The 124,588-nt window shown below is 41.5% G+C and overlaps 2 protein-coding genes across 4 annotated transcripts; one reads left to right on the top strand and one right to left on the bottom strand.

Moving 5' to 3' along the window:
- Positions 1-3,132: 3,132 nt before the first annotated feature.
- On the bottom strand, positions 3,133-21,243 carry LOC102106852 (histone H2B 5-like). 2 transcript variants are annotated; one of them, XM_088055533.1, is made up of 2 exons: positions 21,180-21,243; positions 3,133-7,769 (listed from the first exon to the last, which is right to left on the bottom strand). In XM_088055533.1, exon 2 carries the CDS (start codon positions 7,738-7,740, stop codon positions 7,360-7,362), a length of 381 nt encoding a protein of 126 aa, XP_087911659.1. In that variant the 5' UTR covers positions 7,741-7,769; positions 21,180-21,243; the 3' UTR covers positions 3,133-7,359. The 2 variants fall into 2 exon arrangements, with proteins under 2 accessions (XP_087911659.1, XP_087911658.1); XM_088055532.1 differs by lacking the exon at positions 21,180-21,243 and adding an exon at positions 13,070-13,176 and having other exon boundaries at positions 3,133-7,772.
- Positions 21,244-22,166: 923 nt separating this feature from the next.
- On the top strand, positions 22,167-94,278 carry GRAMD4 (GRAM domain containing 4). 2 transcript variants are annotated; one of them, XM_014249044.2, is made up of 19 exons: positions 22,167-22,263; positions 46,079-46,289; positions 54,511-54,631; positions 67,528-67,648; positions 75,112-75,173; positions 77,064-77,196; positions 77,675-77,700; positions 79,538-79,629; positions 81,204-81,295; positions 82,222-82,270; positions 83,079-83,150; positions 84,479-84,522; positions 84,618-84,727; positions 85,946-86,100; positions 89,825-89,972; positions 90,441-90,534; positions 91,608-91,692; positions 93,414-93,482; positions 94,033-94,278. In XM_014249044.2, exons 1-19 carry the CDS (start codon positions 22,235-22,237, stop codon positions 94,132-94,134), a joined length of 1,815 nt encoding a protein of 604 aa, XP_014104519.1. In that variant the 5' UTR covers positions 22,167-22,234; the 3' UTR covers positions 94,135-94,278. The 2 variants fall into 2 exon arrangements, with proteins under 2 accessions (XP_014104519.1, XP_014104520.1); XM_014249045.2 differs by lacking the exons at positions 77,675-77,700; positions 79,538-79,629; positions 81,204-81,295.
- The last annotated feature ends 30,310 nt before the right edge of the window (positions 94,279-124,588 follow it).

Below are 124,588 nucleotides of genomic sequence, written 5' to 3'. Positions count from 1 at the left end.
CTGTCCAGAGTTACTTTTTCAGAGGCAGGCATGGTATTCTATCACCCTGAAATTACAGCCTTCTGATTGTATGGAGTATTGTATTTTCCTATTATTTATCCTTTTGATTGTTTATAATGTTGCTAGTTTCTTTGTTCATTTTTCTTTTTCCTTTTCTTTTTGTTTAAACCAAAAAGGGTGAGATGTCGCCCTGAAAACTCAGCTTCTGAGCTTGCTGACATGGTTTTCTAAGGACTTTCCCAGGACAGTAACTGTAAACATAGATATGTGTACATTCCTTCTGTTACACGTCTTGTGATGGGCATTTCTCATGGCCAGTGCAGTGAGAAAGTGTTATCCTGACCATCCAATCCCTGGCCGTGGTCAGAAACCTATAAATCCTGGGAGGAAAAATAAATTTTCTCTTCTTTTCACCACACCTCGACCTGTGTCCGTGTGATCTATTCATCTTCAGCGGCAATAGTATTCATCAGAATGTGTTGAATCCATGGGGCAGATTAAGTGAGAAACATCTCCTGGTTTATTTGGAAAGTTGTGCAGGACATTTTTCTGAATCTGCAAATTTGGATGTACTTTATATAAAGAATGCTCTCAGCACCTGACTAGGAGGAGGTTTAACGGCCCATAAATGGGAGCGGTGCCCAGAAGATGAGACAGTTTTCCTGTCCCAAGGCTGGATGTACCCAAATGATTGATGAGCAGCCACAGTGAACAGCAAACTGAACACAAATCCTTATAGGAGAGTGATTTTGTCTCCTTATTGGTGGATGAAGTTATTTTAAAGCAGCTTGCTCATGAGATGGCTGTATCCAAGCTGTCTGACCAGCAGGATATGTGTGTCCAACTTTGCAATTACTTTGAGCATGAGGGATCATGCCTGAATGTCTGCATCACATTTCCTGTGTTGCTCTTGAATTGGTGACATGTGCTGGCTCTGGATGTGCCTTTTCTACCTTTTCTGGTAGCCACTACACTGTCCATCCTGCTCCACCCCTGGGAGTTACCAGGATTCCTGCCCTCCACTTCCAAATGAGTCCAAAATGTCTCCCAAACAGCAGCACACGGTGTGTGCTGGCATCTTGGTGAGCGCCTCAGCAAGGTAACACCAGCATCTGTCACTCCTGCAGCAATCACTTACAGTCTCCTTCTGGTCCCTTCTGGTGCCTCACACCCACCCATTGCCATTCCTTTCTCATTCCTACCAGTCTTCCCATTTCTATTACTATTGGAATATTCTTCTTTTGTTAGAAGACAGTTACATCTGTAAGAATTATTTTTCTGAATGAATTTCTAAGAGAGATTTTTTTATTTGCCAGCATTATGGACATTAGAAGGCAGGAAATGGTGTATTTTTTTTTTAAAATCAACTGCTTCAAGGAAGAAAATGAGAAATGCTTTTGAGAACAGCTTTCCGTTATATGAGAAAGCAGAAGCTCCATTCCTCATTCTCACACCATCTGTGTTTATTAACCCTAACTATTTTAAAAACAAAATATCTCTTACATCTTTCATGTAAGCCAGGGTAACAGAGTCCACATACCTATCAAAGCAAGTGCAGGAACCATATAGAAATGCAAGGTAAAAAAAATTATTTTATGATTATTTCTAAGCTCCACAGGCCTCAGAAAACTGCCTGAAACTTTTTACAGTTCATGTGTGTATGGAGCCAACCTGGACCAGTCCTTTGGTGCATCCAACCCAAAATCTTGTTTCCAGCTGTGGCTGTGACAGAATAGGCAAGAAAGACTGTAGAAACAGGACAGACACATACTGTTGCTTCCTTTCTGTATTCTCTTGGCCTATAATATTTTTCAGCATAGTTTATAAGTATTTAGCAAGACTTTAAGAATTTTTCTCCCAATAGTTTGTCTTTCAGCCAATTCTAGCATCTTCAACAGCCATTGGCAAAGGTTCTATAGGTGGACTACTCACTGCATGAAGGGCTGCTCCTCTTAATTCAAACCTCATCCTCTCATAATTTCTTTTGATGTTCCTGAGTTCTTCTACTTGGTTCTGCCAACAGGCATATTCATCTGGTTCCTGAGTCCAATTAATGGTCTTTGAATAACCAGTCAGTAATTATTAGATAGTAACTGGAGAATTAAAAAAAAAAATATCTCCCAACATCCTGGAGAAGCATGACCATAGGGTTATGCTCTACCTTTTATAGCCTGATTTGGGTCTTCCTGATACCTTGGTGTCAGCTCTGTTTTGAAAGTGCACTACGGGTGTGTCTCTGGGAAGGAGTATCAATATGGAAATCAGTACAAGCAGCAAAATTTATTTCCTTGGAAATAAATACTTTAGATCAGCTAGTTGTAAGTTGGGATTTTTTTCTCTATATACTTATTTTTCCCCATTATGTTAAGCTTGTATTTCTTTAGAGACCCTAGAAACATTTTTAGCTCCGATTTCTGTTATGTGCCATATCTGAAGTCTTAACTTGTTTCTCCAGCAGATAGTGTCCAGCATGGCACATGCATTTCCCACTCCAGTGAATGCATTATGATGCTGATATCCAGCAGGTAAGTGTTTCATTGGAGTGTATTTACCAATCATTCTTTAAAGGGAAGATATTTTTCCTTCTGGGGTTTTCAGGTGCTACATCTCATTCCATGTTTGTTGCCTATAAACTCAGAGTCAAAAAAAGATGTTTCTAGCATCAGCAATCGTTAATTCAGATCAATAGAAATTCTGAATGTGCATAAAACACTTCTTCAACCACAGAATCTCACATTGTTCAGTCCAAACTGCTCCTGCTTGGGGGTAAGTGATGGCTGCCAGGCAGAACACACCCCAAGCAGGAGTGTGGCAAGGACAGGTTGCAGGCTCAGCTCAGCCTGGGACAAGATCATTGGAAGGGCTTGAGAAAAATTGATGTTTATGTTGCATTCATATTTGAGGTGAGTGACTCCCCATGAGGACTTGCAGTGGCAGCCTGTGATATCCCTTCAGTGCTGGGCTCCTCTGGGTTTTGACTGACCCTCCCTCAGGACCAGCTGTGCTCCATCTCTGCTGGAAGGGTGGTTGCTGTCACTCCAGGTCTGGAGGAAATATCACGGAGAAGGAGAAAAGCAGGGCTTGGGGGAACACTAGTGATAAGGCAGAAGCAAAGACACCCCAACAGCTGGGTACCATTGACTTCCAACAGCTTGGAAGTTACCTTTTATTTAGACATTTAACAGACAGCAGGTAATTAGCACTAAGGTCATAACCCAGCAGCAATATAACATGGATCACACTTGATGTAACACTTATTGTCAGAAAAACCCTGTGTACATAAGCCCACAAGATACCATGCATGGAGTAAGCATGAAAGATTGCTCCCCAGGTGGTGGTCCCAGGAAACTCTCCAAATTCTGTCAGTAAGTGATTTTTATTATTCAGATGCCATTCTTCCTTTCCCTGTAAACAATTTGATCTGGACGTCAACCATCAGGAAATGCTATGATGGAACAAATGCTCAGGGCTGTGCAGAGGCCATGACAGACTCTGCTCCTGGGGTGGCAGGACATGGGGCTACCCATATGGCTGCCTGTCACCAGAGTGAAGGGTGCACAGACCCCACAACTCCACTGGGCAGGACTCTTTAGTGTCCCTTTGCGGGACACACAGTTGTGTCCAGGACAGGCACTCATCCTCCACACTTGTTTTTGCTCGTTTTCCTCATGCTTGACTAGAAGCCTGTCTGTCCTGAGCAGGAGCAAGCCTCCATGCAGGTAGCCACTCAGTTCCTCTACAGGTTCAACTCTGCTGTGAAGGGCAGATGGACCTTAGGCCCTTCTAGGGAAGCAGGGTGGAAAATCAGAAGATCTATAGCAGCTTGTTTTCTCTTTTAAATATTACATGAGAACAAGTAACTCAGTGCAGTGATATCCTTGGGGTTAATAAGAAGTTAATACCAAGGCTGTATTACCTTTTTCATCTTCATTTCCAACCTTCAATTTGTAGTTGATTTATTTTTTTAAAATTTGCCTGGCAAAACACAGGCATGGACCAGAGATGCATCTGGGACTGCAGCGGGAATCAGGTAGGGATAGTGGGGCTTGGTATGTTATCTTCAGTTTCAAAACATTTTCTCAATTCCAAAGCTGGAAATATGTATTCTTTAAAAACACAGATTCTGTAGCGCAGAATCCATCTTCTGCAGCAAACCTCCTTACCAGGAAACTGTGAAGTATGTCACATCTCAGATTACTTAGTGGACAATCACTCCTTGAACTTTTAGACCACCTTCTATTGCCTCTAATATTAAGGCTCAGCCCAAGGTCATCACATTCAAACTAATTCCTTTTTAAGTGCACTGGATGGTGTCCTGCACATGAACTTCCCAAATGCTTTCTGTGTCAGTCCTAGCTTATACCAGCCTTTTCTGGATCATCCCTTCCCTTTGCTGGCACAAATGTCTGTACAACAGTGAGAGGATAGAGCAGCCACTAGAACAGGGTTTGAAAGAGAGGAAAAAATAAAAAAGGCTTGTTTTAATAAGGATCAGTTCACCAATCCTGTGCTTCATAATGTCAAGAGAGAGGGAAAAAAAAATACAAACGGACAGTGAAAAGCAAATGATGCATAAAAGGACAACCTAAACTATAAATGCATGGACATGATCAGTTTCAGTCACTTGGCTTTAGACAATATAAAAATCTTCTTTAAGCTTTCAAGTATTTTTGTAGCTTTAAACCACTGGTTCTCCTCTCTCTGAAACAATCTGCAAAAATAGAGAATGACAACAGTGGCAGAAGAAAATGGGACCCGTACTCTGTGTATGGAGTGAGCAGCTCTCATCTGAGTGCCCAGCCTCATTCCTGGCTCCTTGAGCTGCCCAGGAGACCCTGGATAGCCAATATCTCATTTTATTTTCCTAATTTCCTGCAGCCTGTGAGACTAAAGTGGGACTCTGCTCTGTGCAAAAAAGCGAGAGTTTAGAGGCTGTGCCAGGTAATCCTGGGAGATGTGTGTCCTGGCTCAAACACACTGTTGGGCTCATTCCATTCTGAATTCCTGTCTTCAAGAGGACTCCCCAGGGGGATGAATTCTGACCTGCACCTCGCAGTGACAGAAGAAGAAAGCTCCAGCATTACCATCCAGCCCCTCAATCACAAGAGGCCCCCTGTGCATCATCCACTGCCTGGATTTCTTGTGGTGGGGGCATCAGGGACAGTGGCTCTAGGCCCACTGCAGGTACAGGTTAATCTTTGGTATCTGATTTTGACTATTTGATTGGAAACATAAAGAAGTACTAAGCTGTCACCTGCAAAGTGCCCTGGCCAAAAGGCCAAGGTTACCAATGCTACTAATACTGAATACAGGTGCTGCTGCTAGGAGCTGCTCCTTGTGGGTGCTGGCACTCAGGGAGCTGGGTTTTGTTCTTTCTGAGAGCTATCAGCAGAGATTCCTGCTGGCATTAGGCTATGAAACACAGCTGTGTGGAACTGCTGAGCAGAGCGTGGGAGGAAAGCCCCTTCTCAGGTGTGGGGTGCTCACGCCCAAAGCAGGGGTGTGGGAGTAGCCCATAAATAAACTGACCTTCAGTCTTGCACAGAGACCACAGGAGACCCCAGGCTGCTCTCAGGTTTCTGAGCAGGGCTATGCAGTCCTTTCCTCAGACCAACTGGAAAAATGACTGCAATGTGAATCTTCTGGAGCTGCAGAGTCCTACAACTCCAAAAGCAACATAAATTTGTCAAAGGTCCCAATCACTCTCTAAGTGTAAAGAAACAGGATAGGGGTACATGCAGGGGAAAGATAGAAATGTACTGCATGGCTGCTATTTTGGGATATGAATTTACCTTTTAATTAAAAACAAGGTCTTGAAGCTTAGGGAGAATCTGCACTTAGTTCTGGATCCTATTTCTTTGCTGCTCCTTTTATTTACAGAGTAAGTTGCTGAAAGCTGTTGTTATTTTAGACATGAATATTTTTTATTTGAGTGTTACTGCCTACCAGAGAGTTTGCTTTTTTATTTTTTTTTTAATGTTGGCTAATTTTGTGTTTTGAGTAGGAAGCTTCAACTTCACACCAGTTCTACACAGGCCCTTCTGCTATCCAGCAGTCTGGGCAAGATAAACCTGTAACCAAGACATTCCTCCCTTAACCTCTATGGCTTTATCATGATTTTATTATTGCTCACCTTACTGTGGACTTTGAAAAGATATGGGGAGTATCTCAAGTAGTTTAAAACTATTTAATCTTTTAAATATCTGGGATGCAGGCAAGTGTCCCTATATATTCACCCAGCCCCCAACTTTGCTTTTGCTTCGTAACTGCTGAATGAATTAGGGAGGGCAGGGCCAGGCCAGCTGCCTGCAGTGATCTTTGTGGGGAGCCAGCTTCCTCCTACCCCTCAAAATGCACTAACCACCTCTGGTCCCACACCAGATGCCTTCCCAAATCCTCAGTACCTGCCCAAAACAGCTGTGCTGTCTGTCCTGCATCACCCTATTCCTCACAGGAGAGGAGACCCCCATGGGCACCACCCCATCTTGCCCACATCTATGGTGGAATGGAGCACCCAGGCAGCATCAAGGCAGGAAAAGTCTCTGAAAAGCAGCAGAATTAGCAATGTCTTGCATGCCAAAGCAAGTCCTAAGGCAGGCAAAGCAGCAGCCAGGAAAGATAGAGACCCATTCCCAACATCCCACCTTGTCCATTCCTCCACCTCAACACAAGGTGGGAGGCAGTGGGCAGCTCCAGCGCCAGCACCCTCATCCTGCTCCATGGCTCATCCATCAGGAGCAAGGAGGAGGATTAGAGCTTGGCATCATCGTGGGCATCTGCCTGCCTGCCAGGCTTGCTCTTTAAAACAGGCTGTCAAACACAGATAGCTGTTGAATCAATATGTGCCTGATAGCTGTTGATGCCACTTCTGCCAGCACAGGGTGGGCTGAGCCACTGCACACCAGGAGGGATTCAGGCTCTGAGAGAGAGGATGCAGCGCTGACTCTTCAGTACCCACATCAGATGACTGTGAGAGAGCAGTCAAATAGGAAGACTTCAGTGATGGTGTCTCTGTGTTGCCGCTGCCAGTCCCCCCCTCCCAGTGCCAAACATGAATGTTTGCCAAGCACAGAGGAGACTGGATGTAATATGGTTGGTCAGTTCTTCAAATGAGATGTGAAAGCAAGGGCCTCCACTACCAGCCTCGACAAATCCTTTCCACATCCTGAACAGACTATGAAAATCAGCTGACATCCAGAATACTCTCTCCTCTTCCTCTGGGCAGCTTCTCATGCCCATCCCCAGGCTGCAAATTGCTGTAGATAATAGCTGTGACCATTCATCCAGACCATGGCTGCCTACCTGTGCTTGCGTGGAGGGCCCGGAGCTCGATGGTCCCACTGCAGAGGGGATGCCTGGCTATTTGGAGCTGGTGTACTTGGTGACAGCCTTGGTGCCCTCTGAGACGGCGTGCTTGGCCAGCTCTCCTGGGAGCAGCAGGCGCACGGCTGTCTGGATCTCCCGGGATGTGATGGTAGAACGCTTGTTGTAATGGGCCAGGCGGGAGGCTTCTCCAGCAATGCGCTCAAAGATGTCATTGACAAAGGAGTTCATGATGCCCATGGCCTTGGAGGAGATGCCAGTGTCAGGATGGACCTGCTTCAGCACCTTGTAGACATAGATGGAGTAGCTCTCTTTCCTGCTTTTGTGACGCTTTTTGTCACCCTTCTTCTGGGTCTTTGTCACGGCTTTCTTGGAGCCCTTTTTGGGGGCTGAGGTTGACTTTGCTGGCTCTGGCATCCTGAGACCTCTTCCGCTGTGTCTTGGAGCTGCTTGGAGAGAACATAAAAAAATTCTAATTATTTTTTGACCACCTACAGAATAATTATACTGCTGGAGGCAAGCAACAGCTCAGAATCTGAGACAGTTACCCCATGGCCCTGTGTGAGCATTTCTGAACTGCCAGCAAGAATTTCTCTGGTTTATGTATGGCTTTTTGTTGTTTTCTGTTTAAATACCTAAAACACTGGCCTTGTCAACATCTCTGAACACAAGTCTAATTGGCATCTACTTAGTAAATATGAGATGGAGCCTGAACATCTGTCTGAAAACACTGCAGTTCCAAAGAAAACTCTAACTTCAGCACGGATTAAATAAAATCTTGCTGAAATAGGCCCAAGACTGTTGCAAGGCATCACTGCAGCCACCTTTACATGAGACTGGTCAAAATTATTTTATGTGATTTACAATCTCCAATAAACCCTTTCTTATTTGCATGTAGATAGAAGTTTATTTTGAGGGTGCTTGCATTTCTGTAGCTATTTTTTGACACCATGCTTTCCAGTGAAATATAAAAAATTATATAGTTTTAAGCTAGCTGAGCTACAGGAATATATCAGTATTCACATCAGCTATCAAAAGATACCAGAGAGTAGAAAAGCTTAGAGGAGGTGGCAGGAATCACCTGGCCAAGAAACAGGAATGTGGATAGGAGTCAAAAAGCAAAGTGCTTTTGGGCTACACGTTGATGGAAAGGATTGTTTCCCGCTATTTGATGCTTTTTGCTTTTGAGAGAGCAAGCCTTTGCTGGACAGTTTACACCAAAGATGCCTGATCCTCCCTCTGAGTTTTTCTTCAATAGGTCACAACATGCAGAGCCATGACCTGCAGCTGGCTGCTTTCATCCAGAAGTGCAGTAACAAAAAAACAATATACAAACCCATCAAAAAACTGTGTGCCTCCCTTATACTACAGATTTACATGTGCTTTACTTCATGGACCAAGGGGAATAACTGTGTTGCAACCTGGTAAATTGTTTTGTGTTTCAGAGAATACTTCGAATGCTCCCTTCAAAGACAAGGCTCCTCCAGGTTTTGCTGGAGGAAAAGCTTACAGCATCACCCCAGGGCTTGGGTTTTAGTGCTCTGCATATCCTTTGAAGATGTCCTAGGAATTACAGTCTGCCGGCCAAGCCAGACTAGTAGAGAAAAAAGAGCTTCAGGGCTGATGACACATGGGAAAACGGATAGAAGTAAACAGAAGAGAGAAAACTGGGATGTAACATATGGTCTGCACACTGAGTATCAGAGAAGGACCTAAACAGTGCCTGTGCCAAGGCAATGGCTGCATGCTCAACCCTGCCCTTCCTCCTTGGGAAAGAGTGAGACGTCTGATTTCTTCACCTGCAATCAGAGCCAGATGCAGCAGCACCCATGCAGCCCAGTCTATACAAAGCTCCGGGCTGCTCCCCGTGGGAGGAGACATCTCTGACCCTGAGGCTGGCTTTAGTGCCCAGCCCCACCTGAGCTGACACCAGCTCCAGTTTCCGAAGGACGCCGGACAGCGCCACATTTCGGCATGGCTACAAGGGCAGGCTGGCACTGCCGGGGAAAGGTCTCCTCCACAGCCCTCCAAAACACCCTCCTGGCTAGAAGCCAAAGTCAACAGTGTTCTTAGGTCTGGATTTCTGCTCCAGAAAAGGTTTCTTCTCCGAAACCATGATTTTCATGTGCTAAGTTTTTCACTCTGCCACCTCATGTCCTTAATTTTTTCTAGCATTCTTCCTAGTGGTGGCATTTGGAAGGGCAAGTGCTGGACTACCCCAAAAGTTCTGGACGCTTTTTAAAACTGACACCTTTCCCTTAAGCACCACATTTTCTTCCTCTGGTGAAATCACAAGTTTTCTTCCCTTTTTTTCTCTATTTGGGAAACAGCATTGGGAAAAGAAATCCCCTACTGCTCTGCTTGTAGACTTGAAAATATGTCTTTTCAACAGAAAATTATTTTTCTACAAGAAATAACTGTGCATTTGCTTCTTTTTCTTTTGAGCTCATTTTCTGCCTGGAAAACACCACAACTGAAAAATGCAAAGGAGTATTTCTTAAGCTTTTTGAAAAGTATGTCCTTCTAAAATATGTATTAATTCTTAAGTGCACTTCTACTGTAGCTTTTAAAAAATGAATAGAGAACCCAACAGGCACCAGAGTGATTTCATAGGGCTCCAGAACAGGTCACAGCTACTGGACATCTCCATTTGCTCAGCTAATGGCTTTGGGTAGCACAGCCTGGGTCTCACTCCTCTCCCATGTATAGCTGCAATGGGAGAAGCAATGATGCTGAAATTCAGAGATAAGCACAAAAACTTGTGCTTAACTCCACCCATTTCTTTGCAGCTGATTGTTTAACAGGTAAATTACACCTTCTTTGCAAACAGGTTGTGTTCTTTGTGGTTTATTTGGGCAGTGCCTAGCGTGTAGAGTCTGAGTGCATTTGCCAGGTGCTAAATAAATAATGTTAACAATGGTCAACACTATCACCAATCCTTCTGTCAACAGTGCAACGCAACAGCACAGCAAGTGCTGCTCAGGTATAAAGAGAGAAGGAGTGGGATTATTCCCGAAGTGTCCATGTGGCAAGTTTTTTGTTTTGAGGAAAACAAAAAGGTGACCTTTAAAAGAATGGTTTATTTTTATAAAAGTAGTTCCATATCTTTGTTACCTTAAGGAAAAAAAAAGAGTTGGAGAGAGAACCTGAAGAGGTTAATAATTTTCTGTTTTTATTTTGCAAGTGTTGCTGGTATGATTGACTTCTCTGCTGTGAGGTAGACCAAGCAATGGATACAGGTTGCTCAGAGAGGTTGCAGGATCTCCATCCTTGGAGATACTCAAAATCGAACTGGACACAGTTCTGAGAAACCTACAGTGGCTGACTCTGCTCTGAGTATGGACTGGATGGATGTTTGCCAGAAGCACCTCCAACCACATCCATTCTGTGACCTTTGGAGACTGAAACTGGGTGGAACATACTTTATGAGCTGTGTTCCCTTGATTGTCAATTCCCATTGACATTGGGATACTGCTGCCCCAAGATTCCCACATGGACCCTAAGAAGAGATGGTGTTCATTTCCAGGTCCAAGCCACTGAGGTCCCTGGGATACAGAGTATGGCCATGAAAGAGAATGCACTTTCAAGCAGCATATTTGGAAAGTTTCAGGTTTTTGAGGAAAATTCTGAGAACATTCTTTTCTTTATGTCTTTGTATGCTCTGAGTTAAATCAGTTATCAGTGCTGGCAGTTTTTTCCTTCCTCAGAAAACCAACAACAAAACCAACCACAGTAATTTTTCCAGCCAGTTCCAAGCAGCAGCCTGACTGCTGCCAGAAAGCAGAGCGGTGCAGAGTGACAGATACATCTTCCTTTGTGTTGACACTCCTTTCTTCAGCATCATTAAAAGGAAAGTGAACAGAAAAACATATTCAAAGATACAAATCACCAGAGTCTCTCAGATCTGAAATGGGAGACGAGCCCTGCTGAGAAATCCCACGTGGAACCTGATGCTGTCTCTTTTCCCCAGGCTTGATATATCAATGGAGAGAGACAAGCAGGGAAGCTCCTGCAAGATTATTGTTCATTTTTGGCCTTACTGCTGAGTCTGTAGAACCAGTGCCAAGCTGCTGCCAGCAGTGTGCATGGGTGATTGCGGGTGGACTATGAGCTGGCCTTCTGGACCTCTCCTCATGCAGGGCTGGAAACAGCACTTGGATTTTTTTTTTACTTTATTTTTTCTTTGGAAATCTGTCCTTGTAATGATGAGCTCTGGTGCATCCACTGTAAATCCCCATGCCCTTTCTGTAATTTCCTAGTCAACCATAAAAGTCACATTTCTAGAATCAGCATTTGTTTTTAGGAGGTTTTGTTGACAAATTAAACATTTGTAGGAAAAACTCAAGCTCTCATCTTTTTGACATCTGAAATTCTGACATTTGTTAATCTTCTGATGTTCTACTTTAATCCTTGCTAGAGCAAATGAGAACCAATGGGCACTTCTGCCCCTTAAATAGGAATGCTCTGTACAATTATTGCCCTTTTTCTCATTTTCTCATACTATGTAAAAGAAAGAATACTTGGCTTTATTCCTGCATGCCAAGAAATACTAAACAAAAGTTGCTGCTGCTTTTTGTTTTATTTTCTTTGAAACACAAAGGGTAACAAATTAGGGAATGTTTCCACCAAAAGGAAAAGGCTTTCTAATGGATTCACCTGCTCTGAAATGCTTTTAAGATCTGGTAAATATAGTTTACAAATTACCTGGTGTCAACAAATGACTGTTATTTGAAAAGAGAATTTCTGCAAACTGCAAATCCCCTTCCTTTTATTATGTATGGCCATCTACTATTATAAAATAATTTGTTCATCTGTCAGGTGTCAATTTATAGTAATAATTGAGAAAACAGTGTTTGTGACTATTTGGTAGCAAGCTCTGCCTCAGGTATAAAGCAGATCAGAAGCATGATGAGTCATTGTGAGACACTGGTGATGCTGCCTTGTGCAAAAACTGATAGTCATATTTTGGTCTGGAAAGAATATGTCTCTTGGTATGTTGTCTAGCATGTGATGATGAGGTATTATTTGCTTTGAATAAAGAAGGAGGAGAATTTCCTAGAATAAGTTAAGCTAATCTGAAATGCCTGATTTCTTCCAATGGTGGAGGGGTGCAGAAAAGGGTTTTGAGATCCTAGGTTTCCTCCCAAGTAATCCAGTACCAGTATTAAAACCCCATTCTCAGTTCCACATGCTCTGCTACACTATATATCTCTGTTCTTGTAAAGTTTTCATTTAAATAGCTACCTTTCAAAGTTGGATATACACATGCAGTTTTCTAGTGAACACAGGACTGTGGCTATAGGTTAAAACTGAAGATGACACCTACTTACTGACAAAGAAAAAAATGCTACAAACTCAGTCTCTGACACAGACACACGATGCTCACACAGATCTTCAGATTTCTTTAGAACAAATTCAAGCAGAACAGAGCGCTGTGTCCGAGCTCTTTGACTGATATTCATCTTGCTTGTGTTAACCCATTTCTTGGGAGTTCTGCACAGAATACTACAGGAATCTTTTCTATTACTTTCTATAATTTCAATTTATGATTTTTAGAAAGCACATTTTTAATCACAGTAACAACTGTAATTTCTTGTGCTTCTTCTACCCAAGTTGCAAGTACTTCTCAGGGCTGTTGGGAGTATCAATCGAATTATGTATTACCTACAAAGTAAGGAGCAGGACCCTACATCAGAGCTCCCTTCAGAGAAGATACAATGAAATTTAGAAGAAAATAAAATCTTACCCATGAGTCAAGCAGAGCAACAGAGAGACAATGTTGCAAGAAGAATTACTGTCAGGAGACTAAATACTGCAGTCCTTATGCTGTAAGAGTGTCTGAAGTCAATGGGGATTTAACACGTCTGAAAGCACAAGTACAATGTTTAGAGATGCTTAGCACCAACAGCTGACATTGATTTCCACTGGAATCCACAAGGCTCAGTACTTTACAAAAATCAGACTTCATATTTTATCAAGGTTTTGTTACTATTAATGAACGAGTACTTAGAAAAGCTTTATTATCTGCTCTTTGTAAGAGTACTCATTGTATACATGCTTTGGTATAGCTCCAATCTACATGCTCGAGCAAGTATCCAATAAATACAAAAAGGAGAAAGACATTTTCTGTGGATAAATACCTGTTAAATGTATGTGGGGTACACCCAGTACCAGCATCTGCTACAATTACACTCCAGTCAGCTTTTCCCACAGAGTGTCAGGGTTTCAGAGGAACCTGTAGGAGTTAGATTGGAGGACCCTTGTGGGCCCCTTCCAACTAGGAATATTCCGTGACTGTATTATCACAACCATCCTCAGGAAGCCCAACAGAGAACACAAGCAGGCTCACTTCCTTCCTGGGGTTTTATCAATAACTCAAAATCTCACACATAAAATGCAGCATGAGTCTCCTCTCCAAGTTTTAAAATCAAGATTTTCTGCTTCTGCCACAAATCCTTTCCTGAAACAACAGCCATCTTTTCCCCTTCATATCCCACTGCAACTCAACTGGACCCACTGGGAGCCAACCTGTGTCCAACTGCAGGGTTTAGCTCCCATCCTTAGACTAACCCAGCAAAATTGCTCTGGAGGTAGGGAGCGGTCAGAGCCTGCTAACCGTGTAAGAGCAGCTGATGTCCAGCTGACCTGGGACAATCCTGCTGGGCAGAAGGAGCAAGACAGCACAGCAGCTCCACTGCTCAGAAGCATCACAAGCTCTATATATCTTTTTGGTGGTTTGCAAAGTACAGACTATTGGAGATGGGTGTGAGAACCAAAATCATACATGACTGGGATGTATAATACCAATGGAAGAAAGGTGCTTTACTTATTCCATGATGCTCTATGCTACTGAAAATAAGAAGTGCAGATTTGAAATAAGTTGCTCTGTGCTGTGTCAAAAATGAAAATCACTTGCTCCTTATTCACATCATTTCAGTTTCTCTGGAAAAGGAAAAGAGCAAAAACTCACTAAGGCTGCTATATCTAAATAACTCCTTCTAGAGTGGAGCTGTGGTCTCTAAACTAGTAATGAGAATAAGCCTAAAGAACTGCTATCACTTTTAAGCAAACTATTTTTATGCATTTTATGGAGTAATGGAGGATTATCAAAATTCTAGACTATTTTCATAAGTGCTGAAAAAGGCATCCATTAAAAATGTGCTAATTCAGCCATTCAGCCAAAAATAGGAGAGAAGCTACAGCCCAACACCTGCAGACCGTAGGGAGAGAGTGGGTGGGAGAGGGAGAAGCAGCCTCCCCAAGAAATGAGAGCTGCTCTGAGTTAAGTCAGGAGTTATCTGGGAATCAATGCAGACACATGCAGCACCTCTTCCTCCTACACACCCCACACCCAAGCTTTAGCAGGTCCCTGTAACCCTTTTCCAGCACCACAGATAATTTATGTAACAAAAAGAAACAAAAGCTGAGATTGTACCCCAAAATGTGTACTTTGGCCAAACTATACTGACTGGGATTAATAATTTTCCCCATGCTGAAGTGGAAAGCTATGTGCTCATATTAGGCTGAAGACCAGACCAAGGTCACTGAGGTTTTTATGAGTGATGTGATAGGTACATCACAATGTAGGTGTTACCACATATTCTCAATGCCATGTGTAACATATATCCATCAAAACCTTTTAACAACCTTCAAGGTGCGTATATGGGTCTAAGGCATGTATGCTCAACAGACCTGGACGTTACCAGCATCAACTCTCCCCCTACATGGGGAGAAAGTGTCAGGCAAGGGCATGATGTGTGCAGCTGTAATCAATCATGACTGACATCCCTTCTAAATGAGAGTCTCTCACTTCAATCATCACTTCCCAGTTATATTACTCACATTTCAGCAAGTCCTGAAAATGGTTTCAGAAAAAACAGCAGAAAGCATGCAATCAAAAAAGTCAGGGATATGTGAAAGCTGCTTTATCATGGTGGTAAAGCCTAGGTGCCTGGGAACAGAGTGTAAACACAGGAGGTGGGGGTACCAGACAGGTATATCCAAAAGGACTGCATGCCATGCCACAAACTAAAGGACAGCAAGTGGCACAGCATCTGATTTCATTGCTACAGGACACTGAAAATACTGTAATGTGTGTATTAATAATTAATTTGGCATAGTAAAAGCAATTTTACTGTAAAACAGAGATGTGTGACTATTACTGGAGCCTGCAGGGAAACAAAGATAAATGTCCTTCCCCAGATCTCACACCATTCAATAACTGGATAGGGAACACGATCCAAAACTGCTGACACTTTTTTCTGCTGCTGCTGCCACCAGATCACATTACCACAGGCAGAGAGTCCTCTGAGCATTAGAGGTCATCTTCTGTAGGAAACAGCAAAATGGAGAATCTGTCAGATGGAAGGAGAGGAGAAAAGCAGGGCTGGGACAGCCAGCTCTGGCAAAGCTCCCCTGAAGAGGCAAGCTGGCTTTTCTCCAGAAACAGATAGGGGTGAGCACTAAGACACAAGAGTTACTGAGGGTAAAAGTAAACTCTGAAATAAGAACTGACAATAAACCGTTTTAAAATGTCAATGAATAAATTTACACTGGAGATCCTTACATCTTTACTTGGAAGGGGGAGAATAAATGCAAGGGAGGAGAGGAGAAAGACAAAGAAATCCAGTCCTTACATATTTCAACGACAAAACTTGCTATTATAAAAATTCTAGGAAATGGCTTCAGTATAGCAAGTAACTGCTCTACTTTAACAAGGCAACATTTTCTTATGTTTCCATTTCCTATGGTGCTGTGCTACTGAAGAATTGTTATCAAAATGCACAGATGTTCTCCAGTTTGTACTTCTCTTTCCTTTATTATTTATTGTTCCTTCCTTCTTTTTCTCACATCCATTACAAGGGCCAGGAGGTTCAAAGCCCCAGCAGGTCCTGTCTCATATGTGGTATTTGTACAGAGACTAACACAGTACTTTGAACAGGGTTGAAAAACTGGCAGCTCTCCAGAAACTTAAAGAAATGGCTGTCAAGTTAACCCATGCCCAAATTCCACATTGTATAAATTGCTTGTGAATAGTGTTTTAATTTACCTCTAATTTGTGATAGCATCGTTACTGCATGGATTTATTGAGCTAGTCACTATGTTGATGCAGGCTAAAAAACACCATCTCCCTTCCAGAGAAATCAAGCCATAACTGGGGATACACCAATATTTACATCAGGCACAGGTGCAAAGAACAATATGATGAAGACTTGGTTGCAACCACTAGACCAGCAGTGAAGAAAATGGGGGCTGCTGGACAAAATGACAGTGGTCCAGGATGGTCAGTAGCAATTAGAAACACGAAATGTGAAGCCCACTTTTCAAAATTCAGAAGACTTTTGAAGGCAGCAGGTTTAAAATGCCAGTGGAGTGCCATGTGAGCTGTACAATACTGTTATTTTTAACCATTCTTGGCTCCATCCTCCCACGTTCACTTTTCTCCTGAGCTTTCCGTGCCCTTAGCTTCCCCACTGCTTTAGTCCAATAGTCTCCCAAGCTGTTTCTTCCTCAGATGAAGTGCTCACCCTTTGCTCTTCTCCCTCCCTGCTGGTGCCTCTCCCAGCCCACTCCCTCCACAGAGCTCATTAGTGCCTCTGCTTCCAGAAGCACATCTTTTCAGGTGACTGCCAAGTCCTTTTCTTGAGTTGTGCCCCAGTTATCAGGGAGCTGCAGTTGATAAGGAGGATGACTGGAGCTGGGCTGAGGACCCACAGTGCAGGAGAGGAGATAATATGGGTTAATTCTGGCATGTGAGAAAGAGCAGGGTGGTACAGGAAGGTCAAGGCAGCTGCAGCCTCCATATCTTCAGGGTAGAGCTGCTGCACCTGCAGTGCATTTTAAGACAAACACATCAAGACTGAAAACAGCCTGTATTTATATTAGGTATGGTCAGCTCCTTCCTGACAGGATCATCTCAGTCTCCTGTCTTGTACCACTCCACTTGTTACTCAGTCAATTTCCAGGTCCCTCAGAGGACCCAAAGAGGACTTCTGCCTTTCTGTCAGTGTGGGAGCAGCTTCCCTTCCCTATGTTTCTTTCAGTGACATTTACCAATGGTTCACTTCAGTCCTTTCAATTTTCCCCTTTCCTTCCTGTTCCTTGTTTCTACCTGCCTTTGTGATAGAGAAATGAGGAGACTCTTACCAAATGCTTTCCCTGGCCTTCCTTCACATTAAGTTTTATCTTTAACTGCTGAGCTCCAGAATACCTTCCTTTCTGCCCTTTCCCTACGTCATTTCAAGAATTTCTTCAGAAAAAATGTCACATGCTTTTCTGTTCCAGCTTTCTAGCATAACTCATGTCCTTTCTGTAACTCCCAACAACCTGGGGTGGTTGTGTTCTCTTACCCTTTCATCCATTGCCTCCTGTACACACTACCTATTGCCTTGCCACCTCTGTGTTTTGTTTTCATTTCTACCTTGCAGTCTTCTTTCATGCAGTATTTTCTGCTTGACAAATATCAGTCTGCTTCATATGATCTCTCTCCCCTCAAGAGACAGAGTTACACAGGTTATACAAACAGGTTCTAAGGAACAGGTTCTAAGGAAAGATCTTTTGTGTCCAAAAGCATGTCCGTCTTTCCTGACTCTGACTGATATAGGCACTGCCTCTGACAAACTTTGCCCACTTACATCCTTATTTGTGGCTAAAAGCCCACAGTTTCCACCTCAGCACACACTACCTGCACTGATTACCTGGGGGATGATCCTCTACCTTCAGATGATGGATTTCAACCCTCCAGGTGACACATCTCATGTCAGAGATGTGTTCTCTGCAAATGGAAACTCTTTCTCCATGGTCCTCAGGTAAAGGCCATTTAAAAAAAAAAAAAAAATACAGAAAACCTTGCTGTGTTGGACCACCTATATACTTTCACCAAACTCAGGAAAAAAACCTCACCCTATTTTAAAAGAAGTTTTAAGGCTGTTTTGAAAGGTAAAGAATTCCTACTCCAAGAGGGTCGATGAAATAATATGACAAGGGTGGTGATTAAGTCTCACCACAAAGGAAAATGTTGAGTTGATGTAGGTGGCATATAAAACCCCCCACTCTCTTTATGAGTCAGGTAAGCTGCCAGAAAGCAGAGGTGGAATCTGTGGGATGGAGCTGTTTTCATTCCAGCCAGTTAGTAGTAAGCTCTTTGAACAACAAAAAAAAAGTAGTTTAAATAATAAATTATATTTTTTAAGACTAAGACTCTTATCTAAATAGCAAAATCTATCAATTGCCCTTGATCCCCAACGATGGTGTTTGTAGTCAGTGACAGTCAAGGGAAAAAATTACTAAACAACTCTTCCCCCCACCCTCCAAGGTTAATGTAGCATTTTTGGATTATGCATCTATTCTTCCATCTCCCACCCAATGCATATGATCCTGCAGTCACAGCTCTCTCCTCTCCCTCTGGCTCCAGAAAAAAGGGAAGCTGACAGGCTGAAATCCCAGTCTCACCCCACACAGAACCCTTTTCAGAGGAAGAGCTTAGCTCTGCTGAGGAGAAAGCATTTATCTTCCAATAGCTGCACAGAAGTGGCTTAAGAAATGCATAAAACAAAACAATTATGGGGAAAAAAGAAAAACGTCCTGTGAGGTCTTACTTTGGGTCAGTCCAGCATCCAAGGGATATTTCAAAGATATGACAGTGTCCCTCACTTAAAATTAAAGTCTTTTCATTTACAAAAAAACTGAAATTGAGAAATGTGAAAAGAATGTCATGAAGTCCTTGAGTTCAAGGGGCTTAAAGTCCTCCTCTGGTATTGTCAGTGGGAACACAACATCTGCTCTGCTCACAGCACAGCCTGAGCAAGATGCTTTCTTAAGTACACATCTGAATAGAGGAACATTTCCCACATACTTAATTCTTCAGTCTGCCCAATACATATGTTTGAGGATGGGCAGGAGAAGTGTATTTCAGGCGCTAAGAAAGGGATGAAATAGGATCAGACTATCCCATGAGTAATTTCTGGTTTTCAGCTGGAAAGTGGAAGATGTGGAGGGAAAATAAATGTGTACATATATACATGTAATATTTAAGTAAAATATATGTAAATGAAAGGGATAAAAAGGACAGTGACCAAAGGAATAGCTTGGAGAAGAAATGTCAAGAGGAAGGTAGAGTTAAGCAGTGGACAGAAGTGAGATGTCAGAAAGGAGAGAAAGGAGGAGAGGGTATAAAAAGAATGACACAGAGGGGGGAAAAAAAGAGATGTAAAAAGAAGACATATGAAAGGGAACAAAAATGAGATAAAAGACATGAGTGGACAAAAAATAGGGAAAGGAGGAAGGTAAAGTAATGAGCACAGTGTTTGGTAAAGCAGAAATACTGAAGTATAAATAAGACAGAGAAAAGAGAGACTCATAAGAAGGGTCACAAGAAGAAAATAAGACCTTGCACAGCAGCGAATATGTGAAATAAGTGGCGGGGAAAAAATAAATCACCTGCTAGTGGGTGAGAGGTGCTGCTGTCCCAACAAGGGACAGAGGCAAACCCTAGGAAGTGACAGGCAAGGAGAACAAAGGTCGATGCTGGGAGAAGATAACAACACCCTTGTACTGGGTTGCTGCCTTTTGTCTGAAACAGAAATCACAAAGGTCATTGAAATTGCTGCTTAAATCTTATACCTGATACTTGAAAAAAAACCTCTTTCCCAATACACTCAATCATTCTTCCTTCTCTCTAAATGCTGGATTAAATTAATTACTGTACACTCCACAGTTGTACCTCCCTGCTGGGGAAGAAAACCCCAGACATCATTCTGCTCAAAGCAGATCTTCATCTCTGGCTCCCTTTGCCTATAGAGGCTTCTGTAGAAACCTTTCAGTAGACAAAGGTAAATTTCCTGCAGCTCCAAAATCACCACGATGGATTTGGCTATCATTAGTAAAATGAGGAAAGTAAGAGGAAGGAAACAGGGGTAAGCACTCAGGAAAAGCTTTTTTTTTGTTATTATAATTAGGAAATTTAACCAGAACAGGGGGAAAGAAATTGCTGCCTGTAAATAAACTGTCACTCCTTTGCACATCAAATAATAGGAACAAGAGGGAGTGTGTGGGAAGTACATTCATATTATCAAATTCTTTCTGATATTAACGTGTTCAATGTAATGAAAACATAATCAGGAAAATAATGTATTGTAATACAAATACTATGGAGGCTATAGAGGAAAAAACCCCAGGAAGATCAGTGTTCCCAGGGTAGCTCCAATCTGAGAAACCAGAGCTTTATTAGTAGTAACAGGAGCAACATATGGAGATGAATGAAACCATGTTTGTAAATGTGATATGCAATTGCACACTCTCACTTGGCTTTCCCTTTTCACGATGTGACTCAGCCTCCACACTCCCCCATCTTTTGATTCATAAATTCTTGATATCAAAAAATAAAAGAATTACAAAGCCAGCATGCAAAGGGCATGAGATGACGTGAATACAAGGATGCTGGTGAGCACAGAACGTGCCATCAATCATCACCCTGCAAATGGACAAATCTGCTGGAGATAAGCAGTGGAGACAGGGCCACCCTCTCCAGGGGCTCGCTGGAGGATGCCGCACAGCAAGCCACAGATCATCTCCACTGCACCAGAGGCGCATGCTGAGGTAGACAAATCTATTACAAAATTGTATAATATTGCTTACGCTGCACAGCAGCCACTCGGTTAGGCAGCCCCTGCATCGCCAAACCCGTGAGATTGGAGGTGAGAGAAATGAGAAATAAAAGGGTTTCTTATGGCATATACTCCCTGTATTTTTTAAGCTACGGAAAAAAGATCAGAGTTAACCACAAACAACACAAAACACAACAAACGGTGCATGAGCAATGGTTTACAGCCCTATACACGTACTAAATAATTAACAACCTCACAGAGTGTTGACACAGTGGGGGTCTGTATACAGGATAATCCCTTCCTTCCCTGGGGGCCCGGGCTCCTCAGCATGTGTGCGGTCAGGCTGCAGACGGCCAGCCCAGCCCGTGGGCACCGCCGGCCCACTGCGGGCAGTGCCCGGCTGCGGCGCCCAGCCCTGCCACGGCCGTGCCCCGGCCCAGGCTTCGCCCTCAGCCCCCGGTTAAGCGGAGCGCACTGAGCTCCGGCCATACGACTCCTACGATCGCAGCAAAGCACTGGCAAGGCTGACACCGTTTCGGTGCATTCGCCAAGCCCGGAGAACGACGAAGCCCTGGCACAGCGGGGCTCGGGGTCCAGCACAAGGCAGGGCAGGGCTGCCCGCACACCGCATCGCGGTACAGCGGTGCGGCAGCTCGCACGCTCGGGCAGCGCAGCCACACTGCGGCTACTGCGGCGTGCGGTGCCCACCGCTGCCGCACCGCAGGCAGCCAGCGCAGGGGAGGGTCTTGCCTGCTGGGCGCCTGGGCTCCTCCGTAGGCGAGCTCCAGGCGCCGGCGTGGCGCGGGGCAGGTGCGCACGGCGGGGCCGGGGGGCTGCTCGCTGCCGCTCCGCGCAGATCCGGCGGGCGCCGCGCCGGACCGGCCGCGGGACCGGGACCCGCCTCCCGTCCCGGCCAGGCTGCGGCCGGCAGGGCGGCTCGCTGTGCGCCGCCGCCGCTGCGGCCCGGGCCGTGCCGCACCGCCCATAGCCCGCCCGCCGGCTCCGCCCGCCCCCGCCTCTGCGGGCTCCCGCCGCGGGGCCGCCGGGGGCGGGGCGGGCGCGCAGCGCGGCCCCGGCGGGCGGCACGGGCGAGCGGCTCGGGCGCAGCGGCGGGGGCGCGGGCGGCCCGGCGCGGCCGGGGCGGCGGACGGGCACCTGCTGCCGCCCCGCCCGCAGCGGCGCCGCGCTTTGTCCGGGCTCAGCGGGCGCGCCCGGCCCCGGCGGCGCCCGGCCCGGCTCAGCACAGCGGCCGGCGGCTCTCGGGGCGTCGCCTGGCTCCGGCGGCCTGGGCACGGTGCGGAGCGTGAATGAGAGTTTGCTCCGATTTCCGAGCAGGGTGAGTGCCGCGCCGGCCGTCTCGGGGGAATAATAATAATTACAGTACTACTACTACTAATAATAGTAATTTTTTTTTTTTTATTTTATTTTGGGATGTCCATACCTTTACATACTAACCCGGCGCCACCTCCCTGGGTAGCAGGGTTCGTACGGGGAGCGGTGCTTCTCGCCACCCTCGGACGGGGACCCTCGGGAGGGGTTTGCTGTCTTTTGGTCCCTTCGTTCCCTTTTGTTCGGCTCTCCCGGGGCTGGGGGAAGGGGCGGACCGGGAGGTTGCGGGGGAGCCAACGGAGGTCCCGGCCGGTGGCGCAGCTGTCCGGGCGGTTGCGGCACACGGGACGCTGTTCCCGCGCCCAGGGGCTGTCCGGCTGCCCCCTCCCTGCTTCCCGAGCAGAGCAGGGGCCCTCTGCTCCTCCCCGCGCCCCTCCAGCACGGAGGAGCCGCCCTGGGCTGCGGGGACGGGCGGTGGCATCGCCGCCACCAGCCAGAAGGCAGCGACTGTAGTAAACACAGCGCGTGGGGCGGCGGTGAGCCCGGTAAAGGTCGCATCCTTGTGTGCACACGCAGCCCGACCTATGTGGGCTCCCCAGCTGTTGTGTTGGGGACGCTGTGGCGGCCGCCGGTGGCTGTCGCTGCTCCCGGCCGCTGGCTCTGCTCGGCGGTGTTCCCCGGCTGCGTGCAGGGATCTCCCTTGGCGAGGGAGCAGCGGCGAGCTGCGTCACACCCGCCTTCACCTCCTCCCGCCCCCGGCCGGGGTGGCAGCTGGGTGGCATCCGATTTAGCAACGAGGGCTGGCAATGCAGGTTCTGCTGTGAGGTTTGATTCCTGAGCGGTAGCTGTGCCTGGCCGAGTTCGGGGCTAGCCACACGTTCGTGTTAAATAGCAGCCAGCAATGTACTGATTCCCCAGAGCATGCAGTGTCTGGATGCATCTTGGTGTGGGGCAATGAGGCACGGGAATGCTGGAGCAGTAGAAGCAGGGGAATGCCGCTGGAGAGCTTGCTCGCAAGGGGACAGAGAGAATGGCATGGTAAATGGCTGTTTTGCAATTCAGGCTGCCAGCCTGGACTCCTTCAGACAGGTCAATAGGTATGCGTAGATTTTGTTGCCTTCTGTGTGCTCCTGTGGGTCATCGCTGGGCTTGTGTGCACAAATGGGGCAAATGGGAAATCACAGCTTTTTGTCATGCTTTTGTGTCTTGCCTTGTTGCTGCAGCTCTGGAGTTTTAGATGAGTAGATGTGGTACTGATAAGCTTGTGTGGTTATGGAATGAATGATGGACAAGTTCTCAGTATCACATTTCCAGTGGTGGTTGAGATGTGGGTAGGGATAGGAAATATTTAATAGTAGGGCTCTCAGGCCCCTGTGCTTTGCATCATCTGACAGTATCCTGCCTTTGCTTTTAACATGTGATAAATAGTTTTATTCCACAGAATTAGAAGTATGAGCTTAACTACTTTTTTTAATGCCATATTTAGTTATCAAGTATCACATCTAGTTATTCAGAAAGTGAGCGCTTTTTTTAGTCCTAGTCCATCTTCTTTGGAAGCTGACAGTTAAGCTACTAGCTCTGAAACTGATGAAATACAAAATTGGTGTTGTTTTGGCACTGAATTGTGCAAAATTCCATGAAAGTCTGAGTTATGTTTCACTATTTTTCATATGGTGGCCACAAGAATGTTTGGCTCATCCCTCTGCCATACATAATAAAGGTGGTTTTTTGGGCTGAGATGCCAGACTGAACTGAAATGAGCCATGTCGTGCATCCTGCTCTGCAGGTAAGCTCTTGGAGCTGGTGTCGGATGGTGGTATGTGGGGCTGACCTGAGTTCAAGTATCCGACTGATGGGTTTGGTTTTGGTTTTTTTTTCTCATTTAACTGTGGCACTATTGTGACATGATTTGCTCAGCATGTCCTTGGTCAGGGGGTGGTTCTCAAGCAGCCTGGGGTTGGCTGCTGCTGTTTGGATGTATGTGTACCACTCCTTGGCATGGTACAGCTTCTGCTCTGGGTGAAGGTATCACCCAGGCTTTGACCTCCTGCTTGACATCTTGCCAGCATTGCTGTGTCCTGGTGACCTGACAGTAGTACCTGTGGGGGGCGAGGAATCCAGGACAGCAGTGGGGACAGGACAAGCTCTTTCATGGGACCTAGTTTCGAAGAGACTGGTAGAAGGGAGATCCCAAATAAGAAGGCAAAATAAGGGGGCTGACTGGCAGCCCTGCTGTCTTTCCAGCTGGAAACTAATTCCCAGTGATTCACAGCAGAAACTGTTCCCTGCCCCTGCCCCTTTCACTCTGTGAGTGATATCAAGAGGTTATGGGTATAGAAGTTCATTAGAATGAATGGCTGGAGCACTATTATGTGCCAAAGAGATTCAGTGTTGTTTGAGACCTGGGGAAAAAAAAGCCAAGCTGGAATACTATGTTTTGGCAAGGGAACCCTTGCAGTGTCTGTAAGTAATTAGTACTGCTGTTAAAGGTCAGGTATGGGTCCTGGGTATGATACACTGTCTGTGGATACATACGAAGTATATATATGTGGTATGTCTTCAGCATCATTCTGGTACTAAAATACGCAATCCTTAACACAGAGACTTCAAACCGAAGGAGAGGCATTAACTGTTTCACCCCCAAAGTGATGTCAGATCTGTGGGAAGAATAACAAAAATCCCATTTCTCCTTATTTTGTCTGCTGAAAATTCACTTTTTATTTTTTTGACTGTATCACCACCAAATCTATAGGGGCTCTTGAACACCAGTCTGTGTTTTGTATAACATATGGTCCCATTAGCAATTTTACAGTGAATATTTTTTTATTTAAAGAGTAATAGATCACATTTCCTGATGTTTTATTTTTGTAGGTCTGGGTAATAAATACTGTTCAGGAAGGCATGTGTCAAGGGCAATGTATACCTCACTAATTTTTTTGGGTTAAAGTTATGTAGATATTCAATGGTTTGTCGTGGTCTCTTCCTCCCTCTCATTACCCCCAGTATTTATCAGGCTGTGTAATGATACTCGCTAAATTCAAAGTCCTGAAAGCCCTGGCTACAGCCAAAATACTCCAGTATTCATAGAATTCTGTCATCTTGAATTGGAGGCTGTCTTGTCCAAGCCTGCGTCAGGCTCAAATAAAGTACGCAATTTTCTAGCTTTATCCTGTAACACTGATTCCATTTCTTTCCTACACACATTTTTTGCAGCTAAAGAATATCTGCATGGCAGCATCCATGCTAGGAGGAGAGATCACTTTCTCTAATGTGTTATTTTTATGACACAGTGTTTGATCAGAGGGAAAGCTTTGGACAGTAAGTGCTTCATCAGGGTTTTTCAAAACAGATTTTCTTTCTGCCCACTGCCCTTAACCTGGCAGGTTAATCCATGAAATAATCTGTGCACAGAAATACAACTCAGTCATAATGTTGCGTGCTTTGAGGTTTTCATGCCTTTTGGTCTTTGAAGTTTCTGAACTTGCAGGTTTCCTCTTTGCACCTTGTGTTCATTGCCATTGCTGTAGGACACGCACAAACCAAAGAAATTAGTTTAGACCTTTTCCTAGAGGTCAGAATTTACTAAAAGACTTACAGTTTAGTTGTGAACTCCCCTTAAAATTTAATGACTTAGTGCTGCTTTTTGTTATGACATAAGAAAATGAAGTAAAGAGTCTTTGAAGCTCCTTCAGACTTCATAAATATTAACAGGCTCTGTAGTCTTCAGAGAGAGTAGGTTCTGGATGTTTTTCTTCACCTTAATAGTATGGTTTCATTTGCACAGTAAATCTTCTTGTCTTGACTAAACTGAAAGAGCAGTTATCAGATGCAAATCAGAAGTACTGTATTTGTGGGTGGGAGCACACTTGCTGGGTTTCCCCTTCTCTCTTGAACATCCAGTCCTTTCCCTGGTGCATGCTCTGGGAGCAGTAAATTTAATTCCCTGGCTTACAAGATGAGATCTTCAGAGGTGCGTAAATGATTGAAAATGCAGGTTTTTTGTGTCTGAGGGTAATGGAAGGTAAAAATTCACAACTTGTTCACTTGGATTGAAAAATCTTTTTTATTTGCATCTTGGGTCACTATATATGTTTAATAGTTGCCTGTGTTAATGAGGAAAAAAACCCACAGGTAATATTCTCTAAACATGCCTTGAGAATACTTAAAATTGTCTCTAAGTTTAAAAACTAACTTTCATTTTAATAAAAACTGAAATTCCATTTAGTTGCAGCTTCCTATAAATCCCAGGTTAGTGCAGAAAGTTTTCTGTGATGATCCATGAAGAACACTTCGCCTGTAGACACGTTAGATGAAGTTTGATGTATTCTTTTAAAACTTGATCTAGGAGTCTCATCAGTAATTAAAGAGAACTCATCTTTTTATTTTGCAGAATGATGGAATGAGTGAGGTTAGAAGGGACCTCTGGAGATACCTGATCCAAACCTTGGCTCAAACAGAGCCAGCTGAAGCAGGCTGCTCAGGGAGAAGTCCAGATGGCTTTTGAGTATGTCCAAGGATGGAGACTCCACAACCTTCCTGGGCAGCCTGTGCAAATTCTTAGTCACCTCGACAGTAAAAAAAGTGTTTCTTGATGTTCAGAGAGAACTTCCTGTGTTTGTTTCTTCCCTTTACCTCTGTCTCCATCACTGGGCACCACTGAGCAGAGCCCAGCTCTGTCCTCTCTACACCCTCCCTTCAGCTTTTTATATACATTTATAAAATCCTCCCCTTGAGCCTTCTCTTCTCCAAGCTGAACAGTCACAGTTCTCCCAGCCTCTCCTCACAGGAGAGATGCTCCAATCCCTTTGCTGGACTATCTCCAGTATGTCCATGTATCCCTTGTGCTGGGGCCCACAGAACTGGGCACAATACTACAGTTGTGGCCTCGTGTTTCCCAGAATGCTTTAAAAATAAGAAACTTCTGAAGTAAATTGTGCACGTGTTTTTTTTGGATGAAGGTCCAAGAGGTCACTTTGGTGCTGTAAATCACTGATACAGCTTCTGAGTGCTTTTGCCTTTTCATAGGAGTTGATGTTCCTTGTTTAAAACCCTTCACCATTTTCCTGATCCCATCAGTGCAGGCTTTGACAACTCTTTTGACCTGTGATTAAGGGATTTATGACTAGGTTTGCTGGCTGCACATTCCTAATAAGCATAACCATTGGATGCTGAGTCACATGGGGACATGTGTTTTTGGGGCATGTTGATACAGACTCCTGTCTGAAACAGAGCTCATTGCAGCTTATAATGAACGTGTGCTTACATTTGTGAGGGCACATTCCTGCTGTGGGCTGGTTTGGTTCTCCAGCAGCCACCCTCGTGCTGTGTTGGGGCTGAGCTGCCTGACCCATGGGCACCTTCTGCATAAGTGCATTTCCCCAGAGATGAGCCTGGAGGTGAGCAGCTGTCTGTAGACTTAACTGAGGGAAGGCTGGATGGGTGCTGTGTGCATATATGGGTAATTCTGCAGTTGATGTTAAATGCAGAAATTGTAAGCAGGGGCTTTATTTTTAGGTCAACAGGGTGTCTATTTTTAGGTGAGCACTTCTAGGTGGAGAATAAAGATATTGGTGTAATGCTGCTAACAGTGGTCGTAGACAGGAGGCAGAGAAGACAAGAAAAAGGCATAAAGCACAAAATAACACTTTATCCTTGGGTTTTGCATCAAAATCTTTGAGAGGGGTTGCTAATTTCTTTACCATTAAGTGTCCCCGTCTGTTAATGTAGGTATGTGTAGTTGGTTAAGATAGGACTTTTTGAAGGTTTTTAAAGAATATAGCAAAATCATGTGTAAAAAGCAGTTGGCAGTTGCTTGCCTTCTCTGTGTCCAAATATTGTGGTTAATAGGCACCTTTCAAATTTTCTTAGTGTCCCCCTGAAAAGTAACTTCACAACATGAGAGGTCTGTACGTACCTTAATTGGAAAGAACAAAAACATAATCTTCATGCTGGCCTTATGCATGCAATTAATGACTGAGTGCAATTAGTTTCCAGCTGCTAAAACTGTCTGACCAGATCTCTTGACAGGACTATCAGCAGTTTGTACTGGTACCCAGCATTACTAATGCTTGGCATTTTACCATGTTGTAAAAGCCACTTGTTCCTTCAATATTCATGTCAGGTATCAGGGTTACTGACATACAGAACATATCAAATTCACTGGTTTGGAAACTGACCAATTTTCAGAGATCGAAAATTAGTACTGGGTTTTTCAGTGAAGGCTACACACAAGCATCTTTAGATGCTCTCAGGGTAGGATTTAATTAATAAATTAAAGTTTATAGTTTGCTTAAATTTTGAAAACTGACTTCTTAAGTTAGAAATGTGTATGAAAAAGCTGACTTCTTAAGAGAATTTTAGCTCTAGAGATACCTTCAGAAAAAAAAGTCCTCCAGCCTCTCACTCTGTATTTTACTACCTGAGGCTCCACATTCCTACATTCAGAAAATGGTTTGCATGTTTTTCTTTCTTTCTCTCTGGATCTCTTCTCTGCATTCCCAGGTGTGCACAGTAACTGCTTTAAAATACCTTGCTGCACTTCTCAAGGTTAAAAGCATGTTGTAATTCCTGGGAAGTGTCACAGGGCTGCAGAGAGGTGTGCAGATTTCTAGCTGTCAGCAGTTTTTCAGGAGTGTCATAGCCATAGTGGTGGGGAAATGTGAAGTGTCTGGAGAAGGATCTCTTAAAATGTAGGTGTTTTTTGGACTTCACTTTGAGTAGTCCCTGCTGCTGTGTTACAAGCCTGATGAGGATATAATTTTTTCCCATGTTGTTTTAGAGTCAGGTGATGCCTGTAGCTGTACAGCTTCAGGGACCCACCTAGTTGTGTTAGGACTGATGAAGGTGTCTTTTATAGATGGGCAATATGATTTGCTCTTGCAGTTAGGGGATGATATTTCTGTTGTGTTTTTTGAGGTTTAATAAACATTTAAAATTGTAAAGTGAGTGGTTGTTTCTCACAGTGTCTAAGCCCCATGATTTACTGTAATTTGCTCCAGATCAGAATCCAGCGAACTGTATGGTTGTGTGCTTTGGGTAAAGCTGCTTCCCATGACACTTCTGTAGTAGTGGGACCACTGCCAGTATCAGATTTTGTTCCAGGGATAACCCAGAAAATGGGCGAGTTTATGCTTTCTGTATTGTCTGGAGAGAATGGGATGTCCACTTTGAGTCTTAGTGATCTTAGCAGCAGAGACCAGTCTGAAAATACCAATACCCCATTCTGGGAGTGCAGGGAGCAATAGCCTGGGCTCTTGAGTGCTTTGTGAAATGCACAACTATTGCAATGAGATACCAGGTTGGAACAGGGGAAAAAAAAAGCATTTTAAGTATCCAAAGATGAAGTACAGCATACCTTCAGTGTGGTATTCCTTGCAGTTACATGGCCCTGATGAGCATGACCTTTACCTGATTCAAATCAAGTGCAAGATGATTTGCAAACCATGATCCTCTCTCATTTTTGTGTTAGGGGCTTTCTTCATCGGCTCTCTTGCTCACCTTTACCCTTGTGAGACAGGGAGTAGTGCCAAAGGAGTTGCTTGCATGTACCTTGCTGTATTGAGCTGAGGTGTTTGATTCCCAGCAGCTGCCATCCTGTTTGTGTGGAGCAAAGGCAAATGTGAAATGTGGAACTTAGGAGCAGCAAAACATCCAAAGCATCCACATGGGACTTAGACTACGATGTCTTTGGACTGATGGGATCATCAGGTAACAGTAGAAACCATCTCTGTAGATTTCTAAGACTTCCATCACCCTGCAAGGATCGTGTCATTGGAAGGAGTAGGAAAAAGCGCAGTCTGTCTGAAGATATTCTTTTTGTAGCCTGACTTTTCAAAGCATTAAACCACTTGCAGGTGTTATTACAGTTAGATTAAGTTTATAATTCCTTGGACTTCTGCAGTGTTTTTATCCAATATCTCACACTCCTTTAAAAGCTAATCTACAAAGTAACCCAGAAAATAGCTCCAAGTGTCTATGGTCTCAGCAGCTCTGTGGCATCACCTGTGGTTGTGCAGTGGGGAATGCCCTTCCCAGCAAGTCCTGAACAGTGTGGTTGGACACGTTGATCCTTTAGGAGAACTTCCAGCTGCTACAAGGTGCTGTGCTTGAAAGATTTTCATCAGGTGTAAGAGCTTCCTGGAAACTTGCAGTAAATAAAACTAATGTCAAGAGTTTTCAAAACAGTGCAGAAATGAGAACTCTGTTCTCTTCCAGATTATCTGGAGCAAGACCTTTTCTGTTTGGAAGAAATGTTCTGAATATGAAAGTTTTTGATACTTATGAAGGGTCTCAGCCTTTTGAAAAACTGTCTTCCCTCCCTGGCAGAATTGCTTGTGGGACTTATGATTGTAGATGCATTCAACAGCTCTTTTTACTTTCAGTCATAGGAATAATGTGGGATAGTTCCAGAAAACTATATTGGGCAATATTTTTACAGCAAATAAACTTTTTGTGAAGCTACTTCTGCTTCTTTCCTATTTCTTCCAGTAGCAATCTTTCCCCAGTTTGAGGACACTGCCAACAAAGATTCCCTCTAAATGCTGAATCACTTATCCCTCTTGAAAATAAATGAAGCTCAAATACCATTTCTTGGAATATTTTACTGGAGGACTGTGGAGCTTACTTTGTTTAGCAGTTTGATTTTGCTTGGTGTAGCTCTCTGGCCCTTGAAGTCCTCTTAAAGGAGGCAAGGACAGTATCTGCTTTTTGAGTATGAAACAATGGCTGACATTTTCAGTCCCATTTTCCTGGTGCAGTGCAAGCCTGGCTGTGTCCAGTATCCACTTTGAGTTTCCCTTGGATGCATACAGCTAACCTGGTTTGAGACACTACAGGCATCTATTCAAAATGCATTTTGTGTTTTGTTAGTCATACTTTGAAATTGCATAAATATGGTTTTCTTTAGCAGTAAGTTCTAAGTATTAAGCTGTTGTCTGTGACTCATTAGTCTATTGTTGGTGACATTTAAATCATGGAAAATCCTTCCATGCAGTTTATATTCCTTATTGTCTGAAGCAAACTACAGCTGTTTGTTTTACCCTGAAGGAGGCTTTCTTCTCATCTGGCTAAAAGTTCATAATAACGTCTGGGAGCTAATATGAAAGTACAGCAGACCTCATTCATTGAACAAAATATTTTGTGTGCATATTTAACTGCTGAACAGTTGTGTTAGATGAGTTTTAAAAATGCTGCATAGACTGACACAAAAAAGTGTTTGTTTCCTTGTTTCCTTGCTTTTTTTTACTTCCTCTTTTCATTTCAGAAGCTCCAGCAGAACAGTGTTTGTAGTTACACAGAGTGATGTTTTCTAGAACTTTTTAACGAGTGGTTTAGTTTCTATGGGTTAATACTACATTCTTGTGAAAGTCAGAAGAAAAGTCAGTTAAAGACACGTATGCTTGCTGGAAACACTATGAAGGGGTTTGACCTTGAAGATGACTGAATGACCACAGATTGCTCAGTATCTGGAATGGGACATGTGTTTAGGAAACAGGTGCTTTGCATGGTTTTGCATGGTTTTGCGTGGTTTCTGAACCATGGAGGAAGCACCAGACACGAGCTCTTGAGGTAGATCAGCTACAAGCGTGCAGGTTTTCATTCTTACAAGTTGATAATTAGAATAGCTTGTTTTTGTTTTTAAATATGGACTTACTAGTAGGTTCAACTTCTAAAGTAAAAGTTTTGAAGAATGCAGTCATAACTAGCAATGTGATTATAGTCCAGTGTGCACCCTTATGTAAGAATGCCAGTATGAATTGGTCTGACCTCTTCTGTAGGCTTGTTAACTATATACCAAATCGAAAGACTTTTTTTCTGTGCGTATGTGAGCTCTTGGTCAAAGTTCTTAGTGCTGGTTATATACAAATCCAAGCCAGCTTCCTGATCCCGGTGTCAGTTGTGATTCCTGGGCGCTCAGAAACCTTCACACTTACTAGAAAACAGTCTTTTAATTTGGAAAGACTTGCTTTCATGCCTGCCTCTTTTGAAGGAAGGGTTTTAGTAAGGAGAGGTTTTTATTTTGCTTGTTACAATACATCTTTTGAAAACCCTGAGGTCCCTGGTATGGTGTGGGGCATCAAAGTTGAGTGCAGCAATTAAAAGTTAGAACAGTCCCTGACTAAAACTGCTGTTTAGTTTCTGAAGCTTTTGTACCATCCAATAAATAGAATGGTTTGGCGGTATCCGTAGGAGATGAGCTATCCTTTCATTGTATATTTACAGCTTTTCTTTTCATGCTAAAGACAGCCGGTCCCTGTTACTTGTCAGCTCTTCTTCCAAGACTAAGGTGTTGTTTAGAGCAGACTCCCATTTTCAGCCATCCCAAGTCCCTGGTCAAGTTTAGTCTGCCTGCCTAGATCTTGCAGCTGGATGCAAGCTCCAGATGTCTACAACAAAGACATCCAAATATATCATCTTTCTTTTCCTTTTTTTTTTCCCTTCACCAAATTTGATGTTTTGTAATTTGCTTTTGGGCATATATTGCTCTGTTGATCCCTAAATCATTCAAGAATAATGTGGTGTGACTTTTTCTTTTCTTTCTTTTTTTTTTATTTAAAAAAAACTTTTATGCTGATCATGTAAGCAAGTCAGAGGTTAGTGGGAGTTCAGTTCAGTGGTTCCATCATATTCTGCAGTATTGAGTATACTTCTGACATTAATGCAAAAAGTCTTAGGATTCCAAGTTTCCAAGAATTTGAGAGACTGTATCTGTTAAAACATTTGTGTGTTATAAACAAAAGGCTTGATATCCCTATACTGGAATTTGAGCCTGACTTCTAATTCAGCTTTTGGGATCCTTCTTGGAAAGTGAAATCTATGGTTTAGGTTTTAAAATTCCGAGATTTAAATACGTGAATATTGTTTAAGTAATTTGGAATAAGTTAGAGCTGGAAGAAATCCCGGTTAAGAAACTGACAGAGGTGCCAAAAATGTTGCTCTCTGCCTTCATTTATACTCAGTCCCCACATTCTTTAAGGAGTTTTCATGAGGTCTTTGGAGGTCTGTGGGTGGTCTCCGGCCTTCAGCTGGTGACATAGCCTCAGTTTTAATGTGAGCCACTACTGGCTTCTCTGGCATTGACTTGGAAAAACATCAAATCATTTGGAAGGAGTGGCTGGATGAAGAGAGGTGGGATCTCTCCAGAAATCTCCTTTGTGAACTGAGGCAGCTGTGAAATGGGCCCAGCTGAAGTGGTTTTATGGTGGCAGGTAGGTGGATGGGTGCAAGGACTGTGGCTCCCTCTCTGCCCCTTGCTTCCCAGACATGAGTGCCTGGAAAGATACACCCTGTGTACATGGCTCTCTGCCTCCCAGTACTTTGACCTTTGGACCCTAATCATTGCCAGCTGAAGTGTCAGCATGGCATAAATAAGTCAGATCAAGGAGTGTGATTCTGGCCCTCTTCCCAGCCTTAGAGGCAGACGTAAATGCCATCCTCTAGCTGGCTTTTAACTTGTTTGGTCTGATTGAAATGATGACTGATATAATCTTATTTCTTCTCGTTTGGTTTCTTCACTTTGTTACTAAACTGTCTTCTGCTATCTTTGTGTTAATTTAAATCTATTTTGAGTCTGAAGGCTCAACATGTGCCAGGTTGCTATTTGCTGTCATTGGGTTTGGATTATTTTAGCAGCCTGACAGGCTTTGCGTTGTATCTGTGACATTTTGAGACAAGAAAGTACTGGGGTTTTTTTTTGTAATAGAGCATGCAAAAAGTGTGGTAATTTAGAGTGCTTTTACAGGCTTGGTTAATAAACCAAAAAGCTGATCCATGAAGTGCAGACACCATTGGATTCATGTGTTACCCCATGTTTGGGATCAAACAGACAGATCTGGCAGTTATTTTTTTTTTCCTTTTCCATGTGTTCAGTACATCTCATGTTGAAACCTGGTGGAAAACTTGATAGTATGGCTGTCTCAAGAGAGAACCTGGCTTCTCTTGGGAGAAATGCCACTTAGCATACATATGAATACTTTGGGGGTGATGCCAGCAGCAGGTTCCCCCTCTGCAGAGAAGTGTAGTTTGGTTTGTTGATATGCCCTGGTTTATTTAAAGACTTGCTCTAAGATAATCTTGTTCCATTTGTTTCAAGCAGCTTCAGAAATGTTGTTGTTAGCTTATGTGCATAACTTTTTGTCCTCTGCAGTTATGAGGCAATAGAATATGAGAAGCACCATTAGAACATTAATTTTTTACAAATATGACCAAATTGGTATGAATGGATACACTTATGGTAATAACCTCAGCTGTTTGGTTCATTGTTAGGAAGAGGCTTTGTATCTTTCTTACAGACATATGTAAAGCATAATTACTGTGTTTCCTTGAAATTATGCATTTTTTTCTTTAGTTTTCCTTGGCTCTATTCATGCTTTAAGGAAACCTCAAAATTGCTCATAGAATGTGGCCACACATCTCCATCTTTTGTCCCTGTTCCTGTGCCAGCCATGCGTGTGTGCCAGGCTGCTCCAGGTGGGGAGCTGAGCTGCTCTGTGTGTGTGTGAAGATGAGCGGGATATGATTGCTGGCTGGAGCTCGTTTCCAGCAGTGTTGAGTGTCTTGAGTGATGAGTTATTTTGGTTTTGTTTGCAAAATGAAATAGGTTTTCTCAACTAATAAAATTTGGGAGAAAATACAAGAATGCATGGGAAACTTCAGTAATGTCTTTTTTTTTTCCTCCCTCCCTCCCTCCTCCATCATTCTTTCTGAGGTTATTCTACTTGTTCATAGGCTGTGGTCTCCATCTGTACCTGTTGGTGGGGTGAGGGGATGTGCTTTGCTCAGCCTCACCTTCATACTTCTCCATCAGTTGCCTATTTAACTCTCACTAGGGCTAAGCATCTCTGGCAGCCTTTTCCTGGGCTGGACTGGTGTCCATCTTAAATCCTCTTCTTGGAGCAGTTAGTGGTATCACCCAAATTGGCTTTTTTGACAGCAGTTGATCCTACAGGCAGAGGTTGCTGGGAAGGAGTGTGGAGGAGATACCCAGACAGCAGCTGCTTCTTGGAAGAATCAGGTTTCATAGCAGAGATTTCTACTAAGTTTTATTGTCTAAAGCATTTTGAAGTCAACACGTGAACTGAAAGATCTGCAATTCTGGCAGAAGCCCTGAGCAGTTTATTCAGCAAAAGAGCGAACTTGCAGGATTGTGGTTCTATTCCTTAGGGATCTAGTTTCTCACAGGACTGTACCCTCTGCTCCCTGGTATGACTATACTAGCTGGGGGTTTGTTTTTTTTTTTTTTTTTTTTAAATTTAGGATTTCTATTGTAAGCATGGGGACAAAGAACAGATATTCTGGTTCCTGTGGGAATGATGCAGTTTGAAATGTAAGAGAATAGAGGTTTGCTCCTGTAAGGAAGATTACCTTGAGCAGCAGGGCCTTTCAGTCTGGAGCCTGCCATTTCACTGGGTTAATTATTTAAACAAGTAATTGCAGTTCAGATATCAAAACCGTGTTTCGGGTACAGTGATTTCTTTCTTTTTACAGCAAATGTAACAGCAGTGCAGTTGGACTTACATAAAGGGTTGCAGTCAGGAGCAAAGCAGGAGGGGTCTGTGATAACTAGAGACCAAGTTCGGTGCTTTCCTGTGTCACACAACTTCCCCTGCTATTTCCTAACTCTTCTACGTGGAGTAAAATATCTCTCTCATCTTTTGACAAGCTGTGTGGGTGGAATGAAGAAGGCTCTTTTCCAGAGCGCTGCTTTCCAGCAGAGCTGCTGTCAGTCTGGTGGGAACTTGACCTTGACTTTTTTACTCTGTGGTAAGATTTCAAGGAATAGTTTATGTGGCTTTTACAAGTGGCTGTATAGTACAGACAGTGCCAGAAATTAAGCTGATGCCTGAAGCCAGACTTCATGTATAAAACCTGATCTTTCTGTGGTATTCCTTCATTTAACTTAGTCTGATAAATCCCATCTTTGTGTGTAATGCCTGTCCTTTTACACATTATTTATTCAAGTTTTTACACAGTATGTTATGCCCCTACATTTAGAGGTTGACATGATGAGTAATTATAACACTAAAAACTTGTGTAATTCATGGTGTATTCTAATTTTTTTCCCCTTCCCTTTCTCGTGTACTTGTAGCACAAACTTCTGAAGCATTTCCAGGTTTTTGTTGGGAGAAAGGGACAAGGAATAGAATGAGCTGATTTGGGGATTATACACATTCTTTGTAAGCTCTGGGCCAGTATATAGGAAGAAAATAAAATATTCTGAATTACATTGATGGTTGTAATTGGCATGTGCTAGCTATGTCTTTGTAGTTCTTCATGGAACAGCAATGTTGTATTTAACCACAAGGGGAGAAGTTAAAAGTCGTTAATGCATTAACATTATGTTTGTAACTGCGTAGCAGTTGGAGAGCTACTGGTGTTCGATAAAATGCTCAGTTCTTTTCCTCAGCCATGTATGTCTTTTGATTTTTGTAGTCAGCATAACTGAAACACTTGATTTTTTTGCAACATTCACATTTCAGAAGGTTGATGAATTCTCAGATCAGCAGTAGGATAGTCAAAACTCAGAAGAACAAGTTGCAAAGTGTTGTACACAAAATCACTGCGTCTTGGAAATCTCTCACTGTACACTTGGATCCGGATGGTTTCATGTTAACTGGATACTCATAAAGTTCCGGTGTCGGCTTCTACTGGATTGTCTCCCTAAATTGAGGGAAGACCCTCAAAACAGACCATCTTGCTGTACTCTGGCCCTTAGTCTTGTTCTCAGTGGAGTACCCTGCTAGGTATGTGATTTGGGAAGTATGAACCTGGCCCTGCGCTTTCCTAATGTCAGAAAGGTACGGGGTTCCTTTTATCACTGCGTATGTAGTGCAGCAGTTGTAGGTCTGGGGTTCTTTGCCTGTTAGCTTGAGTAATTCCTTCTGTATGGCCTTGCCCTGAAATGGTGATGCACAGGAGGCTTGGCACTGTGGCCAAGGGGAAGTGTTTCTCAGATGTGCGAGGTGCAGAGGTTGGTGAGGGCTGGGCTTCTCCTGAGCGCTGGTTGTGCTCTCAGCTGTGCTGTGGGTGTACGTGAACAGTGGAGATTCGTCAGGCTGCCGTCCTTAGAGCTGTGTCCTGCTTCACATGGCTACATCTTTGTTTATAGACACAACAAACAAAGAGGAGTGCATGGACATTCTTCAGAACTGGACAGTGTTATGTACCTTGGCTCTGTTTTCATAGATTGCTGAGTGAGCTATGATGAGACACCCTGAGCTGATGAGGTACTTAGTTCTGAGAGTCCTCTCAAAGAAATACCTGCTAGGACCAAGCCAGTCTGTGTAGACCTTGGAAAGCTGTTCTCAAAGTATCTTTTTACACTTGCATTGCAGCTCGTTTCTACAGTGTATTTTTTCTTAGAAGTACCTTCATTTTCTGTTTTATCTGTAGTTGCCCTCTGAAGATGACAAACATACAGCTGAGATAATGAAAAACTTGGCATCAAAGAGGTCTTAGTAACTTGCCCTTTTTTAACTTGAAGGGATAGAATCAAAATTCTTCAGAGCTGGCAGGGATCACGCTTTTTCTTAACAGTCAGTAATTACGTTCTTAATAAACTTATTAGTCTGCATAAGATGCTCCTACCAGTATATGTACTTCTGACTTTAAAATTTATTTTTAAGTAGATTGTAAAAGACCAGCATTATTGTGAGTGTTGTGTCGAGTTAGACTTGCTACAGTTTCCATTTGAACGGTGGAAGAGGATATAAATGCAGTGACAGCTTAATTTTACCCTGTGTTCTGTCCTGTCCTTCTCTCCCATTTGTCACCCCCATATATCTGTTTTTATAGGCAGAAGTTGTGCTTGCTTAGGGCAGCACTTGCTGTGTGCCCCAGCTTCTTACCTGCTGGAAGCCCTTCCAATTCTGAGCTGCCTGAACCTTCTTCTATGCAAAGGCTTTTGCTAAACTGGTGATGTTCATCTTCCTGTCTGCACCCTCAGCTCTACCCTGACTAGTAGACAAAACTCAGAGCAAGGAAGCAGAAAAAAGCCTTTTGTCAATGCCAAGCTGTGACAAACTCTTCCCTGTCCTTCAGAGTAGGGACTGAAGCTCTGGCATCCAATATCTGAAATGTGCCTTGTGGCAGCTTCATAAACCCTGTCTTTAGGGTGAAACTTTGCAGTTGTTTAACCTCATTTGAGTGCAGGTGGCTGCTGTAAAAGGATGCTTTCTCCCTCTGCCCACCACCACAAACATTTTCTGTTCAGTAGTCTGTGCTTTCCTGAGTGAGACTGCATCCCTCTCTGCTCTGATTAGACTGACCTTGCCAGAAAACAAACACAAAAATTAGCTGCTCAGCAATGAGCTGATAAACTGCATGAGTGATCAAATGACATAAAGGCTGTGGCAGAAATTATGGGGTTGCTCCCTTCTGTGATCAAGTGGGCTTCAGGCTTTGCTGGGCTCCTTTGGGATTGGGATGGGAACACAGCAGGGAGAAAGGAGGACCCAGTGGGTGACCAGGAAGGGAGAAGTTCATGTCAGCAATAGCCTTTATCATGACATGCCATCCCATGTCACGGGATATCTGTCATGGCTTGAGCTGGTGGCTCCTCCAGTCCATGCATGCTGCTGGAGATCCTCTCTGCAGGCACAGTCTTCATGCAAGGCTTTTTGTGCAGCTCTTCTGGTGGCATAGTCAGCGTCTCACTTTTATTTTCTCTCACAAAGGCGCCCTGAGGAAAAATGAGTTTTATCTTCCTGCTTGGGAGTTAAAATTGTCAATTTACAGACAAATTAATTTAGCAAAGCTTCCTAATTTCAGGTTTCACAATGAGAGATAGAGGTTTCACGATGACAGAAGTGTGTATGGTGGCTATGATAGCAGAAGAGGTGTTAGGGTAAGTGGGGAGTTAAGGGCAAAGATACTCAGTGGAAACAATTACTGGCTTTTGTTCCTTGACCCATTGGGTACAATCTGGATAGGTAGGTGTGTGTGGTAGGTTTTGGATTTTTCTTTTTTTGTGAGCTAGTCCACCCACAATTTTCCAGTGGTGGTCAAGTCAAGGCCCCCAGTTTCAGTTCTCTTGGACACTGAGCAGCAGCTGCCCCTCCTCCATCCTTCTGTGGAGGGTCAGCCTCTGGCTGACTGAAGGGCTGGTCCCCACCCAGGTGCTTGAGGGATTAAGGACTGCAACTGTGCAGGAGCTGAGCAGCTCATTTTGGGAATGTTTGCATAAACATTTTTGCCAAATATGTGTGAAGTACTGTATGAGGAAGGGACAGAAGAGAACCCTACAGCCCCAAGCCACCATGTTCTGTCTCCCCTCTTCCCCCAACCCTTTTGTTTGCAGCAGTGAAGCTGAAGGTTTTGAAGACAAGTCACTTTTACTGTGCAGTCCTGATTTGTCTCCCAGGGAGCTTAATGCCGTGAGCTGAATGACTCGTTACTCTCTTTTTGGGGAAAAAAAGATAGATTTTAGTGTAATGTATATTCATGAAGCTGCATTATGGTTGCTGTGACAACCTCACCAGTGGCAGTTGAGGTCTGTATGTTGAACTTCCTTCTCCAGTCCCCATATTGAACCACAGACCATGTTACACAGCTCTCCACTTTTTGCTTCCTCCCTTCTTCCTCCCAGTCAGTGGACAATTCAAATTGTTTGAGTTGATGCTTAATTAATAGCTGCATCTGTTTAAGTCTGCGACACCAAAGCACAACTTCCTGGTGGTTTCCAGACTCTGTTAACTGAGTGTTTCTTTTGCTGGAAGTCTGTAAGACAGAGAAGGTGATTCTGGTGGGGTTTTTTTGTTCATCTCCCTTCAAACTTGAAGGCAAAATAATCCTGAGTTACTAAGCATAATGTTTCTTCAAAGGTAGCCTGATAACTTCATCCATCATGAATAAAACAACCCTCCAGAGTCCATCCCCCTAGTCTGTCTAGTCTATCCCTGTCTAGTCTAGTCTGTTCCTAGAGTTTTAAGGATTCATGGCCCTAAAAGGAGGTTTTAGTAGATGTTACTCAAAACCAGAAAGGAGTTTGTTCTGGGTATGTTATGACTCTGAAGCCAAGGGTGATGTAATTGGAGGAAGACTTGACCAGACTGACGCTGAGGCAGGGAGTATTATTTCAGGATGAACCTGTTGTGATGAGTGTGGGGAGAGCTCAGTTTGAAGACTTGTTTGCATGTTTGTTGATGTCAGAAATTGAGGGCACTTGTGCAACGCATATAATTTTCAGAGAGTGTTTGTAAGCTGCTCTTGGCCAATCCAAATGAATGTTTGGCCCAAAGTATTGCAGTCTTGGTTTCCAGTGACAAATGATGACATCATTCTATACTGAGAACCTAAAATGTATTGTCCTGGATGAGCTCAATCTCATATTGGGGCTGTTCATGAAAGGGCTGTGTTGAGTGTGAGTTCTGGCCCTTCTGTCTGCTAAATGTCCTTGTTGAGTCGAGTTTAATGTAAAGTTTTCTTGAAAGGTGCCAACTTCACCTTTGCAAAACCATTCCCTGTTGTTCAGCAAGGGGTGCTGTGGGTAAAGTTCAGCTTTCTTCACGGATGTGAGCCTTCTGGAGAGTAGTTTGGGAGAAGTCTGTGCACAGGGGGAAGAAAAATATCCTTTTTTTTTACCCTGTGCTCTAGGATGACCCTGCTGGAGTAGGGAGGTTGGACCAGATGACCCACTGTGGTCCCTTCCACCCTGACCCATTCTGTGATTCTGTGAAAAGCTGAGCAGATGAGGAGCTCTCTAGCACAGTTGATCTTTCTCTGGTTAGTTGCTTAAATATTAATGAGTACGAAATGTTCAGAAAGTGCCTTGAAATGAGATTCCATTCATTAAAATGAGAAACTGGAGGGAAAAAATCATGTAGCAAGAGGGAACTTTTTGCACAGAACATTATACAGAGGACTCTGCATCTGTATTAGGCTTAGATATACTCGTTTTTCCTTCCAGTTTTAGTTAGACATGTCTAGAAAAGAATGCACCAAGCTTAATTTTCAGTGTATGTGGATGGATTGAATTTGTCTTGTGTTACTGCTCTCCCGTCAACTCTCAGGATATTATTCAGGAGCATTTCAGTGTAGAAGTAATACCAAAAGTAATCCTGATACTTTCCACGCCCTCGGTTTGCACATCCCTTCCTCATGATAAGACCAAAATGTCCTGGTGTTGACAACAATGTCTGTATTTGTTCATCCACACAGCCTGGCTTTTCTTGAATATCAGGGCTCTTATGTTGGACTTCTGCAGAAATGTATTTTGAGAATGAAAGGAAAACATGGAGATGGAATGTAAAGATGGGAACTAGGGGTATGCTAGATTTTCAGGTCATCTACAGCTTTCTGAAAAGCTGTTTTTCTGCTAAAATGAACACGAATGCCGTGAAGGTTACTGTACTGTGTCATAGTCTTGTAGGGCCTTTTTGACCTGGGATGCAATTCATCCATGATGTTTTAAGTGGTTTCTCTGTTTGTTTTCCCTCAGGCTCCAGACTAACACTTGCTGAGTCAATGCTGTTTGACTTGGTGTAGCAGGTTTGTGTTTTGTTAACAGCTAAGGAAAACTGACTGAACCCTCTGTTGCGAAGCAGAGCCCTTTCTCTGAAAAGTGCACGTGAAGATTTAGCTGTTGTGTCCCCGCCAGGTCTGCCAGGCCACAGACCGTACTTGTGTAAAAACTAAATGCAATAACAGAAAACCAAAACCTAAAAACTACTTGTAGGAGACTCTGGGGTGAGTTAAGGCAGCTTTCAGACAGCAGTGGTGCATTGGGTACTGCACTTTCCTGAGTTCCCTCTGCATCCCAGCCCCTTCCACGTTCATGCACAAGTAGAAATGGGGTAGCAGTGGCATGAAGGGGTGGGAGGGCTGTTCCTGTCCACAGGAACACATCTCATAAGCAAGTCCCTCCAGACGGCAGGGGTGGCTGTCAATATTCCCTGGAAGCTGGTTTCTGCTTACTGAAGCCTCTCTATAAATGTAGGCTGAAAAATTTCTTGTAAATCTCTTTATGATTTTTATGTGAAAGTTTGGGAAAACTTGATTTTTCTGTTGTTATTATAAATTTGGAATGTGAGTTTATGTTGATTTTGCTTTTTGTGTCTTGATATATTAATTTAAAATAAAGATCTTACAGTTGTTTGAGAGCTTTACATATTAGGTCACAATAAAGTCATCTCTTCCCTGGCCCTCTGTAAAAGCAATAAAGCTTCAGGCTTGAAGGAATTGTGTTAACTGGTAGATATTAATGGCAATTAAAAAGAAAATCTTTAAAGGTTATTTTAGCCAGGAGGCTTTTTAAGCATGGAAAAAACAGACATTTTCCACTTGATTATTGTCACATGTATGACAGTGTTGGGAAATGGCAGTGTTTAAAATGCATGGAGTTAAAATACTTGTATTTTTATTTGAGTGTTATAGTATTTGTTAATGGTTAGTTTGAAAGCAGAGTGAGATGTGGATCTGCCTTTGCACTCTGAGCTCCTCATGTGCAGAGTTGCATGGTGGTTTTGATGTAGTGGGTCTGGGGAGTTCCTAGAAACAGCTTGAAACTCACAGCTGAACCAGCTGAGCTCAGAATGGGTATTTGGGTAGGGATGGGTCCAGGATAGGTAGCTGGGAGAAGGTGAGGGATGAATAGCTATGATGGTGAAGCAAGTGGTTTGATATTTAGTTACTTAGTTACTGTATTTTACAATAAATTCAATTCTAGTTAAGATTCTGGTCTTTCATTTTACAAAAGCTTCCTCAAGCTTATCTAAATTTGATTCAAGTCAGTTGGAATACAGAATCTCCAAGAATCTTTTTTTCTAGTGAAACTGCTGAAATGTCACCATGAAAAAAAGTTGCTGGTTGCAGGAACAGGCTGCTGACATAAAAAGCCTGTCTTAAATCCAGCATTTGGCTGGAGGCCAGATAATGAGTTTTCATAGAAGCTTGTTGGCAAGCTTACATTTCTGCTTAGGTTAATGTAAAGTAACTGTAAGTAATTTGGGAACCTGGTACATGCAAAACAATTTTTAGACAAAATGATCTTATTATTTTTAAATTTTAACTGAAAATATTTTTATAAACCAGCTTCTTTTACTTCAAGCACTTCAGAAATGCCTTGGAGTGTTTCTCTACTATGTCCTCTTCTAATGGTTAACCTACTGAATAATCCTTTAAAAATATTAACCCTCATAGCATATCTGTCAAATCAGAATATATGCTGACTTCATTCAGTGGAGTGATTTAATTAAAGGTTTGCCTTTTTAAAAGTCTAGGTGGTAACATACGTAGGGGTAAATCATCAGCTTTTTGAGTAAAAAAAAGCCTGTAGGTGTAGATGTTCATGGGTAATCTGTTGGCCAGGTTATTCTGTAACCTAAGGCTGAAATGCATGAACCATCCTAGGATGAGAATTCCCAAACTCATCCTAGGATGAGTTTCCCAAAATGGTGCCCATCCCTGGCAGTTATGCCAGTAGGCCTTTTCACTGTCCTTGTGGCTTTTTCAGTCTTCATTCAAAGCTTGATGGTAAGGGTTGGAGATGGCTTTGTCTCAAGATGTTTTGGATGCTTCTCATTTCTTACGTGTGATAAATGAATATGAATTTATGCTAAGGGGAAAGAGAGCTGAATTCTGATCTTGAACCATCTGTGGAAGTGCTGGATATACCAGGCTATAAAAGATGTCCAGATGCAGCCCTGGTCTTTGAGGAGCAGTGGATAAATGAGGTTTTAACAGGAGGATGCTGAGGACTCCTGTTTCTGTCCAGGACAGCAGTGCTCATCTGCAGTAACTGCTCCATCTCTAAGAGGGATTGAGAAGGTGAGGGATGCATGTTTGTCCTCCATCATTATGGGCTGATGGCTGCCAACCATGCCAGAAAAGAAGTAACACTCTGCCATGCTTTGTTACTCCCATGCATTGCTGTGTCATTAGCAGAGACAGGATGAACAGACAGGATTTGGTTTTCACCTGCTTTGCTGTAGGTCTCTCACATGGTATGCAAATCTGCTTGAACATAGATGGAGATCATTGTGATGGGAGAGAGAGCGATACAATTGTGCTGGTGCTTATCAGAGGTTTAAACTTCCCTCATACCATTTGTTCCCTAGTTGCTATTAATAGTAGGGCTTAGAGATATTTCTGGATGTGATAGCTGACAAGTTTCTTCATCAAATGGTCAATGAATGAGCAAGAAGTGTTTCTATTTTAAGCATAGCTCTGACAAGTAAAAGAACTTCAAAGAATAGCTGTTCTTAGAAAATAACCTTGGTGTGAGTTATCACAAGTGTTTCTCTATAAGTAATAGATTAAACACAGGGTTACAACTTTAAGCATCTCTGATAAAGGAAGAATTTTGTGTTTTTTTTATTTTTTGCCAGCTGTACTGTAAGGGGTTTGTGTTAGTTTAAAACTTCTGGGTTTAACTGAAAGGTGCTAATAAACCTTGGCAGAAGTGCAAACGAAGACATACTTGAAGGAATGATCTGGTTTGAACTTGGTGTGAATAGTCACTGCTAAAGTGTTAGGGTAAGTGGAGAATCCATACAGAAAGTTGAAGAGCTCTGTGGAAAAGAGGTTTGTCCTAGGGAATGAGAATTGCCTTAGGTGCAAAGGCTGTGGTAGCAACAGATTTTTCTATTTCGCTCTTTATTTTTCCTCCTGAAGTGACATGTGTCTGAATTCCAATTTACCTTTGCACTTTCATCTCACCCTGTTGTCTGGGATAATGTGCCATGGAGCTAAGCATGACTTCTAATGAAGAGGATGGTAGTGCTGACCATAGAGGACAAAAGGGTAGTACCAGGAACAAGTGCCTCAAAATAAATTTTAAAAAATCCATTTGCTAGAGCATGGCATCATACTCCAGATGAATCTGTGTGCTGAAATAATTGTGGCTGTTTTGTTATAAACTGAGAGCAGGGGCTTGCTGGAGTGACAAGATCAAGGAACTAACTGTTGGGTTTGCCTTTTTTTTTTTTTTTTGGTTTTTTTTTGGTGTTTTTTTTTTGTTTTGTTTTGTTTTGTTTAAAGATGGAGCTTGGGACCTTTGGTACAGGGTGTGATTCATTGAATGGGACCAGTTTGGCAAGTCTGGTTTAAATCAGAAATTATACAGTGCAGTGTCTTGAAAACCTGTGATTACAATGAGGTTATGCACATAAATTGAGCTTTCTTCTGTTGTCTTTTAAAAAGCAAAATGTTTCTCCTAGTGTAATTTCAGGGGTATTCAAGATAGTCAGTTGTGGCAATTTTAAGGATTTTGGCAGTGTGTTTGAATATGATTTATGGTCTATTTCAGCTGTCTAACTTTTGGTGAAGTCTTCTGCATGGATCTGTCTTTGGCTTTTTTCAGTTATCCCTTGGTACTTCCTGTTTTCTTAGCCTGAGGTTGTAGTGAGATATGATAGCATCCTTACTCTTTTGCTCTGGTTTGTCCAGGAATTTAAAAGTGTGTGAAGCTTGGTGTATTTTCCTGTTTTTGATTAGAAGCATCACAAATTGAAGAATGTTGGCTTATCAGCTAAACTTTGTTTTTGTTTCAAGTAACCTGTTAGGAACTGACTTGCTAATCTTCCTTTGGAGCGCAAGTTGTTAGTTTCTGCCTATTCTGACTTGCTTGAAAAACTGCCAGGAGAGAGAGGCCATGATAGTTTGGGAAGAATGTAAATGATCGGCTCCTGCAAACCAAACCATGCATCTCCTACACTGTGGAAAAAATGCCTGTTAGAAAGCTAAGCGTGTTTTTCCTCCAGTGGCATTTGGAACTTGAAAGATGGAAAGGCACTTGAAAGGTGGTAGGGAGTAGTTAGTGATAAGAATGTGTGTAATTTGATTTATTGCAAGCTTTCTAAAATACTCTTGATTTTTTGATCTTGCAGAGACTCCAACCGTCATGTTAAGGTAAAGCAGAAAAGTGCAGTGCTGAACATGCTAAAGAAGTTGGACAAAATAAGGTTCAGAGGTCACAAGAGAGATGAGTTCCTTGATTTAGCAGAGTCTCCAAATGCTTCAGACACTGAATGTGGAGATGAAATCCCGGTGAAGATACCTAGAACGTCAGCTCGAGACAATGAAGAGTTGAGAGACCCTGTAAGTACTCCATTTGGGTATTGTTATACTATGTTTTATGGTTTTCAGGCAGAAAAATAATAGAAATTACTAATTCTTTATCCTTCTGTTACGGTTGTGACACTTGAAAATTTGTGGGCTAGGAAGTAACTTTCCAGTAATAGGCTTCTATTTTGTGGAAGGATCAATTAATTTCTCAATATCAGAGTTCCCTGTCCCTACTTCTAATTTTAGATATTGTGAGTTGACAGGTTTGTTAACTTTGGATGTGCTTCTGAATGTTCTCTGGTTTTTGTTTTGTTGAATTACTAATGAACATGTGAAAAAGAAAAGCCAAATTTTCAGTCTGAGGAGCTCAGATCTGCTCAAGTGGCACTGTCTAGGACTTTGAGGATAAGACTTCTGCTTGCTTCATTAGTGTTAGAGGGTCACACCATCTCCTCCTCCACTGTAGTGTTGTAACCAGTAGTGCTTCCATGCAATTAGAGCTGGTTTAAACCTGTGATACACTGCTAAAACATTTTGGTGCTCGTAAGCAGAAGCACAAAAGCAGACATACCTTTTTCAAAGACACTGCTTCAGGAAAAGTTAAATATTGGTTAAAAAGTAAAATAAAATCCTTCTTTAACTGTTAAAAAAAATGGCTGTGGATCCATGAGCTTGGAGTGCTACAGTATTAATTTAGATTTGTCTGTATAATTGTATTGCAGAAGTGAGTTGGAATTCAGAATTTATATCACCCTATGAAAACTTACTGTGCAGTTTTTATCCCGAAAATGTGATCTGACTGTTCTCTGAAGGCTCATTTCTAGGAGGTGGGGCTTGCTCACATCAAGCTGTAAAACAAAAGATTTTAAACTGTATATGCTTATGCATCTCCTTTGGGGTTGCAGCTTGTATCCAGTTCCGTAGCTTTTTTTAATTTAAGCGGGCTTTCGTTGCACTGCATACAGTCCTGCTTATAGAGAGCTTTTTTGCCAGAATGTTTTTCCTATGATCATGGAACAAGCAGGTGGTAATGACAGAGCATGTTTTGGTCACAAAAAGCCTGTTATATGTAAATCCTCAAGCTTCTCAGACAAGGAAGTCTGTTCAATGCTGTTCCTTTGCTCTTATTCTACTGAAGACATCTGTCATTTGTTGGGATGTAAATATTGTGTATACTGTTACTAATCTCCTCTGCTGCCCTTCCAATGTGGTATTTTGTGAGTTTTTTATAGGGAAATACTGACTTATTTTCATTAAACTTAAAGCTTTATCATTTTATTTTAAACATTTTATTTATGTTTTGTGTGGGTATATATTAGATGCCTTTTTTATTTAATCAGAAGTATCTGGAAGGCAGAGCTAGAGGCTACAGAAAGTTCTGTGTTAAACTCCAGGTACTATTTTCTGTATTTCTTCAGGGGAGTAGTAGGTCCTGGGTGGCATGGAGGGTAGCCGAGGCACAGCAAGGTGAACTTGTAGTTTTGAATAATTATAAAGCCTTAACAGCTACACATCTGTAGTAGTGGTCTCAGAAGGTCGAGCTCTGTGTGCTGAGAAGGGAACTTGGAGATACACTTTGCTTTCTGGCTGATTAAATACCACACTAGGCTGTTGTCATCTGAGTCCTTGGGATACAGCTGAGGGCAGTTCTCTAAAATCAGGGAGAAAGAGAGAGAGGAAAGCAGAAATGGCATCAAACTTGCTTTGCCCCACTCTGGATGTTTTTAAGCTCCAAACCCAGGGTGATGCTGGAACAGCCTATGAGCAGCAGCTGTGTTACAGATACGAGCAAAAGGAGCAAATTGGTGTGAGGAAAAAGGTCTGATGTGTGAGGGATAAATTTCAGATGGGATTTTTGAGGACTTAACAGTTGGCCCTCACAGGCATCTGCACACTAAGCAGGTATAAAATGAAGGGAGAAGAAATAATCCCCTGTGCTGCAGAGGTGCCAAGAGTAAAGAAAGTAATGCTTATGTATTTAAATCAATATTAAAGTAGTGGTGTCTGAGGCTGTGTGAACAGTGAAATTCTGAATTATTTTTCTGTTTCTTATTGAGATTATATAGTTGTGTTGTGCCTGAATTGGTTTTATTCAGTGTCTAAAACTCATAACTTAAATTGCTTGTACAGGATGTTTTTCTTTTATAGGCTCTGTAAGCAACTTAGTATTATACTTGTATTACACTGATCATGGGAAGACCAAGTCTTACTGTTTTCTTCCTGTCTAATACCTTTGGAAACTGTTGAAAGCACACAAAAAACAATGCAAGTCTTCTCTGTGTAAATGGAAGTTAGGTTACATGTCTTTTCAGATAGATGTGAGCTGTAAAGTGCTTCCAGTTCTGTTCCTTCATTGTTTCTGTTGAAATCTGGGGACAGAACTCATGGTCTTGAAAGAGCAAGATTGGTGGCTTGGTATTGAACACAGGCATGCAAAATTAGAGTCCTAGTCCCCCTATCTGCATTTTCATGTTATCTATTCCCTAGACAAAGATTTCATCTCTGCCCCTCTCCACTTCCCTCCCCCTGCCTGGTGTATTAATCATTGTGGAGTCATTAAGGAAAGATCTCTCTCTGTTAGAACAGCACAGTGCAGTCATGAATGAAGGACCCTTCTGTGCTTCATGGGTTTACAGTGCACTTAAAGATGTGCCTCTTCTTTAGGTATGTATCTGAACTTGACAAGCGTGTGCAAAAACTTGATACAAATGGAGGTTGCAGAGTAAAAAGCCTTATCATAAAAGCTTGTGATTGCAGAGCCCTGACCATCTGCCAGGAGGAGTGTCATCCTCTGTTGCACTTGCAGCAAGCGAAGTGAATGTTCAGTCCCAGGCCACAGATTGCACAGTGGCACTTAGTCCCAGCACTTCACATGCTTTACTGAAGTCACACATGTAAAATTCACACCCTGTGAAAAGACAGAAAGGATGGTCAGATGAGGTAATTTCATATTCTTTATCTTTAAACTGAGCTTTACCTATTTAGTTCATTAATCAACATCCTAACCAGTGTTTGGGTAAAACACACAGCTAGCTCCTGGTTGGAGGACTCTGGAGACGGAAGGATTTATATTTTCCTTCAAATTCTCAGTTGTTTCTGAGTGGTTTTTTTCAAAAGGTGTCTTAATTTTTACTAGTTTGGATTCAACTTACAGACTGGCTGCTTGCTTGTGTGGGTTTCCCCCTCACTTAAGTGCCCCAGCTACCAGATATGCCTTGAATAGGAGATACTTTCTTAGGTCCCTGTGGGTGTTGAGACACTGTGATCAGATCATTGCCAAGACAGCAGTGCTGGTTAACAAATTTAACTCTCTGCTAAACATTTCTTTCAATTCCTGAATGGCTTCCTATATTTCTTCCTTTGTTCTCTCTTTATCATAACTGTTTGGTTTTTTTTTAAGGCAGGGGCATTAGACACTGCATACAGTGTTGCTTGCTTCTGCATTGTTTTGTGAAAACACCACAATTGCAAAATAGGTAGGGGGAGTAACCTGGTCCATTCCAAATCAATTAGCATTTGATTTGTTGTTACATTAGAAATTGAGGTAATATTGCTTGCTCAGTAATTTAAGTCCCCTTTATTCAGTACTACCCTTCGTATTTGTACAGAAGGGGAGACAAGTTCCAGTTCTGCGTTCTATGTTCATATGAATGAACATGCTGCAGATATCACATCCCCTTCACAGAGTGGAGAAGAACAAACTGTATTTAAACCTGTAGAGGCTGGCACTAACCTGGCAGCGAGAATTACTAGTAAAGCTCTCTTGTATCTGGCATACTGTACTGAAAGCAGCCTAATCTACTTATGCAAGTCCCCTGCCAGCGTGCTGGGATTAAATCTGAGTTACTGTGGTACAGAAAACATTACTTTAATTGCTCTTGCAGTACATCTTGTTTTTTCCTGACACATGTCAATTAAAACCTTAAACGCTGCTCTGTTCGTCATCTCATTTCCAGTGATTGGAAGATACAAAGCATGATGCAAACATTACAGTTAATAAGTTAAGGTCTCTAAACCTGGCTAGCACTAGATTTTTAAAAATTTATGTAGAATATAGCTGTGTTTTGGGAGCATGCCAGTATGGGTATGCTTCCAAGAATAGCTGCTAAGGATTAACTATTCATGCAGATGCCTTCATTCTTAAACAATGTTGTTGAGTTTTTCCTTTTCTTACAGCAGGTAATTGCAGCATTCATGGGGAGCCCTTTCATAATTTGAAGTAAGAAAATGAACATGAAGTGTCAGATGAAAAGCTCAGGAGGCTAGAACTTTGCGAGACAAGCTGCATAGTTTGCTGAACAATTCCCCCCTCCTCTTTTTTCCTCAAATGAACGCAAGTTAAAATTTTCCATTTTAAACTACTTCTTCCTTGTGTTGTGTCCCAGCCACTTTCTGGGCTCTGAGGAGTGACTTGAGTGAATGGTTTTGCCCCTGGGGTTGGTGTGTTGTGTACTCACTGCTCCCCATTCTTCGTGTTTGAGAATTGATCCTCTCCAAGTTAAGGACAAACTTGGAAATCAGACCACCATTTTCTTAGATATTCCTAGAAAAAATCATCCACATATGTATGATGTTGTGGAAGGAAATGAAAAGCATAGGGTTGGGCAGTTGTGTTTCTGTGTGATACTGGAGATGTGCTGTGCTGCAGATGGAGAGGACAGATCCACAGCTGCTTAGTTGGGAAGTGACTTGGACCACTTCTGTGGCTGTAGAGCAGCAGTGGCAGCACACAGAACAAAATCCCAGGGCTTGCAGGGTGAAGGGGTTTTGGAGAGGGAAGGCAGAGAAGTCTCGGTCTGGGAAGTTCTGTTTTGAAAAGCCTGAACTGCAGATGGCTTCAGAAATGCTTTTGTGGGGAGATGTGGTTTTAGATCTGGAGCTGGATGTGGCTTGGACAAACAGCCCTGAACTCTGCTAATGGGTTACAGGCAGTCTGTCATCATCAGAAAAGTTCCTTTAACACCCCTGTCTCTATGTTCACCTCTAGCATTTCTCTGTCCTCCTAGGCACTGCCAGGCCTTGCTCATGGTCTTGGCTAAGTAATCATGATTGCCAACATTTTAAAAGGGCTCCTGTGTCAAATGCTGTGTCAATACTAGTCAAAGCTAGAGAGGCAGAAGGAAAAGCAGAAATCTGTGGAAGCCTTTAAGGCTTTTATTGTGAGTCAGAAACTGCAAAGGACATCTGTACAGTGCAGTGTAGTTAACACAGCCTGAGTCCCAGTGCTGTCCTACAGAGGCAGCGGAGAGGAGAAACCCGTACCCAGATGAAACTGGAATTCATACAAGGATCTTGTTAACTTGTCAGTTGAGCCAGATATGCGAGCTTCAGGAAGAGGGACTTCTTGAATTCAGAGGCAGGCAGTTGACCTTCAACAAATGTACAGACCTTGTTTCTTGTTTTCTTAGATATGTTGGTGTGGGGCAAAAACTTCTGTGACAGAGACATCTGCTTAAATGTTTCCCATATCACTGTCCTGGTGTCCTCAGTTTTTCTGAATGATAGTCATAAAATGTTATGGTGATGCTAATTTTGGAAATTGGGTGCACCACCAAACTTGTGTCACCGCGTATCTTAATAAACCATTTTATTATTACATGTTAATTACATGATCTTGCCCCTAGTATTCTAGTAAGCAGCCTTATGTTTTAACTCACTGGATTTTTTTTCTCTTTTTTTCTCCTCTCTGAGTTAGAAGTTCATTGTAACCTTACGTAGCTAGTTTAAAGATGGGTACCTTCTGATTTTTAGCCATCGGTGGATGTCAGGCTGCTTGGATTCAATGCTTTAGCAGATAAACATTTGGAAGCTCTAAGAATGAGTCATGTTAACTGGTATCACTCTCCCCAGTGCTTCACACCTCTTGCTCTTTCCTTCTTCCTTAGAGGCACCTTAAGGTATCCTGGGCTATAATTACTGGCTCAACATCTCTGAGAAGCAAAAGCAGAGCTGGTTCTCTAGATGGATTTCTGAAATGTAGTACATCTTTGGGTAAAATACCTTGAGTATCTTCAATGAGGATGAAAACTTGAATATGCTTAGGTACTTAATAGCCTCTTTCTTTTTCCTGTCCTCCCTCACCTGGGGTGGACAGCTGCTGTCCAAGCACGGGGGCTGATGCCCAGAGTCCAAGCACATTCCTTTTGAGTACAGCACCTTGCTCTTTGTCCTGTACGTGTTTTAATTTATTTATCAATAAAGTATTTAAGCAGTGGCACTGTTTCTTCAGGTAGCTCCCTGTGAACTCCTGCATGCTGGGAGCAGATTGTCCCTGTGTGCTTGATGTGGGTATACAATAAAGAAAGCAGTGCATGAACACCTGGGCCGCAGTCTGTATTTTAATAACATTTCCCTTGTGCCTGCCCATGGAGCGTTCTGTAAGGGTGCTGCTTTTCGGCTTCAGTCACACCATCCTCCTTGGGGCTCTCCAAATGTCTGGCAAGTGATAGCACTAAATCTTGCAGCATAAATAAATGCAAGCCAGCTCTGTAGATAAGAGATCAACACAGTGTTAATTCGCATCCTGTGCTCATCTGAAAATCTTCTGCAGTGGCTGGAGCAGCTGCAAATGGCATCTCTCATCGGCTAAAAGCAGGAGTGATGGGGAAACGTGAGGCATGGTGAGGAGGATGCTGTGCTGCAGCTCCCCGTGTGGGGACTGCCCTGGGGTCTGTCCCTCTGTGCTGTGGCGTCATTTGTGCCGGCTCCAAAATGGGAAGTAGCCCAAGGCTGCTGCTGAGCTAACAGCTTCTGCTTCTTGCCAGGGCAGCAGCGCTGACAGAGTGCTGTGTGGGTGGGTGCTGCTTAGGGGGCTGGAAATAGCATCTCTGCTTGGCATGGTATTGAGCAAGCCCAGGTGGGGAGTTGGTGCTAGGTAAATGTTGGCCAGTAACTGCCTACAGAGTGCTAATATGCCCATATAGACAAATTCTGAGACTTAAACTCAGCATCTGTTCAGTTCAAACAAGAAAACAGGTGTTTAATAGGTATTTCCACACTGTTTTGTCTTGAAAGTGAAAATCAGTCCCAACTGTGAAAGTACTTTGCTATCAGTAAGCTTTCTGCACGTCTTTCCCAAAACATAGAAAATGTCTTAATTAATGTCTCCTGTAGATTACTTGAACTTATATATGTATGAAATTTAACCTGTCATGGTTAAATGTATGCAGGCTGGTGTTTGAAAGGAATACAGTTCCTGTATGTTTTAGGGTTCAAACAAAGAGTGGAGAATAGTCAGAATAGGTAAATAAATTCCTTTTTTTCTTGACATAATTTCTGAGATGTAGGTTTCTATAGTCTATCACTTTGATGTTGAGTATAAGCTGCTAGAGAAGCTCCTGTAATTCTCATTGACAGATTTTTTGTACCTGGTGGGGACTGTACACAAGTGCTGAGCAGCCATTACCCAGGAGATGCCCTCACCCACCCTTTTCCCTGCTATCTGAAGATGTACACTTTAGGAGAGAAAGAAGGCATCACCTGCCACCTTCTGCTGTGTGGGATTGGGTTTTTTTTGTGTTTACTTCATGGAGGTGATGGTTGTCACTGGTCTTTCTAATCAAATTGCTTTTTAATTCCTGCTTTCTGCAGGATTTTCGGTATTCTGCTGAGTTCATTCAGGGGGTGTTGATAAATCTGTTGAGGCATGCAATCTTCTGATTTCCTGCTCTCCTGGCCTGCCAGGATGAGCTCCTGGGCACCAACAACATCCTTCTGCAGTAACTGGGTTGTGGGGGAGCTGGGAACCCCCTTCCTTGCTGGGAAACGATGGTCTCGAGAGCTACGCATTCCATAAATGGATATTAAAATACACAATATGTGTTTCCCAATATCTCAGTAATTACCAGAAAAGTTTTACTTTTGCTGGCTTCACAATTTTATGTTTAAAGTATGTAGCATTGACCATTCATTCTGTGAGGAGGGGGGTAGTATAAATATGGCTTTTCAGTCAGCAGAAGAAGGGCTTAAATGATGATGCAGTATAACTGGTAAGGGTGGTGGTGTTCCCACTTGTTTTTGTAGCTTCCCAAGGTCTGCAGAAGTGTGTTCTGTAAAGTCACATTTGATTAGCTTTCATTCACCTATTTTGGTAATCTGATGCTGAAAGAGGTGTGTAGAGGTGTTGTTATTTGCATGTTTCTCACATGCTTGTTTCTTTACTGCGCCAGAAATCAGTCGATGTATTTAAGTTACACCAAAAAAAAACAAAACCAAAAACCTTCTGAACTTTCAGTATGTTCTGGTTTTCTTATAGGCTGGTCCAGGGACCATCATCATGGCTTCAGGAGTCCAGGATTTTAACAGAACAGAGTCTGACAGACTGAATGAGATCAAAGGTCACCTGGAAATAGCCTTACTGGAAAAACACTTCTTACGTAAGTACAAAATGCTCTGTGGAGGGGAATGGTTTAGGCCTTCTGAAATAATTTTAATCTAACTGTAGAAGTTGGCATCAGAAATTTGAGGTGTGCTGATGTGCAGATAGTACGTGGGTTTATGCTTCCCTAAGAAGAACTTAAAAGCATTCCCAGGGTTTCTGGGTCACTTGGGTATTTTTTTCCTCATTGCATTCCTCACAACATACTACGTGACAAAAGCTGCATGGTTGAAGTCTTGATGTTGACATCTGCAGGTTGTCTTAGAACTAAGTCAACCTTAATGTGCCTGCAATAGGTGTTTTTCTTTCTAGTTGTAATTGCTAAGAAGAGATGTATGAAGGGGAGACCAGTTCATTTTCGTGGAAGCTGTTTCAGCAAATAATGTATCTTAAAACACGTTTCTCTTAACGTTATATGTATTATTGGTAAGTGGTGTAAGAAATACAGAGAAGAGTGTCTGTAGATTTCAAGTGTTAGTCAAGTAGTTAGGGTTTATGCTTGTATATATGTACATATGTGTGTATTATGAGAAAAAGTTGTCATTTATGGCTAGAGGCAGCTGCAAGATTTTGAGGATTTTATCTCAGCCGGTCTGAACTGTTGGATTTTTAAGACAGTTAAAAACAGAAAAATGGAAAACAAAATACCTCGATAAAAGTAGAGATTTCTGTAGTAAGCTAGTGAGAATTCTTGCTCAGTTGCTTCCCAGAATGGCCATTTTAATATTTTGGTTTTAAACTTCAGACTATAAGGGTTGTTTTTATGTGTTCAGAGCTTGTCAGATATTGTTTAAGGGGTAGAAATAACAAGACTATAGAATCTGTTCAATTTCTAGGCTATAATCCAATGACAAGACTTAGATTTTTATCTTCAGCATATTCTCAAGGATTTGTCATTAATTTTCTGTGACTTGTTTTTCACTTGGCAGTATTTGATATGTTTTCCTTCTGATGTGATGGAGGCCTGATGAAGGAGACTGGGCAGGCATTTATAACAAGCTGCTGTCAGCTTCCACTGATACCTGGAAGAGGTATCATGGTTGGAATGTCAAGCAAAAACTGAAAGATTTGTTTGACTTGCCTTGTTAGTTTCAGTGATTTACTTGATTTTTATTTAATTATTCAGTACAGAGTTACCATGTACTCCTTCCATCCCCAAAGATACATTGCTTAAGCTCCTATTATACAAGTGTTTTTTTAAACTAGACAGGACACATGTGATTTCTCAAAGCAATCTCATGTGCAACAGAAACAGTAGGACATAGCAGAGCTGATTTCTGATTTGAAGTAGGATGTGCTTTTTGATGTAAAACCATTACAGGGCTCTCAGACACTTCCATGGCTGGTGAATTCATTCTTCTTAGTATGTTCTTACAGTAACTAAGTGGGGCACACAGGTTTGTGAATACTGGTAGTCTTCAGGTTCGAGCTCTAATTTGAAAATCTTCTGATCAACTGTTACTTGTGGCTGAATCATTTTTCCCTTGTGCAGAGCTTTGCAGTAAACTCTGAGGTGAAGGATAAAGAAGTTCACCCTTCTCTGTAAACTTTGAGCAGATGTTTGAGGGTTCAGGCCCATGGGGTGGTTCAGCTGGGTGGCTTGAGTCAGCCAGGGGTGTCTCCAGCCCTTACCTCTTCACCAAAGCTGAAATTACAGAGTTGTCCTGACAAATTGTAACTCTGTATATAAAAACAAGAGTAAGAATCATGAACTGGCTGAAAAATAAATGAGATAAAGCTTATCCCTTCCTTGGCTATTTTCCATTGAAAATTTTGGGATTAAATAGGTCACCATGTTTGTCAGCTGGAGTGAAGTAGGAGTTCAGCTTTTGTGTATGGCTCCTGAGTTCTTACCTTTCCTTTTTCCTTCTGAGTTATTTTGGGATTTTTTGGTACTCAAAATGCTTCATTATTGTTGTCTTACCAAAAGTGAACTAATGATGTGCAAAAAAACATTATTACATATGTAGTTTGTTCACTTCAGTTTGCCCTTGGAAGAAAGCCTGGTCATTATTTTTTTAAAATCCTACTGCTGCAGTAGATGTTTTTTAGGAAGGCTAGTTGCTCTGCAGGATTTCTATACTATTTTTAGCTACGGAATTCCTTAAGGACACCTTGCTATGATTGTGGTTTTGCATAAACTATTTGCCCCATCTACATACTCCATTTCCTCCAGCTGTACATGCAAAAATCAAAGCAATTGCTAGTTAGTGAGGGAAATACCTAAAGTTTCATGCGTTTGCTTTTTAGTGTGCTGTGGTTGTACTTGTTATCAGCTTGATTCTGACTTTTTTTGTTTTTGCCTCTTAGATACTTTTATTTGTATTGGTCTCAGTAGCCAGGAGGTTTAAGGAGGAGAGATTTCCTTTCAGCTGTATGTCATGTGTAATGTGCACATACATTACACAGCTGCAAGTCAGCGTGGGTCTGTAATTTGAGGTGCCTGGCTAAAGCTTTTCTCTAGACTCCATTCAGCTGTTAGTAGGCACAAGCAATGGGTGCGGTTTGGCTGAGTAGTACATTCAGTGAAACACATCCCAAACTGAAGTGTAGCCTCTACAAACTGCAGGGGAAATCCGGAGCAAGTAGGTATGGAGTCGAGCTGTTGTGTCTAAGGGGAAAATATCTTCATCTGAGATGCCTGTCTTTAGCAAAGAGGTAATCTGAACACCCGGAGATGTGAAGATGGGGAGGAATGGCTTAGCGTGTGCAGAGCTGTAAATGCAAGTAAAACGTGTCTGGAAATGCAAGGGATTTAAGCTGATGGGAGGATGAGGCACACAGAGGAAGGGATCTTGGATAATGTCTTTAGCAAGGGGGAAGGATCATCTGATTCTCCCAGTCAAAGGGGCTAAAGTTGCTTTTCCTGTCTGTGTGGGAATGGTCTTAATCTCTTTGATACAATGGCTCAGTCTGAGCCTTACTATAGGAATGTGGAAATGTGTGTGTTGGGTTTGTGGTATTGGTGTGGGTTCCTTCAGAAAGTCTTGGAACACCAGCTGAATGAAAGTGCAAAGAACTTAATCTGCTGGAGTTTCTGGGGCATGTGGTTCTAAAAAGTTTTGTCTTGGAGCTGGTACAATCAGAATAATTTATTTCTAAAGGATTTTCTGTTATTATAACCTAGCTTTTAATACAAGTGAACACTGCCTTAGGCTTGTTGGGGGCTCAGTTTGGGAAGGAAACTACTGATCCAGGGCAGTTAGATTGATATGCTAAGATTAGTAGTGGTTTTAGTGTTTCCATTTCAGAACCTAGTTGTATCTTAACAAAAAATAAAATTGTGCTTGCTGCTCTTGCATTTGAAAGACAAAATAACCAACAAAACAATCTTTCTGCTTTTATGCCTTTTTGTTTGGGGTAAACTGCTTGCTTCCTGTTACTTCCTGTGCCTTCTTAGAGAGGGCAGTTTTGGAGATACCGGCACTCTTTTCCTGGTGCCACAAGGTGCTTTGTAAGCATGCATGCACCCTGTGGTTTCCATGAAGTATTAGCCAGTTCTAATTCAAGGATGTTCAAGCCTTTTGCAATGCAGAATTCAGCAGCCCAGGAAGTTGGTAGCACCAGCTGAGTGAAATAAACCAGGTGACTATTAGAGAAGAGGGTTAGTCATGAACTGGTAAATCAAAGGAACCTCACATGAGGATGAGGAGTACTAGAAGGAAATACAATCCTCTCCCACAAGGGTTTTTGCATTCCACTCCATACAGCAGTTTGTGGCAGGAGTCCTGAAGGTCTTACCAAATCATTGGTTTCAGTCATGATGTTCATACCACATGACAAAAGTACTTGGGATTATGTTGCTTTCCTATTGAAATTTCTACTCTGACACACTGTTCATCCTTGTGCCTTTTTGAACCATTTATGTGACTAACTCCAGAGTATATTCTCTGGTTCCCACTTTCTGATGTAAATGACCCGATGATTCTTTCTAAGAGCAACCTAGCAGAATAATGACCTCATGGAAGCAGAGCTCTAGAAAACCATACATGATTCTCAGTCAGAACTGGCATGTTAGAAAGTGTTAAAACCCAGAGACCAAGCGTGTGCTGACCAGCAGAAGACTATGCTGAAAAGTCCAGTTCTGTGCAGAAATGCTAATACCTCCTCAAACAGTCCCAGTAATTGTATGGAACAAATAGACAGGGAAGCTGTGCCAGAGTCCAATTACCAGCTGTGTCAGAATACCTTTGGTTTAATTTCTCCTGGTGTGAGGGTCACACCAGCCGCAGTGACACAGCTAGAGAAGAGCAGAACAGATTCAGTATTGGTTTTGCTGTTTTCTTACTGACGTAGCAGCCTGTAGCCTGAACCTTAGGTTCAGAAATCTTGAAGCAGAATCTAGAGCTGATTTGAGCTGATGTCCATAGCAGATGAAGACCCTGGCAAGAGAACGTGCAGCTGCTGTGTTTATCTGAGAGACCCAAATACCAGCTGTGGGCCATTATAGCCATTCCTTTCTACGTGGTCAATCCTTGGCCAGGGGATCCTGATACTGCACCATGGGCTCTGTAATAAAGTGTGCTGATACTGCTGAGTGGTGAGGGTGCTGTGGCACTAGAGCTTACCCTGGGTTTCTCACATCCTTTAGTCCTTCCTCTAAACTTCCTTTGTTTCAGTTTAAAATCCTGGACTCCCTAGCACTAAAAATGTGTCCCTGGGAAATTTACATGTCTCTTTGGAGATTGTAGAGTCCCTCTGATGAAGACTGGTTTGCCTGTGGTGACTGGTGGGAAATTTTGAATGTTTATCCTGGGCACCCAGAGCTGACGCAGTAAAAATACGTGAGTCCAGGCTTTGCTACAGAGCCGTCTCTAATTTGCTTACTAACATCTCATTTGCTTACTAATGAGTTGCAAATTTTTTCTAGATCTGACTTCTGACTAGGAGACTTCTTAAAGACTACATAAATTTTCTTAAGAGGTGTAGGAAAGGTTTTGCTTATACCCAAAGATACTTATATTATATACCATGTATGTTGAGTTCATTTCTAGCTTTCCTGGGCAAAAAAACCCCAACCCAAACTCTCCAGAACTCTGGCTTCATTTTCCTGGAAACACTGTTGGAAGAGGCAGTCGTGAGCAGTGTAGGGCATTGTTTGGGGGTCAGGAGGCCTCAATACAGACTAATGAGCGGATCTCCATTTCTCACCTTCAGGGACTCTGCTCTGACTGGTGGAGGAGATAGGTTGGGCTTTCGCTCGCTCTCAGCTTGGCTTCCAAGAGCATGAGGTTCCCGAGACCAGGGGATAGGGAAAGGATGTGACTCCATGCCAGTAGAGCAGCAGGCTGGAGTCCTGGGGCTGATCCTTGGTCTGAGCCTGGCTTGTGCAATCTGCTCTTGTCATTGGACAAAGCATGTACTTGATGTAGGTGATGATGCTGTTCATGAAGATGCCCAAATGCTGGAGGATCTTGTATTGTCACACTGCCTTTTCATGAGACTGATGAACCAAAATGCAGCACAGTGCTCAGAGGGATGTATTGTTTGAGCTCCTCCAGAGCCTTGAACAGATACCACCTACACACTGTGTTATGTACGTGGGCTGTGCTTGTTTCTGCCTTTGTGTGTGTTCCCAGCTTGGCTTTGTGAATTGCAGAAAGGGTGTGAAAACCCAGGCAGGGCAATGGTCAGCACTGTTGTGCCTCTCCCTTTTGTTTAACTGGGATGGAGATTCTGGGAGCCCCATGTGGAACCTGCATTTCCCTGCTCAGCTTAGTAACACAAAAGCCTTGGAAGAGCCTGCTGCTATTCCTAAGCCAGACGTTATTTCAACATTTATAGACTGTTTCACTTCTGCCAAAACGACAGAGTGAAAAACATTCCTGCAATAATGACAACATTTTTGCAGTTCTGTTTATTTTAGGTGGGTTTTGCGACACTTCTGGCATTTTTATTCTCTGAAATTTCTGAAAATTCATAGAGCAGCAGTATTTTTCATGACTTTTAAACTGACTTTTTAAGTGTATCCAGCAATACAAAACTTTCTACTTGATGTTTTGAGAAAGAGCTCTGTCTCAGTAAGCTGTATTTTCAGGAAGTGTAATTTAAAATCCTTCCCTAATGAAGGGGAAATGGTCCAGGTCTGTGTCTATTACAACATGATAAAGCTCCACTGAAAGCACTAAATATAAATGTAAAGTTACTAATTGGTAGTTAGCATAACTATTTTGTACAAACCTTAGCAATGGCATCTCAGTTCTTTCTAACTCATCCACTCCAAGTAGGACATAACAGGAATGGTGAGAGAGGAGGTTGGAACAGTTTGCACAGAGGAAGAACACTGTCAAATATGATGTGTTCTGTAAATCAGTCCTCCTCATCACATGCAAGAGAACACTTTATATGAAACTCTTGCTGTTCAGGTGAGGAGAGTACCACCAGTGAATATTAACAGACTGAGAGAGGATGATGGTTCAGACTCAGGCTTCCCTTCACTGTCTCTGGATTGGAGTTGGCTTATTTCCTATCAGCAGAGCAGGAGCCCACGCTGCTCCCCGCCCTGTAGGCGTATGCAAAGAGGCTCAAAAACTGGTCCTCTGAATCTCTGCTTAGTGTAAGAACTGGGGCAGGAGCTCTGTCTTTGGAACAGCAAAGAGAAGCACAAAGGAGTGATGGAAATAAAACAAAGCAAAAAGTGATTGTTAAATGGCCAAACCTGTGTTAAAGTTTTTAAAGGGAAAATGGCATGACTAGTTGTGAATATGACAGGTCACTTCTTCGTTTTGATGTTTGCAGACTGAGATGGAGAAAGGTGGTGTTGAAAATGTGGGGTTTATATTTATCTGTGGCCTATATAAAACAGGGCAGAGAGGAGGAAAAGATAGGCGCTCAGTAAAGATACTAAATCTTTAATGATTCTGTCTGCCTTTTGGCTTTTCATGACACCAATATTAGTGTCTATTATAAAATCTTTTCTGTTACATTTTCTGTATGAAAGATTCATGCAAACAAGCATGGCCTGACCACAAAGGAAAGCCATTAAATTGGCAAATCAAGTTGTTAACAAACACAAAAAAAAAAAAAAAAAAAAAAAAAAGTTCTTCAAGGCCAGTTGTCCAGCTGTGGAGAGCAAGAATGCTGGTATCCATTTTGACAAAGGATATTTTAGGTCATTTTTAGGTTATTCCTTCATAAAATACTAAGAGTAATCCTCCTAAGCAGTGAGTTTTGGGATTCCCAAGTGAAATGTGGAAGTCCAAGCATGAAAGATGACATGACTTTAAGGGATGGCTTAAAGAAGAAAGGACATTTAATAAAGTTGAGCTGCTAGAGTGATGACTTAAATAAGCACTTTGCCAAGCATCTTTGCAAAGAAGTAGAATATCTCACAATGTCTGGGATCAAAAGGTAATGTTTTATCTGAAATCTTTTGGGTAGATTATGTTAAGTTCTTTGGCAATCTCCATGGTTCTCAAGTCACTGATGGAAAAAACATATGCCCTGGAGAAGGAGAATCATGGATTAGAAGAAGAACAGGTAACAAATAATGCACAATTAAGCTGTGTCTAGTTATAGCTATAAACTGTGAACATGTTTTCAGAGGAGTATGTAAATTGCAGTTACTGTAACTGTACTGTAAGGAAAAAAACAGGTTAGGAAATTCCATTGTGGGTTCTTCTCCATCAGAGAGTTGAATGGTCAGATAGCATTCTTTCTTTGTCTTTGCTTTATCATATGTGATGAAGCCATTCCATGTGTTTCACAGCACTGTCATTTGCTGCTGGTTTTTAAGGTGAAGACTAAAAGCTCTTGAGTGTGTCTATGATGATAACAAATCTGTTTTCAGACTCCTGACATTTTGTTAGTAGTGTCATATAGTCGGTTTATTTGGGACAAAGTTGACATATTAGCTTTCTGTAGGAATTGGGAGCCTGGTAACGGTGGAAGCTGCCTTCCTTGAGAAACTGCCAGTGTCTGGCTCTATCAGCACAACTAGTGAGATCCAGATTGAAAGTGTGTGTTTGGGATTTAGTGTGTTTAGTAACAATTAAATAACATACTTGAACTCCAGTAATGTTCAAAGGGTTGTAAGGAGATTTACCATGATTAACATAGATGTAGAAAGGTTATTTTTGTCCTGTTAAGTAAGTGTTTCCCCATATAAATATGACAGGGTTGCACACATGCTTTTTGCCATTTCTAGTTTTTAACTCAGTTTCCTTAGATTTAACACTAAGCTGAATTCAGGTAGCTAGATACAGTGTGACTGTCTGTCTCTGGCTCTGCTCTGAAAGAAAATTTTGGTCATTTTGTCCTAGAGGGGGATTTTGCAACATACCTGTCGGTCTAGGAAGGAATGGTATTATGTAAAACAGCTATGAGGAGGCTCCCTAATCTACATCCAATCCTGGGATTAAGGGAAACATCCGCTTTACTGCACAAGCAGTTTTGTATTAGAAATCCAGCATTTTGCCACGCCTTTCTAGCCTGATGTATCATCCTTCTTTTCTAAACACTAGCATTTTGTTCAGTTTCACCAGGACTAAATACTTGGGTGTTTAAATGCTTTTTATCAGAACATTTCTTTACAGGCAAGTATTCTGCGGAGCAAATTGAAATTTTTCATTTGCTATAGTGGCTGATGCTGTAAGATGATGCAACAAAGCAGTGGGTGCTGCTGTCTTAGAAGTTATTTGGTATCAGCTAAGCTTTTTGAAATGTTAAGTCTTTCAGTTTCAATTTCCAAATCCTTAGAGTTCAGGCGCGACAGTTCCATTACACCTCACAGAGGATAAAATGCTGTAGAAAAACTGAAATGGATACAATTTTTTGATAACCTGTGAGATACATCACTGATGATGGTCTTTATTATGGGGTCAATTCTCCTAGGGTTTGTAGTGCAATAATAAGTGTAATAATTACTGTCATTGAAACACCACTGTTGCCTTGTCTTACAGACTTTTATAGCTCATTTTAAAAGAGCAGTACTGTCCAGATATTGTCCTGCCTTTCTTTTGTTCTGGCTTTGCTAGAGAGCTTCTAAAGCATTTTTTCAGGGTCACATCTGCTGTCACAACCTAAAGGGTTACCTGGTGTGTAGGTGTTTAGGGGTTGTGACTGAGTTCATAGACTTCTGTAAGACTCGAGGGTATGGAGTTTTTTTACACTAAATTCTCCACTTACTACAGATTGTGACAAAAATCATGGCTAGCAACTATACCTATGATTTGTAACTCAAATATATATATGTGTGTGTGTGTGTATAAAAATATATATTGAGCTGTTATAAATTCTTGGCAGTAACCAAGCAGGTCTATACTGTTACAGGCTACTACAGACTTTTCACTAATGAAGCAAACTTTCCAGTAAAACCACAGAAAATGTAGTTATGATGGATTATTTATATGCACATATACAAATGTTTACATTAATACCAGTTTCAAGCTTATTGGACAGATGTCAGAATGGGCCAAACCATCCCATATGTGGGAGGACAAACCAAACTGTCCTGGGTGAGGGTCCAAGGTCTCTTAGCAAGTTTGTGTGAAGAGCTCATCCTGTTTGGGAAAGGAGAAGTATGTGCAGCATGCAAAGTTCTTGGAGAGAGGAGTTTTGTTTTGGATAAAAATTATTTCATATCAGAGAGAGATAAGGAAGTGTAGGGCACTACTGCTTCAGCAGCCAATAGATGCTGTTAATTTCTATATTTCACCTAGAATAACCAATGGATATTGTTTTCTGTTCTCTCAAGCCAGTTATTATTTTTCTGGACTGTTTTCTTTGTCTTGCAGATATAACGGTCAATGGCAGTTACCAAGTCTTACTTTGTCAAGATGTTTCCCATGTTTTCAGACTATTTTTCATCTTTTCAGATGATATGTGTTTGTTACAGTTCCTTGTTTTCGTGCTTATCGGTGGTGACTCAGGGTGTCTCAGGTTTCTAGGTACCAGGCTATGCATTTCAGAGAGGCCAGCTGCACTTCTCATAAGGCTTCTGGTTCCCAGGCTTAGTTCCCAGGCTTGCCAGCATTTTCTCTGTCAGTATTTCAGCAGACATTTTCTTCTTTTAGTAATTTCCCCCCTCTAACCAAGTCATCTTTATGGCTACTCACTTCACCTGAATGTCCAGCTAAGACATGCACTGAGTCTCTAGCAATATTTTAATGTTTCTTGCCCTGGAGAAGATAGTGAGCCGTGATGGATATACTTGGGAAGGAAATTGTGGAAACTAATTCATCTGGAAGCTTGACCTTTCATGTTTTACCCTTTTGTGTGTGTGCAGAGTGGCAAGGATGTTTGAATTTTGACTGACTGAAGATGAAATCCAAGGAGCCCTCCAGTCTCATCATCAGGGAGGGTACTCATCTGTAAAACCCAGTAGATAGATACCATGGTGAAATGTTCTTATGGATTCTTCTCAGGGGTCTGTGACCTCTGTTCTTTGTAGCCAGCTTCACTCATTCTGCAGGAAGACTCTTCAGGGACTGAGAAATTTACTTTAAAAGTGTAGTCCAGGCCGAATGGTAGATTATTTCAGGGGAGAGAGCAAGGAAGAACTTCCCCCCCCTTCCTCTCTCTGTGGCTTGTATTGCTCAGCAGACTTAAGAGTATTTAACTAACTGAACACGAAGGTTTTACAGTGCCAGACCACACTGCTGCCAAAGCAGCAACAAATACTGCTTTAAGGACTTGATGGGGTGGATTTGAATTGCAGTCATGTATGGGAAAGTTAGGAAATGCTCTGAAATGTGAAGCTATGACAGTCCTTAAAGTTTGGATATTGTATTTTTTTGTTGTTTGTTTTATAGGAGTTCTGCCTCTTTCACTGCGCGCCCTGTAACTCTGCCTCTTTCCATAAAGAATATTTGGCACTGCTTGTCCTTTTTGGAGGACAAGAGGTAATGTTTCTGGAGGTTTTGTTTTGGTTTTAGTAGTACAAGATGTAGCGCAATTAGAACAACTGGAATTAAGGAAGCTGGAAGATCTGACTTTCAAGGACATTGAGGTTAATTTATAATGTGTGTGGTTTTCTTATATACACAAAATACATAGTCACTTCCTCTTTAATAAAACAAAAAATGCGTAATGAAGAATTTTTTCCCTTTAATGGTCTTGAGAAGATAGCATCTCTATCAAGCTTTGGAACTTTCTGTGATATCTTCATGTTATTGCACAAGCTCCAGTGCACTTGAAGTGCAACAGATGTTTCCCCTCAGCTGTGTGCAGGCTCTTGCTCTGGAACAAGGCAAGCGTTTGAAAGTAGGGTAAACAAATTATAACTGTAGTTTTCTTGTTGGATTTCAAATTCCTTGTGGATATGCAATTAGGAACAGCTCCATGTAGAAGTGTGCCCTTATATCCATATCTTTCCATTTATTTGCAGGAGAGACAATACCTGCTGCAACAGTGACATTTCCCTGCCCTACCCTTGGGGATTCTCAGTTTTAGTTGCTGGAGGATAACGTGGTTTCTGTGCTCCAGCTCTTCTTCCCAGGGCCACCGTGTCTCAGTGGGGAGATGGATAACAGCACTGCTTGCTCTTTGGTGGAGTTCAGTCTGTAGCCTCACAGTGGAAGCCATCGCGTTGTCCCCTTGAATCCTGTATCTTCTTCCCATCTCTCCTAATTCTGTGCTCTGAAGCTCTTCGTGCTGCAGGAGTGCAGACAGTCCCCCACCAGCAGGTGAAGTGATTGGACACACTGCACTAGGGCTTCCTGCAGGGCATGGAGAGTGTATCAGTTCCTCTGGATATTTGCACTGCAGCTTCAGACCTTCTCAAGAAGCATGGTGATTGGAGTCAGAGAGGCTCAGATGTCAAAAGTCTCTGATTATCAAAGATTTAGAAGGCAGTATGTGAAAACAAATAAAAGAGATTGTGTAACAGTCCTCTGGAGGGTATAACATAATATACCAGTCTTGTAAAACAGTGTTAACAGCCTGAACCCCCTGTGTTTGTGATGATAGTGGAAATAGCAAGTAGTTTATGTTCTGGTTTGTTGTAAACTTGAAATACACCTGCTGTTCTATTATTGATTGTTGTGATTGAGCTTAAAAACCATCCCAGAGAACAAAATGTAGAGTTTGGTTTAAAAAGAAAATAAAAAGAAAAAAAGAAATGTCTCATGTATGCCTGTCTGGGAAATGTTGTCTGTAATAGTGACCCCATTTTAACTCTAGAGTAAAATAAGGTCATGAGCAAGGACACTGCCAGTGACAAAAGCAAGGCTAATTAGCCACAAAAAAGCCTTATGCATACTTGATGCTAACTTCTTGTGAAGAACGCTGTGAGAGCGTGTATGTGTTTTTATAAGTAATTATGTGAGTGTGTTTATATATATAATTATTACACGTAAGTTAGTAGGGCACACAATAACCTTGGAAAAGTGTAAGAATTTTAGCTTAGTTTGTTGTTTCACAACCCTTTCTTAAAATTGTATGGTGCCGAGTCTCATAGAGAGACCATCTGACTTGGTGCCAGAAATTAATGGGCATGGGTTTATATGGCATCATATACCCTGTTTTGAGTTCATGGTTTCGTGTTTTCCCACCCACAGACATGAGGGAAGAAAACATATACTTTTTTTTTTGTTATGACCACTGGATTTAGCAATAGACAGCCTTTCCTGCTGATTATTTCTTTGGGGAATGAAGAGTATGTCGTGTTTAAGTAAAGATAGCTTGTACCAAGGGCTTATTTTGCATCTTGAAAAGAAAACATTAGACTTGTTTTCCTCCTTGCTTAACAATTGTAATGAAACATTTTGTACTTGATACAGCTGTGTGCTTTTTTGCAAGTCTGTCTGGCCCCTGAATACTTGTTTTCTTCTGGTGAACATATTTGGTATAGCACAGCTAAAAAAATCCCCCACAACTTACCTGTCATAATTAGATTTAAAATTTCTTAAAGAAATACTTCAGGGTAACTAAATCTTTATCTTCTTTAATTAACAGAGGAGGAGCTCAGGAAGCTGAGAGAAGAAACAAATGCTGAAACGTTAAGGCAGGAGCTAGAAAAGGAACGGCAGAGGAGATTAGAACTAGAACAAAGAGTCAATGAAGTACTTAAAGCAAGGTAAGAGGAACTTCTTCACTTTAAAGCTAAAAGCCACTCGAGAATGCTGTCTCTGGAAAATGCTGGTAAAAGCTTATGTTTCAAGCCTAGGTGCTCTTAAAATAAATCAGTAGTTCACAGAGGGAGCAGCTGTCTATGTTGTTCTGTAAAACTACATAATTAACATTCATGTATATATAAGTTAATTTGCCATATGTACTGCTGTACATACAGAAGTGCCATGACACTTTCTAGAGGAGATATTCTTATTTTCACCTCTTCTGATACCCTAACTCTGGGATCTTGCCTGCCTGGATCTACTGAATGCCAGAGCCTTTGTCATGCCATTGCATACAATTACCTTTCTCAAAACCAGTGTCTTCTCCAGACTGCCCAATCCTTGTTTCTCCTATTCTAGCAGCAGCAGGGATGTCCCAGTGCCACAGCAAAGCCTTAAATGCATGTGAGTAACTGCAATTTGAGCTTTCCTTGCCACTGCAATGACCGATGGAAACACCTCCCTATGTCCCTAGGTCCTTTCACCCTCAAGGACATCTATCTTAATGATGCAAAGCATCACATTTGATGTTGTCTCTCGTTCCTCTGTTTAGCTACATAGATCTTAAGACCATGGCAGTTGCTTGAGGGCCTGGTTGTTCTAGACCATTTGTGTTGTAGCTGCCTGTTTTATCTTCCCCAGCAGAAACTGAGATTACTCATCTGAGCAGCAGGATCTGTGGCTCACCACCAAGTGCTGTCATCAGGAAATAGTGCAGGCTGAGTTGGTGATCCCATGCTAAGCACTGCCAGTTACTTAGAGATAACAGGCAAGAGCAAACAGGCAAAACATTTTGCTTGGATTTGCGGTTTCCCAACGCCATGCAAACTCTTCCCGGCATCCTGCTTCCTTCTGTACTCGGGTGTAAAAATACCTTCCTGCTAGGGCCAGTCCACATCCACTGGTAGCAATGGAAATAGGAGCTATTTATGGGAAACATGTGGGCCTAGTTGCTTTGGGTGGGTCTGTCTACTTCCTGATCCTATGGAATCATGGAATTATTTAGTTTGGAAAAGACCTTCAATATCATCAAGTCCAGCCGTTAACCCAGCACTGCCAAGGCCACCACTAAACCATGCAGTTCAGAGCCACATCTGCATGTCCCTTAAGTACCTCCAGGGATGGTGACTCAACCACTTCTCTTGGTAGCCTGTCCCAGTGATGGAGAGCCCTTCTGGTGAAGGAATTTTTCCTAATACCAAATATAAAACTCCCCAGTGCAACTTGAGGTTATTTCTTCTTGTCCTATAGCTTGTTATATGGGAGAAGAGGCTGATCCCCACCTGTCTACAACCTCCTTTCAGGAAGGAGACAGCAATGAGATCTCCCCTGAGCCTCCTTTTCTCCAGCCTAAACAGCCCCCATTCTCTCAACCACTTGTAAGCATGCACAAAGACTTCATTTACTGGTGTCAGAAAGTACATTGCTGTCTTTCACTTCGGTCTGTTTGCAGACATGTTATCCATGAATTTATTTAACACTAGTAAGTGCTGGAACTATCTTCCACTAGAAACTATTGTATTTAACACTAGTAAGTGCTGGAGCAATCTTCCACTGGAAACCATTGAGACAATAATTACAGAAGTCCCTTCTTAACTCTAAAGAAGGATTTTATTTGCTTTCCTTTTTAACAGATTTTATAGCGGTTTGAAGAAGTGTCCCGTAGTTACAGAATTGTAAGATTTGGTGAATAACTGTTCGGCATTCAGTTTTTTTGCCATCCTTAATGAGTCCTTTCTTCTTACATGCTCTCCAGACTAAAGAGTTCCAGCTTTTCCACTTTCTCTTTAAGAGTACTTCAGCCCTTTCATCACTTCAGTTGCCATTCTTTAACTGTTTTAAGAGTTTGAACAGTATTCAGAGTGTTGGTGCACCAAGGCTTTAGATAAAAGATAGATTAGGCCTTCCCTCTTACTCTCAGTACCAACTACAGGGGGATTTTTTTTAGGTGATATTTTACAGGGATGGTTTTCCAAAATCAGTGGTTCTGCAAGGGTGGTCTGTGTGAAGTCTTGACCTGTGTTGCCGAGTCAGCTTAGAAGGGGCTCTCAAAGTTCCTTGTGGAAGAGTCTGGTTCCCAAGCCAGCACCACAGCTGTGCAGTGGGAAGGTGGCCCAGACCGCTCCAATCTGGATGTTTTTTGAGTGACATTTTAAAGTTGCTCTTACATCTGGGATGTGAGAGTGCATTCTTATTGCTGGTGCTGGTTGGTGTGGCTGTGTATCCAGACTGGTATTGCCTGTTAGAGCAGACAGCTGAAGAGGAGCAACTTGGGCCTGTTGCATGCTGAGAGCATCTGCCAGCACAATAACAGCTGTACAAAGCAGTGAGCCTTGTTGCTGTTGGAAGATGAAACTGACGCTCAAGGAGAGGATACTTTCTTGCCTGTGACTTGCTGCCTTGAAGAAGTTGCTTGAGATGCAAACTCCATGTGCTTATCTTTGGTGCTGGCACAGGCCTTCGGCTTTGTTCCAAGGGCAGCCATGCCTCTCGTGCACAGAGAAGGGGGAAAGAGATCCCATTGCTGCGAGTCTTGGAGGAGGATGAGGAGCTGTCTCCTTCTGCAGGAAGGTACACATCATCCTGCTCTGTTTCAGAACAAGAAGGCTGACTCAGAGTCTGATGTGGCCCATGCAGCTTATGAGTAGAGGTTTTGCAGAGAAAATAGATGGAAGGTCTTTGTTTATCAATATTTGTGTCAACATCTGTGCCTTGTTGGATTGTCATTCTAGCAGGAGTGACATTGCTAAATTAAGGTACGATGACATAGCTCCCTGAATGCCATTTAGATATCCGAAGGATTACATTAGCTTGGTATTGCACTTGGGGATTACATTCAGCCAATTATCCTCTCTACTCAAGTGTTTCTTTAACTAGTCTTACTACTATTTCAACCTTTTTGTGATAGGCAGGTGACAACAAAACAAGACTTTGAAAATTTTTCAGTTTCTACCCTGAAAGAGGAGAAAAATTTGTTTGTCCATTGATTTTCTCTTAACTTGTGCTTCATTGTGTGAAATTCTTCACTGCTTACAGTATTTTAGACTTCATTGTAGATATTTAAAAATACTTTTATTAGGACTATAGGTGAAATAGTCATATACGTCAGATATGTAAGGGGTCATATTTATTATGCCTGATGGAAATTTAATTTTGTTAAGCAGAGTAACTGCAGAAGGTTCTATCTGCTTATGTCAAATGCACTCTGCTTCTAAGGTAATTGTTTAGAGTTTTACAATAGATATTCATATGTCCCGTGGGGAGAGAGCAGCTTTTTGGTGCTTAGTTGAAAGCTGAGGTTCGCGTGTACTGTTCTTTCTGCTTGCAGATGTAAACTGCTAATGAAAACTAAACTATATTGTGGTATATATACAGAATGAAATTGCTTTAAAAGTTGCAGTATTCAAAAGTATTTATGAGGCAGATCAATACATGTAGTAATATAAAACATGATGAAAAAATGTTTGGCAAGGAGAAAAGTTCACAATCTAATTTTTTTTTTCTAGTGAAAAACACGGGCTTTCTTCGTTGAGGTCGCAGTCGTGCACAGGGAAAGGGTGAAGTAGAAGAAGAGGATTTTTAGTGCTTTTGTTTGTCATGGTGTTTATTGTTTGTATATCTGATTATTCAGAAATATAGTGGCCTCAGCTGAAGTTTTCCACGGATACAGTTCAGAACATCCCAGCATTTGGTATGGCAGCTGAAGCTTATGACATTTCACAAGCAGAGTGATGCATAAATAATCTGAAATAGTTTGTGTGAGCTGTTACTGACATATTTTGCAAATTGTGAGCTACAATCTTGCAGAAAACAAAAATAACAAAAAGTTTTGCAATAGCTCTTACAAGCAGCCTCTGACTTATGCAGCGCACCTTGTTATTAGTATCATTGTGAAGTACTTTTACAAGGACCAAATAGACAATGCTTCTGCATAAGTCACTGTTTCTTCATTGTGGATGAGAATAGCAAGGGCTTTTGAAATGTTTTGTGTATTTTAATGGGAAGGAGATGGAAGGAGATGAAAATTATTTAACTTGGTTTTTTAACAGCTCTTCAGGGTAAGAAGCTATGCATACCTGAAAGATAGGTTTTTAGACTAGGCTAAGAGAATACCTGCTTATTTTTCTGTGTATGAGGTTGGAATGTGCTTTCGATGGAAGTACACACATATTCAGGTTGCATTGAACAGTAGGAAAGGTGTTAATAGCCTTGAATGTCTTCTAAAACAGTGTTTGAAAAACTAGTGGTGGGTTGCATGTGAACTTGGAGTTAGCCTGTGGGAAAATTGCTTTGAATATGTCTGAGAAGAGGTGACTGCACCTGTTGTGTCCAGCAGTTCTGATCTGCATCCAGTTTTTTGAGGGCATCTGTTGATTCACACACATTTTGACCTGCAGCTGTGTTCAGGGCCTAATATGTACAAACAAAAAATGTTTATTTAAGGGAAATGTCCTTCAGTGTCAAGGTTCCCTTAACTTTTGTGTTACACTTGCAGCTAAATACCTAAATAACATTTGGGTGCTGTTCTGTAGGGCAGCACTGAATAGACACTGTCTCAGAGTATGCTAGTTGCTTTTGAGTGGTACATGTGGCTGGTCATGAACAGCTCTAATATTCATTAATATTGATGCTTCCCTAACCTCAGTATATTAAAAAAAAAGAGAGAAGCAAAAAAAGGCAGTTTGTGTTTGTCTCCTCCACTGTCTGAGGTTGCTCTTAGCTGTTTCAAACAGCCTGTGCTTTAAATGGCTGCAATCTCTGGCTGCATGAAGATGACCTAGCTTCATGTTGGGGATGTGTTGGTGTTACCAGTTACACCCTTTTTCTGGGTGAAAAGTGTGGTCCAAGAGGAGTTAATGCAGCCTGTGTTCTTAGGTTCAGGCTGCGGTTAGGAAGCCCACGTAGGAACATAGTGTTATTCTGAGGATTGTTTATGATTTTCAGCCTTTTAAATCATCTCTGGCATGAAGAGTGGTTCAGAAACTCTGAAAGATAATTTCTTCCCTCCGTCAGTGGTCTTGATGAACTGGATGGTTCAACATGACCTGGTTTTGGAATTGAACTTCCCAGTAGGTGTGCAAGCCCAAACAATGAATTCTGAGCTTCCTGTCGTGGATCTGTCTGAAGTGGCTAATTATAACCTGATTCACAGGTGCAGTAATGAGCTGTCATTAACCTGATGATACGTAAAGGTCAGGTTCTTCATGGGGAAGAAGTAACAGGCAGATGGCAAGTAAGACACTGCCAAAAAAATGAAACAAAAGCACCAAGAAGGGCCAAAGCCAACTGTCATGTGCTCCTGATGGGGCCCAGTAAGGCTCTGTACAGAACTACTTCTTGATGAGATTTTTTTTTGATTTTTTGCCTGAGAAACGTGGGGAGTAATGATGCTGTGGTGCTTCTGGAAATACATGCCAGCATGTCAAAGGAAGACCCAGGCTGAAGGCTCTGGCAGCTGTCAGTGGTGGGATCTCGTCTTGGCTCTGTCACAGGAGCTGTTCTGGTGTGACACCACCCCAGTCAGTGCCTCCACAGAGCTGGAATGGGTTGAGTGGCTGGCTCCTGCTGCTTGTGGTTGTCCTTCTCTTTTCCACAGAAATATGTCTTCAGCTTCAATGAAACACAGTTCCAACGACAGATTTCAGATGAAAATGCTCAACTCTGTGGTGTAACCATCTGATGTGCGGCAGATAGAGGAAAACAAGACACCACTGTATAATAGTTGATGCAAATTCGATCATGTTTATTGCTGTCTGCTTTTTGAGAGCTGGAAGTGGAAGAGATGCAAGGGTGTAGGAGAAGAAGCAAAGATAGGAGGAGTTTTTAGTTGAGGGACCCGTGGTGCATATAGAAACTGGGGGAGAATGGCACAGGAACCAAATAGCGAAAGAAAATAAACTGATGATAAAGGTGGCTTTTGAAAGGAAGAGTTGCTGCAAATACAGAAGCCATGGGGTAAAGTCCTGACTAGCCATGAAAACAAGTGTCTTTCAAAGCAAAAAACATTGAATGCAGCTCATCAACACCAATAAATGTCAAGCTGTAATTCATAAATCAGTAAATTACTTCTAAATGTTCTTTTTAGAAATGAACAAGGATGTGGAAAGCTCATTAAGGATGGGGAATGCTTAGGAAGGAAGGGAAGTAACAAGTTCCATAGTTTCTCCATCATATTCATTGATATATGGTAATGTTGGGACAGCACACAATAGTAATGACCTTTTCCATGTGCAGACAGTACGGTGGCATCTTTTTCTAATGTCCTTTCCAGAGGAACAGCAGGAGAGAGGACTGTATGTCTGTCTGTATTGCTGCAATTGGTCCAGTGCAGTGGGATCCCTCTTCTGCTCTTCATTTGCTGAACATGTTCCACTTGATTCCCTTCCTGAGGAGCAAAAGATGAAAAGAACATTTGAAAGTACTTATATTGCCTGATAAATGAGTGATCATGAAATTGCTCAACTGACAGTTCTTTGTTTCAAGAAGTAATCTTTTCAATCATACAGCTCCCTGTCAAGTAAAGCTTGCTGTGGCTGGTGTTTTGTTGTCAAAGCTCCTGCTTCATTAGAAAAATCTTTCTGTATGATGTCTGCATGGATGACTGCAGACTTTGGGACTGAAGCCTGAAGTATTCTCAAGATAGGTTGGCAGTCGGAGGCTGTGTACAAATGTAATTTGAAGCCTTGCACATGTACAGAATGCCAAAATCATTTGTGTTTTAAAAAATCTGTTCACTTTTAATGGATGAGAATATTCTTGACTCATTTTGAAAGGTGAGACCAATGATGCCTGCTGCTTGACATATATTTTTAGAACATTTTTGTTGCAGTTTTTCAGGCTATTTCAGTTTTTCAAGATACTTTTCAAATTGGTTGTGATCTGTATATTTTGAGAGCTTACAACATAACATTTTAAGTCATTCTTAACAGCTGTTCCTCTTGTGAAGTTGAGCGGTGTTTGACCCTAGTAGCGATGGCAGAATTCAAGACTTGTGCATTAAATTGTGGTTTTGCTGTACTGCGATGGTTATCAACTTGTGATATGGAATCCCTTTTAATTTATTGCTGTGGGAAAAGTCATGGCTCTGAAGAGTTTTCCTGGCAGGCACTGCAATGAATATACCACACAAAGGCATAAATAATGCAAGAAATTTGATAGTACATTGTTGAGCAGTTTTAAGATGAAATTGAGCTGTTGGCGACAGGAACGGCTAAACCCCACCTCTTCTCACAGTGGATGGTATTTCCCAGGATTCTAAGTGCAATGAATATTTTGAGTCTTGTGAGAGGGCACAAGCTGGTTTTTCTCTTGTCATGATTGTATAATCTCAGCTGTGGAAACCATGGAGGTTCTGATGCTTCCTTTAGTTAAAAGGGAGTAAATTCTTCCTTGGTAACATTTCACATTGTTTCTGTTTTCTTTGTAGGGCAGAAGAGGTGCCTGCAGCTCAGCAACCTGCAAAGCCACAGGCACAAGCCAATGGAACAGGTGAGCTTCGTCAGATCTCTAACAGCCCTTCAATTCATTTGGATTTTTTCCTTTATTTTTGATCCTTAGAAGATCAAATCTTGCTTCTGAAGGAGCTGAATATGAATGACAATTCAAGCAACTTCTCTCCCTGTACATGATTCTGCATTTACTTTTTGTAGTTGACTTTGCATACCTGAGCAAGGAATTTATTGTGTATTGTAAGGCCTTTAAATATGTAATGAAACCTATTGGCTCATCTCATCATTCTTGCATGCCTTGCTGATCCTTGACTTACCAGAAAACAGGTGTAATACATAGAAAAAATGTTCTGTTTTGTTCTCAGTTGCAGAAGTTCTGTTATGCCACTAACCATATTACTACTTCCTTCCTCTAAAAGAAGAGACATTCTGGAGAAGGAGTAAGCTTAAGAGTTAAAATTTTTTTGACACCTACACTGTTATCTACATTTCTCAAGCTGATGCTTATTATGAATTCAGTAATGTACCAATGTCTGAAAGAACTAAGGCAATAGTCAAAGTCTGAATCTTTCAGTACATTTTTACTTTCCTTCCTACAGCTTGTAATCAAGACTTAGGCTTTTAAGTATGTAGACTAAATCTGAAATTCTCCCTCCTGTACTTCGTAGTGTCAATGCTTTCTGTTATGTGAAGCTGATAATTTTTTCTCTTGTCAAAATTTCTTTCTTAGTACTTTCTGAAGTATTAGCATGTGGGAAGCTACTTCATATTTTTATTCTCAAATGGAAGTGTTGTCTCAGCTGTAAACAATCACTAGATTCGTTGTTTTTCTAGATTTCATTAATAAATAATTTGATTATATTTTCTGAGCACCAGTGGTTTTTTCTCAGGAGCTTAAATGCATCATTTTGGCTGTTGTATTCTTCCATGCCTCTGTTTAATTATATATTAATGTCATGGAGTTCTGTACTAAATTTGGTCCTGGAGTAATTATGACCAGTATCCTCTTTGTGACATTGCTGTATTGAGCTATGTTTCCAAATAGTCTGTCTGTTCCTTCTAGACCACTGTTTTGTGAGTTACAGGTGATTGTTTAGTCCTCACTTGCTGTGCCTTAAGGCTTTTACCCTGATGTTATTTCCCTGTACCCCTATGTTATGTTATATTTTTCCACTGAAACTGACGTACAGAAAGTGTGCATCACTTCATTATTTTGCTGTGTAAGACTTCCCAGTTAGTATTATGACTGTATATTCCATGTATAGAATGTGCCATGTGCAACATAATTTCTGAAGGCTGACTTTAGAAAAAATGAAACTGCATGTTTCTTTTGTATAGCTTTCACAATCTTTATTAAAGTTTTTTTAAAAAATCCTTATCTACACATACAATCTTTATAAACTATCAGTGGCTGGAAAGTGGAAGTAAAAACACTTCTAGCAGAATCTTGCTTATGTTTCCACCTCCCTTTCCTGTCAAATCCCTGTGGCTGCAAGGTGGTTTTTGAGCTCTGTGCTCAGGAGTGTTTTGCTTTGCACTTGCTTTTCTCAAGGTAACCCCTCAGCACAACAGAGAACTGATATTTACAGTCTTTCATTTACAGCAATCTCTTTACCAGAAAATGTTTTTACTCTGTTTGCTAAAAATTATTCTTTGTTAGGATGTTTTACTCTCGGGTAATAAGATGCTTCCATGCTGTCCTAAGAGCAATGCAGGAGTCACCTTTAGTATTATTTTACTAATTTAACGTGGCTGGAGGTCTTGTGCAACGGCATAAATAAATTGCAGGTTTCCACGGAGTGTTGGTGAAGGATGAGGAAGCTGTACAAAGTGTGCTTCCCAACAAAGCGTGGTGTGTGGGAACAGGGGCTGGCATTGGATAAAGATGTCTTCTAGCATTATCCTGATCCTTAGTGCTTCTCTTTTATAGATAAGAGTAGTCACACAGTCTCTTCAAGACTCCAAAAGTGGTTTTTTGACAAATTTGGGGAGTATGTTGAGGACTTCAGATTTCAGCCAGAAGAGAATACAGTGGAAACAGAAGAGCCACTTAGTGCTAGAAGGTAAATCCCTAATGTCCTTGTGAGAAACTGTTGGTGCCTTTACAAGTTGGTTTTTTTTCTCCCTTTTTTTTTTTTTTTAAATAATCTTTTGTATGGTTTGAACGAGTGTTTCAATAACAAATAGTAGCATCAAAAGTGCAGAACTACCTCTAAAGTTTTGTGACTGCTTTGGACAAAGGCAGAGATTTTATCTGCTGTCTGAAGTAAAATAAGAGCTGTATTATTTACCAGATTTTGTCACATGCCTCCTAGAAATTGTGAACAAAGTCTCAGATAGGCTGGAGAGCTTTTAAACTTCAGTTTTCAGTCTGATGCAAGGTAGACTGTATAAGTTAATAGAAACACATTTTGTAACAGGCAAGAGTGAAGCTTTGTGCACATACAGTTGATAACTGTGAAGAGTATTTCAGGGATCAAATGTACACAAGTGTGCACTAGTTGTCTATTTAAAAAGTTGGTTTTATCTATTATTTTTCAGGTTGACTGAAAATATGAGAAGATTAAGTAAGTACTTAGCAGTATTTTATTTGTTGGATTTGTTCTAGTTTCATTTGGGAGAATACTTGTGACTTGTTGTCAGTGGTCTACATGCATTGCCTTCAGAATACCTTTTAAAGAACAATGTTAAACTTCAGCTTTGTGTGATTCTTAACTTCCATTAGGTTAGCCACAAAATCTAGATCCCTGTTATCCGAGGAGCCTGACTCAGCTCTCCAGAACATTGTCACCAGTGATTTCTAAGTCTTGATCTTCTCTCTGGGCTTGGTGTAGGCTACTGGAGAAGAGCAGGTGGAAGCAGCACTTGAGTCCATGAGCTCTTCCAGTGCCTTGGGTGTGCTGTTCCACTTACTTCATCTGCTGCTTTGGTTGTGCTGCTGATGCTTAATGAAATCTAGTGCTAATTGCTTAATTACTGCACACAAGAATTGTGTTTAGGGTAGCTGAGTCTCAAGCCAAACAAATTAGGACAAGTCAGAGGCTCTCTTGAAGAAAAACTTGCAAAGTTCTGAGTTCTACTGCAAAAGAGAGTGAGAGCTTCTGAGGCTCTCTCTGCAGGAGGTGTCGTCAGTCTTCTCATCAGGAAAGGCAAAACTGGTGTGGTCCAACAGAGAAAGCAAAAGTGGTTTGCAGCAGCCCTCTCTGGTTTCCTTGTGTTCCCTAGCTAGTTTGCCCAAGTGGTGAGGGAGTGTAGAGGAAGAGGGTAAAAGGTAAGAGAGTTTTAGGGAGCTGAGGAAGAGCTCCTCTTGCTCTTGCTGGCTGGGTGCACCTGGCTCTGGGCCTCTCCCAGCACAGGTCAGGCTCCCATGCAGTGACAACAGGACCAAGGGTCTGCATAGGTGGGAGAGACTTCTTCAGGGAGTCATGTGCTGGGTTGCTTGGCTTAGGAAGAGTAAGCAGCAGTGCTAGCAATGGGTAGAGTCCTGCAGAGATACAGCCAAGAGGTCTTGCCTGGCTTTAATCTAGCTGGTAAAGCAGCAGCAAGGGAGGGAAAGGCTCTGGATGTTGTCTACCTAGACTATAGTAAAGCCTTTGATGCTGTTTCCCACAGCATTCTGAAGAAAGTGGCTGATCATGGCTTGGACAAATGTATGCTTTGCTGGGTAGAAAACTGGCTGATGGCCAGGCCCAGAGAGTGGTGGGAGATGGAACATCCACCTGGTCTCAAGTGGTGCTCCCCAGAGCTCAGTACTGGGGTCTGTCCTGTTTAATATCTTCATCAATGATCTGGGCAGCAGGATGGAGTGCTCCCTGTCAGTTTGCACATGACACTAAGTTGGGTAGGAGTGTTGATCTGATGGTGGACAGGAGGGCTCTGCAGAGAAGATCATTTAGGGACATGGTTTAGTGGTGGATTTGGCAATGCTGGGTTAATAGTTAAACGCAGTGATGATCCTAACAGTCTTCTCCCACCTAAATAATTCTGTGAGTCTAAGTTGTTCCTTGGTGGCTTGTACTTCAGTGAGGTTAATGTACGTTGTTTTACAGTGAGACAAACTGACTTGTACAGTGGTGTTTGTTGTAGTAAGAATGTGGCTGAGAACAAGCTGCTTTTAGCAGCCAGGGTACCCCTGTAAAGGATGCTGATTTTTTTCCCTTTGTCTATACTTAAGAGTTTAGACAGAATCTTTGTCTTGGGTAACACTTTAGTTTTTGGCAATGCATTCTTTAATTGTTCAGTTACATTGGTGGGTTTAATTTTTATTTCATTTGGATAGGCCTTTTTATCATTACATATTGTGAATATACCTATAGTTTTCTAATTTGATTGTTTGTAATTTACAAGTGATTTAACCACTGCCAGCTAATTCTAACATTTTGTTTTTTCTCAACTTCCATTTAGAGAGAGGTGCCAAACCTGTTACAAATTTTGTGAAAAATCTTTCTGCCTTATTAGACTGGTATTCTATCTACACTTCTGCTATTGCCTTTATTGTAAGTTATCCTACTCCTCCAGGAGTAGTAAGAACTTGAAAAAATACATTATTTGCTAAAATTTTTTGAAACTGCCATATCTGTGTAGGGGTTGTGCTACAGTTCAAGTCAAATCAAATGGTATAATTTCATTTGACACAAAATACCAGTAGTGGTCACTTCCATTATATATAAAACCAGTTAAATTGTGTTTCCCAGGCCTCTTGTTGCATAGTTTTGTAACAGTTAAAATAACTTAGAACTATCTCGATATTGTTCACTCCTTTCTTGTTTCTCATCTCCCAGTCCTGGTAATTCAATGGTTACTTCAGCCTGTGTGAAGTTTCTTTTTGACCAGGGCTGAACTGCTGATAGTGGTTACATTTTGATGAGAAGCTATTGTCCCCATAAGGGCTCTTTGCCATTTGTTAGGATCATGCTGATGAGGGGCAAAATGCCTTGATTTCAGTAGGATTCAATGCGAAAACATCAGGTCTGTGAGTTAAGTTCAAGCATTTCCAAGCTGTCTTAATGAGGTTAGGATGCTGCAAAAAGACATAAGTAACTAGTGGAGTTTTGATTTGTTTTCCTTCCTCCTATTGCTAATTAAATTATCTAAATTCTTTTGGTTATAGTTGATATAAAATTAATTTCTGTCAAAGGAATTACCAATAGCTGTGTGGTGAAAATGTGACACCTTTTTCCTAAATAATACCTCCCTGTAAGTTATGGGCCTTATGCTATTTTGCATGGCACAGTGGAAGGAATATTGAGGAGGAGACTTCCCTCCCAGTGCCCTCTGTCTGTCCCTTTTCCATATCTGCTGATTTTTCTCTTGCCTCATCTGATAATCCCATTTTTCAAATAAAAACTGAAAGAAGAAACTTGAACTGGTGTTTTTTGAAAGCTCTGGGACCTGGGAGCCAGAGCAATGTTTCACTTTGGGGTTATCAGTGAAAACCCTAGTGTCTCTCACAGAGGGACTCAAGTCTCTGTTTTCAGAAGCTGGGAACAGAATACCTTTTGAAGTTCTTTGTGTTTGTACTTTTTACATAAAATAAAACCTGTTTTCCTGCAATCTTTTTAGTCTTGGAAAAGACTTGGAATTTAATTGACCTGAAATAATAGAGTAAGAGTTTATCCTGTTGGCCAGTATGGAGCTAATTGCTGTAATTCCTCTTCTATAGCATTGCTTCTGCTACATGGTGCCATTGCTGACCGTACCGTGGTCATGCAGCAGATTCACGGACTTGGGGGTTTATCTCTTTTTTTTTTTTTTTTTTTTTTTTTTTTTTAACTCCTACCCCTTCAAGTAATTGTAGTGCTGAAAATACTCAATACTCTCTCTGAGGCAGCTGAGAACTAGTTAAGTGTCATCTCTGGAGATTTGGTTTATTCTTAGTTTTGATTTTGCCTTTCTGAGTGCAGGGCCATTGTCAGTCATGGAGTGGCTAAAATTTATTAATTTTTTAAAAATATGAATTGCATGATCCTGAGCCCAACAGCACAGTGGGAAGTGGTATTTAATGTAACTCACTGTACCCCAGTTTGTAATCCGCATCTCTCTCTGTTTGTTTTTTCTTCTTAATCTGCAGATTTACATCAATGCTGTATGGCATGGCTGGGCCATTCCTATGTTCTTATTTTTAGCAATTTTGAGGTTATCCCTAAATTACCTCATAGCCAGGTATTTGCATAAATACTAGCTTACTCGCTTAAGTAATGCTTTGTTTGAAAGATGTTTTGTTATTCTTGCACTAGGTTGTAAACTGCTACCTTTTCTAATATTGTGAGTTACATTTAACACAGTGAAATTCAAACTCCAATATCCTTAGTGTCATTGCTCAGTTTCTATAATCTTTCACAGTTATTGGGAATTATCTTTGTATCCTGTGGCTTGGGTTATCATAAACAATGTTGCATGCTCTCAGACAAATCACTCAGCACACTAAAATTCTAATATTTCTAATTCTGTGATATTTAGAGTAATTGAAGAACATCACCTTCAATATTGAAGCTTTGCTGTTTTTCCAAGCAGAGGATGTTCACCTAGGCCTAAAATGGCAGTTTTGCCTTTTTCCAGAGCTCTTGATGTACTTTATCCAAAGTATCTTCCATTTGTAAATTTAATCTCTTACAAAAATTAAGTCTGAGGTTTTTTCTAATGGACTTTAAAATGGTATAGAGGATCTTAATGTGCATATTGTAAAATAATTTTCTGACTTCTTAAATGATACTCTCTGTTTAACATTGTATTCCCTGGAAATTGCTGATAGCAAATAGGCTTCTGAATAAGTTGATGTAATTTTCTTCTCATGAAAAAATAAGAGAAAAATATTCCTAATCCTTTACTCCATGGACACCATTAATTTTTGTTGTAAAACCCACAAGCAGTGATTCTGTTTAGTATCTACTTAACTAATATTTTTAAGCTGGCTGTTTTTGGTCACTTGTACTTCTGTTATGTTGTTGGTTCTTCGTCAATTTGGGATTATATTATTTACTTTTAAGCCATAAGTGCTTATTGCAAAAAACTACTTTTTAACTTTTTACAAATAATCCATGTTGATGGATGGAGTTCTTGCTCTCTTTAACTATATCCATAATTTCTAGGGGTTGGAGAATACAGTGGAGCATTGTGCCTGAAGTTTCTGAACACATGGTAGGTCTTTGATCAGCTTCACCTGTACACCTGCAAAAAAATTGCATCTTTAAACCTTCCTCTGTGTTTGTGTGGGTAGTTGGAAAGGAAGGAAGAGCAAGCTGCAAGTGAAGACACTACATTTTTTTCTTTCCCTTGTAATTTAAAAGTCTTTACTAAAAGCACTCTTAGGTTCAGATGCTTCACCCTAAAATATTCCAAACTTAAAAAACACATTTCTGAAATGAATTTTAATTTATCAGCTTGGAACAAATTAGGTCCTGTGGGATCTTCAAGAAGTCTTGCATTCTGTTTTCTTTAAGAATATCAAGTCCATCTGTTAGTTTAGCGTTGCCAACCCCATCACTGGGTCCATGTCCCTAAGTGTCATGTAAATACTTCCAGGGATAGTGACTCCACTTCCCTGGGTGGCCTGTTTCAAGGCTTGACAGCCCTTTTAATGAACATATTTTTCTGAATAGCCAATCTACATCTCCCCTGCCAAAGTGAGGCCATTTCCTCTTGATCTGTCACTTGTTACCTGGGAGAGAAGACTGAGCCCCACCTCATTACAGCCTCCTTTCAGATAGCTGTAGAGAATTATACAGTGTCCCCTGAGCCCTCCAAAGCATTGAAAACTAAAAATAAGCAGCAATGAAAGACATAAAAAGTAGATCTGAAACAAGGGAGGAAAATGGTAAGTGTAGGGACTATTAAAAGGGAGATGAGTATTACCGAGAATGTAGAGGAGTCACCTTGTTCTGACAAGTTTTATAAAATATGTTTTATCTGAGCTGCAAATCAATGAATTTTCTCTTTCTTGTCTAAGGAGCAGCCAAAAGAGGACCTGACCGTGTCTGAAAAGTTTCAGCTTGTTCTAGATGTGGCTCAGAAGGCGCAGGTAATGTGCTGCTCTCGGCTGCCTCCTTCGAAACAAGGGGGGTCATAGTCCAAGTGGTCAAAGGAGCTTGTTATATAGCATATGAAAACAAATGCTTAAAGAAGAAATACTTTCCTTGCAAAGGGAACTTTACCTATGAGCAGTGGAGATATCAGTAAGATTCTTAGAGCTTCTGAAATGGCATGATGCATCAGAGAATGGGTTGAGGTTCTCTGACCACAGCTCTGAGAAGGCTCCAGAGGGAAGTAGAAGCAACTTCTCATAGTTTTCTACCTTATATATGCATATAAGCTTCTGTTAATGCAGATTGGGTGGTGAATCTTAAAAATGTACTGGACTGTAGATCCACATGCCAAATCTGCTGGTCATAAAACTGATGTAGGAGACTCTGTTCCTTTAAGATTTAGCTGAAGGCTGTGGTCTGTTTAGCTGTGTTAATTCAACAGTTTGCTCTGCATCTCTAAAATAGCATGTTTTAAAGAACTCCACCCCCTCCAGGCCTTGAAATCTGCTGATGTTGGAGAGGCTGAAGGAAGGTTTTTCTCCCAGCTCCATAAATTGGATGAGGTAGCAGCTGAGTGACTGCACCATCCAGTTGAACTGCAGCCTTGTGCCATGCCTAATGATATGTTGCTGTCAAAAGGGGTTTAACCTTCCTTTGCTGCTTGAATGCTCAGCTCCTTCCCTCTGCTGGGTTGGTGCGTATGTTTATATGAACACCTTTGGAAATTTATTCGGAAGGTGAAATTTTCAGATGCTCTGACAGTAAGGATTGGTGAGAGAATATGGCCTGAGTCCTGAGCTGGGGTCAGTTGCATCATCATTTGTTGGAATTACTTGAAATCTGCTGTCTGCAATGGTTTATTATAAAAGCTGATAATGGTCTGTTTCCAAGAAGCTAATAGCCCTTTTGATGAACTCAGTTGCCACTTCCTGAAATTTCAGCAAAGTGTGTGAAGAAACCTTCCATTTCGTTACCTACTAACAGAAGCTCTTTACTCTTAGATTGAGAGCTTAATTTAAAATATTTGCAGTAATGTGAGTGCTTTCCAGTTATGACAGTGGGATCAAATAATTTCATCAGTTACTATGATCAATCACAAGTTACAGAACAAGGTTAAATGAGATGGAAGTCACCAAGTATTGATATTCTGTTCTATATTTACTCAGCTGTGAAGTATATAAATGGCTAAAAATTAGTTTTTTTAAAAAATTGCTTCTGGGAATTGCTTACCAACAAAGTCAGAAAGCTATTTGTTTTCATTGTGTGGATAAAAAAACCCAAGACAATGCAGGAATTGGTTTTAATTCTTTTCCTTCTTATACAGAACCTTTTTGGCAAGATGGCAGATATACTGGAAAAATTTAAAAAGTAAGTTATCTGATGTGAGATTTTCTTCCCTTTTAAAACAAGACTTGCCAATATGTGTAACACTAATAGTAAAATTTTTCTTTGTTTTTTTTCAGCTTGTTCATGTGGGTCCAGCCAGAAATAACGCAGAAGCTCTACATTGCTCTATGGGCAGCTTTTATTGCATCCTGCTTTTTGCCCTACAGGATTCTTGGGCTTGCATTGGGTAAACACAATAAATAATTCACCTGTTACAGTCTAGACTTAATGGTTAAAACCTACATGATCTTTAGAGGGAGAATTTTAGAGTTTAAGAGAGAAAACCTGCATTAATAAATCATGCAATGTTTTAAAGTATTTCCATTGTGCTTAGCATCATTTGTCATGACCATTTTGAAAACCATCTCAGTGTATAATAGAAAAAGACTGGATAATGCTTTTGCTTATCTTGAAGAGGAGAAATCTATGAGGAGCTGTTAGCAGAACTTCTCAGACTGTCAGCTGTAAGGCTTCCAGAAAATCGTATATGTTGAGGGTTTTTTGCTCATACGTCCTTGTAAATGAAATAAGCGGCATGACACAGGAGACGCGAAAGTGACAGTGTAGGAAAAAATAAAAGAGTAAGTGGGACTCCTGGTAAAACTTGGAGAATGTACTGGACAACATGAACAGACTACTGTGGGTCTGTTACAGAAACTCAGTCTCAAGTGGGAATTGAGAAAAGGGTTCTCACTACATCATGGGACTGTTTTTGCTGAGATATGAAGCCCTGTACTGTGAACCAAGAACTTCAATTTTTTTCATTGAAGTAATGATATAATCAAATGAGTATTACTTTTAGTGGCACTTGCCAAACTACCACAGCACTGAACTTCAAATTTTGTTAGCTTGAACATAAATGTAGGTTTGCTTTACACAGCAGTTGAATTCAGACATGTGAGGAGTAATTGTTTTACTCTGACTCTTAGGAGATCTGGATTGCACTCAATAAAGTTTTGAGAGAGTATTTTAAGCCCATTTTGAATGGCAGAATGCAAGGAAATAACTTGTATAAGATTAGAGTTGGGACTGGAAGATAGAGTTTTATGTAGTACGTGAGAGCCCTCTGTTGCCATTAAAATTCCTGCAGGAGCTGCATAGTTGAATGATCTGGTGTGTTTTTTGTTTTGGTAGTCTATCATGTTTTCAGAATGCTTCTGGTAATAAGGAACATATGTTTGAATTATTCAAATGTTCTTCTGCATAATAGTGGCTATGTAAATGTTTAAAAGAACTGAGGATGGGAAGGAAAGAAGAGTAAAATAGTAAACCCAGGAGAATGGTTTTAACACTGTGACTAAATGTACAGAATTCGGTTTCATTTGTGAGCTTTCAAAAATATGATCAAAACAGTGATGTTCTTAATGCCTCTTAAGCATTCAAACTGAAGTGACCTTTTTTTCAGGACTCTATGCTGGAATCAAGTTTTTCCTTATTGATTTTATCTTCAAACGATGCCCCAGACTAAGAGCTAAGTATGATACTCCTTATATCATCTGGATAAGCCTCCTGACAGATCCTCAGCTCAAAGAAAGATCTAATGCTACAGTGTCAAGACGGGTAAGGGTAATGAATCTTTTTGCCCCTGTGTTCTCTGCCTCTGAAAATCAGATCCCTTTCTCCCTTTTCCTTTTCTTCAGTGACTAGAGCACATTAAAGAGATGGTTAAAGCCTTACAATCTATGTTAGTTAATTGCATTTTTTCATTATTTTCAAGATCCACAGTTGTTCTATGGATTCTGTTTCTTGTATGAAAGGAATCAGTTATCAAAAATGTGTATGTTTGTATAGATACACTGTGAATCATGAAGCTAAACACACAAATATAACACCATACATATTCATACCAATTTCTTTAACATACATTCTGTGTAATTCTGTTGTCAAATACAGTCTTTTTGTATCCACTTTCTCTATTGTTAGGCATTCTTTTTCAGTGGAAATTCATATACTTAGGTAATTGAAGTACAGTTAAAAATAGATAAAGGCTTGAGTATAATATGCAGCTTACTAATAGGATGATAATTAACAAGGGTAGTTTACATATTTAGACATTGTTTCATGGTGATTTGTATTAGGTGACCTTTTAGTATAGTGGTGATAAATGACTTCATGTTTGTACTCCCAACAGTACATTTTCTTTTTGTTAAAGTGTCACAGTTAAATCTCAAAGTATTGCATTTTGTGCATCTTGGTAAATCGTTTTGGGGCCTGACATGGTAACTGAGTCAGGATTTTCCATATGCCTGGATTTGTCAATTTTTATTAGTTTAAAAATTAAAATAGTTGTAGTAGATCTTGAGTCTAATCCCATTTTAGCATTTGCTTAATGCCTCTTAGCACAATATCTAATTGCATTCATGGAGTTTCTGAGTGCTGTCTGAAGGGCACAGTACTGAGCAGTGATTCAGCCTGGCTATACAACTGGAGAGCAAAAGGGATAAGCACATGAACCCTCATTGTTAAGAAGAAATTGGGGCTTGCGGGCTGGTGGAGCAGAGGGTGGTAAAATAACTGCAGCAAAAGTGAGCGTTTAAGAAGGAAGTAGACAAGGACAGTCTATTTACAGAAAGTGAGTCTTCTGTTCCTGTTTTCCATGGAATGAGATGGGTAAATAAGCACTTGGATGAAGCCATCCATGGCCTGTATTTCTCTTGGTTACAGAAGATGGTCTTAAAAGCTTCTGTGCTTCTCACACTTACAGGTTATCCTTCACATACTGTGGTGGTTGTGACATCATCTTGCTTGTCTCTCTAATCTGCCTTAGAGGTGGGAAGATTCTGAATTGCTGAACTTGAGTCCATAAACTTAGTAATTATTCCTTTTGGCTTTTCTTCATGGCTTTAGTTCTGCAAGTAGAGACAGGGTTTTTGTACTACCAGGTCTGGCTCAATGGCCTTGGTTTCCCTTCCTGGAAAGGATGTACAGGACTGCATTACCTGCTTCCAAATGTCTTTGAGAACATTAACTTGATCTCAGTAATTTTAGAGAAACTTTCTTACCCCTTGAGAGACTTCTGCAGACCTCATAGTATGAAAAATAGATTTTTGTACCAAAAGGTAAAAACCAAAGAGAGTTTTTCATTTTTTTCATAGAAAAGGCAGAGCCCAAAAGCATGTAGTGCCAGCATGTGTGCATTTGCTTTGGCTTCTTATCATTAAACAGCATACAAGACAGAGTAAACTTAGACACAATGCAATATTAATTGCCTGTATCACCACTCTGACCTTGTGTCCTTAGAGAACAGTCTTAACAACAGTATCTGGTGGATAAAGGTTGTAAGTCAAAAGCTGATGACAGATCAAGTGAAAAGGAATACCTTACCTCCAGGTTGTTGGTGATGATTTTAGACAATCAGGACTCATCCACCATTACAAATCCAACCACTTCCAGTTAGATTTAAGGTTTATTAAAATGCTCTTCTCTTAGTAATTGGCCATTGAATGTCTCAAGCCCGAGTGGCAAGAGGAAACATTTGCATGGGTTAGGCAGGACTAGAAGTGAGGGCAGAACTACTTATATTTTCAGCCACCAGATGGGTAATGGTACTGAAATTTAAACTCCATTTTTTTAAATCTCTTTATATAACAAGTAGGTAGGAAGCAGTGTAGCAGAGAGCAGAAATAGTCCTTATTCCAGCACAAAAAGCATTAGATCTCTTGCTCTGATCATTTTTATGTTTTAGACCATGGCACTTCACCTGATGGTGTGCATGTGCAGCCAAATAGCTTGTCTAAGAAGGCCTTCAGAAAATTCTTTTCATCTTTAGTTGCACACAGATTGTTGAATAAGCTGTTATTTTCCTTGGTCCCAGGGACTCAGCACCACACAAGTGAGGCAATATTAGTTACTATCAGCAGTTTGCTTTCCGTATTAACTAACTTTATTTTTTTTTCCCCTGAGGCATCATTGTCTTCGAGGTACCCTAAATAGACAAATGGCAAATGCTCTCTGCCATGTTTGTTTTGTCAGTCTGCTTTCTAGTTAGCAGTTGCAGTTCACATGTTTTCATTGCTTTGGATTCCTTTTCTTAGTGTGTAAATCCTCTGAAGTGTTGAGTGCTGCCAATTTAGTGCAAAATAACAAAAAAAGCAGCTGAAAGCTGGTTTGCCTTCAGCAGCATTGGGCCTCTACAGGAGAAAAGCTTAGTCCTGAGCTTCCATGTTGTCAGTTTGTCTTCTGCTGAACTGCAGTGCATGGTAGGGCTAGGAGCAGAGCTGACAGTGCCTGCTTTTGGAATTATGTGGTGCCCCACCAAGATGAAAATGAAAGTGCAGGAGAGCTTTCCAAAAGAACCTGCCTGCTGTCCTTCCAGAAGCAAGGCTTGTTGCCGGGGCAGTCTCCAGTGGTTAAGGAGCTCTGTTTAAAAGTAGATTTTACTCAAGTACTTCGGTTTCAGGAACTCTGTACTACCTTTTTTCCCTCACAGGGATGCTGACAACCATTCAGATTTTGTTTTATGTGTCAACACTCTCAAAAGTGCAACTTCAAAGCACAGGAAAGATCAATGGTTCTGATGCAACCTGAATAAATTGAACTGGTGTGCTCTAACCACTCACAACTTTTTTAATTGCATTCATTGTGTGTAGTGACTTGGTTTGTGAGCAAGATCATGCAGTGCCACTCGGTTCATGTTTTATTCTGTGTATTATACTGTTAAATAGATTTCGCTTTCTTTTCTTTTGTCACTGTCACATTTGTGTTGTTTGTTTCTTTTCCTGCTAGCTGTCAGGGCATGAAAAGGTATGGATCATAGCGTGGAAAACTTCCTTTCATTTTCAACATTTGTATTCATAATGAGCTTATGCAAATCTGTGTGGCTTTTTTTTTTCTCTTTTTTCTTTCTAAACTTCTTTTGTGCAGTAATACTTTGTTTATCTCTTGAAGACAAGCCAAGTGCTGATAATATATTTTCTGTTAGTAGTCCCACTAGTTACAATCGTTGGAGCTGTTTGCAGTGACTTAGCTGTATCTAATGAGACATAGCCTTTACTGTAGAAAAATGGTATTTTAAGATAGGTGCATTTAGCACCGTGTGCTTCACCCTAGCAAAGTGTGTCCTTCAAAGGGCAGCACTTTGAAAGGTTATGTTCAGGTACCATATTAGAGGCCTGTGCTCTAGCAGCAGCAGCATAGTGAAGCAGTAAATTTATATAAGTAGTTAATGAAAATTATTGCATTATAGATTTTTTTTTTTCCAAAAGAGTAGTTAGCTAAATTATTTTTGAGAGTGTAGCTTGAATGTTGCTGCTCAGATTTTGGAATTGTGTTTCTTTTTCTGCAGCTTCAAACAACAGCCTCCAGGAGTTACATGGGCTCAAGTGCCCCAACTGGAATAAGCAAAGATGAAGACACAAGTCGTTTTCATACCACCAAGAGAGGAAATTTCCATGAAGTTTTTAACCTGTCTGAGAATGAACGTCCTTTGCCAGGTATGATGCCACAGGAAGGCTACATTAGTAGAATATTTTGTAAAAAGCCAGGGACAGTTTAAAGTTGAATTCCTTTTCTGTGCATTGTGTAGGTGTAAGCTTTTGATTTAAAAATCTTGCTTTAAATTAGGATGAATGGAGATGGTCTTTTTCATTCCATATCCTTGTAGCTCTTTGAAAGAGTGCACAGCCTGGTGTGCCTTTTGTAGTTATGCAAATCCAACAGTCAAATTAAGGGAATAATTGTGTGGGTGGTTTTTTTTTTTGGTTTTTTTTCAAAATGAATGTTAAAACAGATGTTATGATGTCTAGAACACCTGATTTAGGCTTTTCTTTGTAAGCACTTTTAGTTTTAGGTATCTAAATTTTAATATTCAGTGTTTTCTATTGTATAAGGAGACTGTTGGGGATAGTGCCAGTCTCTCTTTCTTTTTCTTAAAGCAAGATTTCTTGTTATGACTTTTTCAGTGTGTGAAAATGGCTGGCGCTGTTGCTTGATTAACAGAGATCGGAAGATGCCTACAGACTACATCAGGAATGGAGTTCTCTATGTCACAGAAAAGTGAGTCATTGCACTTCACACATTTCCTAGGAGGGAAATTCAAGACATTAAAGTCTTTGAATCTAAAAAGGATCTTTTAATAGTGATTTGAAGCAAAAATACCATTTCAAGGTGCTTTGCAACATCAAGGAAGCATCATAGGAGAGGGAGAGCTGAATCTGGTGTGTGGCTATGTTTAACAGATGAGATTTTGCCTTGGAAAGGCTTGCATAGGAATGCAAAATAGCTCTAAATAGACAGTTGTTAGTAGCTGCGGTTCTTGATGTGGATAACATACTAACTTATAGATACTAGAAAAGAAACCTAAAACCTAAGTATACTTCAAAAATTGTGACCAACAGCTTTTTGACAAATATTCTCAGTTTAAGTTTTTTGTAAAGCAAGCTAATGTTTAGGCTTCCTTGAAATGACAGCAACAAAGAGGAAAACTGAAAATTAAGCCTTGGTTTCAAATTTTTATGGGTGAGTGGTTTGTTTTGTTTTGTTTTTTATTTCCTTACCTCCCAGCCTCCTAGGACTGAATAACTGTGGTCATTACTGTTTGGGTCTTGCACTGAAGTTCCTTTGGAGTGTAATGAAAGGAAATAAAGCTCATCTGTATGCAGTGTCACCTAGTGATGGAGGCCACTCTCCAGTGTTTAGAAATCTGAGCTTTTGTCTGGAGCACTGTAACATGAAACTAACACAGTGTTTCTCATTAATCTTCTTTTAGGATAGTGAAAGATGTATAAGCCTTTTGAGATTTGGTATTCAACTGTTTAAGGATATATGTCCCTTGTGTGTCTTTAAAATGCTTGTCAGGTTTGACCATTCAGTGCAGTAATATAAATACAAGAATTTTTGTGTGTGTATGCATACTGTATGTTCTGGGCTTTCAGACACACCAGCTAGTTGCTAGAATTTATAAATGTTTGTGCTAAATTAGAAGCCATAACTGAACTGAATGTCTTTCTTTTATTTTGGAAGTTATTTTAACCTGTGAAATTTCAAACTTCAGAAGAGACAAGAGGATATTTGAGAAATTTATTTTAAAGCACTGTATCAAAATGAGCATTTTCTTTTATTGTTTCCAGTTACTTGTGCTTTGAAAGCTCAAAATCCGGCTCATCAAAAAGAAATAAAGTTATAAAGCTGTCGGACATAACAGATATCCAGAAGGTATGTCTGGTTGGTGGTGTAAATAGGGGAGAAAACTGCTTTTCTGTTCAGCTAGTCATGTGTTGCATTTGTGCTTTTGTTATCTTGAAAAAGCATACCATTGATAATTTGTATAAGTGAAGTATAGTTCTTTGATTATGAATGTTCCCTAGAACTGCTTTTTTGGACTCAGCACAAGCAAACTTGCTATGAGCATGAAGACAAACCAGTTTACTAACCCCTTACACTCCTGCATTTTTTTAAAAAAATTAATTATGTTATTTACTAACTCCAGTGTTGACCAGAGCTGTGTAGGCCTTAAGGAGGTCTGTTGATAGCAGGAATTGTGTATTGCTAACTTCAGTTTGGGTTGGATATTGATAGATGCACCATCTCAAAAGTAGGTGACTCAGAGGGAGGCAGGATTGTTGTCAGTGGAGAAAGGTAGATCATGAGAACAGTCAGAGGAGGGTGGGCTGGAGTTTCATCTAGTGGGGACCTATCAGTAAGAGCAAGAAGTGGAAGGTTGGAAGCATAGCAAGGGCAATGTTGTCCTTCCTCTGGTTGAGGTTTATTGGCCTGTGGTTACTAAAGGCTTTACTGATGCCTTTCTCACTCTCTATGGCCTTTAACATCACTTTTTGTTACCCTTTCTGAACTTGTCCTCGTCTTGAGCACAGACACCCCTGCTTTCTGCTGCATCCTGTATCACAGATAAATCATGTTGAGCAAAGAAACACCTCAGGCTGGTGTTTACTACTGCATAAATACCTCCAGATTTTCAAATTAATTCCTCCTATTTCTATGACATGTCTATAAAGCAGACAGCTTACGCTCAAATTGAACATTCCTACTGGAATTAATAATTCATATTAATGGATTTCAAACATCATACTTCAAGTAATGCTGGTTTGTTGTTCAGTAGGCCTTTACTGCCATAAAGTTTCTTTTGCATCTGTGTAGTGTTTTTAATGAAGATGAGACAGGGATCATGCAGCCAAGCATAAAAATGTACTGTGCTTGGTTTTATTTGGAGGTGGGAGACCCAGCTCTGACTGGAATGTCTCTTCCTCCCTGTGAATACTCCCAAGTTCAGCCAACTGTATTCCTTTTTATCTTTATGGACTTTCTTTCTAAATAATCAAGCAAGCAGTCCATGTGTGGCACTGGGTGCTATGGTTTAGTTGATGGGGTGGTGTTTGGTCAAAGGTGGGAGCTCTTTTTCAACCTTAATGATGCAATGAGTCTGTGATACCCTGTTTTCTATCTAATGTTGAAAAAGCAGCCTTTTCTGGTCTGCTTGCTGTTCCTCTGAAGCGTGGATGGATGTCGCCTGTAGGGGAATTCTGGGTGATGCCCACAGGCCCATCTCACAAGTGCATCTCACAGGGCTGTGCCCTGCCCACCCCATCTGGCAGCCTGCAGCTGCCCGCGGCACGGCAGGGTCAGCTCCCGTGTGCTGGAGCAGGACTGATGCTCACTTTGGGGCTGGGCTGGTTCCAGCAGGTTGGGCATTGCTGCAGCTCTGGGAGGAAGTGGAGAGAACAGTCCTGGCTGCTGGGTGAGACTGTACCCAGCGAGAATGAGGCTCCAGAGAATGGCAGATGGCTTCATCCTGGTTTTTAAGGTCTCTTTGTTGTGGCTGGGAGGAAATGCCAGTGATAAATTGTGTAACGTCTGCAGCATCTTTTGCAGTTGTTCAGTACAGAAGATATCTTAAGTCTTTGTGTTTTATTTTTTAGTATAAAGTGCTCTCTGTTCTCCCAGGATCAGGGATGGGTATTGCTGTGTCAACACCATCTACACAGAAAGTAAGTAGCTTGCTGTATCTGTATTGCTGTATTGGATTTCTTACCCTTCTTTTCCTCCTCTGGTTAGCACCAGCATAAAGGCTTTTTTATACCCTTATGCCAGTGGCTGGCTTTTTTTCGTTTAAAAAAAAATCACTTGTCTGTTATTCAGTATGTTTGTCTTTAGAATTTTAATGAATTAAATATTCAGCTTGTTCTACTGCCTCTGAAGTGCTTTACTCTTAACACTCAGATTTTCTCCAGCATCCTACATCAGGAGCATGCAGTCTGCTATGCAGTCCGAAACAAAAAGCTGTTGGCTTGAGAGTATCCATAGGCAGGGAGGCTTTGAGGTGGGAGGGCCTGACCCTCAGATGAAGTTTTTAAGGAAGTGAAAAATATTAGAAAATACACAACATACTCAAGGATGTAATAGAGAAAAGGAATATTTTGTCTTTATCAGTGCATTTGTAGTATAATTAATCTGTTCCTAGTGACTTGACAAAAATATACCTAGAGGAAATTCCTTTTCTTTGTGGACTGACATGATGTCTTTTTTTCTGTTATTTAGCCTTTGGTGTTTGGTGCCATGGTACACAGAGATGAAGCTTTTGAGACAATTTTCAACCAATATGTGAAAATAACATCTGCATCACCCAGCAGTGAAAGCTAGTGTCTTATCCTGGAAGAGTTAAAGGAAACTTTCTTATTGTATGACTTGGTAGTGAAAAAAAATGAACATCCTCATCTATTTTGCAATAATTTTTCTTGTCTGGTGGTTTATATTCTATCTGTTACATAAACCAAGTGTATTTTATATATGCCTTCATGTTTGTTTTTAAGGTTTTTGTAAAAAAAAGACAAAAAAACCAAATGAAAACAGTGAAAGTGCTATCATCACTATTAGCCTTGCACATTAAGCACTTTTAATGTTTATTTACTGACATTAAAAGCTGGAAAGATGCTCGGAGACCTGACTATGTAATAGATTGATCCCTTTATCTCCACTGATGTCACTAGGGATACATTTATCCCTTTATCTTAGTTGTTTTTCCCTGAGATGTGAGAATGATGATTGCAGAAGCCTCCTTCTTCAGCTTGGAGTTTTTACTTGTGTCCTTTATTAAAACTGATGGCAACATCAAGGAAGTATTAGCTTCTTAGTATTTCCATATGTACAACTGCATTTAAAATAACTCCTCCTTGCTAATTTTTTCATCGCAGAAGGATGTTTTACTGGTTTGGTTAACTTCAATTTTTCCTGCATAGAGATGTTTAAATTACTTGTACAGTGAATTGGAGGAGAAAGTTTGTAACTATATCTTCCTTTCCTCATTAACCAAAGTAAGAGGAAGGAAGGCAGGCAGATACTTTTTATAAAAGAGGGCACCAAAATATTGTTCCTAAAATGTTAGGCATCTTAGAATTCTATTTCTATAGGTACTTGTCCTAGAAGGGCTCAGCTGTTGTACATGTTGCATGTACAAGGCGTTTGTATGTTAATGCATTACAGACTTGAAGGCTTTTTGTGCTGGGGAGGTGGGAATGATTAAGTTTTATTCCTTATAAAACCTTTTTTAATCTGGCTCTTGAGTTAACCTGTGATAAAAAAATCCTGTAATACAGCAACTGAAAGCACTAGTTTCTCTCAGAGCATAATTTGAGAAGCATTGGTGTGCTTCTGTCTTCCCCCTTCCAGAATTAAATTTTAGTAACAAATAAGCCCAACTGCCAGGTAAAACAGGAAGGCTGCACTCCTCTAAACTCTCTCAGGCCTGTCTAGCAGCAAAGCACATATTGACCTTTGTCTTTAATATTAGAAAGCTTTTATACTCTGTATAATAGCACCCATCTGAGAGGTTTAGAATTTTATTTGCATTTTCATGAAAGCACAGTAGGAGTTATGCCAAGCCTTCCAGAGTGTCTTTTCCTTTGCTATTGTCTTTTGACTCGAGTAGTATGGATGTCTCCAGACATTATATGAACAGCCCTAAACAAAGCAATGGAGATGCCAATTCTTATGTAAAAATGGAACTTAATACCATGGGTTTTTTTCCTCTGTTTTTTTAAACAGGAATTTCCTTTCTTTGTAAGGAAAGGGGTAAAATGAAGGAGGGAGAGGGGTAGCAAACACCAAAGGGTGTTTAACTGTTAGCACAGTTCTAAACTGAAGTGTGTCAGTAAATGCAGGAGTAATGAAGAAGGTGGAGGTCAAACTGTACAAACTTTATTTTAGTCTGGCTGTGAAGAGGTGTAGGATATGAGAACGTAAAACAAATTTTATATGAAGAAGTATTGTTGAATACCATAATTTGGTTGAGTATTGTAAAGTGAAACACTAATGGGGTGTGCCCTGGGTGGAAATGTAAGCGAGAACAGGGGAGAAACCACTGTAATGGCTAAAATGCAATTTTCAAGTTCTCACTTTAGAGTAGCACTTGAGCATGTCTGTACATGACCTGAAAAATGGGTGTATTTCTAACACCACCTTTGGTATGCTGTAACTCAGGGCCTGGAAACTTCAAATCTAAGTGAAGCTGGTGGGAAGTCCATTTTGCCACCGTTTAAAGTGGATGTAGGTTGACAGTTTATGGTTTCATAACTTTACACGTTCAGGTTATATGTTTAAGTAAAAAATCTTGATCTTAAATCTTTCTCATCAAAACTACTTTAAAATCAGTAAATATCTTTTTTGTAATTGCTACGTATTACAATTTGGCGTTTCTTTCTAGAATCTTCCTTGAATATCAAGTGTGGCTAAGAAGTAGGCATTAAAATGGCTTAATGTTATATAAATCTTAATCAGATTCATTCATTTTGTCTTAAGAGAAAAATCCCTTGGGTGTGTTTTAAGGTTATCCTTTTTTTTTTTTCCGAAGAAACAGAAAACTATATTTTTTACAGAGAGCATGCTCTTTTTCTTATTTTTGTATCATTTTTTCAAGTGTAATTTATACCTTCACTCTGATCATAACAGCAGTTTCAGTAGGAAATCAGTTGACTTGCACTTATTACCTCCTCCCCCTCCCACCCTTCACTGGTTGACCCTCGTGCAAGGGTTGTCCTAGATTCTGGTTCCTGGAGGAGCTATAGGATCTATACTGATGGTGCCAGGACAATTAACCCATACCCAGGCTTTGGAGAGGGAGAAAATATATCATTATCCTTTTCCCAGACTGAAATGCCTCATGTGTACAATATAATCTTAAAATTTATTTTCTGAACAAAGAAATTAGAAATGTCTTATAAAATCTAATGTGCTGAAGTTTGAAATAAATCCACACTTTAACAGTGTGAACTTAAAAGTTAGCAATCCTTAAAGCAGCAAACCTAGTGCAAACTGCAATGCAACATTGGTTCTAATGTAGAGAAAACAGACTGGATTTCTTTTTTTTTTTTTTTTTTTAATAGAGTTGTAATATAATTGACAGACATCTGTGTACATATTTTGCAAATTTCACTTTACATTGGGTTATCCGGTTTCCCTGCTGCACAGCTGCTCCCACGGTGTCCATGACTTCAGAGACTGAAGGTAAAACTGAAGTGTGTTTACTCACACTTTCTCACCTGCTGCACCCTCTCAGGTCTGGAGGGCAGGAGGGGATGGGCAGTGAGTGAATGTATACTTGACTTGTGTAATTACCCTGAAGCTCTCACCTGAAATTCCAATCTTCTACTTAGTTTTGCAGTACAGCCTGGTGCACTTGAGAAACAGGCTGGGTCGGAACACTTAATGTAAAGTGCTTCTAAATAGCTGAAAGTGATGTCCTTGTCATTCTGTCTGATTGCTGTTTATATTTGCAATTCTGTTCATGTCTGTGGATGTCCGGATCATTCACGCGTAATTGGATTTAACTTCTTTAGAAGTTCCTTGGTTAGTTTGAGTCCCTTTTAAAGACAATAAAAAAAGGGAGATGAAAACTGACTAATTCTTTATCACTGACCATTTAAATTCAAAAGCAAAACAAGCTGAAATATGAAATCATGCCTTTCTGTGCACTGTAGCTTTTGTGAGGCAAGATTGAGTGAAACAAGCTATTTATTGGTAGCAACATCACACAGGATGCCAGCAGCAAAACTCTACCTTCATTCTGCAGACAAAGAGAAAAGGAGTTTTACCCGACTGTGAAGAGATGAAAGGATGTACCTGTTTTTTGGCTACTGAAACCTGTTTGAAAACATTGGTAGTTTTTATTGAACTCTGTACATTTTGGCAGATGTTTAATTTCTACTAATCATTGAAATATAATGGATGTTAAAATTTTTATGTCTGAAGTTTGAGTCTATATTTTGAAATTGTAAATAATTCATTATCAGTGTAACTTTTGTTTGACAGAAGACTTATACTGTATGAATAATTGAAATAATGAAATTATTTGCCCTGTACGTTTTTTAAGAAAATCTTGTTTGTTTAAAAAGTCTTGTATAAATTATAATTTTTATTTAAATAAACCTAAAAATGCTTTGTGCTAACACTTCTTGCAAACTTCAATTATTTATCTATCAAAACTACAGCTGATTTCTGGGAACGAAGTGAGTTAGTGCTTTCTGGCAGATTCACAGCCACAGGTCCATGTCTGGGGGGAAGTGTGTGGGTGTCATTGCTTCTGAAGCCCAAGGAACTTGAATTTCATTTTGAATAATTCCATTACTTTATTGGAGAGTGTATGTGTGATTTTGGTTAGGTCTTTTCTGTGAGTACATCAGTCACTTTGTCATTACATGGTTAAGTTAATGCACAAAAAAAGCAAGCAGTGATTTCTAAGATGCTGCTGCAGGAGGATGTGGATGGCACAAGACTATTGGGAGGAGTACAAACTGCTGTCAGCCAGAGCTCCACACCACTGCTGCAGGTGGGCACTGCAGGTCAGGATAAGGAGCTCAGGTCTCTTCTCCATCCCCAGGGTGTGTGGGAGGTGTGCCCAGCAGCAGCATTCCCTAATCAGGAGCAGCTGTTGTGCAGCCCCTGTGTCACCTCAGCTCTCTGGTCACACCAGGTGTGCCTGTGTGTCACCTGTTCCCCTGCTGGGGGTGCAGGGCCAGGCTCCCTCATTGCTGCTGTGTTCCAGGGAAGCTGTCCCGCTGTCCCTCTGCCCTGTGCTTGCTTCCGTAACATTCTCAGGCCTTTGTCTGCCCGTAGGAATGTAATCCTGGAACTGAGCTGCCTGCTCATCTAACCCAGACCCGTTTGTTTGTCTCTACAGTGCTCCTTTCTGTTTGGCTCAGCTTAAATGGATCAGTCTGGGACAGATCCTCCACACGGGAATGCGTGCTGCTTTCCTTATTTCAATATTTAGTTTTCTCCTGGCGGCAGCAGTGCAGCTGGTGATTTAATGGTGTTTTACGCTGTTATTTAAGTGTTCTGACAATACTTAACTTGTTCAGAGAATACTTAACTTCCCTCTTGTACTGCTTTAATGTGTTTTTTGTTAAATATTTGTACAAGATGAGTTGCACCTGCAGCAGTACTCAGAGAGGTTGGATTCAATCCCACCTGCCTGAAGCCTTGTTGAACAAAAACGTGGAGCCTGGAAGTCTGGCTTTGGCTATAGACTCCATGGTGTGTGGGGAGGGATGTGGTCTTCCCGAAAACAGTGCTTGCCTATGTCAAGGTCATTTTAGCAGCCAATGACTAGCACAGAATTGTGTTGAACGAGCTGTTCACCTGCTGTCCCTGTAACTCCAATTCCTACTACTGAGGGGAGGCTTTCCAGCTGTAGTGTCACCCACACACAGTGCCTTAGTGCACTTGAGCAAGGCATGGCCTTGTGCAGTCCTGGATTAATGATAAAGGGCAGTTCAGAGCTGCACAGCCTAGTTGAGATGTGCTTTAGGCAAAATTTCTGCTTTTGTATTCTCCATGGAAGTTCTTTACATCTTTTCCAATTTCTGTGACATATAGTTGCATATGGATAACGATCTCCTTCAGCTTTCCTTTTTCACTGCTTCCCAGTTGAATACCAAATATAGATAAAAGTTGCTCTTTTTTTTCATTCTTAAATTTCCCAAATTTCTCCTTTGCTGTCTCTGACAGTTTTGAATTGAGAACTTTTCCACTGGTTCCTCTGACCATTGTTTTTCTTCAGCATTGTACCAGTTTTCTTCCTCTCAGAAAATCAACACTGTCATTTCAGTCCTGATTATTTGGAGATACTGATGGACTGTGTCCTGATAAACATGTCACAAGTTCACTAAAGCTGCCTTCACCTCTTAGATCTTCCATTTTGTATAAATTGGAGCTAAATTGCTGTATCTGCTGTTTGGATTACTCAGTGGCTTCCATTTTCTCAAGCTAATTTGTCATGTCTTTGCTGCTGATCATCTACATGACTGGGAAAGAAGATGTTTCTTGAACTTGTTGAGTGAGCTCTTTAAAGTGAGCAATCTCTTCTTGACAAAGCCAGTTTTACTGGTGCATGCATTTGTTGAGCAAAATATGTATCTGCAGAGGAGCAAATGTAGATGTAGATGATTTTGCCTGCTGCAAAATGGTGTTTGGGAAGGGATGTTTGAGCCTGAGCTGTTTGCTGAGGCATCTCCATGCCAGTCTCTTGAGCACAGGTTTTAACCTGTCATGGCTATGATGCCATGAGAAGGCTGACCTAGAACAGAGGCTAGACAGAGTTAAGAATAAAGTAGGTATTTATTGAAAGGCCTTAAAGGATACACCTTGGGCAGTACAAGAGCCTGGCCAGGGCTACACCCAGGATGGACCCAAAATGGTCACAAAATGGACGACTGGGCGTGAGGTCTCACATTTTTATAAGTTTTGGTCCATCTGCATATTTGGGTTAATTGTCCAATTACGGCTTCAGGTTATGAAGTCCCACCCTTATTTTCTCTCTTCAGTCCATCGTTGTCTATGCTTTTGGGCCTGAAACTTGTAGCAATTGTCCTTGATATCAAGCTAGAAAATGAATTGTTTTGTGTTCCTACTCTGTGAAGGGAGCTCACTGACACTTAAAATGAAGCACAAAACTACACACCTAGGCAGCACGGAATATGAAAAATATGAAAGCTAAACATCAGCTGAGTCAGAATTTCTGAAAATCATCTCTGTGGGTTGTTTATGACAGATAAGTATTTGGGAAGGACTCCTAGCATAAAGTCTGTAAACAAAGCAACTGTATTCAGTGTTGGTTTTGCTTTGTGAAAAAATGTTGCCCCTGACCAGAAATGTCATTGGCCTGTCACAAATATTAACCAGCCACACAACAGGAATAAGAGTCATGAGTTGATTCTAATTATATCATTTAGAATATCATGGAAGTTATATACTTGATGGGATCTGTACAAAAATATAGAAATGGGATCTGTACAAAAAATATTTGGAGCCAAAAGAAGCTCTTTGCCAAGAAAAAAAAAAAAGGAAAGAAGATTAAATCTTCTAGATGTTATTTGGGGGAAATCTGATGATGGGTATTTGAGTGTGAGCTAACAGCAACCTCCATTACACATTTTTTGTGAAGTGTGTATACATATATATACTTTTCCTTACTCTGAATGCAAGGCTTTCCTGTGTTTCAAGTGTGTTTTTCTTGCAGTACCCTGCTCTTTAGATGCTTGCAGGAAGTGTGTTATTTGTCTTGGTTAGTGGTCATGCTCTAGGAAGTTTCCAAAGCTACAGAGGATGTCGTCACTACTCCCAGCACTCACCTGGCACAGGAGATGCCTTAGAAAACCCTTTCCTGCTCATCGAGGGAGCTTCACTTTGTTCTCATGGTGTGTTGAATCCTATGACTTACCAAAAAGAGCAACCCTGACTGCACAGCTCATGGAGTGGTGGCAGCTGTGTCTGTGCTCAAATCCTTGTGCAACATAGTGGCTCTGGACAGCTTCCAAGGAAAGCAAAGCACAGCTAAGCCCTGAACTTTACCTATGTGATGCAGGACCGAAATGGTGAAGGGAAGACAGATGGAATATGAGGGAGCAGCAGCTTTGAGTCCAAAACTGGACTTGTGATGGCTGTGGGTGTTCCTCACACCATCTGTGGCTGAGCACGGTTCAGGAGGGCTTTTGGAAAAAGGGGAGATCCTGTCTTCAAAGCTGTATAAATATGTTGATACTCTTCATTTAAATATGCCAAAAAGTGTATCAAGAATGTCTATATGAAAAATGTACATTTACTGTATTGCTCTAATAGAGCCATTTTCAAGTATGACCTAGTGGTCACGATGCAAGGTCACTGCGTGGCAAATACCAGTTGTATTTGATGACTTTTCAGGAAAATAAAAGGAAATCATCTAAACCACGACAAACATCGTGAACTTGCTGCTCTACTAACTCCTGCTTAAGATTTATTTCTAGTGTTTGAGTAATTTTACTGTTTTATATTCCTGACAATGTGAACAGCTTAGTGGAGACTTACTGTGCATCTCCTGACTTGGAGATGACAGGAGCCTGTCAACACCTGCTTCTACAGGTGTGCAGGCTCTGTGTCCAACGGAGTAAACACCTTGAACAACCTGAGCCCTGGTCTCTGCTCAAGCAGGCGTTTTAAGGTGACTGGTTTCATGCCAAACTAAGAGCTCCCTGCCTCCTGCTTCCTATCTTGTGCCAAAGCTGGGGTGTCTGGGCTGCAACATTAATAACAAGGTTCTTTTCTTTAGGACTGAGAGTGACAAGACAGAGGCTGTCTTCTTGTGTTCAGACTTGGTTGTTTATTCTCTTATCTATATTACATGTATACAGAGTACAAGGAGCTATATACACTAACACAGAGAGGTGCAAAATGGCTAACAAAGAACTTCTTCAAGGTCTTTTATATGTCTATTTGCCCAATTAGCAAATGCCAAGTAAATGATTTTTCTTAGTGACCCAATGACCCCGACACCTGTGTGCTGCACTGCAGCATTTTCCATCCAATCACTTACTATTACCCAAAATTCCCTAAAAGAAGATGAAGAAGGTGAAAGGGACAACACCCTAAGTCCTCCGTCTTGTCTCTTGTTTTCTAAAATAGCCTAAACCCCAAACTTCAACTCTTTCACCCAATGACTTTGTTAGCATTTGAGAACACACATAATCACAGAATGATTATATGCAGGTGCTTTATTGGAGCACACGGGAGCTAGGGGTATCAGCAACCCAAATCTAGCTCCATCGTCTTTGTCCAAAGTGCACATATTTATACAATTTTAGCTGTAGCAGTAATTACTTATAACAACCTTTTCAATATTGCTTCATTAACATTGATTCATTAACTTTATCAATATTACTTCATTAGAGTTAGCTCATCCTTGTATGAACATGTATGAATCTTATCTCTGGGTATCTTAGAGATCCCAGGTACCTGTTCCCATTACCATAAACATTTTAGCTTGTTAAACCATCCCTAATACCAAGCATTCTTGTGACCTCCTTCTACATGATTTTCAGAAACATTTAACCCCATAGTAACAACTTACAAAAACTCTCTAACTTACACACATTCCAGTTTCTCTGTTTAACAACTGTCTCCATGGTGTTATGTGAAATTCAGTGCTTTCTTGGATGTCCAAGCCAGGTATCATAGATAAGGGCATGTATCCTGTGCCTCTGACTCCAACACTGGGGCTCACCAAACTTTCCTGAAATGGCAGGAGCCCAGCACAGCATTTGATAGCAGTGAGAAGAGCAGTGTGTTATCCACCTTTCCAGGAGCACTGGAAGCTGTTACAGGCTGGCTTGGCTTCCACTGGATCTGCAGCCCAGGTATGGTTTTGGTGGCCATAAGGAATCTGACATAGAATTACCTCTGTGTTCTCCTCTTCAGGTTTGCAATGTCCATCAGATTTCAGAGGCAGCTTTTGAATATAACTTGGATAAACATTAAAGACTGATCCTGAACATATAGTATTAAAGAATAATGCAAAGAAACTGAGTTAAAGTGTCTGTGTGTGCAAGTTAACTTTGCACAAAACCTGATTGTGCAAATATTTAAAGAGTTGGAATGCTGTTAGAGGTATGTTTAATCTGATAAATCTACTTCCTTCAAGCACTGACTTTTGCCCAGCTCCTTCCCTCAAAACTTCATACAGAGCTGACAAAAAAAAAAGGGTGAGGAGGTTGCTGTTGCTCATCAAATTTTTGGGGCCATTGCAATAGGAGCAGAGATTGTTAGAGAGGAGGCAGGAAGCACAGCCAGGAGAGGTTGTGGGCTTTTTGTTTGAGCATGTTGTCTCAGGGGCTGTGCTGGGTTAGACTCATTCCTCTTTGGAAACAGGAGCAAGGTGGGGATGGCTGTTTCACAGCCAACATGCAGAAGCAGAAGGCATGTTATCTGATGTGTGGCATGTTTTCATCCTAAAAACCATGAATAAGGGTCTTGGACGATGTTAAATTTAAATTTTAAAAAGTTTTGATTTAATTTGTATTTTTAGCCCATGTTACTCTTTATTTTTACCTTTCTGCATGTGTGCCTGTGGACATGTAGCTGTGTGCACTGAAAAAATGGGCCAAAACCTTAACATTTCTGTGCACAGCAGATATGTTCATGATATGTGTGAAGGTTGGTGAAGTTTAGCTTTCTTTTTTCCAGGCCCTTAGCCCCACCTAGCCATCGTGCTCCTGCAGCTTTCCCACTTCAGCTCCCAAAGCTGCCTCCAGACACATCATGTTCCCACAGGTGCCAAGGGCCACTGTGTGACCTGGTATGTGGTGGCACTGCTGAGGTGTGTAAAATGCAGGTAGATACAGGGCTGGGCTGTTAAGCCATGAAAAATAAGTGCTGGTGCCCTGTATCTTTGAAAAAAATCTCATCCTTGATTTGTAAGACGTACTGTGGGTTGTAGCAGCAGTGGTGGCTTCCCAGATGCCAGCCAACAAATGCCTGAATATAAACTTTTTGCAGGTATACACCATTTCTAACACTTGTTATTTTTAAAACTGAGAAAGGACTAACTCACATTAGATGGGGGATGTCCTTCTCCTATTACACCCCGTATCTTCAGCCTGCAAAGAATACTATCTTGTACTTAAACACCCTGAGATCTGTGTCCTTGTGCTGGTGGCAGAGATCCCAGCATTTGCTGTGTTTCTCTCTGTCTGTATGAATTTGTTCCCTTGCTTTTTTAGAGCATGAGCTGCTGGAGCTGCAGAGCCCACCAATGCCAGACCAGGGTGAGGAATGTTGTGCTGGCTTGTCTCTCAGTGCTGCTGAGGTTGAGGGGTTCCTGTGACAGCTCTGGGAACCAGATCTGTAAGCCCCTCATGGAAATGCATCACACTAAGTCCTTTGTAAGCAATTTGTGTTATTGTATGGCTGAGATACTTTATAACACTGTATTTTAATCCTTGCTGCTAACATTTTTGGTGGGGAATATATTATCAAAATATAGGTGCCAGGTTTTAGTTATTTCTAAGTTTTTGTTCTTTTTTTTAGGAATTACACTGTTTGGTTTCTTTATTACTGTCAAGAAAGCCCTAATGGAAGACACTTTTCCCCTGCTTTCAGGAGTGTTATTTTGGTGATTACATCAGGTTGCTCAGGGGAGGATGAATCGATGAACGACGACCTGAGTACCTGACAGGAGAAGACTCTCACTGTGACAGGGGAGAAGGTGGTGGCAAGCTTTCTCAGACTTCTGATTTCTGGCAAAGCTGTGTCTCCAAGAGGTATTAAATCCCAAATATTGGTGCTTTAAAGTGCCTTTGGTGGGTACTCAGCCCTGCAGTTGTCCCACCAGACAGAGCTGCTGAAACCTTTTGGCCTCAAGGACCCTCACAGTGACCACGAGCTTGATGGCCCCTCCAACAGAGCCCAGTCTGTGCTGCTCTGCTGGCCTCAGCAGCTGGTTGGAAGTGCCTGTCCTGAGCTCCTGGCTCCCACACAGCTGCAGGAGGAGGTGGAACAGAACAGCTGCCATACCCCTGCACAGCAAGCAGCTGGAGCCAGGCACTGTCCCACTGCAGCTCCCAGCTGAGTACAAGTCCTTGCTTTCCTCTCTTGTCCAGGAGGGTCATCACCACCCATGCTTGAGCCTGTCCCAGCTGGGAGAAGGGACAGAAATGCCTGAGCTTTGTGCCCCTGGCTGGGGGCATGTTGGGCTGGTGCCATCCCCAAGGCACTGATGGGTGGCAGAGGTGGAAAGGAGTCCTTCTATCCTCTCCTGCATTTACAGACAGAAAAGTTTCAGGCAAAGCTTTAGCAAAACAGAATTCTTTTTAGGCTGTTACCTTCATTCCCACCCATTGTTCCACAATTTATGGTGTCCATTATGTTTTAATCAGCCAGCTCTGTGTGGGAAGGACTGTGCTGCTTGCACTGCTCCTTGTGTCAAGATCCTGAGAGCAGCTATGATGAAGAGAGAGGGACTCTTTACAAGGAGGGTCTCACCTGTCCTGTGTCTTTTATCCTCTTCTATTAGGTTAACTTTCTGTCTGGTTTCATATTGGTTCCTGTAGTTCCTGAAGTGAAAGAACTACCTAGGCTCTCCTTTTGGACCCTAAGCCTGCAAATCAGAAATACAGCTGTCAGAGCCAGGGGGACTGTGCTATGCCAAGCCAGTCTGGGCTCAGGGGACCATCCCCTCCATTTCCTCTTGCTATTGATGTGGTTGAGGTAATTTAAATGCCCTTTCTCCTTGTTAGTTTTTTTCTGAAATATAGCTGCTGAGTGAGGTTTTTAACCACTTGAAAGGGAAGCCCCTGTGGGAAATGAGGTTGAAGTACATTTATCAGATGTTAGTTTTGATGCTCTCATTCTGAAAAGCAACATTGTGGTCTGTCTAATTTTATATGTTTTTAATTAGCAGAGGCACTGTTTGCTGTGGTGGGTACCATGCAGGAGCCTGCTGAGCTGTGGGGGTGATGTGCTCTGGGCACAGAATGGGGAAGAGCTGCTCATCCCCACGGGCTTCAGCCACTGTGCTGAAACTGGAGGTCTCCATCACCCAAAATATTGGTCATCTGGGCACCTGTGAGACCTCTGGGGTGGAGTTTTTAACAAGGTGTTTTCCTGTGAGCTGTCTCCTAGTGGGCCCTGCCGCATTCAGCTCATACTTGAAGACAACCTGTATCCTCCCTGAGCCCTGGGCTGCTTCCATCTGCTAGTATTTAAAAATGAAGGGAAGGCCCTTGGAGTAAGTGTGCTGCTTTAGATCTCATTGGCAGTTTCTACTTGCTCATCAGCAATGAGGTGAAAATAACATCTGGCTACAGAGCAGTGTGCAGGTCTTGGAAAAGGTCCCTGTGCCTAGTGATTGCAGGGGCACTGAGATGCAAGGTTTTGGCATGCACCTAGTCCTTTGTAAGAAGACAACTCTGCAGATTCCAAGAGGAGAAGCAATGTTGTTAATCCAAGTGCTCTGTAACACTGGAATGCTTTTGTACCGAGGTGGAGGCTAAAGGCTGAGGTAAACTGCTACTCCACACCCCCAACACAGCTGTCTGGCAGCTGTAGGCAGGGGAGGGATGGAGAGGCCTTAGCTCCAGCAGGATATGTGCTGGTTCCTTAGGCTCCAACAAGGAAAACAGGTGGAAAATAGCTTGGACAAGGTCATTGCCCTCAAGAGTGCAATATCTGTTGTCTTTAACAGGTAACTTGGTCAGCCCAGGGGCTGACCAGTGTGGCTGGGGGTAGCTACCCACTGCTTCCCCTGCCACCCTCCACCCACTGCTCCATCCTGGGCTCTGAACCCCACAGGGGTTGCTTTGTGCTCTGGCTGTCAGGACATGGTTCCTGAGCTGTGTGCCACTGTGGCATGCTGAGGGACAGCCCCTCCTGAGCAGAAAACACTTTGTTTTATAGGGCTGGAAGGAGCTGTGCACTGCAAAACCCTGTTCCCTAAGGCTGCTGAATAAGGCCTGCATTAGGCAGGTGTATTGCCTGTACCTGCTGTCTGTATTGCTATTTACTGAGGTCAGGCATCCTGGGGAGGAAGAGAAAATAAGGTAAGAGTAAATATCTGACCAAGTAGAAACTGGCTTCTGCCTTCCATTCTGCTTCTCAGTCTGGTGAAGGGTTCACAGAACTTCCCAGCACTCCAGCCTCAGCTGCAGGTGGGTTGATTTTCACAGAAGGGGTTTTTATTGAAAGAGTTTGTCAGACATATATGCAGATCTGATTCAATATTAAAAAAAAATAGTAACAATTTTGTTTTATCTCTGACTCAATTTGCTTTTTGACACATCAAGTCTTCCAGAAAACAGGCAAAGACAGGAAAGAGACAACAGACAATGTCATTATTGATCTAAACATTTTTAGCCAGGCAGTAGCAAACATTTAAAAAAAAAAGTGTATCTTGTCTCTAATATAATGTCAGTATCTAAGGGAGAACTAAAATAACCATGTTAGACTGTGCTGTATACTCTGACAAGTAATTTTAGGAGTCTTTGAGTGTTTAGCAATGGAAGGAGGAAGTAGAAGCAAGAAAGGTTATTATAAAAAAATCCCTGAAGGCTGAGGCACAGCAAGACATTGGTCTTCTTGAAGACTTCAGCTATTTGATTCAAAGTCAGAAAAAAAAATCAAAGTTTCATTGAAAAGATGTAAAAAACCCACATTCCTTCCTGATGGACCAATTCCTACTTGCTTCCCTATTCATGCCCCCTAAACTTTGCATCAATAAATAAGAAGTATAGATTTGGGGATATTCAGTGCTATTATGAGAATGTACATATTTTCTTCCTGGTTGTTTCATGTCTGTTATCTGGTCCAAAGTCAGAAAAAAAAATAAAAAATCCAGATTTCATTGAAAACATGTAAAAAATACACATTCCCTTTTAAGATATCAAATTCTCTTGATAGTAGTCCCCCTGAGCACTGCTTTGTTGCTATGGTGATTACTAGTCCATTTAAGCCACTTTAAAATGGTAATGATGAGCAAGAAAACCAAATTCATAACAATGTCATTAGCATAGCTATTTTTGTGTGTTCCATGAGATTAGGAAATGACCAAAGTCTGGGGAATAGTAGTCTGATTCATTTTCAATTTTTATGGGCTGCTAATGGTTTAATGGCAAACAGATCTGATACAAGCTGCTATCAAAGACATCAGCTCTGAGATGATAAAGCTATGGGGCCTTTGTGATCCACTGTGGCAGAATAAGGCAGCCTGAATTAATAAAAATACCTTTGGGGCATCCTCCACCACTGGTGTGACATTGGACTTGGGCTCTGTGAGGAATCTGGTCCTGCTGAGGCAGTACCAGGGGAGGGAAACTCGATGTTAACTCTGTTCCCAAACTTTTTGGGCCCCCAAGTCTTCAGAGCCAGCCAGCTGAATGGTGGGATTCCATGAGCCACCACCCTCAGTACTTCAGCTGATGAAGTGCAGCGGTGATGGGAGGCCTCAGCTGCAGTGTGTGCTCTGAAGGGGAACAGACAGGGAGAGAACCCCAGCCCTCACCACAGGACACCTCTCTACCTGTCAGGACACGTGCTTTAGTTAGAGGACTTTGAATGAATGAATGAAGGGCATCACACATGCTGGCCTGGTAAGTAAGTGCCTGGTGAGCTTCTCTGGCCGGTGGCTATGGAGGGGATGTGGAGGATGGCCCACTGTGCAGGGGCTGGGGCAGAAGCAGGACAGGAACCTTCAGGAAGCACTGATGAGGCTGTCCAGGCACACCTGCACTTTCTTAAGTCTTTTGGAGACTGTTTCAAATTATGATTCACTGAAGGGTATTTAACCCTTCAGTGAATAAAGTAAATGTGTTTCTTATCCTTAAGTATCATTGTGCAGGGCGGTCCTGGTTTTTGGTGCCAGCAGGATTTGTGATGCCCTCCAGCACTAGGAAGGATGTTTCCACCCAGCTGACAGGTCCTGTGTGAAGATAAAGGACACTGGCTGCCATACCAGAGAGTCACAGTTGACGTAAGGCAGGTGACAGACATCACCCCTTGGCCAGCAGCAAGGTCTGATCCACGGAGGGGGCACCCTGCAGTGCCACCCCCCTGCAAACTGGGTCCATTAAATATTTGTCCTCACTAAGGTTATATACAAAGGATATGACTCCAAAATCTCTTGTTTAGTGAAATATGCTCTAAAATATATTTTAGTGACTGAAAATCTTAAAAATACTGACCAGCTGGCAGGAGGAGGGGAAGAGCTAAGATAAAATAATAAAATAGATGAAGTGGCAGACTCTATGCTGCTGGTGTCGCTGACACTGCTTTGGTTTAAGACTTCTATGAGGCAAGAGGAGTCTGAAGTCCCAGATATGACAGACAGGAGCTATCAAGGTAAAGTTACTGTGACTATTTTTATAAGGTTCCCAGAAAATTAAAGCCTTTCCTTTCCCTGTTAAGAAAAAAAGTTTGAGCTGAAGGACAAAAATATCACCTGCTTTTCAAGGCTGAATTCTTTTTCACTTCTGAAAATGAGGAACTTGTTATATCCTGAGTCATCCAACAAGTGATGAAACTCTAATTTCAGAGGCAAGAGTCTGGTGCTTACAGCAGCTCCTATGGCAGGAGGCCCAATAGGCACAACTGGAAATACTCTTGTCTCAGCACCTGGCTCTAGAATCTGTCTGCCACTGGTTCCAGATACAATGAATTGCAAATAAAATAAAATAAAATAAAATTTAGAAAAAGTGAGGTATTGATTTTATAATATTTTCGCTTGACCTTCTTCCCTTTACCTAGGGGTAAACGTGTTATTTGTTGTTGCACAAACAGTGCTGACAGGCTGTGTCAGCATGTGATGTGTAGTGAGAAGTCCCTCTCCAGAAACCAGGCTCTGAAAAGCTGGGAGCTGGGCAGTATGTTCCTGAAAAACTCTCTGGTGTCATCATGGCCCAGCTGTGCCTTGCTAATGCAACACTTGCTCCTTGGTCCACCTTCTGTAGGAGAGATGCTTGAAGTAAATGCAAAAATTTTAGTAAATCCAAACTTGAGACTGCCACCCTTTCTTTATCTTATACATATATACACACACATATATATAGTATATGTATTATTTATATATAACACCTGGTTTGAAGAAGGTAAACCAAGGTACACTAAAAATGTTGAACCTAATATATCCTTATAATTTAATACCAGTATCTGCCTACCCCAGCAGGCTGCAGATGAGCCTGATGAACCAGAGACATCAGTGTTTTGGCTCCCACTTGTTGGTGTCATGGGGTGCCCATTGCTGTGGCTCAGGCACCACAGAGGATCTGGAGCTGCCATTTGGAAATTGCCATTACCAGGGTGATGGTGGCAGCCTCATGTGGAGGCCATATATTTAGATAGGAAGTTTACTTTGTAGACAACAAGAGATACTAAAATTATTGAACCTGTTCCACTCTGAAACTTGCTGCTTTCACTGGCAAAGATGAACTCACTGAGGAGAACCTCTTAAAAAATGGAAGAAATGCAGGACCTTTCAGGTGTTTTGCTCCATGAAAAAATAACTTTATTTTAATTCAAAGCCTGCACAATGTGACATTTTCCTTTATCTCTTCCATCTGTATTTGGCTTCTATGTGAATTGCGATGCAAGAAAAACAACATCAAAATTAAAAAGAAAACCATATATTTTTTGCCTGCAGAAATTTAATCAAACAATTCATCACAGAAGGGACTGAGTGAAGGCAGATGCAGCTTGTCATTTTGAATGCAGGCAAATGGAAAGGTAAATGAAAGGCAAAAGATGAAGGTGATGGGTCACTATCTCTAATAACACATCTAATTCTGTTGTTATTCTGTCTCCAGGCTGATCTGGGGAATTTGTTGAACTATGAATTTCTGTACACATATAGGGTTCATGCTTCAGTGCACAGTGCTGATTGCTCATCAGAGGCCTGTGAGCAAAGGCAGCTACTGCAGAAATTCAGTTCTCCTTCTGTAATGAGCTTGTCCAAAAGAAAGAAGAAAAAGGATTAAAGTCAGTTATAAATTGTGTGTGTTTTATTTTCCATTATGACCTTTCTTTGCAAACATCTTAGGTTTCCCCCATATGACTTCTGTATAAATTCTGTATAAATGAATATATATATATATGTTTTTCTTCATTTAAACATGACACCGGATGAATTATCTTTTGTCAGAGTCATAGAGCAATGAAGAGAAGAAAATCTCACTGAATGGTTATTTATTGCCTGTGATGTTTCAATGAGGAAAGACTTCCTGTTACCAAATTAACTAACTTCCCTCTCTTGTTATTTGACTAACAGATGAACAAGACTGATTTGCTATTGCATCTTCTCCCTAGTAATTCTTCACTGTGAAATGAACTAAATGGCAAGCTAAAATGCATCAGGAAGGAGTTCTGTGCTTGCTGGAGTTCTCTGGCTGCAGCACTACTATAAATGTCACTCTGTCTCTCTTTCTGGGAGGGAGATTCAGCAAAAATGGAGTTTTAAATAAGTGGGCTATTTAGAAACCATTCACACAAATGGAATGAGCCTTAGAGTGTGTTTTAGAGCAGCAGCAAGGATGAGACTTTCACAGAAACTGTTTCCTGTTCATCTGCTCTCCTGTTGGACACCATTAATTGTTTCTTATTGGGATGTATAATGAGGACAGCTGAATACCAGTGAGCTCTGCAAGGATGGCTTTCATTTCACTTGTGAGCCAGGCTTAGAACAAGTGAGGGTCTTTCTTGGAAGGTTCACAGTAAGTGTTCCTTTAAAAGAAACTTAAATTCTGCAGGTTTAAGTGTAATTTCTTTAAAATCCTGCCCCTGTGATCTCTGCTGAGCTTTACTGCATTTCCCATGAGGTGTTCAGCTGCATCACTGCACAGCTGCTCCAAGCCTGAGGAACTGTCTCAGATCCCTTGGCTGTTCAACCAGTGGTGCCAATACACTTTTCTTTCCACCATTTCAGAATCACTTCTATTTCTCTTTTTCATGAAGTCTTTGGTGCAAGCTGGTAGTAAAAACATACAGCTCTATAAAATACATCTTGTTAAGGTAACTTTTCTATCCTGTGCATCACTTAAGTGTTTGTCTAAGTTGTGTTTATCTCCAAGGGTTCTATCAGCCAAGTCTGTGTTCCCAAAACCCAGCTGCTCTTCAGAATTGCTCTTCTCTTTATACTGTCAAGTCAAGTATGTTTGAATTTTGGTTGTTTTTTTTTTCTTTGAATTGTTCACAGAAGCCATTGAAAGTTGATGTTTGCCAGTTTTTACCACAGGTATAGCTGGCTTTTAATTAAGCCTCTAAGCTACTGCAGATTGTTTATTTTCCACTGCCAAATACATATTAGGTTTTATATCCTGGGGGGAAATGAGTTCTTCAACATTTGTTGTTTGGCCTGATGCAAGTTGGAATGTTCACATGAGCACACATAAAAATCTGAACAAATTGTTCAAAAAACACCCTCTAATTTGAAAACATCTTGATGTTTTTGTTTCAAGCTGCAATCTACAGCACATACCTGTTCCTGGAGCTGCAGTCCTTGGGGCTGTGAGTTTAGATTCCCTTTGTGCCCATTTTCCCTTGTAGCATTAACCTTCAGGCTTAGCTAACTCATAGACAAAAATCCTGGGGAAGAAATGCCAATTAGACAGCAACCTACTTTTCTTTCTCTCAGCTCAGCTTCTTATGGGTTCTCGTCAGCCTCCGGGGAACACCTGAAGGTCTGGGAGTCTGAGAATCCTCTCTTGGGTGTATCTACATTCATCATTTACCCACAGTAATGCTGAATCAAAACCTTCTTTTGATAGAAAGCTCCTGCTGGAGCATTGCAATCTTTTTTGGTAATGGCACCAAATTCCAAATTCCCATCTTGAAAAATGAGGCTCATTTTTCCAAATTCCAAAGATCCAAATTCCCATCTTGAAAAATGAGACGCAAACAACCCACCACATTTCTATGTGGTGAATTCATCTGTGCTATGTTACCTTCAGAACTGTGTTGACTCCCAGATTGCTGTCACATTAGACAGGGCCCAATTGATAGCTTAGGTTTGATGGGATTTCTGCCAAATCAGGCACTGTGAAATGACTGAAAGGATTTCTGGGTGCAATCAAGCAGGAATCAAAAGTTCTTTATGGCTAAATGCAAAGCAAGTTTTCTTCACTTGTTTTAGTGCCAGGTCTGCCAAGGCTCTGGAGCATCCATCACATATTTATGCTCATTTCAGATCCAGAAACAAAATTAAAAATGCAGGGAGAGGCATTAACATGATTCACAGAGTTTCTAAAAGCATGAGGAAAGCATAAACCAAAGAGAATTTAAAATCTGGGTGACATGAGGAGCTCCTGAAGAAACTGAGTCTGATGCAGTATGGGAAGGATGTTGATGGGATGGCCTTGCAGCCTTTAAATACTTTCATGTCAGCAGGTTTGGGAGCTCAAGAGTTCTTCAGAGGTGGTAGATAAAACCAGCTAGGTTACACACTGTGAGAAACCTCAGAATAACAAACTAAGGCGTGGTGAAATAGGGAGTTGAGACACTGAAAATGCAGGCACCTAGTTAAATGAAGGTTTGAAGAAATGACAGATGAAATGATCTTGTAAAATTTTCACTGACCAGAAGGGCAAAGTAGTCTCTTTTTCCAATTTTAAGACACTTGTTGGAGAAAACAAACCCATTTCTTCGACAAAAGCAAACCTATTTTTTTTGTGGTTTGTTACGATTTCAGGATTCAATGTGTTACAAATTTTAAAATAAATATCTAAAAATAAATAAAGATTTAAAAATAAACTTTAAAATTATCAGTTTTCCACTTAGAGCCTTTGGTAAAGCAATATCAAAGCTCATTTTATCTCAGTGCTTCCATTTTGGACAAGCTGAGGCCAGGTTAAAATTAAGAGCATTGTCTTGATATACATGGGCTCACATGAGTGGTAAAGCTGCTGGTGGATCCATCCATGGGATCAGACTCTAACTTTCCTTTAAAAAAAAGTGAGACCAACAAACAAGCTCCCTCCTACATTTGTGAATCACAAAACTCAAGCAATTTCTTGGTGTCTGAGATTTTTTTAAGGCATTAAGAGATAATTAAAAAAAATTCAATAATAAGTTTTTTTGTTTTCCACTGAAGATTAAAAATCACAGTTTGCTCCTCCAAGGTTCAGGTCTCCTGTACAGACTGTCAGCAAAATCCTGGCTGAATCCTTTATTGTTTTTGGTGTTTGGTTTTAGATGAGGGTGGAAGTCTTTGGGACAGGTTTAGTTTTGTTATTAGAATGGATCAGCATTTCCATGCCATCGCTCTTTGAGGCATCTGAAAGGTGTAGAATTATTTGGATTTGGAGACTATTATAAAGCCAAGGGAGTCCAATTAAACCTCTTTGAATCATAACTGTGTAAGAAATGCAGAATTATGAACAATGATAAAGAGGAAAATCATTTTGGTAAAGTTCAGTTGAAATTCTCTAGTAGAATCTAGAGATAAGTTGAGGCAAAGATTTTTAGTAACTATTATCTTAAAATAAAATACAACACTGCAGCACAAAATCTGATACTGCAACATTGCATTCAGCAGTTCCTTGTAGCCTCCTTGCAGTGGGACAGCAGCTAAGGAAAGAGGGCAGTATGGCATCTCTGCTCAGGTGTGTGTGGTGATGTGAGTGTTCACATCAGAGAATCACAGGTTCATGGCATAATTTGGGCTGGAAAGGACCTTTAAAGGCCATCTAGCCCAACCCTCCTGCAATGACACCTTCTGCTAGATCAAGTTGCTCAGAGCCCCATCCAGCATGACCTGGAGCAGGGATGGGACATCCACCACCCCTCTGGGAAACCTGTACCATGTTTCACCACTCTAATCATAAAACTTTTCTTCATTACATATAGTTTTAATCTGTCCTCCTTTAGTTTAAAACCACCACCTCTTTTCCTATTGTGCAGTTGAGCTTTGTGGAGGCTTTTTGGTTCTACTCAAGGGGAAAGGGAAAGCTGGGGAGGTGTACATGTAGGAGGGATTTATCGTAAGGGGAGATGAAGGCTTTGGTGCTCAGGGAGAGCTGTCCCTGTTGGGATCTGTGCTCCTGGGAATGGGGTGACCACTGGGGTGCTGTGCCAGGCAAGGAAAGGTGATCAGGAAAACTGGATCAGGATAGCTGAGGGGCTTCACATATGCAAACTTTCCCGGTTAAACACAGCTGTAGAAGAAAATAATCCCTCCATGTTTCCATTCTGAGGCCAGACTCAGCTGGAGTATGTGGAACACCTCAGCTGCATGTGATAGAAGTTTTACATGGGGAATTTATGGTTGTATGAGAAAGTGTTTTCTGGGTCAACTTTTCCCTTTTTTGGGCTCTCATTTTCCCAGTTCACTTCTATCTCACCTGGACACACACCAGCTTCTAGTATATATAACTTTCCTTTTGCCCTTTACTCTCCAGCTCTGTGGTCTGTAATACAGATACCAGAGAAATGAATGTGCTGAAAGAGGTAAAGTTTATGTATTCATCTAACACATGCTTATTCTAAATATGAGTATTGATCACAGTAGGCTTATTCTGATACTTAAGCATGTGCTTGCACATTTTTATATGTAGAAAATATAATTACGTGATATTTATGAATGCTGTTATGTTATTAGAAATTCATTATCTTAATCGAAAGTGAAAGGTGGCAAGTTCATGACCATAATTAAAGAATTTGGCTATAATTTTATTGTTGGTATACAACTTTTTCCTGCATCTATCTAACATTTTGCTTCAGGACAAAGTTATGTATTGTACCACACAAAACCAAATTGCTGAAGCTGGAAGCATCTCAGAAGACCATCTAGTCCATGCCCTGCTCAGAACAGGGTCACAGCCAAGGTGGACATGCTACAGCCTCTTGGGGCAGCCTTCCAGTGTTTGAACTCTCACAATAAAATAGTGGTTAAGTGCCATATGCCACAAATTCTGGCTTCCTTAAATCACCATACAAAGCAAAATAGAAATCAGTTTAAATAAACAATCACACATTTCATCCTAAGTACGTTTTTACACAATGCATTATCTTATTGCAGCCACTAGCTGGTACAAATACAGTGGCTGCATGCACAAAGCTATTTAGGTATCTCACACCCAACCAAAACAAGGAGTGTATACAGAGCTTCCAAAATGTATTCTGAATAACTTGGCCAGGATAAAGGTTGAGCCTGACTCCTTGGCTCACCACCCTAAACCTCTTGTACTTGTTCTGTCTTCTCTCTCTCTCCCCATGAGATCTAAAGTAACAGTTTTGGCCTTTCCAAAGCCTGACACATTTTATTCCTCGCAGAATTAAGACATTTTGTCTTATTAAAAGGAGTATAATATTGGAGTACCACTGGGTTTTTTGCTACATGGATTTTTCATTTTGAATGTCACTCAATATTTCATGAAAATATGAAAAAAAATGGATATTGTATAATTAAAATCTTTACTATTTTAACCTTCTTACACATTGCATAAACATGAGCAGGTCTTATGAAGTGTGGGTTTTGTTCAAAAAAATAAAACAACCCCTCAAAATAAAATAAAAAAAAATCCCAGTGTGATGAATACTTTCCAAGTATGGAGCTTTATCTCTCAGGCAAGACGAAGCAGTGAACACTGAATACTTGCAGGCTACAAAACACAAAGGCAAATTGTATGCGATGAATTTAAAAAAAAAAAAATCCAAGAAGATTAATATCTTAAAACCAAAGCAAACCGTTATTCACATTACTTATCATGAAACATTTTCTCTTTGACACCTATGAAAGAGCAGCTCACATCAGCCCCTTTGGCTGCTGGGCAGACAGGGTCTGACTGCAGGCTTTGACAGCCGAGTCCCACCAGGATGAAGCTGCCAGCACGGTCAGGTACCGCAGCATTTCAAGCACTGCTGCAGCACAGTGATGACTTATTGCTGTAAAACACCTGTAGCACTTCTCCAAATGAGGTCAGTGAGTTCGTTAAGAGCCAAATATTCTTGCTTTGTGCTAGCTCTTAATAGTGGATGGTGGAGTCATATCTCAGAGAAGCACTGGATGGCAGTAAATGCCCAACAAAACCCAGGCAGACAAAGGCAATTAAATAAAGCAAGGCAGAGAGAAGCTGAAAACTTCAGCTGCTTCAACGATCAGTTCTTTACAAATGGCTATTATATAATATAATAAGTAACTGTAGTTTTACTTATTCATTAGAGAGTTTTGTGCATGGCTACAATCCATCTGCTTTAAATGGCTTGAGAGTGAAATTGGCTGTCTCAGACTTTATAGGAGTTGCTGAATATCAGGAAGGAGAAAAAACCTTTCTGTTTTCAGGTACATTGCAAACTGGATGAACAAAAGATTTTTCTTTGAAAATTTAAATAACTGAATATATTTTCTTATTTGCCAAGGTTTTGCAGACTGATTGCTTTTTTGTATGTATAGGCAAATGAGTACAGAGCAGTTTTTCTGTTGAACTTGATATTGCTTTTTCTTTGAGATGCAGTTTGACTGATAAAAGCAATAGCATTGCCAAGCTTGACACTGTAAGGCATTTCATTTGATAATGGATAACTTTCTGCTGGAAAAAACCCAGCATTTTTGTACACAAAGCGTTACAAATTCCTATCAAAAGGCTCAGAAATCAGCTGATGGACAGATCTCAGAAAGTAATTATATCTAAGAAACCAGAGTCCCAGCGGAGTGTGCTCACTGGGATTACACAAGGTGCTGGCTCATGGTCCTGCTCTCATCAATATTCTCTGCAGCCAGGGTGCAAATACACCCCAGGAGACTTGGCTGCCAAAAGTTTTTGTGGGGGAGAGTGATGAAGGAAGGGCAGCCCTTCAGAGCTATCCATTGGCACAGCAGCTTGGGCTCCCTTGAGTGAGGCACATCGTAATGGTGGGGTGAACTCCTGGAGAGGGAACTGCACAGCTGGAATGTTTTTATACAGGTACCAGTGACAGGACTTAGGACTGTATTTCAACAAGCAGTGGCCAAGAAATGGCTTCACGGTGGATAGCTGGTGGGCTCCCAGACTAGCAAAGTGGTTAAAGTGCTAAAGTAATCCATGGCTGCATGGGAAGGAAACACTGATGAGAAGTGGGAAGGGAAATTATCACTCTGTGAGGCATTAGCAAGAGCTTTACTGGAACAAACTGACCACTTCTTGGATCCCCAGTTTAAAGAATATGCTGATAAATTGGAGAGGATACACCAAAGTACTGCAAGAATGATTTGAAGTCTGGAAAAGCTCAGAGTATGCCAAGAGCTCAATATAATTTATCCAGAAGAGCTTAAGTGCCTTGGTCATAGCCTGTAAACCTCTACCCAGGGAAAAGGTTTCTGAAGTTTCTGAGTCTCTAACACAGCAACAAAAGGCTGAAGCCAGGGTCAGAGGAAGGCTGAAGATCTAGGATGGAGGAAAATGACTTCTTCAAAATCTTTGCACATTATCCATCAGGAGCCTGGACTCGGCCATGCAGGGACAGCCATTATTGAAAAAAATGAGCATTCAGTAGATGAGTTTCTCCTCTGGTACAGCAGTGGGTATCTAGATTAGCAACTTAAGTCAGCACTTGTTTTAGATTTATTCAAGCATAAATAAGAGCAGATTTTTGTCTGCCCTTCACCAGATAAACAGCAACATTCCTAATTTTTCACAGCAATATTAAAACAGAGAACTACGTTGCCATGAAATAAATTGTATAGGGCTCAGAAACAACATACTGTAGACAACAAGGTCCTTAGGATAAACAGATATTTTTGTTGAAATGCAACAGAGTTCTTTTTATATAAAGAATACCATAGATATGTCAGATAAAAGCCTTGACGCATAGCTAGATAACAGACTCTATTCAATAAGTTTTCCAAACATCTTGTTCTGTCTGTCAGATCTAATGATGACTGGTGACTAGACACTTCAGTGAAATGCTGCTTTGCCATTTATTTCCCATTTATTCTCTTGAGAAATCTCAAAACATTTTCAATTTGATTTAAGGAAGTTTCCCAAAGTCAATTGAACATGCTACAGAAAGAAGTTCACTTTCATGGTCAATATGCAGTCTATAAAGAGCAATAAGGAGAAGGTAATTTAATTTTGATCATGCTAACCTTGTATGTTTATGCTCTGCTTAGGTGTTAGTACTCTGTCACTTGCTCTGAAACTTGTGTTATATTGAATCTTTTCGTCACATCCAACTTTCACTAAGATGGAGCATAAGGATGCACCCACATGAAGGCCAAGCTAGTCAGCAGCCTGGCAGGCATGAAATGGGAGAACCCACAGCCATGAGTGGTGGCTTTCAGCCCATCCTGCCCCAGAGTCACAAAGGTGGATGTCCTTTCTAATCATTCCCTTGGCTGTGTTAGAGAATGTCAGCAGGGAAATTAATTATTTTTGCCCAAATAATTGGATGGTAAATCATTATCTTCCCCAAGCATCAGAGACCCTCAAGCCATAAGGCTACTTTTGCACTGACAACATTGACCTTCTAGACCTCCTTCAAATCTGTACCCGTCCTCTGGACAGCAAACACGTAGGTCTGATAAGCAGTGTCCAGCAGGGACTCCTGCAAACCACAGCCATTATTATGGCTGTCTGTGGAAAGGAAAAGCTGCCATTCAAGAGGGCAGCAAAGGTCTGTGTTTAGCCTGGTAAAACATACAAAGAGAGAGAATATATTCAATATTAAATACTCAGAGAATGGTCCTCAGGGATATTTCATCTGAAGGGCAGCTTAGATGTGGGCTATAAACTTGTCTCGAATAAAGATAAGCTGGAAAATACCAGAAGTGTCCCAGTCTATTAGAAGAATAAGAACCATAGTGTCCTAGTGCAGGAAATGCATTTACCTTAATAACTTTAATGTGGATCTAGGTCAGTTTATGAAGGCCATATTACCTGCCTGCTGAAGTGGACAAGGCTGACTGCTTGACCAGGGAGGTAGCACCAGCCTTGCGCCAGGTTTATCCCTGTACTCCCAAAAGTCTCATGCCAAATGGCAGCCTGGTGTTTTCTGATTTCTCCCTCCCACCCAGTGTGTTTATTTACAACAATGATAAGAAATACTATGTCTGTGGTTTCCAGATATTGTGGGTAGAATGAAAAAAAAAACAGAAAAAAACATAACTTAGTAAACAAGCCATAGTTTTACTGTGAATTTCAGGCCTGTGGTAGATTTTTCATGGTTTGTTGCCATATTAACTTTTTTTCTAACATCATTAGGTTAAAATTCCATGATTTAACATTAGAAAATTTGTGTGTGTGTGGACAAGCCAGCTCTATGTTTTAATGATTCTTATGAATATGGAATTTTAATGAATATTGCCTTCAGTGGTCCATTTGTCTAATCAAGAGTATGTAAAATGCTTCTTTTTCTGTAGCATCTGAAGAGCAGTGAAAGACAAGCATTTGACCTGCCCCCATGCAATTAATGATGTGACATTTTCCATCTGCAACCAGACAGGGGAAATGAGGACACACACATGCAGCTGGGCATCCTGAGGAGCAGGAGGGAGTGGCTTGGGAAAGCTGCCATGTCCTGAGGGTCAGGAATGGCTGTTCACGCTTCAGGCATGCCTGTCTGAGGATGAGAGGATGCTGAGCCCTGAAGACTGCTGGGGTAGAGATTCTTTACTTATCACAGACAAAAATGCAGCATGTGGGGCTATGTTGCTAACTCCTCATTCCATTCCCTCCATCTCTGGTTCCAAATAAAAGAAAATAATTTCATAATGATGTTCACGAGGCATTCAGCTCTTTGCAAGTAAATGGAAGACTCTGTAGTCCTTTCTGGTGCTGCTGCTCATGGCAGTCCCTGTTCCTTGGGGGGTCCCTGCGGTTGAGGACCCTGTCCTGCGTGACAGGTACATCCGTGGGTCTGGAGGACACTGCCAGCAGAGGTCCTTTCCCCAGCCAGACATCTGGGAAAGCAGAGAGCCTGCTTTTCCTGGGCAGGGAGCAGAGATTCTCCCTGCCTCCTACCACACTAAATTCCTTGTGACGGGGTTAGCAAACACATCTGCTCCCTTCTGGCTTCTTGCAGGTACCATTCTGTCTTATTTCTGTTGAGATGACCACCTTCCCTGCCTCCATGTGTCTCTCCCAGGCATCCCTCCCATGTGCTTTCCTGGCTGACTGCTCCATTTTGATTTGGGTGAGGCTTTTGCAAGGCTGCCTGCACCTCCACAGTGGCACACCAAGATTTTTTCTGCAGGTGCACAACACACCTTGTTTTTCATATTTCTGAGATTGCCCATTCCTATGAAAGGACATTTATGTGAGGAGAGAAATTCTTCAGTTAGAAGTGAAACCACTTTCCAAGTCACCTTCCTGGGTTTTTCTCTGCTTTCTCCTGGTTTCAAGCACAGTTTAAGTGTCAAGTCGCAAGAAGATGTAAAAGGAGAAAATAATGGCCCCTAATACTTGTTTGGCTTGAATAACATGTTTCCCTTGCATTTCCTGGCAGTTAATGGAAGGCTGACATATAAATATTATGAATATATGTATTTTTTTTTTGTTAACTCTTCATATTAAATTCTTCTGCAAATCCAAAATCTAGTGGTTTTATCCTTTAGGATGCTGAGTCTACCCTCTCATTCCCTTGGAGTACTGAAGTTTCCTAATACCTTGCAGGGGGAGCACTTTCTGCCACTTTGGCATGGAAATGATGTATCATGGAAAAAGTGAGGCTGAGTGAGGCAGACAAGTACCTTGCTATTTCTGAATAGATTTTAAGCTGTGACAGACTGCTCACTATCCTGGTGCCCATTTGGTTTGGAACTGAAGGAGTTAACAGTGTCAGCCCTCCATGCCCAAGGCAGGGGGCTGGAAAACATACTTTTTAGCATAACAGTGCCTCGCCTCCTGAGCAGCATTTGGAGATCTATCATATTTCTGTTTTAAATTCACATCCTTTCCTCAACAATATGCAATGCCTCCATCTCCATGGAAATGCTGGTATTGTTCAGCATTCACAGCTCACGAGGACAAAACACAAGATGCATTTTTGTCCTATAAAGAACAGGCCCAGATTCTGCTGCAGCTGCCAGGGGCTCCCCACTGCTCTTTGCTTATTCAGTACCACAGTTCACCTTAAAATGTTTTTAAGCATCAGCTTTCCAGCCTTTCACTGCCTTGAAACACATTTACGGAATCCATCTCTGTAAAAGACCTGCAGGCGGTACAAAACTCACTGCAGTATGACTGCCCCTCTCCAGGCAGTGCTTCAACACCCCTCAAGTTTATGTAGCTGCTGAAGGGATGAATGCAAGAGGGCTCTGAGAGTATTCCTTGCTCCCCATTTAGAAAAAAAGCAGCTGGGTTTTGCCTTGTTTCCTTTTATACCATCAGGAGAGAGAGAAACAGCTTTTCAGGCAGCCCACCTTGAGAAGCTGGGATGATGCCTTTGCCTGGAGAGAGCCCTTTACCTGCACCATGCAGCCTGGGATCCCTGGCAGCAGCCCCCACACAAAGTTTGCTCCCATTCACTTAGGGCTGCTCCCTTCTTGGTAGGTACATGAGGGAGGAAGGTGATGAGAAGGAACCCAGTAGAGGTGAAGCACACCAGGACAAGTGGTGGGGAGGACAGCATGAGAGCTGGCAGCTGTGGGAGGCTGGTGGGACACACTGGTGAACTTGGTCACATCCCTTCTCCTTTCAGGAGAACACAGAGAGTGATGGAAATGTCCTCTTGTTGAAGTGCTTTGAACTCTGCAGATGAAAACCCTATACATAAAGGCTAAGTACTATTATTGCCACTTCTATTCCCACAGTATATGCTTATGCTTAAGTACTCTGAGTACTCTGCTGCTTCTGGTCTCATTTTTAACACAAACAGGAACAACAGAAAGATACACCTAAGAGGATTTCCAGCCTATGGTGAACTATCTTATATGAAATTATGGTGGCTGGAAAGACATTGTGGCATCAGCCACAGTTTGTCCCCATCTGATGACTCCTCACTTGCAGTCGCTTTCTGGCCATGGGTGATGGCCACCTGCTCCCTTGCCCCTTGACAGGCTAGAGGAGAGGGCAATTTCCCCTTCCATAAAGGTATTGGTTTGGGAAGTGATTTCTATTAAAATACATCTTGTAATAAGTAAGACTTGATAAGACGTTGGACCAACCATAAATATTAGTTGTCATATTAAAACTAAAACAAACCACTTGGAGCTTAGTAGTATAGTTAGTCACTTAGTTTAGTATGTGACCAAGAGTAAAACAGGCAAGAAGCCTCCCATGCTGGGTTTTGTTGCAGTGGTTGTCACTGCTCATAGAAACTTAGATTTTGATGTAAATTTGCATGCTTTTAAGTACAGACTCTTTTTACACATTTGAGGCCACCCCCACAGGTGCCTCTGGAGTGTCACATACTGTGAGCAACACCTCTACAGCATCCTTTTCCCCCACAGAAGAAAACATTTTCCTTTTGCTGTGTTGCTGTGTAGAATGATGGCAGTTCCCAGAAAAGGCCGAGCCTGCAGAACAAGCAGAGAGGAAAGCCAAGCCAGAGCAGGGTAATCAGCAGTAATGAGCTAGAAGGATGCTTGCCTTGCATTTACCTGACTGTCCAGCAAATACTGCAGTGGAAAAGGCTTTAAAGGCTGATAGATGGAAAGAAGCCAGGCTTTCTAAAATTGATACGCAAATACAAGCTAATGCTTAGTGAGAAAAGCTGCTTATATGAGGATGAATATGGTATCACGTATAACAAGGAATTATTTGGTTTATTTTAAGCTGATTTATTTTAAAATTATTTCTGAGCTCCTAAGGAACTACGTAAACATTTTTCATAGTATTTTACAGCAAAAGCAGAAGATCTGAGTTTTAATAGAACTTCAAAGTTGCCTCCAGACCCCACTGGGTTTGTATATCTTCTGGGCAGCTAACACATCAACTTTTTCACAATCTCAGCCCAAAAGGGAGCCACTAATAACAAAGTTTCCCTTAAATGGCTGTGTAATATTTTAACTGTGTTTGATTGGGTTCATCTCATAACACTGGCAGCCTTGGTTCTCCCCACTGAGAGGGGAGAGAGACAAGAACAGCTTCCTCCTACCCTACTGAGGCTGTCTGCAATGCAAAGTGGCTTTATCTGAGCCAGCCCCAGTGGTTCCCCAGTCACAGGGGATATAAACTGGGTCACACCAGCTGACACAAGACATTAGGAGTGGTTCAGATGCCTTATGTGGCCTGAAGAATCTCCCATAGGCTGCACTGCTGGTGTCAGGGAAAACAGGGAGATTGTGACTCTGCAGAGACCATCTGCAGGTGTTGAATGTGGCCCATCCAGCTGGGACATTCCTGCTGGGAGAAGGTCATGTACTGAATGTCATAGGAGGGGTGAGCTCCAGAGGGGGCCA

The sequence above is a fragment of the Pseudopodoces humilis genome, chromosome 5 (assembly GCF_049639895.1).
Source record: "Pseudopodoces humilis isolate 2021_Gansu_Grassland_sample_001 chromosome 5, ASM4963989v1, whole genome shotgun sequence".
Classification (NCBI taxonomy): domain Eukaryota; kingdom Metazoa; phylum Chordata; class Aves; order Passeriformes; family Paridae; genus Pseudopodoces; species Pseudopodoces humilis.
This window is presented reverse-complemented; position numbering and strand designations above follow the sequence as displayed.

Coding starts and splice junctions, on each gene's coding strand:
- GRAMD4 (XM_014249044.2), top strand. CDS start 22,235: ATGAGAGTTTGCTCCGATTTCCGAGCAGG. Junction 81,296..82,221: donor CTAAATTACCTCATAGCCAG/GTATTTGCATAA, acceptor CATAATTTCTAG/GGGTTGGAGAATACAGTGGA. Junction 90,535..91,607: donor GTTCTCTATGTCACAGAAAA/GTGAGTCATTGC, acceptor TATTGTTTCCAG/TTACTTGTGCTTTGAAAGCT.